At 47.4% G+C, this 121,896-nt stretch overlaps 1 protein-coding gene across 6 annotated transcripts; it reads left to right on the top strand.

Moving 5' to 3' along the window:
- The first annotated feature begins 34,375 nt into the window (after positions 1-34,375).
- On the top strand, positions 34,376-121,692 carry ralgapa2 (Ral GTPase activating protein catalytic subunit alpha 2). Of its 6 annotated transcripts, XM_062470490.1 has the most exons (42): positions 34,377-34,591; positions 50,923-51,033; positions 52,544-52,593; positions 61,408-61,465; positions 62,849-62,892; positions 63,014-63,194; positions 63,493-63,608; positions 64,016-64,154; positions 64,936-65,138; positions 65,328-65,588; positions 65,930-66,112; positions 66,349-66,489; positions 66,741-66,889; positions 67,055-67,166; positions 67,499-67,736; positions 67,975-68,163; positions 70,583-70,729; positions 71,218-71,340; positions 71,647-71,732; positions 71,897-71,987; positions 72,149-72,331; positions 73,165-73,350; positions 73,887-74,080; positions 74,193-74,291; positions 74,490-74,645; positions 80,233-80,361; positions 80,725-80,859; positions 81,044-81,102; positions 81,325-81,433; positions 82,786-82,896; positions 83,065-83,133; positions 83,444-83,581; positions 86,122-86,305; positions 88,198-89,032; positions 89,559-89,630; positions 90,527-90,650; positions 90,783-90,938; positions 94,131-94,289; positions 95,634-95,761; positions 113,383-113,507; positions 116,711-116,751; positions 118,819-118,957. In XM_062470490.1, the coding sequence occupies exons 1-41, from the start codon at positions 34,486-34,488 to the stop codon at positions 116,713-116,715; spliced, it is 6,084 nt and encodes a 2,027-aa protein (XP_062326474.1). In that variant the 5' UTR covers positions 34,377-34,485; the 3' UTR covers positions 116,716-116,751; positions 118,819-118,957. The 6 variants fall into 6 exon arrangements, with proteins under 6 accessions (XP_062326476.1, XP_062326474.1, XP_062326470.1 ...); XM_062470486.1 differs by lacking the exon at positions 116,711-116,751 and having other exon boundaries at positions 118,819-121,692; XM_062470487.1 differs by lacking the exon at positions 116,711-116,751 and having other exon boundaries at positions 66,352-66,489; positions 118,819-121,692.
- The last annotated feature ends 204 nt before the right edge of the window (positions 121,693-121,896 follow it).

A 121,896-nucleotide genomic window follows, 5' to 3' on the forward strand; every position in this document is an offset into this window, starting at 1 on the left:
CTTTCCTATCTTCACTTGAATTTAGTGGCCATGAATTGTAATTATACTTGGATAAAAGTATTCAACACAGATTTGTATTCAACATCAGCATACACTGTCAGAGACATTGATATAGTGTTAAAAGCCCTTATGGACTATAACACAGTCAAATCTAATCTGAACAGGCAGAGTGGACACACTTAGTACCCTCCATACTGTCCCCCGCCTCACACACATGATTAGACAGTAGATGACAACTGTGACAGGATCTATTGTGATAATGTCCGAGGTCACTCCGCACTCGAAAATCGGTGATAATGACCATATCCAATGAAGTTGTGTCCATTAGTCCCAGTGAAGTGTTAGGCGCTACATTCACACAACCCTGAGACTGGCGCCTCAGCACGAGCACTCCTCATTTACATACCGCTTAAACAAAAGCAAATCAAAACACAGAGATGGGATTAATATTCCGCCCGTCATTAGGATGGCACAGATGCACCCTGGGAGGAGCGCGTGCGTGACCACTACAGTGTGACCCTCCAAGGCTGGCAACATGAGGGGCCAGCCGCTGATTGATGTTTGTGTTCATTTCAATAGGTACTCAGGAACAGTGCTACACCCCCTCCCCCCCTTTTTCTCCACACACACACACATGGTGTGTTACCCCCCACCACACACACACACACACACTTGTACACTCTGATACACGCAAATAGATTTCATACACAGACACACACCTCTTCACACTGTGTGAAGCACTGCCCTATGTCCTCATTGGTGTTAAGCAATGCAAAACGGCCACGGACGCTATTCAGCACTAGTGCTACTGCATGCTAAACAGGGATAATGTTCCAGCAGCGTAGCTTCTACCATGTTGACAACTCTGCCAAGACATACCTAGAAGACCATGCAATTGCTGTGGCAACTAGGAAGAAACATGGATTTCATTTTGTTGACAAGCAACCAGGGGCATAAAATAACATTATTTTCATGCACCTCACTTTCAATTCATATCATGAAAACAGATGTTGCCCAGTATATCATATTCAAACATCCTAAATTATTGTAGTGGAAGAAACTACATTTCAATTGTTTCTGATTCAGCAACGGATATAATATTATAAAACAGTAGGCCTATGTGTCGATTCATTGGCTTCTCTTCCTGTTAAAGTAGCTTCTCAAAAATAATTTCATGTGGACTTTTAAGAATATGATTTTCCCCCTGAAATATTTCTGTTTATTTATTTACCCAGATTATATCATAAAATCATGAAATTACTATAAAATTGCTTTCGAGAATGCATATACTATATATGTTTCTTCACCCTTCCTTTCCTCTCCTGTCAGCGTATTCATAAGTGTTGCTAGAGAATTTCTTATTTTAGCAATCCCCTAGATAGGCAGTCCCCATTTCCATAGCTTTAAATAATGTCAATCTGGGCAGACCCTGGATTGAAGCCCCTGAGCCGGAAGGCACCATTTCTCCTTTTCCTACAGTCTGATAATTTTCGGAGCTATTGGCAACTTGGGAATTTCTCAGCCTTATCACGGGGGCTCAGCAAAGTTCACTGCCTCTAATCGCAGCCCGGGATCACTCATTCAAGGATTGCACCATCATTTTTTTTGGCCTCAGCAGTGACAGCTGTCTGCCTGGGCATTAGCAATGCAGATGAGCCAGCCTAATAGGTTAATGCGGAACACACGAAAATTAGGTTTAATCCCCCAGCGAAATAATCTAACATTTTCAAATTCCTTGATGTGGGAAAAGAGACATTGCCTGCGACTCAATTAGGTGCAATGCAGATCAAAGTAAATGTACCTAGAGCATGTGTCTTGTGTGTGTGTGTGTATGTGTGTGGGCGTGCGTGCGTGTGTGTGTGTCTGCGTGTGTGTGTGACATTGAGGAACGTGGCAATGTGCCTTTCCCCCTGTAATGCCGCAGGCGAACCCAGGGCAGCAATAACATCAACCTGACAGGACCTCTGTCTGCCTATTTATTCCCTTTACTTACCCCACTGGTCACATAACATCAACAAACACACACACACACACAAACGAGCACATACATATACAGACACACACATGCATTCACACATTCACACAGACACACACACACAGTCACTCTAACACGTTCCCATTTGAAAATGAATAGAGACAGCAGTGAAACCTGCAGAGAGCTGATAACTAAGACAGTGTGAGCGGCCTCAGTGGCACAGTGGTAGTTTGCTGCAGCCTAATTGGAGCTAAGTAGCAGATGCATGTGGGAGCAAATATATGGGCCGATTCATATGCATGTGGTCAGATTTGTACCCATCTCTTATTCAAATATAAATTGAATGGGGACTGCTTGAATCCAGTCCAAATGTGGCCGCTAATGTTACATTCTGTCCTGCATCGTGTGCCATGATTACTATTAATAATCCCCTGCCATGTGTATGTTGGAGACTGTACAGTGCCCTGGTTTGTTTGTGTGTGCGTGTCTGTGTGTGCTTGTGTGTATCATTAATGACCATGCTGGGTCTGGGTGCAGCTGGTCATTATGGGTCTATGGGTGGTTGCTGTGCTACTCTTCTCCTCACTGTCTTCCTGTCTGTTATTCTCTAATATGTCACTCTGACCACCGCCACTTTGTTAGAGGACAAAAACATTTCCTCCTCATGGCTTCCCACAGAGGAGTATGTGAGAGAGGAGGTCGAGCTTCCTTTCTCCGAGCAGGTAGCGCAGTAATGAAAGACACACTTTAAACCTCGACGAATTGGCAATCGAGATAGGAGTGAAGACTTCAAAAACAAGCACTGTTTGGGGACAGGCGACGATGAACGCACCAATTACTCCCAGACAAGCCCCCCCCCCCCATTTCCTTCCCTTCCGTACCCCCCCCCCCATACACACACACACACAAAATGAAATCAATGAGGACACAAACGGAACAATCAGCTGCAGTTAGGTATCAACGCTAGAGTGGAATATGCAAAAATGGCAATTAAATGCGTTAGCATACGCACACTTTTTCATGATATCGGAGCATCTGTGGCATTACTGGTGGCTCTCTTTATCCAAAATGAAGGCAGGGAAATGAATACGCAATCTACCACTGTGTTTTCGTCATTAGCAGTCTCGGTCTCCTGCTCCAGCTCCTGCTTCACATCGGCTGCCTCGGAGCTGCCTGAGTGGGGAGGGAGAGGAACATTTGTGTGTCCTCGCTTGCCAAATTAATTCTTGTCTTGACATCTTAATTCTCAGTTCTTGTGTGTGGTCAAATCAGCCTACTATAGAAAAGCAATCAAGCAATTATTCCCAAATTATATTTGCCCAACACACACTGATTGGTTATTCTTTTCTTATTGGGTAAGCTCATTAATTCTGAGCAGCTTGCTTGTTATGCCTCTACCATTACTCCTTTCCCCTCTCTTCCTCCCCTCTCTTCTTCCCCTCTTCTCTCTCTTCTTCATGCACACTCACTCCGCCAGCTCTCTCTCTCTCATTCTCTCACTCGCTCTCTCCTCTGCCCTCTCTCTTTTTTCTCTCGCCCCCTCCTCTATACTTTTTTCTCTCGCCCCCTCCTCTATTCTTTTTTCTCTCCCCCCTTCTCTACCTTCTTCTTTTCTCTCACTCGTCACAGGCCCAGCCTATCTGTCAGCACCAGCCCTGCCGATGTTTTGAGATGACACACACTACAAAAGGCCCCATGATCTATAGCATTGTCTAGTCCGCCAATTACTATTCACATCTCTGATTAACTTTGATGTGAAACCTAATGAGATAAGGCCGGTTATCAAGGCAGTCGCTGATAGTGCTCTCATTTGTTCCTGCGCCAGGCACCCGGCAAGTGACAAAAACTAATGAGGAGGAGTCTGCCAGTAAGCTCTGGGTTTAAGGGAGGAGAGAGAATGGTAGATCTACGGTTCACCAACCCCTGTCTGGAAAAAGGCCGGTATAGGCTTCAGCGGAGACACTCCACATAACAGCACATATGCTGGCTGTAAAAAAAAGAATCAACCAAGTTTGGTGGAGATAAGGAGGCATATGTCTCTCTCTTTCTCTTTGTCTCTCTTTTATTTAATCTCTCTCTTTCTCACTCTTACTATTTCTCTCTCTTCCCGCAGTGTCTCTCTCCTCTCTTGACAGCTCCTCCCAGGGTTTAATGGTGATACTAATAACTGGGGTTGTTTTGGTGTGGATGCTATAGAGACGCCCTTTTCCTTGTCTAGGGACATTAAATCCTTTATGCAGTACATCTGGCTGTGGTGCAAAACCTACAGCTACACGGCAGAGCCAGGAGAGAACATCTGCCTACCACTAGGTCCTAGTCACCCGACTGGATGGGTGGATACTAGATGGGTTCTATATGGAAGGTATGAACCAGTCTCATTAAGCTATTGTTTCAACATGTTAGGTTTCTATGTCCTTGTATTTAAATTTGAACAAATCATTTAGCAAAACGTTACAGTCAATCAAAAATAACATTATTATTATATATTTTTTAAATGGTGTCACAAATCTTGCATTTGTTTAACAATAAATATACAGGATATGTTGTGTAGTATATCTACATAGTCTCTAAATAGTTTCCACAAAATGTGTTTCTGTGCTTTCAACAATAAAATGTACATAAAACAAGAAAATATTACTCAAAAGCAAAACACAAAAAAATTAACAATTAATTATCCTGCACTGGTTATGTTCCCAGAGTAATGGAAAGAGTGTGCCTTTTGATTTGAAGTATAAAAGTAAATAATATTTGTACATCTAACACATACTCGAAGTGAATGAGCAGCCAGTGAATGTGTTTCTATGAGCGAGTGGAGAGCTCTACAGACTTTAAAGCCCAAGCCCAATTAAGCCTTGCCTCATCCGGGGAGAGGAGCTGAAAGCTGAATACATAAGATAATGCTGCTGCATAAAGAGGCCGACTAGTGCAGTGTAGAACTAGAGTGGACTGAAACATCTTGATAAAGAAGGGGGAAAGTGACAGACTGTAGTGGGAGAAGGGAAAAATAACTTCCTTTGGGCCAAAATCCTTTGAAACCGGTAAACCAAACATAGCTATTCATATTCGGCACAATTAATAGTGTCCCTTTCTTGTTCTGACGGCACATCGCATATGGGGAGTGGGGACGTAAGGGAAGATTATGTATTTCCGTCTTCAAATTGTAACCATACTGAGGACAAAGCAGTGTCCTCCAACTCCCCAGGATAGGAGTCGCTGGCATAAAGAGATACTGACTGGCTACATCACAATCTCTTTCAAGGACACAATTTACAAATACTAATCACAATCTGCAGATATCAGTGGGCTGTATCAGCCCACTGATACACAGGCTGTTTTATTTAGTTTAAATCATGTCTGTGTCCACTGGAAAATGGTGTGAAATCTAAAACAAAGGAGCTACGCTCATTCTTTGGAGGCACTGTAGGCATAATATGCAGAGTTTGAGACAAGCCCAGCTCTATCTTTATGAAGGTCTGGCTATAGAAGTTAATCTGTGCACACACACAGACACACACAAGCACACACACACACACTGTCCCTCTCCATTTTTACTCAGGCTCTTTTAGAGTACCTCAGATGTGTCATCAGACGTTGGTTTCCATCTGAACTTGAGGGAAAAAAAGAAATACTTGACAGAAAGGTACATGAAGAGAGGGCTCTTTGGATTTCTGTCATTCTTTACAGTGCTGCTTAAAAAATGAAAAGTGAGGAGCAAGGAGAGGCCAGATAAAGCAACGGCTCCGGTTTTTCCTGGTTTGATTGTTGATTTATTACCTTTCCTCTTTTTTTATTTTTTGAGTGAAATTGAGGCAGCCTCAAGGTTACAACGAGGGTCTTCAATCCTTGACTGCATGGAACAGCCAAACAGACACCGAACTGTGTAACTTTATTTGGTGATTGGGTCTTTTTGAAACAGCTCACATTGTTAGCTTGGCTTTATTTATTGAATGAGGAGGAAAGGAAAGAAGAAATACACTTTTTATCTAGATTTTAACATTTAAAATATCACTTCTAAATTATTCAAAGCATTTCTTTAAATTGACTAGTTGGAAATATGACTAATTGCTACATTTCAATTACAATATTACTTTAAATACATTAAGTTAATTTTGTTGATTTGTTTCAACTGTTATGGTTACGGTTTATTGAATTTCCACAAATACCCAACACTGTTTTGCATGTGATCAGAACACCCATTTATCTCCTAATGAGCACACTTCTAACTTTCCATAGGGGATCCTTTAAATACCCAATAAATCAAGCAGGTACAGACCATAGCACCACATTAACAGGGTAACCTATGTAAGTGACTGTGATCAATACACCCCCCTCTCTCCGCTGATTGATTACTTTAGTTTGGGGGGATAATCACACATCTACACTCCTCTGCATATGATCAGTCCTCCTGATGACTGCCACTTTGACACACAGGAATCCATTTAGGCTTCACACTCTCTATTACCTCCCTGAGCACCAACATCAGCGTTTCATTAAAGTAGCAAATCCCACAAAGGAAAGGACCATGGCTCGTTTGTTATTCTAACATAGGAAATAAATATTCTATAGAGGTTTGCTATATTTCATGTTGGCTTGGAAAGGCTGTTTCTTTGAAGATGTTTCTGTCCGTTTCCTGAGCTCCTGTTGGCTCCTTTCTCTCTTTGTTGACTTTGTCCTGCTTCTATCCAACAAACGATCCTCGTGGCTCATACAATGCCCAGTTCTGTTTGAAACAATCAGGGCTCGTGCCCCCTCTCCAGCGTGCCAGGCCAATCAGAGCAGGCCAAAGACAACCAGGCCTGTGCAGCTGTCCTCCTCCCTCACAACAGAATGAATCACTTCCGGGGACAGAGGAGGGCTAGGGAGTTCGGAACACCTTAAACGAGCCATTGTTCCTCCCTTGGAAAAACCGAAAGGATCACACAGCACTCAATTGTGGGCAAACAAAAAAGTGTTTTTGGCCCCCGTTCTTTGCGCTGGCTGCAAGCAGGCCAACCTTGGTTGTGGTCTTATGGGGGAGGGGGGGGGGGGGGGGGGGGGGGGGGGGGGGGGGGGGGGCAGAGGGGAGAAGAGGCCCACCCTGGTGGAAAAAGGAGGGAATGGCTTCCAGCCTGGGTTTTACCCAATCAGGGAGGGAGGTCTGGGTGAGACAGACTTCCTGGTTATCTGTCTGGCCGCCAAAAGCACTCGACATGCCACAGCAGTCAGACAGGGGTCTGAAAGCGGGTTCCCATTTTAATATTCAGTGCGCCAATTCATTAACATTCTATTCTGGCCCACAAAGGCGACTGAAGAAGCTTCAACCCCCGATTCTCTGATCAAGGTCAGTAACTAAGAAAATAAAATATGCATTCCAGACCAACACATTAGGCACACAATAGCATGTCTCTCGCTCTTGGTGTATTCACCAAAGAAACAAAAAATATTTTCCCTCCTTGATGATGAATGCCTTCATCATGTTCTCAACCACTTGGAGGACAAGAAAAGACTTTTAAAGTAAAATAATTATTTTGATCTTATAGTATTAAAGCCAATTTACTCTTAAGGACAACTGTTTTGTATAGTGCTTCTGCTGCCATGAAGGGGCCTCTGTAAATTGTGGAATTGTTAAAGGACAAGCCTCTTTCTACAGACCAACAGAAAGGGGTGTGTTCTTATATGTACTTGTTTGTGTGAGTGTGTGTGTACTATACTGAATGTGTGCGCCTGTATGTATGTGTGTGTGTGTGTGTTTGAGGGGGGTGGAGGGGGACGAACACACAAGCATTTGCAGTTCACCCTTATAGCCGTCTGGTTTACATGGCAACCAAGCCATGAAAAGTTCCCCAAAAGCCTCCCTTACAATGTACGTCTCATGGACACACACACAGACCAGGGAATAAATCCATTGGACAGGTCGATTATGTGACTGGGTCCCTGTAGACAAAGGGTGAGCATGTTGCTAACACGTCCCTTGTCTGCACCATATAGCCCTCTGTGGGCAGGCACAAAGCCTAATTAAAATACATTCACAGCCAGCAGCTCTGGTGGGTGGGAATGATGCTCCATCAAGATGTCGTTACAACAAGCCCGTCTCCACCCACTAGCATGTTTTTCCCTGCCACTGTCTCCACCTCCTAGACCCCTACCCCCCAGCCCTTTCCTCGAAGAGCACAATAGACGTGTCCTTTATTGCCTGTGTAACCTACCAGCTCCGGGGTCAGTCCCTAATCCGTGGGGAGTTCTCACATTGTGTTTTGGGGAACCAGGGTCAAACTGTTTGAAACAAGGGGGTTTAGTTAAACATCTATTAGCAGCGCCTGGTGACGTGTTGTGTGGTTGATTTATGTGGAGGCTGTTGTGCTCAGCTGGGGAGATACTCCCATATGCTTACCGTATGGGCCTGTATACTGGTGGAACCTTATGGCACTGTGAAGAAAAAGCCAACAGCATATGCAAGACCGTTTAGTCTATAAATAAACATCAATTTCCTGGTAACCTTCACAACCATTCAGACCTTGTTGGAGAAAGAAAAAATGAATTGTTTCTGTTTTCCGTGAACAGAAAGGACAGTATTAGAAGGCATCTTACATGCTGAAAGTCCTCTTGGCCACCGAGAGGCGCTATGCTCTCCAACGCTTAGATGACGAAAATGAAAAAAAAGGAAACTAAAGGTTTGAAAGAGTAACATGTGTTGTGTAGGATTGTGTGCAGGCTGCCTGTTAGCAGAACTGACATTCAAAGAGAGAGGAACGGTGGACAACAATCCCACAACCCCCTGCCAAGAGAAGACATTTTTTGTGGGGGGCGAGGGCTTTGATATGGCTCTTGTGATCCTTGTTAGTGTATCTTTGAGGAGGTGCACACACACATACACATTCACACATATACACAGAAACACACACACACATTCATACAGACACATTGCCCTGTGCAGCACTGGTAAAACACGGGTCAAATATGTTGTTTTTCACATATTGCTAAATCTCTTGTTTTTTTTCCCTTTAGTTATTCAACAACAAACAAAACTGTGTGAAAATTATGCTACTATTGACAGGTTACATCAGTAACAAATTCCACTGACAGCATGATACACACCAAACAAGTTATGCAGTATATCTCCCTAAAACCCACACCAAACAACCTGTAAATTATCACAAGAAATGCCCTTATTTTTCTGCCTGCCTCACAAAACTGTCTCATCTACATAACAGAGGAATTAGACTGACAGCCACGGCAGGCCTATGAATCCTTAGCAGCCTCTCACAAACAGAGGTAAACAAGCTCCACTAATTACAGTAGTACTATACAGTCATTTCAACAGCACGGACAGGCAACGCTACCCTCGCCTATTACTTCACTCCCAGTACCAAATGCTTAAGATAATGACCAGTTACTAATTGGTGCTTATACCTTATATCAGTTTGTGCAGAATATAATTGCAGCTATTATGGTTATAAATAATCCTTGAAATTAGCATATTTTAGCCCCCCCAAAAAAGCCTTAATAGGTGTATGGAGGATTTTACGGAGGGAGGTCTCGGTGTCGATACTCTGTCGGTTGATTTGTCATTAGCTGGAGGGTTCGGGGCAGAGGGAATGCCTTTCATATCCTAGAGCTGTTTCAAGGCATCTTCTGTGTTCAGCATTAATGGAGGTGCTAATGTAAAGTGCCAGTGTGTATGTGTCCGTTTGTGTGTTATTCGTGTTTGTGACTGTGTCTTTGCATGTGTAGGCGCACATTATATATACTATATACTGCGAAGATATGCATTTGTGTGTGTAATTGCACGTGAGCGAGTGTGTGTGTGTGAGGGTGTGAGTGGGTAAGGACAGGAGATGATGATGAGAGGGGTTAGAAAGGGTGTGTGTGTGTGTGTGTGTGTGTGTGTGTAAGGGAGGTGGTAGTATATAATATGCAGATCACGCTTCCTAGGGCTTCAGCAGTGCGTCTTTTGTGTTGGCTCTTCCGTCAGCTGTTGACTTCCTAAGTGTCCCAGACAGCCGTGTGTCTGTCTGCGCCTCTGTCCACTGGCTTGTCCTGCTCACATTTCTGAAGTCCGCTGACTGCTAATGGCCGTGTCCAGACAAAGAGCCCACTCTGTGGCCACTCTGCAGGCCTGGGCCGGGCGCCAGGAAGAACCAGGGGATGGGGGCCCCAGGAGGGGGGAGCTCCCAGAGCTGGCTGTGGGAAGAGGGAGGGCCGAAGCTGGGCAGAGCACCCGGCACTGTGTACCTCTCTGTACCCATGTCACGCTTGTGTGACAACCACTCCTCTGTGCTTGTTTGAACTGTCCCTCCCAATTAGCGCTAATTAGTGACTCTATAAGGATGAGCAAACATAATGTAGCCAATCGCCCCCCCCATGCAACACACACATACCCCCATGTGCACACACACATGCTGTACACAACACACCAACCCCTACAACTACACACACACACACACACACGCTTACCAGCCCATGAAAATCCCAGGAGCACAACCTCACTAATAGAGCCAGAAAACCAAACGCATCTTCTTCCGAGCAAACAAGTGCTGGTAAAGAGGCAAATTAATGACAAGTCATTTGAAGGGTTTGCCTGAGAATGATTTTACTCCCTCGTCTTGCCACTGAAGGATTGATTAGACCACCGCTCGATCAAAGTGCCTGAATAAATAGAGAGGCAAGGAGCAGAGCAGGCCGGCCACAGCCCAATTTATTCACCACCCTGTTCTCATATCAGAGAGAGAGAGAGAGAGAGAGAGAGAGAGAGAGAGAGAGAGAGAGAGAGAGAGAGAGAGAGAGAGAGAGAGAGAGAGAGAGAGAGAGAGAGAGGTGGGAGGGAGAGAGAGACGCTCCTATTCTGTCAGGTGGAAATCGGAAGACCGAAGAAAGAGGGCTAATGATGACTACTGGGAGACAGGTGAAGCTAGGTTAATGCTTAATGTATTTCTGTTGGTTTGGACCCTGTTGTCAATCACTTTGCTACTCTGCGTACCAAAGACAGGACTTTGTCATGTGACGAGTATAACATTTTACACATTATAGGGAGCAAAGAGCTACTCAGCATGTGTTACAAAAAGAAGACGTTGGTTTTTGGTACATTATGCAAAGTTCTTCAGACACTCAAAACATTGTTCTGCGAAAGACAAGTAAAGAACTCTGGAACATTGTCCTCTTATATTTTGGGAAAGCAGCGACGGGTAGAATTAGTCACACTCCATTGCCCTCATCTTGTTTATTGTTTTTTGCTTGTTTTTGTCATGCAGAAAAGCATAGAGGAGGTATTAAAGACAGAGTTCACTCCTTATTTCAAAATGTGGCGCCTAAGATTAGAGAGCTTGCCAAAATGCTGTGGCAACACTTAATTGATTTTCCTTTTTGGTTTGTTTACCTCAAGCTATTGTAGCCCTGCTAGTGGCCGGCCACTAGCTTGCGGTAGCTAGCGACTGCAGCAGCTCGCGGCAGCCCTGGCCCCTCTGACGCCAACACAGGCCTGCCAAGTGCCTCATTTGTATTCCCAGCAGTGGCATTTGCCAGCCTGAGCGTTGCCGTGGTGATGCTGCCCACACAAGTGATGATAAATGGTGCTTTCAGGCTCTTTCCCTCTCCCATGGAGCAGAGCAGGGAGCTGAGGAGTCCCTGGCCGGGCCCCAGGCCCCCTGACTGGGACTGAGGATGAGGCTCTAGGACAGACTTCATCCTTCGGCAGGGTGCCGGGCACACATGTCTGGCTGGCTCCAAAGGGAGTTGGGTGGAAGGGGAGTAGTGTGTGCGTGAGAGTAAGAGTGCGAGAGTAAAAGAGAAAAAATACTGTTTATTTTATCATTTGATCTGTGCGATTTATATTGAGTTTATATTATCAAGGGCTTGTACTGACCGTAACATATGTATTTGTTGTTGCCAATAATTCAGTTTAACATCACAGACAATATATATAGTTCTTTTTTACAGCGAATAATATCAGTGATAATGTCTTTCACAAATAAAAAATTAACTACAATAACATTCTGGAAAAATAAATGAAAACACAATGTTTGGTGTCACGAGAGACTCATTTCTTTAGTATGGTTATGTTTCTGTGCATTCTATCTACAGTAGTAGAAAGAAATCACCCAAATATGGATGGTTTATTCTCCTTCTTTGTTTTTGTCAACATTGTAGGTGTCACCCAGAGGTGTGAGAGATCTTAGGAATCAGATGAGACCAACCTGAAGGTTAAGATAGCAGGTTCATTAGCCTTCCCCTGGGCCCACATGTATAGAAAAAGGGTGGGGGTGGGGGTTGGGGGGGGAGGGAGTATCTTCCCCACCCTGGAAATCCTTCTGATCCTAGTCAAACACAGAACACTGCATTATTCTCACATTAGAGTGCACAGCTACGCTGGGCATTAAAAGCCTGGCTCAGTAGAGATGTCAGTCTTAAAGGGAATGGGTACACAGACAATATTCTCTCCAAGGAGAACAAGCTCTTTATTAGCTGTATACTGTACAAGTATTTGGCAGCCCAAAGAAATGGCCATTATGTATATGGGGATCTGGGGTTTGTTTACTGATACATGTCTGCATATGTTTGTGCTGTGTGTGCGATCATTCAATGCTATCATTATTTTTTCATAACTCACCTACCTCCAAAATACTTTACAACCTGACAAGAAATGTGGTCAACCCTGAGATTATTCCTTTGAAAATGACATTCTCAGTAGATGAGAGAGAACTCTGAAGCTGTTGGAACAATAGCAGTGAAGCCAATATTTATTTCTATGACACATACTGGTGCATTGTGCGCTGCTCAAGGCTCTAGCCTTATAGTGGAATAAATGGCAGAGTTGGAGTAATCTCACAGTGTCACAGCTGAATGCACATCCACAAGTAAATATGCTTCCCTTACGATTTATTCATAGCAGACAATTTGCAAAAGCCAATTATAAAATCTCAAGTAATTATGAAGCAAGAGAGAGGCGCACTCACAACCCCTCTACAATATTCATGCAAAACCAAACAAGAAAACCTCTTATCATTTGTTTTATTGGAGGGGGAGGGGGCAAAATAATCCAAACCATGAGAGAATCATTTGTAATAACAGTCTCCCTGACAGCCGAACCCAACTCCAACACCAACCCAACCCTGAACTCAACCCTCTTTCTGCATTCCGAACTTGAGGATCATGGCCCCTTTAAAAGATGATCTGACCTCACAAATCAAGCCTGATTACCCTTCACTAGGAGAAGCGACCGACTTCAAACAGTCCAGAGACAATCGACGTGGGTTCTGAATCTCAGCCCTGCCCCCCCCACCCCCCCCTGCCCACCCCCCACCCCTCCAATGACCCCCCTTCCTCTCCCGGTCTTGACTAGAGCTGGTGCCCCAGTCATGGGGGGCCATGACTATTAAAAGATAAATGTATTTCTCTTCTGATCCATTATTCATGATGGAGTAAGTGGGGGAGTCGGAGGGTGGGGGATGGGGGGAGTCAGAGGCTTATAGCGCAGCAGTGGATCCCTTTTTCAGCCCTGCCTGAGATAGAACACCCCAGACACACACACACACACACACACACACACACTACTAACCGCACTCGACCAACACCTGGTGGAGGGAGGGAGGAGAGAAGAGAGAGGGAATGGGCGACAGCTGTGGGTAGGGACAGAGAGGGGCAGAGGTAGAGAAGGATAGAGAAAGAGAGAGAGATAGTGTTTTCCACATTTGGTACAATTGCAAATAATCCCAGTCATTGTTTATGTTGTCACATGGACGCTGTAATCTACATACAAATACCTTTCTTTCTATTTGCCTTTCTCTTCATCTCTCTCTTCTCCATTTCTATCTCTCTGTCACACACACACACACAAACACACACACACACACACACTGACCCACACACAGACCAGCCAGACCAGCCCTGGAGAGAAGTTCAGGCCGTGCGACTGCATAACCTCTCAGCCACTGATTGAGTGAAGGGTTTCAGCAAACATTTTATAGAAACACAGGACTGGGGGAGCAAATGGAAAACAGAGTTTTACTCTGATCTGCAAAAAAATTATATAAGGGGACCTATGTCTTTGTGCTCAGTGATTTGGAGTTCAGTCATAGGCCAGATCAGTCCAATCAGAGTGTCCTGAATAACAAGCAGCTCGCCTCCCATGCTGCTGGACAGTCTGGTAAAATTACCTATCTGGTATACAATGGACAAGAATTAGGGGTATTTTACAGCAATACTGGTCTGAAACCAAATGTAGGCCTATAAAAAAAAAAGAATAAAGGTATTTTATTTTTTGATAAAATAAATATAGAAAAGATATACAAATATTGTATTTATATAAATAAATGTATGAATACATCTAATGTTATAATACATATAACTATGTAAAGGCATTTCACATAAAATAAAAAATATGACATCCATTTTTATCAGTATAATATAACAGTACAGGAGGTGATGGAAATGTGAGGTTAACATTTACAGGGTGTTACAGTACCTTATTTGAGATTCAAAGTATTATTTCCGCACAGATTATCCGTTTGTTAATTCTGCTTCATGAATGCACAAGAATGAAACTGATACGCTGTTTTTGTCCAAAAAACATTTATCTCACATGGCTTATGATCAGAGAAAGTACCTGTTCGTGGTCTAATCAAATGCTTCCCAAATTGTCTCATAATTGCATATAATTGAACACATACTGTGCAATTTTGATGTTTCATGCCAATACCTATTTACTGCGACTTTTAAAATGATGCTCCCATTATGCTGGTTGAAACCAGACAAACATGCCATCTACTCCCATTCATTCTCCTACAATGGCAAATTCCCGTAATTGTATTTCACAAGGACTAATAAAAAAGATACAACATTTTCCCTTGAGAGCAGGAAAAACAACCCCAAAGGAATTCAATGACATTTTAAAATACCACAAACCAAGAAAGCATGAATGTATTAAAAAAATTCTGCCTTATTATTATATCTGAAACCTTTCAGACAGAATTTTCAAAGCCATAGCATGCCAGTGTAGCAGTCTCGTCCATTAAAGAGTTCTTCTTTCTTGGCAGAAGTGTTCACCATGCCCTATAAAAAAAAGATCTGCGATACCTAAGTTAGTAAGGAGATAGTAAGAGTCTGGGAGGAGGACGGTCTTGTATCTGGAGGACACCAGGGTGAGGTATGAAAATGGGAAGTGGTGAAGTGTTTGTGTGTGTGTGTGTGTGGTATCTCAGTGTTTGTGTGTGGTTGTTTATATGGGTCAGTATCCATGTTTCCCCACTTTAAGCATCCTGGGCTCAAATGAAACAGAAGAGACAAAAGGCCTCATATTTGTGCTTGCATGTCAAGGATTACTTGTTCCATTGAATGTGTCTCCCATTATCTGCTTATCACTCTCCCTGCTCTTTACACTCTTCCTTGTCTCTGCTCAATGGCTTCCTCTCACTGTCTCCCCCATCACAAACATAGCCTTTCTCTCCCTCTATCTTTTAACACTTGCAAATCTGAAAAGGCCCGGCCTGGTCCAGGCCACCTGGAAGCAGCAATGGAGCTTTCTCCCAGGCCTGGCTCCCTGCCAGTGGCCAGCTGTAGCATTGTGGGCGCCTCCATCTCAGTTAATTCCATGCATCGCAATTGTTGCCAGTTCTGTTTACAACCAGCTCCTGCTCCTCCTGGGACCCTCTCCGATTGTCCCGGGCCTCCCTTGTTTAATACTGTTTTGCAAGTTATTAAGCCCTGGAAGTCCATTAATCACAGTTCACGGGCCGTGTAAGCCCACACAGCGCCGCAGGGGGAGGGGGATGGAGAGACACACTCGCCGCCCTGAATGGGCTTAGACGGTGGTCCATTCAGGTCCCTAACGAGATCATTACCGCTAACTAAATACAAACCTGACCCCGCGACCTGCTGGGAAATTACGTAGGAGCAGCCCCCCTTCCCCTAACCCCCCCCCCCCCCCCTACATACACACACACACACACCCCTCCTCTTTCTCTCACCGGTGCAAGACATTCATATCCCCCATGTGGCTTCCCACCTCCAAACCCCGAGCCAGAACCCCTTCTTCTTCACAACGCCACACCCACCACCTCACACTCACACACTTCTCCTGCCCATTTTCTTGCACGGCTGCACCGCAAACGTTGACCCACCCCCAAAGTATCCTTCTATCCACCCCCCTTCACCCTGACCTACCCTACCCCCCAACCCCAGACCCACCGCCCACCCCCAACCCTTTACATTCTCACTTTCTTGCCAATGGACAGAGAAACTAAACCTGTCATCAAAAGAGGCCTAATCAGTGCTGTGATTGTGGTAAACCAAGCCTGACAGACATTTCACTGAGGCCTCAATGGCCACATCAGTGCCACGTCCCTGGGCCAACCCTCCTCTCTTTCACCAGCCGGCCCTCGGCCAATGGGCTGCGGCGAACACCCGGGGGCTTTTCAGATTACTTGACACACTGTGTCCACTTTCCACGGAGACCACCTGGTAAGCTCATTTTAATACAAAACCCAGTTCAGCCCTTCCCTCTCTTTTTTCCTCTTCTCTAAGTCTGCCTCCCAAGCCAAGTTACCACCGTGAATTCTGTCTAATCCATTGACCCCCGTAGAACATTCCTGGTTTTACACTCCTCGGAAGAGGCTGGATTTGGGCGGATTACATGTTTCTAGTTCTGTTTGGAGACACCTGCAACTGGGAACGCCGGAGAGGGGACAATGAGGTCCGTCCACAGTGGTCGGTTGGTTGGTTGATCGGTTGGATGGATGAATGGATGGTGGTGGGAGTCTCTAAACCTCTCCCCCCAACCTTTCACTGTGCTCTCCCACTTCATGGACAGTGAGAGAAATATCATTCACTTACTCTGTACGTGCAACTTTGCCATAGTCCAGGAAGGGGTAGGGTGTCCTTGGAACCAATGGAAGATCTGCTGTGTTGTGACTGGGGTGTGTGTGTGGGGGGGGGGGGTTGCAGGTTTAGAAGAATGGCAGGGGCTGTGGGTTTGTGTGTCCAGCGTTGACTTCCAGTGCCCCCCCCCCTCCCCCTTCTAGGCTTGAGCAAAGATGTTGTCACTTTCAGCATCTCAAGTGTCTCCACTTCAGAAGCCCGGAGTTAAGTTAGGGGGTTGCTTGAGGGAAAGAGGGGGGCTCTTTCCCTCAAGCAACCCCCTAACTTAACTCATTGGTGTAGGGTCAGAAGAGGGGGGTGGAGTAATCTGGGAAGAGCTCCACGATAAACAAACACAAGTCTTTCACACCAGTCACCTGGCGACCATAACTCTTTCCCATTTCATCATTCACCCCAACTTCCTGTCCTCCCTCTCTCTTCTCCTTCCACACTTTCTCTCCCTCTCCCACACTCCATGTTCCTCAAGGACTCTCAAAGTGAATGCTTCATTCTGATGGCTTGTTGAATTGCCTTCACTAACTTGATATATTCCATCTCACTTCCTTTTCAGTTATATGTACAAGGAGGCTTAATTGTTTCTTTTTACCCTGAATATCATGCTTATGCTTAATACCAAAGTATGTTTAAGCTTTGCCTGCTAGGTAGATATGCATATTTTAAATTAGGGGTAATATCTCCTCTCTAATCCATGATAAGATCTCAATTGTTCCGTGATTGTGAAAATGAGATACAGCTCCACTGAGGACTGAATGGAATATAAATCTTAATTTACCTGGATATTATCTTCCTGTGAAACAAAATGACTTTGCTTGATAACTCAGAACGCCAGCAAATTCTTATAATTAACTCTTACAAATTGTCACTGAAGACATGGTTTCAAAACACAAATTCTGTGACTGTTGATAACAAGGTTATGCGCCCGCCGTAGTATATACTTCGTCTGAAATGTAAGCACACACACAAGACACACACACACACAGAACATTATCCACTCCCTTCTCCGGATAGCCACAGTAACATAATAGCAACCGAATTATGAAACCCCCCACACACCAGAATAGTGGAGTGTCTACCCATGGATGTGTTGATTGTTTCTCAACACTGACCAATTGTAATCTCATAATGATGATCTCTGGCTTGACAAGTGATTTTAACCTGCCTGTGGGCCTCCCCCGCACCGTGTCATGGAGCACAGATCAGCCGCCCGAGGTAAACAAAAACATTAGGAGAGCGTTCCCTTTTTAAGAGCATGCTAATTACAGTCATTCCCATCTGAAGTACTTTTTCCCGCAATTTGCTCTGATCACCAAACCTCCAATCCCCCTCTCTCGCAAACAAACTCTCACACAACAAAGAGATTAAGCAAATTATAAAACACACACACTATCGAAACTCGCTAGGGGCACTGTGTCTGAAGTATGCTTTAAATAGTATCATGCTACTGCCTCCAGTACAGTGGGAGGCTGAGCGCTGTCTCTCCTCAGTGGAGAGGAGTCATGAGAGTGACTGGTGTTTTGATCAAAACAAATATCTGATTAACATTACAATGGCAGAGTGGATACAGGAGTACAGTTTGGAGAGAAACTGGAAAGTACAGCAGAGGTTTAAAATGCTGTCTCTGTGTTTCTCTTCAACAAAACTCGTCAAAGAGTCCCTGTGAATACATGACATCACATTTATTTAGCAAAAGCTTTTATTCTAAGTGATGTACAATAATACATACAAGTTACATAATAGTGCATCAAGAAAGTACAGCAGAAAATTGAGGATCAGAATTGTATAGCTGTGCAGTATATCAGTAGTCAGAGTCAAGGAACAATCTGAACTCATAACTCATAACATCTTGATTACAGTAGCCAGCTAATTACAGTACTACATGGTGAACAAAAAAACACAATTCTACAGCACAAACAGAAGCACACAGATACAGTGTGCACATAGAAACACACGCACGCACACACACATGCAAACACACACACACCTTCTGTGGCCTGCACACTCCATTTTACCTAGTCAAAAGAATAATCTTATCTGTGTCCAGAGCAGGTGAGACATGGTTTATGTATGTCTAATTTGAAAGGAGGCCAGCAGGTGGAAAGGAAACAATGCAACAGTGGAATCCTGATACCCCAACACATTTACCTCACTATACAGGGGTTGAGGTAACATCTCATGTTGAACTCATGACCCCTCCTTCCCTTACTTGAACGCACCCTCTCACCTTTGCCCACTGGGACACAGTGGGGCAACCCAATCCACTGGGAGCAGAGAGGGGGGGGGAGGCAAGAATTTGGAGGAGACGGCAATCAGAGCAACACGAAGCTCAGCGCCTCTCCAGGTGAGTGTATCTCTCCGTTCAAAGAGGAAATGAAGCGGAAATGATGGAGTGTTTGTTTTCTGACATTTTTTTCCCCCTCTTCCCCGATCTCATCAGGGCTGAGGCTTGCAGACGTCAAGTGTTCATTTAGCACTCCCACAGAGCAGGCGGTTGTCAACAGTGAGCCGAGAGAAGGGAGGTGAGCTCTTGCAGAAAATGACCCTTATGGTCTGATTGTCTTTTGGCCCCCAGACTGGCACTGAAAGGAAAAACAAAGAGAGAGAGAGAGAGAGAGAGAGAGAGAGAGAGAGAGAGAGAGAGAGAGAGAGAGAGAGAGACAGAGAGAGAGAGAAATAAATAAAGAAAAAGAGAGAGATAGGGAGAGAGGGAGAGAGGGAGAGAAAGAAAGAAAGACAGATGTGGCTGAGAGCTAATGCACCTCCTGGCAATTAAAGAGGCTTACCGTACTGCATGCACATAGTGTAAACACACATACTCATGCAAACAAACACACACAAGAGTATGGGCACACACAAACAAAGAGGCTACAAAAAAGGCTAAAGAAGTTACACACTTGGTGAACAGTGTTCAAATTCAAGTGATGAAAGGAAACACATACTCACATACAGACTGTTGTCTGATTCTGACCTCCGAAATGCTGTACAACTTCTGACCCTTGATCTACTACTGTACTTTCTACAAGCACTAGTTGTCCTTCGCTTTGGATAAAAGTGTCTGCTGAAACGGATAAAATGTATGAAAAGGAACCCACAAACACTCAGAGACTCTCAGAATGAAAGGCACATCCCTCTTGAATTGACTTCCTATGTGTGTGTGTGTGTGTCTCTCTCTCACCCACACACACACACATACACACACAATCAATCTTAACTATCACACTTAGTTACCTGTGCCCAAATCCCAGAGGACGCCCTGCCCCCACCTTTCAGCCCCGGTGCTTAATTGGACTGAGCTAAGATAGTTCAACCCCTTTATTCTGTGAAACTTAAACAAAAAGACAGAGCTCTCAAAAGATTACAGCAGTGCATTAACCACAGAATGAACCATGAAATTGCTTTTTCCCCTCCCGCAGTGTTCAAGCTCTATCGTGGTCACTGCCAGTCATGGGGAATGTGCACGGACATTAGTGTTACATCACTGACACATAACAAAAACAACCCATTGAGGCGGGGCCTCAATGGGTTAGGCCACAAATGCATGTCAGCTGACCAGCTTAGACCACTAACAGATGACATGCAGGTGTTGAAAGTCCAATGCTTGCACCAACTTTGGACAAGCTGTAGATAATGTGTGTAGTCTTACACTGGTGTAGAATTAGGGTCGTCGGTAGAGACCAGGACATCAAATTAATTCCAATAAAAGAGGGCTTTGAAGATTGTGACGGGTAGAATGTAAGGTTAATGCCACAATTATTTCAATACTAGAAATAAATAATATACTTTTGCAGTTTCCATCGTTTCTCTGATTCATTTTTAAATTAATTTTCTTTTCTTACTGAATCCAATTCAATCACTTGAGGTCATCTGTCTGTGTTATGCAAATCTGAGCACCAGAGATTGAACCCATCTGAATACTTGGTTCAAAATATGAACCAGGTATTCAGGAGAGAAATGGGGTGGGCAGGCATGGGGAAAAAAGGAAAAGGAATTTTAACATGGCTCCTTTTTTTTGCCAATCGCAGAGCATCAAGGCTGCTTTTTCAATTGTTACTCTTACTTTTTTGTTCTCTCTTTTTCACAATGCTCATCAGTGAATAGGCAGAAGGGAAGCTCTTTTTCTGTGGCCTGTCTCTCCAGAGAGTCAGCCATGGTAACACAAGTAGAGGGATCAGGGATCATGCTTTCCCGTCATGGATGTTGGGGAGAGAAAGCAACACTGCAAGATAAAACTGATAGAGAGATTAGAGGGTTCAGTTTGTCCTTCCTGACAGCCTGGGGACCACCCTTGATACTCTACTTTATGTAACCCCTTTTACACAGCCTGTTCAAGTTGGGGAAAGTTGCACCCTTATGCCGCCTCACAGCTCTGTACAAAAGGTACCAACATGGTCATTGCAATGTTGCAGGATTTCTGATTAAAAAAGGGCGTGTGTGTGTTTAAGTGCGTTTGTGTGTTTGTGCTGGCGTGTGCATGTGTGTGTTATAAGGGAGTATAAAGCCTGGGACCACCCCACTAATAATCACAAACTACTATTCATCATGATGAGAATAGCTCCTTATTGCTCAATCACTGTCTATTGTGATCTGGTAATCCAGGTCTACAAATATCGACAGCAGAGAGATGATAACACCCTTAATCTGTGCTCATTTACCACAGCAAAACGAATCAGATGGGTGATCTTGATCTTTCTTGTTTCATTTTGATGGTAGCATATCAACAACAAAAACCCACAAACACAGGCTTTACTTGATATATAAAATGATTACAGCCTTTATAAAAACTGCAATCTGCTTCTTTGTAACATACACCGAGCCCTGACAAATGACAGGCAGCACAGCCACTACAGGCTACTGGAAAAGACCAGTGCCGGCTGCATGTCTCGCTACGTAATGCTGTTTTATTTCTTCTCGGGGGCTAAAAGATTGTGATTGACAGGCATTCCCTTTGGTCCAGTGTCTGGGAGGCATGCGTAAGGCTATTATCCAAGCCTGTCCCTGGGAATAAGTCCAGGCAGGCCCCGGGCCCCAGTGGGGAGCTAATAGACTGGGCCAGAGAAGGCCCCCTGAAGCTGGGGGCCATTGTGTCAGGGTCTTGTCTACTTCACACACATTAGGAATCACAAGCCACAATTTCACACTGCAGTAGGGGGTGGGGGCAGCAGGGCCAGGCCCCGGCCCTCATGGGGCCCTGGTGTAGAAGGTGTTGACAGTTACAAGCAGGGTAGCAAGTGTGCAGCGCTGAGGGCAAAGTTGACAACCAGTCTAGTTAACAATCCTATCATGGATTAAATGAAGATTCCAAGCATCATGTCTTACACTGAAGCTCCTTGGTATCACACAAATCAACAATAATAAAACAATGTCACATTATTGACAATGAGGATTCTATTTGAATCTGGATGGAGAGAGTTTTGATGGCTACATTTTGATTTAATGTAATATTGTAAAACTTGATCAAATCAGAAAAGATCAGAAAACCTGCTTTTGGATGCAGAAAAGGTGAGGTGTTTCCCAAACAAGCTTGATCAACAGCAAAATCTACTGGGTTGTCCATGACTAAACAAGTGAGTATGCATTTTTCAGGAGGGGATAAATCTGTTGTCGAACAAGCAGGGTCCTGTAGGAGTGATTTTTTTCCATATGCCACTTCAGGTTGAAGACGTGTCCACTGTCATTTTCCTCCAGTACTTCAATGTAATTCTTTTTTTCTCTCCCATCCATTTTTCTCTGCGACTGCAGAATGAGGCAGTCTGAATTGTGTGTTATTACCCAGCTGGAGACAATATCATTACCACATATTTGCTGTCAAGTGTCTGCAAAGAACGGTGCAGTCTTGGGGCTGGGTGATCTAACAAGCTCACACAGGGAACCTGGATTACCCACTTCTGACTGGGGGAAGTCAAACGCTACCAGCTAGAGAGAAGGAAAGGAACAAAAGACAGATCTCTCTCTCTCCTCCCCCCTCGATCTCTCCTACCCACTTTCTCTGTACTTCTCTCTATTTCCTCCTTTCTCTCCTGCTCGCTTTTTATCTCTCTCTCTCATTTCTGTGAAAAAGGATGAGGTCATTCCACCATCGCCTAAACACTAGGACACAGCACTACACTTCTCTTGTACTTCAATGGAAATCACTCAAGGGCTGAACGGTAGAAGATTGTAGGACATGGAGACCATATAGATGACGTCAAGCACTTCATACTCATGTGAAGGAGAAAAAATATATATACACAGTTAAATTGTTGAAGAAATTGTACCTCAAAGTCTTACTGCAACTGTTATCAGGAATGTTGTTTGGAGACAGAAGATAGATTTGGTTACCCAACATACATGCACAGTTTTAGACAATCTCAATAACTATGGCACTGCAAACAAAACTTTTCCTGACAGTGAACAAAACACAAGTTTATAGTTTTACCTTTTACCAGCCTTTGAATTGACAGGGGTCTCATATTTAGATTGTGTTTTTAGAAACCACATGGAATATACAAATTCTGTGTGAAAATAACTTCAGGACAATTTTGCAATTTTTCATACATAACTTCACACTTTGTAAAAGTGCCTTTTACATAAAATAAATGGAATTGCTATCATTTCCATTTGTGGACAGCATACGTCATATATAAACAAATAGTGTATGCATACAGAGTGAGTGACAAAGTCATCTATTTTCATTGCAGGGAAAAAACAGAAGACATGGACCCAGGTAATTGAGCAGCAAATGGAGAGAACATTCTAAACTTCCTTCCTTCAGTCATCTTCAGCCGTTTATGCAGCTGCAATAGAAACCGTTGATTGCACTTCTGAATATCTCCTCAAGCTTAAAGCGAACCAAACACCATTGCATAAGATGATACAGCGACAATACATGAGCCGCAATACAGAGTGGGTTAGACTCCATACAGGAACCCATCATTAAACATCTCAAAGGAACCATCCAGAAAACAATATCAAGGCCAAACAAAGGAAGTCCTTTAAGAGATTCTTCTTCCTCTGTTCTGAACATGAATACAAAGACACTTATTTAAGCTTCGCTGTGGTTGTGCATCCTTGAAACATACCGTACACCTCCGGTGTTGAGCCAGGAGGAGGCCCTTTACAGACCCAAGAGTTCTTGATTTGTCAGAACAATAGGGTGCACAGCTCTTGAGAGAGCCATTCATATTAATGAATTAGACATCTATCATGGAAATTATGAGTACAGGACCATACTGTCATCCTTCAGAAAGGAGGGTGCATCTGGGGAGATTAGCTTATAAAGTGTTTATTAAAATCAAATCATGTGGGATGTATCTGAGCACAAATAAACAAGGAGATTCTTGGAATAAATGACCAGGTGTCAGAGATTCTCTGTACAACTGCACACAATACTATTCCTTTATAAAATGTGTTGACAATGAAAATGACTGTTTAATAAAGAATAAAAAGCACAATGTAATATTATGGACGCCTACTGTATAGCTTAGCTTCAACACAGATATGTACAATTATGAAACGGCAAAGTACTGTATCAGATCATATTCATTTTCTACATCTAAACCCTACAAACAGAGAACACTCAAAGACATTAGCAGATATGCTGATATGAAGAGGTTTTTGAAATCGTTGCCACCTAATTAACCTAATTCTGTTAGGATTGGAGGTAGATAACATGACAAATTACCGTTTTCTTTTCAAGACGATACATTAAATGGAAAGTGCTACAAATTGAATTCCATTTCCCGTACTTTTTTTGGTTATTCAAGATGAACCGATTATCCGCATTTATATTCACTATCTTGTCGCATCCTGAAATTATTGGAGAGGATATGATTCTCTGAACAATGGCATGAGAAGACTCACTGTGGACGCTATCCAGGGTTTGTGACAAAGGGACTGCAGCAGTGCAGTGTGGGATAGATAGCCAGCCAGGAAGGAGGCAGACAGGAAGCCAACAGAATGAGTGCTTGTATCTTGGATTTTGATGTCCCACAGTGGGGTTAAGAGTCCACCAGTTAACCATAGAACCCATGCCCACCGGTGCAAGGACCCATTCACACCATCGTTACCATTTCATTATTGTTTATCGGGGCCATTTAGGAAAGGGGAGGGATACAGTCCTGAGCCAATGGTGATGAGGAACTCCAGGGCTCAGTGTTTTGGACTGGTTAAATGCATCATTAAGCCTTTTAAAATGAGCTCCACCCGTCAAGACCGGAAAACAAACGTGGCTTTCTAGCCATCAATGGGCACCACTTAGCAGAAACAATGTCTGTCGAGGCCCACCAGTTTCCTCATCAATGAACAGCAAAGATGAATGAGCCCCGGGGCTGACAGCTTTGTTTTGACTTCGATACCCACAAAGCCCTGCTCAATATCATCCTGGGCTGCTCCTCTGTGCTTTCCCAAACAGGTGCTACCGAGCCCTCAATGCACCATTTGAGGGGACATGAGGAGGGGTGGTGGTGGTGGCAGGGGTTGGGGTTGAGGTGGGGGCTGTCTGCATCCGCCTTAATCCATCACACTATAAAACACTTTGAAAAACAAACATTTGTTTGGGCAAAGTCAAAGCCCCTGGAGCCTAGGAGGATCGTCCGTCTGTCTGGGACTGCTTTCTACTCTTTCTTACTGGGCCTTTTGTCAGAGCTCGGCCCCTTTCCCTGCTCAGTGCAAAAATACATTAAATGAGGCCCAAGAGGATCTGACTCTCAGCCAATTCCAAGATGAGGAACATACAGTAACAACAGCCAATAGTCTCGATAATCGGAACACCAGTGCCTGAAGAAGGGAGAGAGAGAGAGAGAGAGAGAGAGAGAGAGAGAGAGAGAGAGAGAGAGAGAGAGAGAGAGAGAGAGAGAGAGAGAGAGAGAGAGAGAGAGAGAGAGAGAGAGAGAGAGAGAGAGAGAGAGAGAGAGAGAGAGAGAGAGGCGGCAAAAACAGGAAGTCATTTTGAGAATTAGATAAAGAAATATAGAGAGAAATAGAAAAATAGTCCAACAAGACGTTTGAGGGGCATAAAAAGACAATATTAATATAACTAAAACAGGCTCAAACCTAATTATCATTCGAGAATATTATTGAGATAGGGGGCATTAGAGAGGTTAATTTCCTAAACACTTTCCGTAGCAAGTAACTGTGCGGGCAAAGCAGTGGCCCCTACTACTCTACAAGAGATTAGAAGGCTTCCACTCAGGGATAGAAAGGCCTTCAGCTTGGATATAGAGAGGGAGAGAGAGAGAGAGCTAGAGCATTTTAATCTAGGAGTCGAGGAGATAAGATGCAATGGCAGATCAATATGTGCTCTATGGTGGCAGGTCCCTGAGACCTTGTCTCTCTGTGTGCTGAGTGTCATCACGGACGAGGAAGACTCCACCTTCCCGGCCCTGTGGGTTCATCTCTCTTTCCATACTGCCACTATCTGCATTGCAGTCTTTCACCTCGAGGCATGCACATACATGCATTCACACTTATACCCCCCCCCCCACACACACACACACACACATCAAAATTACACATTAACACACCGGTAAAAAAAAAAATCACAGAGGAATTATCTAAATTGGATCCTCTGAAAATGTTCTAAGATAAATCTCCAGGAAACTCCAGTGTAAAATCTCACATCCATCCCCAGCTCAGGGGGAGGTGAGACAAGAATGATAACATATTCATAGGGGTGATTAGATAAAAAAAAATCTAAATTATTTTTGATTATGGGAGATGCATAGTAATGGTATTTGCACTTAGTCATGGCTGTGCAACTGACACTAGGCTGTCAGGTCTAGATAATTTCAGCAATGTCTTTGCAAAGACATTCCATCAATTCAACATTATCAGCTGAACAGTCTAAGCCAAATGTCTATTAAAAACACAAAACATATGAATCCCAACAATTGGGCATTCTAACAGTGTGAAAAGTGAGCCGCCTTGACCTCTATTAATTTACAGTCAGATAAATTATTGCAAAATGTGTTTTAAGGAGACACAAGAGACATTTTCCCTTACACCCACTCATAGACACTGAGTGGGTTATGGCTTTTCCTTTTTGAACAGGATGTCTTTGCAACCCACATGTCTGTTTGTATCCCTTGTGTCCTTCACATTTCATCAGCTCTGACGCTTTGGACCTGACTGTGTCTTCACAAAATCAAATAATTAGAAGGAAAAACATGATATATTGTTTCGGTTTTTATTCCGGGCAACAGTTCAGACAGAGAGAAGGCCCTGGGCCAACTAATCTCTGATGAATTCTTCATAAAGGACTGTGAAATAGACCAGTGAATATATACACATATATACACATGCAGTACCTGGGAGTGTGTGTGTGTCTAAAAGTGTGTGTGCATGTGAATGAACGCGTTTGAGTGCAAGAGTCTGTGTGTGTATGTGCCAGTGTTTGTCTGTGTGTGTGTATGTCTGTGTGATTTAGTGTGTGTGTGTGTGTGTGTATAGAGCACAGGGGGTGGGGAGTGACAGCAGAGCTCGCCGAGGAGGACTAGCAATCACTCTATTCAGCATCTGCTGCCAAACAGCTCATATTGTCAGTTCCCAGTTAAAAGAAACCTTGAGCAGCTTCAAAGATCTTTTCAAAGCCTTAATCCTAATAGGTCGTGGTTTGTTCTGTCACATCAAAAGGGGAGGGAGGGAGGTGGAGGGAGGTGGAGGGAGGGAGTAATGCGTCGGGGGCTGGCAGAGATTCTTAAGGGTGGAAGATTGGCAGAGGATTTGCGGAGCAGGGAGGACTGAAATCTGAAATATCGCTCTGCAGAATGCCTGCTGTAATAGATATGAAATAGGTCTTCTCAACAGCATGAAAGGCTGACATTTCCAGAAAGTTTGTCATGAGAAGCCCCTTTATTCCTGCCCGTCTATCTGTGTTTGTACTGCCACCTTGTCCAAAGCAGAAATTCGCAAGTGTCACTCTCACCGGCTAGAGCAGGATTGGACATTTACAAAAAATAAAAAAAATAAAATAAAAAAAGGCTTTGAATTTTCTGAAAGAGTCAATTGAGTCAGGGCCATTTTTTTTAAAACCTGCTTTTGGCATTGCACTCATGTTAGGAATACACATTCAGTACCTGTTTCCTTAAATGCTTCACAACCACCATTAACATGACATCTGGATACCAATATCTTACCAGGCTTCTTCACCACTTAATTTTGCATTGTAAAAATAAATACTTATACCTTACTTTTACTTTCCTTTTATATATTGTCAGAAGTATTCATATTGTGCAAATTACCCTGCCTGCTGTATGTTTGATTATTTGTAAGTGAGACAAATGGAAAGAAAAGCACCACAATATCTTAAGTTGAAACTACGACTCATTAATATAAACTCCAAATGAAACATGTAGAAGCATATAGTGGGCGGGAGGCATGCGTAGGTGGAGGATGAGTGTCGCTCACGAGTGTCACTTGTGTGCTTACTCCTCACCTCGCTGACCCTTTATCAGGGGTTGGGGTGTCTCTCATGCATTTCACCTGATAGAATCAGGGGGACAAAGACACTGGGCCCATGTCCCAACACGGCCACAAGTGCTCTGCTAATTAGCTGCTCATGGGAAAGCAGCCATTGATTTTCCTGTCTGTGCATCCATCCCCAAAAAGAAACACGGCTGTTTGTCTTTGCAATGAAGCACCGTCGTGCCACAGATAACAGCGATAAAACAGGTTTCTTTCGACAGGGATGTCAAACAGCAGACAAACAAACAGGCTACATGCCCAGTTACCCCCGTGGGAACAGACATATCAAGTCTCTAATTGTCTGGCATTTTTAAGAAATAGATGCTTTAAATGTAGGAGAGATTTAACAACTTGTCAAACACCGATATAAATAGGCTACTGTACGGAGGCTGCTTAGGGCAGTGAAGGCTAATGGTTGATGTTTGTGCACAGGCTTGAAGCTGGTTATTTCACACCCCTGTGGATAGAAACAGTCCACAGAAGCTCAGTAAACTCACACAAGAGGAGAATTCAACTAATGATCCCTCAATTCGATCTGTACACACACAAATGTACACACACACATTAACACTTTACATATCCGACTCCGACAACCTTTGCACGTAAATATCAGTTATACAACTATGATTTGTCTGAGATACACCAAATGATTACAATACTGCTTTATACAACATAATACACTCAGCCCTAACATGTATTAATAAAAAAAAGCTTTTCCCTACTGCAAAAACACACAGAGTGGATGAACGCCATACAGAGAATAACATCCAATAATCATATTTGGGATGCAACAAAAAGTAGACCATCCTATTTACAAAATACTCAATTGCTATTTGGAAACAGGAATGTTTTAGTGTCATCTCAGAAAGAGTGCCAGGCACATGCTGTTCCGTCTCATCGTGCGGGCCGTGCTGGGTGGCAGAGGGCACTTGGCTACTGTAAACATGGCCATTCACTCTGCCAATGAACCAATCAGAGAGATAGAGAGGTTCCATGCTGCTGTGGTGGGATCATGCTAGGGTTGGTGGGTCACCTGGGGAGGTGGGATGGCTTGGAATGGTGATGGGCTCTCCCGTAGTTTAAATGGCACAGACAAAGAGGAGGAATGTGGACCAACTGCCCAGGGACCATGTTTAAGGCTGTAAGTGCATCCATGGTCAGGTAAAGGGTGTACTGTTATTAGGCTAAATGTCTGCATTCTCACCTGCAAAGTACTTCTGCAGACTGGACACCTACTGTTATTATGCATAAAGCCTATTTTTTTACACATATTTTTACAAGACATGATAGTCTGCATTGTGATGGATACAGTGATACTGTGTTACCATGATGGTCAGGGTCTGATGAAATAATTTTGGAAGGAGCATTGCCAAACCAAAGGAGCTCTTGGATCCAGTGACTGACACTTACAGGAGCATGTTTCATTATCAGATAGTTTCTCAGTTGCTAGAAGTGAAAGCCATTTGTCAGATAAATGCCCATCTTTAAGATACGGTATGAGGCCATAGATTGAATGATGAGTCTTTAACTGCTGTTGTGGAATGAATGTTCTTCTGTCACTACACACTGTGTATACATGTGTACATGGATAAAGGCCCTATTTTACCATCTTAACTGATGAACTGTTTGATGGTAGCTTTTGTGTGACGACCTTGAAAGATGAGAGATTGTCATTCAGGATGGAATTTTACATCTAAACAAATCCAATTAAAGCATGGTCATTTCAATTAAAGTCTCTGTCTCACAACCATGGTGTCAGAGCACAAGTGAAATTTGAATCAGATTGTTGTGGAGAACAGTCTTTCAGTATATGGATAATGCATTTAAGACAGAGAGTCCTGCCTTGCAAAAAGTAAGGACGATTATTAATTTCACACAAGATTATATCGGTAGATACAAGATACTGTCAGCGTACAGTTTTAATTAAGTGTTGGCTATGTTTCTGTGAGTATGTAATGTAGAACTGTGCCTTATAAAGCTCTTAGTTTAATTACTCCAGAGTGTACCTTATTAACCTTGCTGAATCATGTGCTCAAAAGTATGCATTACACACACTAGAGACATTACTGCTACCCAGATATCGCGTTTCACGATAATAGTTCAATTGTAATCACATACAGTACAACATTGAGGGTAGTGCAACTAAATTGTAACATTGTTACATGACCTATGATCATACACACGAATTGTAAATGCGAAAATATTTATCGTTGTGTTTGACACTATTGTAAATGTGTGAATGCTTCTGCAAATTTAAGTTAGGAGAAATCGTCAATCGCCCAGATAGATAACCTTGGCACTTGGGCGCACTATGACGACCCCTGGTGGGGTGAAGGTCTCTTCAACGTGATTAATCTGAATCACGCTATTACTATTGGCGCATCCCACTGTAAACTGGTGAAACAAAATATGTTGATACTCAGGAGTCGTGACAAGCTCTAAAAAGTTGGATTCACGCAATCAACTTAATCTATTTTAAATGTATCAACACACCAACCATTACCCATTGGCTGATTATGGGGTATACAATACTCAATTAGGCTACTATAAATTTCAGCTTCAATATTTTATTAAGAGGCCAAGTTGTCGTATAATCTTTTTATGCGTAAAGAGGTTTTCAATAGTTAAATGAGCACCCAAAATGAGCACCCAACACAGAGATGATTGTGCTCCTTGTTCGTGGACACGTCAAGTTTAATTGAAAGCAGTTGTGTGGGTGGTCTTGCTCGGCAAGAATGTCCTTAAAGAATGTCTATATGGCAAACCCCTTTACACCTTTCGGTTTAATCTTTCCCATCAAGTTTTTAAATGGTAAAGTAGGTTGAGCTATGAATTTCAAAAATGTCATAAATGTAGGCCTAGGCTGTTTCTATTCAAAAGGACTATGTAGATTAATAATTGTGCCACCGACATTCTCAACACTTTAATGTGGATTAATGGGATACATTGGCTTGTAATGGCACTTACTTGTACAGAAAAGGAAATCCATAACCATACAAGGAGAAAAGTCAAGCATTTCCAAGCTCTTTATAAGAACAATTTAGAGCAGACAAGTACCTTTCAAACCTTGGATTGGATTCAGTCGTCTGTCCATGAGATGAGTAGAGTATGTGTGGGGCTGCAGTGCCACCCTCAGGTCAGAATGTTACCTGCACTTCAATTAATTTTGCTGACAAGGATGGCCTCGAATCAATGTCATGCTTCTGAAAGTCATTTTAACTATGAATCAAGACAAGATTCTGGTCTTTCTTATTAACATATTTGTATATTAAAATGCATTAACCAATGCCTATTTTTATGATCTAATGTAGCATGAAGCTATACCAATAAACTTATAGAGCTTATTGGTATCTAGCGCTATTATCACCGGTTTTTTCTAAATCAGTCAGAAATCTGGCTCAAGTAGCAGCTGTGAACTGTAAGTAAATCACTCTCAGTCATTATTGTTAAGGTATTGTAGATGCTATCCCACAGTCAAGGATAGAAGATGAGCAATAACCTGCACTTCAAGAACACTGGAAGATTGCCAAGAAAGCATGGTAATCACGATTAATTAGAAAGGCTTTTGACAAAACACAAATGTGTGTATGTAGGTGTGTTTGTGTGTATGTGTCACTGTGTGTGGGCATGTTTTCCTGCTTGCTTACTTTATTCAATTATCCGTTCCAAACAACCCGTTTTGTAATCAACATCTGTTGTGACATATGACCTCTACTTTTCTCAGAATGGCCCACTTCAAATAATGAGTGTCATACCCAACTGTTAGGCTGATTTCACTCCTCCAGTTTGACCTCAACACTTGCTGACTGTTGTTTGGTCTGTTGTCATTACTGGCTGAACAAGATGAAACCTTAAGAGACCGTCTCAAATACATCTCAAATACATTTTCTGTTTGCTAGGAAGTGATCCTCAATGGCTGTGCCATAGGGGAACAAAGACTAGTAGCCGACATAGCCGACAACTGAATGTCAGCCAATACAATTGGTTTACAATGATCCTTTTAAGGTACACTCTGTACTCTACAGATAAAGTAGATCAGGTATGTGCAAAATGTTATGGTGTTTTGGTGATAGTAGTTTGAGCAAAATATATTACATGGCAGCTTATACTATACAATGCACATGAACAAAAACTGAAATAAAAAATAAAAAATGTGCAATGAGTAAGGGCTATTAAATCACCCTGGATTGATACCATATAACAATGTGGCCTAACATTTTGACAGCTGCTTTGACAGCTATGTGATTTTTCACTGCTGTGCTACATCACTATACAAATAAATCATGTGTTTTCAGTGTGATAAGACATTTTTATGCCTGCACTCTCGTGTTCTTAAGAAAGACATGTGACTACATTGCTTCTTTGACATTCCCCAATTTCCTCTTTGATTTACTGTAATAACATACTTCCTTAGGTTCTGCTGAGTTTCACTGAGATTTTTATTTTCTGTAAAAGTGTTTTGGTCTAAATATCTTTACAGTTTTGAAATGCAAATCCCCTTAGATCATGGTGTGTATGTGTGTGTGTTTGTGAACTTTTCTTCTCTTTGGCAAGGTTTTTTTCAGCAATAGGGATTACTCATGCCTCCAATTGACAAACATTTGTGTTTTAGGCGCCCCCTCATGGTGATTAAGGTAGTGTTACTTGTCCAATCTCAATTTGATTTACAGTATATGCACACTTAATATACAAAATATCAGTTTGCAACAACACTACCTGTATTAAAAACTTTAAGATCATCAGTAACTGGACTCTGGTACTTTGATCTTTCTTCTGCAAGAGACCTGTCCTCCATAAAACAATGTTTCTTCACAGGTCAGTAAAAGTATTCTATTGACAAACTGAACGAATAGCAGGGCTGTAGAATGTCTGAGAAAGCTATGTTTATGTGCCATTCATGCTTTACTCAAAACACATCTCCAATGAAGACCATCTCCATTTTTTATTGTACAGATTCTGCAAAATTTGTGAGAAAATAACCCAGGAATTAGCCTATTCATATTTAATATGAGCTTGTTGGTTTAGGATCTAATCTGTATGTTTATTAAAACATATATTTGTGTATTCATGTGTAATGACTCAAGAAATCTGTGTGTGTGTGTCTCAAAGCAATTTGATTTAAAATTAAATCTCAAATTCTGCTGTAACTAACGCAATGAGATGTACCAGATTAACCAAATCAAATAACACATTTTAATACAATGGGATAATCTCTTGAAGAAATGTGCCAAAATAGGTGAGTCGTTTTCAAACAGTACCGTTTATTAGCACATGGTGTCACTTGGGGGTTACATAAATGTCGAACACTTTAGGTTCCTTTTTTCTTGATTTGTACTTGCTTTGGACCACTTTGAAATTGATCAATCATTTTTAGGAAACGAATGAAACATCTACAATTATTCAGCATAGCTACCATAAAGTTGGAGCTGGGCTAAATTTAGATACACATTTAGTCATTATAAAGATTATTAGAAAAATTTATATGAACAACACATTTCCAATTGCTACATTTGTGGCAGAAGGTGGATGAGTCTACTTATCCACTAAAATGTTGGCTATATTATTGTCAATATTATTGTCACTTGTGATATTATTGCTCTAATTCATACTGATCCAAGTGATGCACAGTCCCACAATAAATCCATGTTTGTCCTGTTTCCAACCAGTGAGTGATTTGAGATGGTGAGTAGTAACTACATGATGTTGCAACAGACACAACATTGAATGAAGGAAGGAAATAACTGTATCCTACATACACATTGCCAGCCACACTATTCTGAAACAAAATGATTGACATTACGGTTAATACATTACCCTAGGTTTGAATACCAGTGAATGCCTACAGAATAATCGGGCCGGTAAATTGCTCTTTTTATATATTTCCACAAAGTAAAAGGTTTTGTTTATTGCTTTTGACCCCGGTAACACCATTTTGGTTTTATATTCAATATCAGTATTGCTGTTCTATACCGCGGAATTAATAGTCATACCTAATCCGAACCGGCATTCCAGACCCGGCTGCATGGTAAGCCAAAACGTGTTTACCCAACCTCACGAGCTGGGCTTCCGTGTTTACACACCCACGAAGGAGGAGGAGACTAGATTCAACGTATGTTTACCGAGCAAGCATAGAGCGGTTGTGAGAAAGTGACAGTGTAACATAGGAGGCTCACTGTATGGTAAAGAAGGGGTAATTTTCATCTTCCAAGATTGCGTTTTACAGCGGAATGTTCACTCGAAGGGGCCATGGCGACGTCAAGAAATCTACACAGAAAGTTCTGGACCCAAAGAAGGATGTACTGACCCGACTAAAACACCTTCGGTCACTATTAGGTGAGTGAAATGTCACCGAGTTTTGATGCCGCACCGAGAAGCCAGTGTTAGCCAGCTAGTTAGCTCTAGCTAGCTCGCTCTCGAGAGTCTCGTCTCAATAAGAGCATTGCTGGTGCTCATATCTTCCAGTTCTACCTCTGAAATAGCTACCAGGCTTGCTGTCAGCTGTTCATGTTGGTGACCAAATGCATACATTAACGTAACATTTTGTTTACATTGTATATTTAGCTATCTATCCTTAATTTAAGGAAAATCCATCCTTTTTGGGTCTCGGCGCTCTTCAGCACCAGTGTTTCGATTGGACGATATGCTTAGATCGCTTGCTAGCTAGTAGTAGCTGGCTGGATAACTCGGCTACACGCTAGCTAGCTACACAGACTGATTAGCCTGCCAGGGATAAAATTGATCCAGGACAGCGAGTTACATGGCATTTATTTAGCAGGATATCCACTTTGTGCCAGCTAACAAAGCGTCTGAATTTCCTGTGAGATGCTGATTGTATGCCTAGTTAATTGTCTGCATTACCTGCCACATTAGCATGCAACTGCTCCTGTCATTAGGAACACCAAATAAAAGGAAGCTAACGTTCATCGAGCAGTAAGTGCAATTTAGTTCAGTTGCTTCAGAAGCAATTGTTATTAAAGGAATGATATCCTTCCCTAATGTTCTACTTGACAGAATACAATGTGTACCTTACAGATAACCTCCTGGATGTAGTGTATTCAGGCAAATAATGAGAGGAGAAAAAGGCTATAATACGAACCGTATTGATATGGAAGTGGGATGACCAACTCTGCTTTGGACCGCATTGCCAACTTCTTTCAAGTGAAAATGGGAGAATCAATCTGTCAAACGTGTGTTTGAAGTTCTCTAATGGTACCCTCTCTTAACTTTTATTTGTGATTGTTAAGTAGCTAATGGAAATGGTTTCTTGGCAAATAAGTAATAATTTATGACTCATAAATCTTGTTTCTCTCAAAGAAAATGTGCTTCTCCATTCATTTTCTGTTAACACAGATCTGCCATGGATGGAAGCATGCAAGTACCAGTCATTAACATTTTTCAACGCTATCATTACAGTATCATGGACCCTCTAGGTAGCTCTTGGCAAAGTTGTGTAGAACAAAGATTATGAGTAACTTCAGCCTCCACTTGCTGCATACTGGCCTACAGAACACTGTAGGGACAACTCTGGTATAAGCTCCTGTTGTGATCCTTTATTGAACTACTGTCAGGAAAGAGAACAAGAATCATTGTACAAGCTGTTTTAACAGTCCATGTATATTCTGTTACACATTTATATTCATATGGCAGTAGACTTGCCTAGCTTGGTGCTATTACAAATTCAATGTCAAGAAGACTAGTGCAATCAAGACAGAGGTTGAAGTTGAGCTTGGCCAGTGTACTTTTTTTCTTGTCCTCATGTGTGGTTAAAGATAAGGTTGCCCTGTTTGTCCAGTTGTCTGATGATTGGGCCATTACACTGCTATCCCCCCCAGCTACCTAACCTCCTCCTACAGTGTTTTCAATAAACTAAGGATTTCCTCCTGTTGCTGTCTGGTTCCTGTGTGGAAAGACGTTGCAATGAGTGATGGGGTTCTGGACAGCAGGGGCACCAGGGATTGCGTTGGCCCTCTCTTATTGCTAACTGTTGTTTGGGTGGTCATAAATCATATCCATATCGCTTGTGCCCCATTGACAAAAGGACAGAGACTGCTATGAGACACAGAAATGTCAGAGTTATATAAACATGTCACCTATTGTCCTTTGCATTTAAAAATGTACGATCTATTAAATCTGTTTAGACTTATTTTAGCACAATATCAATAAGCATTAGGTTAAGACTGTCTTAAGTTCTAACCTACTTGAAAGGGCAAACTGCAGTCCAGGCTATTTTCAGTAGCTTGTCTCTCTGTTGTTGCTTTTTCTGCTCAGTGAGCAGAACTGTGGGCTAGAGTGTGAGAGCTGCTGCATGTTAATTTGCTGGTCATGCCTGGCTAGACTTGGCTGAGTTTGTTAATTACAGCCTGGCTGTACCACCTGATCACACACCTCTCTCTCTCTCTCTCTCTCTCTCTCTCTCTCTCTCTCTCTCTCTCTCTCTCTCTCTCTCTCTCTCTCTCTCTCTCTCTCTCTCTCTCACTCTCACTCTCTCACTCTCTCACTCTCTCACTCTCACACTCACTCACATTGTCTCTCTACTCTCCTCTCTCTCTCTCTTTTCTCTTGGTTAATGCATGGTCCCTGTAATGCACACTCATCTGTTGGCCTTGGGCTCCTGACTCGAGCAAACACAATAATGTTCCCTTTGCTGGGAAAATGTAGCCTTTTTTATTTTTGCATTCTCTGGATAAATAACTGCAATTATGAAAGCTAAGTCTACTATCTAGAGGAAAAATAACCCCTCAATCGTTGTCAGGTTTTACGTATGACTTACGTATGAGTTTAAGAGAGCCATCACTTTGATAGCATGTAGGTAGGACTGATCTGTCTTTAAACAAGCTCCTGCACAAACAACAAAGGTACACTGAAAAAAGGCTTGCTTAGACTGAGACACTTCAAAGACAAATGATCCAAGTCTAATACTGTACATGAAGTTGTCAGACTTTCTGCTTTAAGAAACTGAGTGTAAAGTTCTTAGATCTTGTAAACAAGTTTGACTGACCCAAAACTTCAGGTGGCCTGCATGGGAACAATGGAAAACAAATACCAGTGTTTTTGGTGATAACAGTCAGGTGTGTGCAGTCAGGTGTGCTTTCCACGGTGGGGGGTGTAGCAATATGTGTGTGTGTACAAGGGAGATAGCCAGAGTAGAGGGCAAGTGGGTGTTAGAGGTTGAGTAAGTGGGCAACTTCATCCTCTTCTCTATCTCTATGTTTTTTTTTTGAATGACAAAGGGACCTGGGTCATACTGGAGGGTTGCTGTTGCAAGGAGAAATCACAAGCTGAAGCAGCTCTGTGGAAACAATGACTTCCACATCAGAAACCCACTCAAGGATTTTGTTTTCCTGGCTGAGTCCAGCTGAGATCTCTTGACATCTGCCCTCCCCCCACCTCCCCATTTTTTCAAAACTTCAACCTCTTATCTTTTATCCAGAAGTTCACTTTCTATCAACACTTGTCCACACTCTCTTTATCATACTGAATGTCAGCTTATCACTGGGGGTGGTATGTTACACGCTGCTTTGAGGCTCAGGAGGGAATTTCGCTCCTTCACACTTCTTTAATAGGCAGCCGAGCCATTACAGTTGCTTCAAGAAAAGTTGAAGCAATTTTCGGAAATATAATGTAGGCTACTAGGTAGTTCAGTCCTTCCATGGTTAGTCTTTCTCTTGCTACTTGTCAGTACGAAGGCCAGTTCATCAGGAAACTGAGCCATTCTACATTTCCATATAATTTCCATGTAGGCCTATGTCTAGTGGTTTGCTTTTTTGACGCATATGAGTTAAGGTGTATGGGGCGCACTCAGATTCTACTGTAAACAGAGCTTTCAAAAGACTCTCTGTTTTGGTAACAGAAAGCCTAGCCCCAGGGCACTTGGTTGTATCTAAATGAAGGCTTATGTTTTCTCAGGACAAGCTTTTTGTAAGCCTTGAGTAAGGTAAGTCCTATAATTGGATATTTACAGAAATTAAATAATGCTCAATTTAAGAATGCTTTCTGAACAAGTAGCCTTGTTTGGTAAATGGATGGGTTATGTTGTGGTTGGTCTAATATTTAGGTCTGCACCATGGCCTGTTGGCTGGATGTTTGCGTGGAATGCATAGTGTTCCTGAAGGCATGAAAGCTGGAGTTCCTGTCACTCCACAGAAAAGGATGGGTCAGGATTATGATTCGCTTCGACATCAGTGATATTGGAAACCAGATAGCCTAACCAATGAAAGCAATTGATGAAAAGCAATCCCATGGTTGTTCTGTCTCATGCAGGAAACCATTGGGCTCAGTTATTTAGAAAATCATAAAGCCTATCTTCACCCCTAGTGCTCTGCTTTTAACTAGCATACTTCCTGTCATATGTTTCTTTTATGGTGCTTGAAGAACTGGATTTGCTTCAAGAAACTGAAACATTTACAATCAATGATAATCATCATTGTGTTTCTTCCCTCATGTGTCTGCGCAGGTAGGTCTCTGTCATATCAAGACCTTCGCCCACTGGTGGCCAGGGAACTGTGAGCTGTCAAACAGGTTATGTAGCTGGGGGGAAAAGCAGTGTAGCGGCCCAATCATCAGCAAACTGGACAAACAGGGCAACTTCATCTTTAACCACACACGAGGACAAGAAAAAAAGAGTATAGTGGCTAAGCTCAACTACAACCTCTGACTTGATTGCACTAGGTCGTTAGCAGGTTTATCAGCCTACTAGAGCTGCCCATTAAGATCTAAACTTATCATTACATTTCCATCACCCTGGTATGGTGATTCTTGGCTTCTTGTCGTTATTTACTGTTCTGTATCTAAACCTACATTCTAAACCAAATCTTCATGTTTAAGCTATACCACCAGCGTCACGATACAAAGGCAAAGAAAAACATGTTTTTAATATAGCAATAGACTATATGATTATTACTAATAGGCCTAATTCAATTGTTGGGAAGCTGTCTCAGGGTCACTGTAGTCCTCTCCTATTCCTGCCATTGATGCAGCATGGGTGTGACTTCCCCAGAGCCAGTGGCAGTGCCAAGATAAGCATCTGTCAGTGTAAAGGAACAGTGTTCCATGATATCCAAACTATTAGCATTACAAACAATAACCATGATAAAACTTAGCAGATAGCTAGCACTCAGCCCCTCCCTGTTAGCTTACATTCACAGATCCCCCTTGCTCAGCATTAGGATGATTCTTCTCTGCAAGAAGACTAGGTCAGTGTGTCTGAAATCATTCAATGAAGTACAGTAGAAATAAACAATGTTGTCAACAGATTTTTTTTCAAAGCAGCAAATGATCCCCATCAGTTTACTGTCGTAACCCATTCCTGTAAACTACAATACTTCAATCAATAGTGACATATGGTTGTATCAATCCACATCGTATTTGTGGCATGAAGGGCAGGCAGGCTGGAAACTGATCAAAGCACGTCGTAGTCTAGGGGCAACATTTAAGACCATTTGCAAGTTTCCCCTTTGTGTACCTTGCAGTACACATCAGGCCTTTTAAATCATGTATGACCAGTGTCAGGAACGTTTCTGGAAACATCAAGAAAGGAGGCTTCCCTCTGATGGGCTGGAGCCTGGGAGGGAATCACGACCTGTCACTCACTCCATCTCTCTTCAGCAAGACAAAACCCTTAACGCAATACGCATAAAATCTTGACGAGGAATACACTGTCAAGTTCTGAGCCAAGAATGTGGGTGAGCCAATAAAGTGTTGAAATGTGTTAAGACTCGACAGGTGTTTGAGAAGTAGCCAAGACAAAACTCACTCTTGACCTTTCTTGTGTGAATATCTCTCCAGGCGAAAGGCTAGTTCAGTTGAGTGGAGAGACTGAATGTGAGTTGAATGTTTCAGTGGCAGGGCTCAACATTAACATTTTTTGGCACTGGCCCCACCGGGCTAGCCTGGCTCTGCCCTCCTACGTACTTCCGCTCAATTTTATTTTTGCTTCTGTACATAGGTCTGGCCATGAGGTATGTAAGTCAGATTTTTCAGGTTGATTTTCTACCGGCGAATCAGCGAACAGAGGGAGTGGCTGAGAACGATGACGTTGATGTCGTGCGCTAGTTTGTGTTGTAGTTCCGTAATGGCGGTGGAGAAAGATGCGAGCAAAGTCATTCGGTCCGTTGTGGCAACGCTGCCGAATATCCAACAGTTAAAGCCGGAGCAAGAACAAGTTTTGCTGAGTTTTGTTGGTGGCCATGATGTTGTGGCCCTCCTCCCCACGGGGTTCGGGAACAGTTCGATTTTCCAGCTACGGCAGCTAGCTCTGTTACAGTAGTGGTGAAGGAATTGGCTAAGGCGAACGCTAGCGATTGGTTATGGCAGATCAGAGTGGCTCTGGGCAGATCAGAGTGGCTCTGGGCAGATCCAATAGTTTTAAACTTCAACAGAGTACCCGCCTACAAGGAAGTCAACGCTTGTCAATGGAGCGAGGCCAGACTCTCTGTACAAATGCAATGTACGAAAGTCTGGTTAGGACCAGGCTACCACCGGGCCAGTGGGTTTGAAACTTACGGGCCCCAAGACCATTTTTACTGGCCCCCCCTCCAAAAGTTATCGTCGAGCCCTGAGTGGCCTTTGATATATCTTCAGGATGAATCCTCAGGATATGTCACACATTGTTAGTCAAGTCTGGTCGAAATTCAAGGTTATTTTATCAAAAGTATTTTTGATAAAAGTCGCATTTATGTCAGCTTTGATACCCAGACTTAGACGTGTAGGTCTACATAGTCTTGATCAGAATTCAACCATAAAAACAAAACTGCTTCGCAACTTCTGCGTTCAAGCCTAAGCTGACAAGAAACAACATTGCACATTTCCAAGTGTGTTCTGGGTATAATGGACAATATTTAGGCTATTGTGTAACTTGCACAGTGCATGGCTGTCATCAGAACAAGTTGGTCAGGTCAGACTGGTTATTTATGAGGCAAGGTCAAATTATAGTCTACATCATATCCCATGAGTGTCCATGTAGATTTATTATTGTTCCTAGATCTGCTCGATTTCTCACCACCTTTGGTAATGTGTTACACATCATTAGGAATCCTTCTAGCATGACTGATAATTACATCAAACACAACTGATAAAGTCTGAATAAATCAAACCAGGCTACCTGCTAATTACCTAATGAGTCTTGCACCAGCTTCATTGTCGTCACTCTGTACACCTCTTGGGTTTTTGTGCGTCTCCACCTGTGTGGTAATGGCAATGGATGAAATGCTGGTCTCAGTTGGGGCTAGCTAGTGCTATGCTCGCAGCTTGACATCCGTGCTTAATTACTGGAGGTATTTGAGGGCGACCTTAGGATGAAGAGTGGCAGTCTGCAGTTTATTGGCTTCCCAGCGCTAAGCTGCTAAGATTAGCTGCTGCCTGATCTTAGAGACAGAAGTCAGGCCACAGTCATGGCTACTGTGGGTGGCACATCCATGTCACACTTGGCCTGAAAAAGTATGATTGTCAATTGGACCTTCTTTTGCACTGTAGGTTGAGTATGCCCAACACAGTCAAGGCTTTTTTGTTGACAAAATAACCAGCCTTGCCAGTGGCTATACTTAGTAGTAGTTGAGCTAAATACCAACAAAGCTCAAAGCTTGTTGTCGTATACAACAAATCTACATTCACCTTCTCTAAACAAAGCCTTACAAATATAAGGCTTACTTATAACATAATAAATAACCCTGAATGGGTGTGTGATTTACACCACATAGTAGCATGACATTCCCTGCAGTCTCCACACATTGTGGCTTTGTGAGTGTTACGTGCCTGCTAACAGTTCAGTGGAAGCGTGCTGTTATTTACAACAAGATGAGTAGACCCAAGTCATGTTACTGTGAGTTACAGCCTGCGTTAGACCTCTGTTCACTCACATGCAGAGAAACACAACTCAGACCCATAGCTTTAACCTGACAAGCTCTTCATCACACACTGGTTCACTGCAAAGAGAAGATGATGCATGGGCTGGGGGATGCTATCGATGTTCTCTACCTTTGGCTGTCTGTGTTATGGTCTTAAATCATCCGCGCAGTCAGCGAAGACGATCCCTTCCATCCAGAGCGAGGAAAGGCAGTTAAACTGCAGCACTGCAGGTGGAGGGCTTTATCAACTCAACTGCCAATTCATCAGGGGACTCTATTAACCTGCCGATGATAGGAGCTCAGTGGACTGGCGTTAACCTCACGATAAGGGACAGTCATTTGGCCCAGTGTGTCTGGAATGATGACAACTATGGCAGCTGTTAAGTTGTGGGTGTCCCTTTGTTGCCTCCTCTATTGGTAGTGGTGATGTGCTGCTGAGACGCTGTATGAAGGGCCTGAGCATGAGGTAAGAACTACTACAGAGGGAGTCAGATGGCTGAGCGGTTAGGGAGTCTGGCTATTAATCAGAAGGTTGCCGGTTGGATTCCTGGCTGAGCTGAATGACGTGTCCTTGGGCAAGGCACTTCACCCTACTTGCGTCAGGGGGAGTGTCCCCGTACATACTGTAAGTCGCTCTGGATAAGAGCGTCTGCTAAATGACTAAATGTAAATGTTATTGTTCACCCGATGCAGCAGGAATCAACAGATTTATTAGTAAATCACAAAAGAATCACCCATTTGAATGACACAACACCTCTCCAGGGGAGTGAAATGGCATCATGTGACCTGAAGCAGCCCAGTCCCTCCCCTCCCCCTCCTTGCCTGCAGTTGGTTGCCATGGATTTATCATTAACCTTCTGTCAGCATGGTCAGAAGTCCTCTCTCCTCTACATGAGCTGTGGAGAGCTGACTGGCTGGATCTGCAACAGCAACTGTTTTAAATCTGCTGTTTTTTTTCTGGTTCTTGGTACTCTGTTTTGAAATAGCTCGGCAGGCATCAGTGGCAAGATTAGGATTGATGAGCAGTTTGCAAACCCCAGGTGGTTGGCATCAGAGGAAGCGGAAAAGGGGTCCTAGTGTGCAGCAAACTCCCTGTGCTAGGCAATTGCAAAAAACTCAGTGTTCACACAGTGCTCTCTCTCTCTCTTTCGCACAGCCTACACACACGCACACAAATACACAGGCAGTCCCAAGGTGCCTTTAACTGAGAGAAAGTGACGGCGGCCCAATTGAACAGTCCTGGCTACCTGCCTCCCTCAACTTTCACTTTCATCTCCATTTGGCCTCGGGCCTAGAAAACACAGTAAACTAAATGTGCAGCGTCTTCCAAAAAAAGTTGTCAGAACTGATATTATCTGTCTCCATCCCTTATTACCAGTTGGGAGCATTAGGGTGAAGTTACCTTGCATTCGTCCTGACAGCCTACACAAAAACTGCCTCCCACTGCAACTCTTTACCTCAGTTAACTTGCTCAAAGGGCCTTATTAAAAACGTCCGTGTGAAAGATTTACTTTGAGGATTTTACATTGCATGAGTTGTGTCAAATCCAACCATCACACACAGCTCCCTGTTTGACTCGCATTTACTCATTGTATGTCCATTTGATTTGTGTGGTACTTGTGTTGAGTAGTTATCCTGACTGAAATGAGTGTGTTGACAAAGATTTGCCATTGTTTTCGTCAAATAAATAAACAATGGATATGCGTCTTCTGTGCCAAACAGTATCTCTCTTTCTGTTAACATTACTTTGCTACACATCTGCAGAACCACTGTTAGCTAGTCAGCTAGCCTGGAGCTAATGATAATGCTAACAAGAGTCTGATGAAAGGCCTGATTAGACTGCCCTCATGCATGAGCATAACTGACATGGCACATAATTACTGACTAGCCCTACCCGGTGTGAAGGTGGCAGACATTTAGCTTAATTCCCCCAGGGTATAAAGGCCGCTTGACGCACTTTTGTACAGTAAATAGGACAACTTCCTGACAAAACAAAGTGAAGTGTGCCAGGTCAGGAACTGTGACAGCCCGTTGATCTGGACGTTTGGTTTTGACTGTGCAAATATGCCATAGGCTTTAGATGCCTGGAGGGTGTCCTTCACCCATTCAACATGGTGAACAAACCTAAGACACACACACACACCATGGCAGAACACTGCTTGCTAAGCAAACTCAGTTTAGCACAAGGCCAATTCATTTGACAAAACAAGCAGCTTGGTAACAGCTAGCTAGCCTAGCCTGAACAAGGCGTCCATTCCGTTTTTCATTCAGTGGATTAGGCTATGGTTGATTCAGGCCAAAAGGCACATAGTCACATTTTTTGCCGGTTGTTTATATTAGTGGTAGTCAAAAGGAAGCACATGTTAATTCCATGACTCCAGAGGTCACACAGACGTAGAGGGGTCGGCCAAGCTGACGTGATGTCAGCTGACACAACGAGACCTCCGTGTCAGCCTGGAAGGGAGGTCGAAGAATCACCCCACAAAGAAATATCCCGTCTGACGTTTTTAGGAGATTGTTTTCCTACGTTATCCCAGAAAGAGAAATATGGTGGGAATGAAAGGCAGCTCCAAGGATCTGTCTTGAGATGATGTTGTTATGAACACGCTGTGTTTTCCTTTCCCGAGAAGCTCGCCCTGAATATTTCATATGGCCATCAGCTCTGTCTGGCTGCTGGTGATTACTTTCCAGCTGTTTTTTCCCACAACGGGGGAGGGGGGGGGGGGCAGCTGCAGCTGCTCTTCTCTGACAATTATTCAGGAAACACCTTCTCGATCACACCAGGCTGTCACACTTCGCTCTAGGATCTCAGAGAGTCCGTCTCCGTTCTGAGCTCAGGGAAAATGGGATGCATAGTGACTCTTAATAGGACTTTAATGGACAACGTAACGATATTGCTGTGGATTATCTTGCTTTAATGTAGGCCCGCGGGGCATCAGGCTAGCACAATGCCAGGTCCCATTGACTTGAAGTGGTGGATTAGGGTCCGCCAGAGTGGTATTACTAACACATTGTTTGCAATAGCAATTGACCCTCAGGTCCACACGTTGTTGAACTTGGCCAGCCTCTCTTACCACTCAAACACCCCCCTCCTTCCTGTCTCCTCTGAGTTGAGGGAGAGAGAGTAGCTGTTGTGTGTGTGGGAATTGGATCATTGAGTGTTGGCACTGTCATACACACCTCCACAAACAGACCTCTCTGAAAACACAGTGCAGCACTATCACAGTCGACAGTTCCTCCCGCTCCAGTCAACAATGCAAAACACGCCAGATTTCCTCAGTAATAACATGGCTTGTGTGTGTGTGAAGATGTCATTCTCAACGGCTGGTGTCTGGTGATTCTTCCTCCGGTTGTGTTCCTCCGGGCGGGCTGAAGAAGGCAGTTAGCGATGGCGGGGTGTGACGGAGGAGAGGCGCAGGTGTGGTGGGGGTGTTCTACAGGATACAGTGTCATGCCCTGCATTCCTCAGTCCTGCACAACAGGTTCTGTGTCCGTGGGCCGGGCCACCTGAGAACTGAGGGGTCCATTGAGCAGTGTCCCACAGGGTTTAGCCTAGCCCACTTACAGAGCCTTGAAGAAAAATTTGAGGCCCGACTACTGTAACTAAAGCTGCCCCAATGCTTTGGCTTGAATTCAGTAGGCTAGGCAAAATCAGCAGACATACAGCACACAGTTCAACAACACAGTTGAACCCACTGGTCCAAAGCGTTTTCACCAGCTTCCCTCTCCTGTTCGATTTCCACTCCCTTTCAGACTTCCTCTTTGCACTTGTTTTTTTTATGTATTTATTTGTTCCCCTGAAGTGTCCTCCCTCCATCGCTCCGTCATGCTCTACAGCCTGGCTGGAGGAATGAGAGAAGATGGAGGCCAGTGAGTCACTGACGTTGATGACGGCAAACAGAACTGATCCATCATACGCAGACACTCTCATGCACGCACCTGTCATATCAGATATCCCACAAGACAAGCGAGGCATCAACATAGCGTTTTAGATGACAGATTGACAGGCATATGGTAATTGGTAAATTCCCACTTTGGTTGACTGCTGGTTGACTTGTTGGACTACACAATCCTCTCTCTAACACATCCCACACGATTTCTTTCCAATTACAAAGCAAATAAATAATCAGCTGTATTACAGGAATATAGAGGGGAAGTGGAAGTGGGAGTTGATAGCCTTGCTATCTCTAAGCACACCAGTGTGCACATACACACACTTCTGTGTAAGCGCTCACTCAGTTCTCTGTTTCCCCCACACACACACACACACACACATACACTACAATCCCTTATGCACACACATTCCTGACCCCTCTGAGCCCTCCGGATTCCCTCCTTCCTTGAGGATGTAGCTGCTGCTGGACTCTGTTCTCTTTTCTCCTGCCCTCCCCTGTTCTCTCCCGCCCTCCCCTGTTCTCTCCCGCCCTCCCCTGTTCTCTCCCGCCCTCCCCTGTTCTCTCCCGCCCTCCCCTGTTCTCTCCCGTCCTCCCCTGTTCTCTCCTGCCCTCCCCTGTTCTCTCCCGCCCTCCCCTGTTCTCTCCCGCCCTCCCCTGTTCTCTCCCGCCCTCCCCTGTTCTCTCCCGCCCTCCCCTGTTCTCTCCTGCCCTCCCCTGTTCTCTCCCGCCCTCCCCTGTTCTCTCCTGCCCTCACCCTGTTCTCTCCTGCCCTCCCCTGTTCTCTCCTGCCCTCCCCTGTTCTCTCCTGCCCTCCCCTGTTCTCTCCTGCCCTCCCCTGTTCTCTCCTGCCCTCACCCTGTTCTCTCCTGCCCTCCCCTGTTCTCTCCTGCCCTCCCCTGTTCTCTCCTGCCCTCCCCTGTTCTCTCCTGCCCTCCCCTGTTCTCTCCTGCCCTCCCCTGTTCTCTCCTGCCCTCACCCTGTTCTCTCCTGCCCTCCCCTGTTCTCTCCCGCCCTCCCCTGTTCTCTCCCGCCCTCCCCTGTTCTCTCCTGCCCTCCCCTGTTCTCTCCTGCCTTCCCCTGTTCTCTCCTGCCCTCACCCTGTTCTCTCCTGCCCTCCCCTGTTCTCTCCCGCCCTCCCCTGTTCTCTCCCGCCCTCCCCTGTTCTCTCCTGCCCTCCCCTGTTCTCTCCCGCCCTCCCCTGTTCTCTCCTGCCCTCCCCTGTTCTCTCCTGCCCTCCCCTGTTCTCTCCTGCCCTCCCCTGTTCTCTCCTGCCCTCCCCTGTTCTCTCCTGCCCTCCCCTGTTCTCTCCCGCCCTCCCCTGTTCTCTCCCGCCCTCCCCTGTTCTCTCCCGCCCTCCCCTGTTCTCTCCTGCCCTCCCCTGTTCTCTCCTGCCCTCCCCTGTTCTGTCCTCTTCTCTCCTGTTCCCTTCTGTTCTCTCCTACTCTCATTATCTCTCCTCGCCTGTCCTCGGCCTGCCCTCTCTAACTTCTACTCCTCTCCTCTCTTGTTTCTCCTCCCTGGGCCGGCCCAGAACTGCTGATGAGTCAACATGTTTTCCTGAGTGAGCGGCAGGCGGGCAGGAAGAGCTCCAACACAATGAGCTCTGCTGAAAAGTTGACCATGTGAGGTGCTGAGATAAGAGCCTCGCCCGGGCACCAGACCCCTCGTCCCCCTCCTCCCCTCCCTCTCTCCTCCTCCTGTGGTACTGTCCTACCGGCTCCCACCGGCCTTCAGTGGCCCCTAGACCGACAGCCTCCCTTACCAATGGTTTAGCCCTGTGTTCAGTGGGCAGGGCAGAACTCGTACGGAGACTGTCTTCGCCCCTGCTCATAAACCCTTGAATATTCACCTCCAGTTACTTAGCTAGACGTGGCACTTTTGAGTCTCTCCCTCTGTGCACTGCTTAATAGCTCAGCTTTGGAAATTCTTTATGCCAGTATTGTTGGTAGATTTATGAAGCATACTACCATTTTGGCTATTGTTGGTTAAATGTTTGAACATTCTCTTGCGTTCCCTGTTGTGTGTGTTGACTGCAGACTATTTGTCGTTTGGCTCACAAAGACGATGAGGTTCACATTGATAGGCACAGTGTGTGTGAAGTGTGAATTGAAGAGATGTGATTGGTTGAGAGACTGGCTAAACCCTTCTCTCCAGCACAAGCGAGCCTGCAGCAAGGCAGATACTATCAAGAAGTGTGAAGGAAAGGAGAATTTAATGAAGTGTTACCTCCTTTGGGAACTGGAGACGAGAGAGACCGGATAAGAGTGTGGGGAGAGACGAGAGAGTTTGTGTGTGCATGTGCGTGTATTTATAAGTAGGTGTATATGTGCGTGTGTGTGTGAGTAAGTGGGCGGTTATTGTGTGGTTGTGGGTTTGTTTGTTTGTTCGTGGGGTTGGGCGTGCAGAGAAACAGAGATGAACTGCTCCATCCAGAGAAGCAGCCAGGTGTAATGCTTGGTGTTGCTGTGTTGAGCAGTGGCAGTGGAGTAGAAACTTGTTACAAGGTGACATGCCACACACACACACACACACACACACACTGAAAAGTCAATATTTGGTGTTGGAGCTTAAAAGGCCATTATGCACTCACTCTGACGCTAGGCTGGGTTGAAATTGGTTGGTTGGCTAGTTGGTTCACCAAATTGTCTTCAAGTGCCCACGCCTCTCACAGACAGACAATGAGAGGGAGAGTCTAGAGACAGACGTGCAGCCAGCCAGCGAGAGACCACAAGACGGAGGTTCAAGCCTATAAAACATTAGCTACCATTACAAATCATTCATGTATGTAGTTGAATCATTCGGTTTAAGTGCTGATGTTTGCCAGTAAACCTATGCCTGAGAGGGTATTATGTCAGTTTGGGTGTTTAGTAGGGTATGAAGAGAATTTACCCCAGTATTTGACCCCTTTAATCCAGCACTATTAAGGGGATTTTCTGCTTGAGTTGGTCGACTTTCTGTTAAGGATACTAATCTTTGTTTGGGAGCTTAAAGCCATGTTGTGATGTTCAGTTACATTTTGGGGTTTTTCCTCCCTTCATTGTTTTTTACTCATGGAGTTTTTGGACATAGTCTAACCAGTAGGACTGCCCATGCTGTATTCCCTTACCCTGATTCAGTAGTTGAAACCTGTTGTGGTTGTATTTAGTTTATTTATTTTCTTCCCAAAAGTCCAGTCGAATGTGAATGCATCAAGTGTGTTTCCCCCTGTTCAGCTGCAATAAAAATCTTACCTCCGTTCTCTAGGGAGCAGCTGTGTTGCTGTTCTGGCCTCATGGAGAGGAGTTCTGCAGCAGGAAGGATCCCCAAATGTACTGTAGCTCACTAGCTACCTCGTCTTTATATTTAGCATCAGGCTGCTTTGCATACAGGTCATTTTCCCCCTCTGCGTCTTTCAGAAGCTTCTGTAGATGAATCCTGTGATATCTCTTCATTATTCAATATTCCAATTCAGAGCCCTAACACAGCTACCCCGGGAACAAAAGCAGTTACGGCCCAGTGTGGCCTGTCGTTGTCAGGGGGCATCATGATTGAAGGCCAGAGCCATTCAATTGGGGAAGCTCAAATATGATATCAGAGGGGTCGTGGCCATCTTTCTTCATTGTGTATGCTTGAATCGCGGGCCAAACATAAATCATTGCTGCGCCATTGTCACACACGGGAAACGCTTACAAATGCCAGCACTCCCCCTGAGCCATTTAGCTAGCTCGCTAGCCTGGCTGTGTTTGGGAGGCATCCAATTTGGCGGGTGATCTGGGGAATATTGGCGGGAGGAGGGAGTGGGGGGGTCCACAACAGAAGGTAAGCCTTTATTGCTCAATTGGCGTGCCAAGCACCTTCCCGGTCTGATGGTTATAATGCGATAGTCTACTCTACATTGAACCAGTTCACAAATGATGCCTGTTCCACTGTAGGTGAGTGTGCGGATGGATGTGTATGTAAAAGTGTCTGACCGACAGTAAAGCAAGAAAGGGTCTCCCACTGGTGTGCCCTGAGAAAAAACACCCTTCACCTTGGCTGTGACCCCAACTGGGCCTAGCAGCAGATCTCCACCCATCTCAGTAACCAGATAATCCCACCCACAGCATCAGCGTGCACCACCCTGGCTGAGTGCTTTGCTATGCGCTCAGCAGTCAGCCCTCTTAGGCTAACAAGCCAACAGCTGCCTCTGAGAGGAGTGAGTGTGAACCAAGGTACTGTTCTGGAGATTAAAGAGAGGTAGGTTGTCGGAGGATGGCGGGATGTCCTAGATAATGAAAAGCAGGCACAGATGTGTGTGTGCGTGTGTGTTTGTGTGTGTCCCAAACTGGCAGATGTTGAATAGGATTCTGATTTCGTGCTGCACACATAATATGCACACACATTTCAGACTCACTCACGCACTACCCCAACTTGCACGAGGTATGCCCACCCCCCACACACTAACACACACGTACACACACGTACACACATGTACACACACACACACTGTGTGCAGACTCCTTGGGGTTAGCAGTAGACAGCCACTGTGCATTAAAAGGCCCGTAAACACCTTTCAGATGTGAAGGATTGAAAGTGTGATCATGGTGTTTCATGCAGGCTCACTCCTCCTCCTCCGGTTGACTGTGACAACTCTTTTCAGGCAGTAGAACATATCAGGCTATTTTTAAACGCCTCTCTCCCTCCTCAGCGCTTGATGTGGTGTTGGATTCTTATGGCAGGGCTGGCGGGATGGCAGCCTAACGATTATGAGAACGTATGTTCAGCTGGAACACGAAGGCATTAATGCCTGGTCTAATTGGTTTACTTCTCAGATGCGTTTAATGGCCAATACATGTTTATGTAGCCTGTGTAATGTGACTGCTGTGTCTTGTGGCATCTGTGGCATGAAAGAATAAATCATTTGTTTACTGCTCTATGGATCTGACTCTGTTTCTTGTTTGGTTTGCAGATATCATTGAAAGGAGTGAACTGAAGACGTTCTTTGAGAGCAACTGCTCCCAGATTTATTTTATCTTCTATGAAAATTTCATAACACTGGAAAGCAACTTAAAGCAAAAAGGTAAGATACAATACAGTACCGTGAAATTGTTTTCCTATAACTTCTCTGGCAGCCAGCTAATTAACTTACTAATGGCATTATTAACTTGAGAATAGCAGGGTTTCAAGTTCGACACAAGTTTTAAGCCTCTCCCTTCCCACCCCTTCCCTTAGCTCCTCAAAGCCAATTACATAAACATTAATTCAGAAAGCTGGTGCAGAGAAAATACGATTTGATCCTCCAACCAATGACTCGTCAGCGATTTGGGACCATTAGAGGCAGGAGGAAAGAGCGAATTATAAAAAGCTTTTGCTCAAGCGTTTGCAGCACGTCAGCAAATGACTTTGCTTCGACTGTCGGGAGTTGTAGGCTAATTATTTCAGCGTTGAATTTACAACAGTAGGTGTGACAACTGGGAGAGAAATAAGTATGGGGTCGTTGCGGATGGACTACGATATGGTATTATGTGCTATGATGTTAAGGGCCTCTAGTTCAATAGCTTTTATCAGTGAGAGTTGCGCTGGGGAAAGAGGTGCCGATGGAAGCTGCTGCATCCAAGACTGTTCTCTCAGGTTTCCTGTCTCCCTCTCTCTGGGAGGTCTACGTCCTGCACACCGGTCTTACACCACAGACCTGCTTCCCCTCCTCTCCACCTCCACCACCTCCCCTCGGCGGTCTCCTTCCTCCACTCCTCTCCTCCGTCTGAGTGTGGAGCCTGTGGTTCTCCTCCCTGGGACGCATCACTGTGAACTCCTTAGAATAGAATGTGGAGAGGAGAGCCGAGTGCTGCTCTCTCTCTCTCCTCTCTTTCTCTCTCTCTCTCTCTCTCCTCTCTTTCTCTCTCTCTCTCTCTCTCTCTCTCTCTCTCTCTCTCTCTCTCTCTCTCTCTCTCTCTCTCTCTCTCTCTCTCTCTCTCTCTCTCTCTCTCTCTCCTCTTTCTCTCTCTCTCTCTCTCTCTCTCTCTCTCTCGCTCGCTCGCGCTCTCGCTCTCGCTCGCTCTCTCTCTATACTCTCTACTCTCCTCTCTCTACTCTCCCCTCTCTCTCTCTCTCTCTCTCTCTCTCTCTCTCTTCTCTTGGTTAATGCATGGTCCCTGTAATGCACACTCATCTGTTGGCCTTCCCCACCTCCCTGGAGAGCCAGCAAAGCAAGAGAGAACCACCTGCGTGTCCGATGCTATCGTCATTACTCGCTAACGCTAAAACCTTCAGTAATGGAGGGCCTTCACTGTTCTCCACATGTTCTGTACTCTCAACAAATGTCTCCAAATGTCCTAAATGTGAAAGCTCAGTTCACTTCTATCCTCATTTCCTAGAACTACTCCACTGCTTTTGCAGTTTGCGGAGAATGAGGTCAGAGTCCTCAGCCCCCACATCCTCAGCCCCTGCATCCGTCTGGCTCTGACGGGTGCCCTGAAGGCTTCTGTTCGACATGCTGTGTGTACTACAGTAACAACAGTGGAAACTGTAGGTTTAATGGAAATGTCTGAAACTGACCATAGCTCCCCCCCCCCCCCCCTTGTCTCTTTCAGGGAACAAATCTCAGAGGGAGGAGCTGGACTCTATCCTCTTTATTTTTGAAGTAAGTGAATTTTCTACATTCTGGCTCCTTGTTTTCTTGCTGTGATGCTCTTGTCTATGATTCCTACTGACAGCCCCCTGCATCCATCCAGCCTGTTTACTGCAACACAGGGAAGGGGACCAAAGTTTCCATGGTGACGCACAGGCGTTCCAGCCACTTCCTGGATTTACTTAGAACTGGAAATGAATGGCAGAAAATAGACACCAGCCTCATTGTTTTTCACCCCAGGAGTTGGCGGATACCTTGCTGGGTTTGATTCTGTTTAGCCGTAGCTCAGCAAAGGGCGTGTGTTATGTATTTGTGTGTGTGTGTGTGTGGTTGACAACAGCACCCTGCCCCTCCTCTCATCTTCTCCATCAATGCTCACGTGCTTCTCCTGGATGTTATGTCTCCCACCTTGTTTTCCCACCTGACTGCAGGGCCAGGCTCCGGTTTCCAATAAAAACAGGCTGCTCTCGGGTTACATTTGCTCAGGGCAGGGCTGGCAGGCCTCGAATCAGAGAGAGAGAGAGAGAGAGGGAGAGAAAGGGAATGACAGTCTGTAAGGGCCTTTCAGTGGCTTCTATGTGTGAGGGGAGTGTTCTCACTGTGTCAACAGGTCATTGTGCCCAGGGAGGGATAGAGGGACGGGATCCCAGGACTCGGATCCAATACTCTAGAGAAGCATCTTTCCTCACTTCCTTCAGGTAGCCTAGAAAGGTACAGGTAGGGTTGCATTTTAGAAGTATTAGAACGCCACCCTGCGCCACCCTGGTCTGGCTCCAGGCCTATGGACACATCCATCAGTCTAGACACCCGTGCATCCCTAATGTAGCCTGCCGGGGATTTACATATCATCATGTCACATCACAGCCTGCTTATCAGTGTCTGTCCGGGCAATTTCTGTCCTGCTTGTGATTGGTGACGCAGTCTCACAGGCCAGACACTGTAGGAACAAAGCAGGCTGGTTTGTCATGTTTTTATTTGGATAAAGGTAGATTAACACCGGTAGGCTGTTGTCTCTGCTTGGTTAGGATTCGTACTACAAACTTATCCTAAAGGGTAGGTTACAGAAAGTCTTTTAAGTGTTATCTAAGGAAAATGTTAAAAGAACTTTGATACCCCCCCACCCCCCCATCAAACTGAGATACACACTACCATCTGACCTCTAAATATAGCCCTGGATTCCACACCGTGTTACATGTTTATGGGGGGGTATCCTTTCAAAAAAGAGAGTTAATATTCAAAGCAGCTTAACCCCTAGCATAGTCTCCTTTAGCTGCGGTTGATGGCTGGCATTCACACTGCGTCGAGCGGATAAGCTGGCGTTGAGTGGCGTGTACAGGACAGATACAGAGGGCTTTGATCCTCCGCCCGGGCTACATTGCGTCGACTTCACTTTGAGCCGTAAGATTAGAGGCGTTGGATCCTACTTTTGTTGTTTTGTACAGGCCGAACAGTAACCGTCCACATCCACCTGCTGGCACACAGTGGTGCTGCTCGTTAGCCCAGACTGACTCAGATGGGATTCATGTTGACGTGTGAGGGAATTGAGGTGCTAGGGGGGTAAAAAAATGAGCCGTGCTCAAAATGAGACGGTAGACAGGCCTGTGCACCTGCCAAGGGAGGGCATCTGTTTGTTGCTGTTGTTGTTGTGACACAAACACCCTCTCTCATCAGCTGTGTCTACTCTGGGTGGAATGTAGATTGAGTTCCAATAACGGGATGTGACCCACTGTGCTCCTGTTAGCGAGGGCATTTACGGTGAGTACATTTCATTAGCGTTAGTTAATATAATCGTTCAACCAGAAAATAAGCACCAGCCTCCACTAGACCTAGACGTCACAGACCTTCACAAATATGTTTGTGTGTGTGTGTGCACGCACGTGTGTTTTGATAGCTGTAGGGAGAAAGCCATTACTTGGCACCCCCATGTTTCCTGACACACTTAATCCTTTATGAAAGACCCCCTTTCCCTCCCTCCCTCCCTCCCTCCCTCCCACCTCTCTCTCTCTCTCTCTCTCTCTCTCTCTCTCTCTCTCTCTCTCTCTCTCTCTCTCTCCTACCTCTATTCCTCCATCCCTCTCTACTTCCATCCCTATCTCTTTCCCTACCTCTACTCCACTATCCCTGTCTACTTCCAATCCCTCTCTCCCTTTTCCCTCCAGTGATATAAGATTTGTCAAAGCTACTGCCGTCTCCATTTTAGCCCACATTCGTCCTCCCCCAGGAAGGTATAAAAGAAGGTTTCCCCGCCATGAGATCCCCCCCCATTTGTCATTCTGACACATTATTTTCTCCATCACTCGCTCTTTCTCTCTTTGTCTCTCTATCTTTCTCTCTCTCCCTCCCTCTCTCTCTGTCTTTCTCTCCCTTTGTCATCGTCTTCCTCCCTCTCTGTCTTCCTCTTCTCAGATAGGTTATTGTTGAGAGGCGTCAGTAGGGATTACCTTAATGCCGTCGTCGTGTGGTATGTGACTCCCTTTCTCTGGATGGCTGGATGCCCCCCCCCCCCCCCACCCCCGAGCCTGCTGGAGGAACGGGCGTCTGTCTCTTTTGTTCTCTGTACCCCCCCTCCCCGCCAACACCACCACACACCGCCTACCACATCCCCACTCCTCTCTTTGTGTCTGCTTCCACCGAGATATACACACATACGCTCACACACACCAGTCAAACCAGCGTACGTGCTTTCAGGTGGTGACTGCTTATGTGTACACTATAGATATGTTGTGTGAGACGTAGTCGTGTGTGTTGCACCAGACCTCCAGATGCTCCTGTGCTGAGATGAATGCCTTTGTTCTTGCCCAGCACGCACACACACACGGACACACACACCATAGCGGTGCTACCACAACACACCTTTCTAGTCACTCATCTGTGTACCGTTAAAGCATTCACTGAGAGGCAGGTCAATGCCAGGGAAGGAAACCAACTGATATATGAGCCATGGAAGCCTTCACAGAAGCCATCGCATCCCTTTGAAGCAAGCCTATCAGCGCCACAATCTATGTCTGCTTTCCTGATAATCGTCTCACTGGACTGATCTCACCGGCCCTTAAGATTCCTCCCATCCCTCCTCATCTCAATGAGGGACAGTGGCATCATTGAGAAGGGGACTGTCACATGTTGACCACATGAAAGGGCCAGTGATTGGGCGGTGTCGGCGAGGCGGCACGCCGCGTGTTTGCTAAGTCACGGCGTGAATGCCACCTCTGTTCGTCTTTGTTGTGGCCCGTCGTAAACACACTATAGCCTCTGTGCCCAGATGGGCACTGACTGGGCATCGTGGCTGCCTTTTTGCTGGCACTGTCACCTGGCTGTCACCTCTAGGCTTCACCTCCTGTCCTCACTGCCAAACAGGAGCAGGCTTACGGGCTGTGAGGTGACACATGAATACACACACACACACACACAGTGTCCTTGTTGCTCAGGGAAGCGGGGAGGGGCAGAGAGGCTTGATGGGGAGACAGGGAGATGGATTTGCATGCCACCTGAGTGAGCTTGTCACTGCTGTTTAAACGGTGTTGTTTCATTCCCTGAGGAGGCTGTAGCAAGGCACTGTTTCAGATGCAGCTTTCTGACCATGGTGTTTTGTGCTCAAGTTGGCTAATCAGTAACAAAGACCATTGTAAAAGTGCAGCTGCATAAAGACCCGGGGATCAGTAACACTGCTTGTTATTTTCAGTGTACCTGTGTTAGCTGCTGTATTTGTATTCAAGCCGTGCTTATGACTGATAGACATCTGCCGGCCTCCCACAGAGCTGTTTTACTCTCCCTGTAAAAAGACCATGTAGCCCACAAGTTATATTTGAACTGGCAATGAGCTAAATGCTTTTCAATCAGTTGCTGATTAGGTCTTTTTGCCGCCAAGCTGCTAAATTGGAGAGAATGCGAGTGGGTGGATGAGAAGTTCTATGAAGCTGTCGAGGAGTGACAGTAATTCTAGCGAGAGAGCCTTGGTGGAAATCACTCAATAGCAGCCTCTCACTGTAGGCTTGTGGACCGCGGCTGGAATTGACATGAAGCCTATGAAATGTGACTATACTCAGGACCTCGAGTTTGTTTATCAACCATTACAATGACCTTTAACCTCTGTTGTGGTTACATAGGCTATGGGACAGGTCGCCATGGCAGTGTGTTTGGACAGAGAGGGAAGTGTGTGTCGTGCACTTCCCCAGGACTTATGACCTCTCTGTGACCCCCGAGCTCTGTCATCCAGAACTGGATCAGCTCTGATGCCCACTGACACTGGGAAACCCCCAGTTTAGATCTAGAATGATGTGGTAGTTTATCTGGTGTTGGTACAGAGAGACAGGGGGCAGAGAGAAAGAGAGGGGGGGAGAGAGAGAGGCGGGGAGGGAGGGAGAGAAAGAAAGAAAAAGAGAGAAGGAAAGAAAGAGAGAGAGTGAAGGATGCACTGTTCAAAGGCCACAGTTGGCTCATGGCAGTCTGACAATGGGCACTACGTCACTACATCCTGTATGTTCCTGTTGGATGTCCCTGCTGGTGGAGCTGAGATACTGCAGTGTGCCAGGTGCACAGACTGTCCCTTCAGTCTGACCACCCAAATACTGTTAGAACAATGCACATTTGATCCTTGATTTTCTACTGTATACTAGATCACAAATAAAAGCGTCTGTTAGATGAAACATTTTACAGTAAATGTGTAATTTGTATTCCGGTTTAACACCAACTTAGCTTTTCTGCCGACTGTTTGATTACAGCCTTGTTACAGTCCGGGAAGGCTTAACGCTACAGCCAGGTATTTCACAATACCCCTGAATGGGCAACTTCTCACTGTACCTGGAATCAGTAAAGTAACGAGTTGTTTGAGGCAGGTTTTAAACACTAACATCACCGTATTATTTCCAGCCAGACACAATATGGTACTAGAGGGACTGCAGTGTTTAAGACTGAAGCATGATTGGATAGTTTCCGCAGCTCTCATTATTTACAGTGTTCCAGTCCCTGCTATCACTCACTGGGGGGTGGGGTGGGGTGGGGGGGGTGGGGGGGGGCAGACGATTGGCTGTGATTGATGTCCGTTTACGCGTCCGGGGGCAAAGACGGGCCATTAGAGAGCTGGCTATGTAAATGCTCCAAGTAGGTCATGAATAATAGAATGTAAACCTGTACCCTGGCCATCAGTAGGCTAGGATTCCTCTCCTCCATAGCTATCGGACAGTCGGTCTGTCTTCTCCCTCGCTCTTGCTCTCACGCTTGCTCTCTCTCTCTCTCTCTCTCTAACTCTCTCTCTAACTCTCTCTCTAATGGCCTCAAATTCCCCTCAGTGCATATCCTTGGTACAGGAGCTGAATATCTAGGTTGTTCATCAGAAAGCCTCCATGCTGATGGAAGGGAATGTCTCGGATCCCCCATGTAGTTTAGGAAGGCAAACTGGTCATGAAGATATGATCGAGTCATGTGTGTGGACTGTCTTGGTAAAACTGGTCGTCCTCTTTGTTAGAAACGGTGAACATTTGCGATGGGACTTTGTTTAAATTCCCTCGCTGTACCCTGGCCTCCACCTAGCTGATCATATCATTAGATCAACCAGAGCGCAAAGGAATGCAGCAGACTGAAGTGAGATCAGGCACTGGTGATTAAGGCTCACTGCAAGCTACTGTACTGTACATTTTGCAAATGCAGGCTATTTTGGTCTGGATTTATGGGCATTCATGGCAAACTGTCACTGGCTGTCCTCATATAGGGATGCATGGCTGCAGTGACGGAGAGATGAACATGCCCCGTGAAACCTAAATCATGAGTCATAAAAAAGGGTAATTATTAGACTCATGGAGTTGCAGACTCAGCGAAACTAGATGATGTGCTGTTATAGGACCCGTGTGTTATCCCGGTCCACCACCGTCAGTGATCGGCGAGGATGAGTTGTGTGTTGTGTTGCTGCCCCCTTATGGTGAGACAGCAGGAAGGCTCGTCTTGTGAATTCAAAACCAGACATGAGTGTTGCCTGTCTGCACTTAGTAATAGAAAACAGTACCGTAAATTAGCCTGTGGTGTCTTCATTTAGCCTACTTTTACGAACCAAACTGTAATCGCTCTGGATAAGAGCGTCTGCTAAATGACTAAATGTAATATATTGCTGCTATCCTACTGTAGAATCAGGCCCTAGTGCTAAGACTACTTGTACAAATAGGCCAGAGTAGGTGATTACGTTTGCGTGTAAATAAGTTATCCAGTTTTAGAATATGACCGGGATCTTACCAAGCTGCTAGAGTCTGTGCTGTCGGCCAGGGTGTTTAACCCAGGTAGGACGGCACATTCCAGTTTGTCAACAGTGAACTTTGAGCTGGTCTCTGGTTGTACAGCATGCTGTCACACTCGTACCTCTGGCTGTCACATGCCTGTCATGCGGTTCAATGATCAACCTTGCAGGGAATGTCAAAAAAGTCTGTCAGTCTGCCCGCATGTCTTTGTCTGCCTCTCTCTCTCTCTCTCTCTCTCTCTCTCTCTCTCTCTCTCTCTCTCTCTCTCTCTCTCTGTCTCTGTCTCTGTCTCTGTCTCTGTGTCTGTCTGTCTGTCTCTATCTTTATTTATTGATCTCTCTCTATAGCTGTCTGTTCTTTCTCATACAGACCCATACTTGCATACACACATTATGTCCTTACAATATCCACTACCGACAATTCAGTACAATTTCCAAAACCCTGTGAAGAGTCTATGGGGGCTGCATAGTGACGTCACACCCAACCGAACCAGTCAGGAAAGTCTGTAAAGTTTGTCTCAAGTGACGCGGAGTAGCAGGCTTCAGCATGCGCCCGGCGTGGTGAAAAGCCCTTGCCCCGCCTCAGGGGGGAAGCGTATTCTCAGTCATGTCCGCCCTGCGACTGGAAACCTAAGTGTGGATCAGGGAAATGCAGTCGTGTTCAGAGGCGCACCGCGGTAATGCCCCCATCTCTATGCCTGGAGTAGGGCGCCAGATTAGAGGAACGCCACCGGCGGCCGCTCCGCTCAGCCTCCTCGCCGGATGGCAAAGTCCCCGTTGCTGCCGAGGCCATCTCAGCTCCACAGGGAGCCTCCTCGCTTCTTCCACTCTGCTCGTTCCCTGTTCACTCCCTGGAGCTGCAAGGGGAGAGAAAAACAGGGAGGGAGGGCTGTTATCTAACTCCCACATGCAAACACGCACATACTGACACACACACATAAACCTTCTTTCCTTGTTCCTCTGGAAGACTCCCACAGGCTTGGTCCCGCCCCCTGCTGTGTTCCCACCCTGTATAATGTGTCTGCCGCTCCAAGGAGAGAGCTGAGCAGGGGACGTGATGGAGACTCTAAGCCCAGACAGGGATCAATAGCTCCAGGAGCAATGGGACACGCATGTGTCATCACGCTCTGGATCAGTCAGAAGTCAACCACAGGGAAGGAAAGAGGACAGGAGGAGGGGAGGAAACAGGATGGGAGGGGTGAGGAGAGGAGAGGGAGAGGAGAGAGGGAGGAGAAGAGATGGACAGGGGAGAGGACAGGAGAGAGGGAGAGGACAGGAGAGAGGGAGGAGAAGAGATGTATAGGGGAGAGGACAGGAGAGAGGGAGGAGGGAGGGAGAGGAGGTCCAAGTTGTCCAGGTGGCTTGACAGCCTGTCTGCATGTCTTGTCTGTCTGTCCAACATGCTTTCACTGAAATGGAGCGGGCTTCCGACAGGCAGTGAGTGAGGTTGGGAGGGAGGATGAGGGGACCTGATGGAGATGGAAACGTCGATGACGAGGACGGGCAGTTGTTGACAAACTGAGGCGAGCTGTACTCCAGACATGAGTTAGGAACACACACGTCGGGGGGCTGTCTGCATAATGTGTCATCCTGGCCAATCCTCTCTGGAGGCCGCTAAGCCTGGCTCTCTGGGCTCTCTGGGCTCTCTGGGCTCTCTGGGCTCTCTGGGCTCTCTGGGCTCTGAAGACGTGCCCTGCATGTGTGAAGCTTTGTCAGTCTCTCACTCTTATTCTCTCGAAAAACGGCCTCTCTCTCTCTCTCTCTCTCTCTCTCTCTCTCTACCTCTCTCTTTCGTATTCACTCTCTGTCTTTCTTCCTACTCTGTGGAGACGGAGCTATTTGTCATGCAGCCTAGGGACAGTTGGAGAGGTCACAAGCGTGTGTTAAACAGAAAGAAACAGGCTTGACCTCTAAATTGCAATCATGGAGTCTCATCGGGTCCATGATGGCCCAACAAGTGGAGAAACAAGTGCGGCATCAATTACCCAGTGGCAGTTAACGGTCTGATGCCACACACACACACACACACACACACTCAAACACATTTATAGAGTCATTCCAGAGTGGTGCCCCCCCCCACCCACAGCTCTCTCATTCCCCCAGAGAGACCCAGTTAACGCAAACCTTCCACACAGGAATAACGCTAAGCTGCTGAAAGGTCAGGCCTCTCTAATTGAGTTGTAACGTTGTGATTGGGGATGTGATGACATTTTTCGGCCCAGTGCCGTGTCACTGGGCCGGTGATGAAGTAAGATAAGATAGACTTTATTGTCCCAAAGGAAATGTGTCTGAGCCAGGAGCAGTGAAGGAAGACGCTACGTTCCTGGGGTAACACTTGTGTTTAGGGCTCTCACTAAGAGGCACGCCAACATTCAAGGTTGGACAGTAGTTGCCGCGGTGACATTGGGGGTTGACTGGCCTTTTTTATTTTTATTTTTTTTACCTTACAGCTGCTTGTCGTATAGCCGTTTTCATTGAGTTGTTAAGTCTTTTGATCGAGCATTCTTTTGTCCTTCAAACTGTCCTACCCCATCTCTCCTATCCTCTGGTTGTGGACTGTATCTCTTACTGAAGTGACACGTTTTGTCTCTTATTGTCTTTTCTAGAAAATTCTACAACTACTTCCGGAAAAAATCTACAGCCGATGGCAGTTCCACAGTATAGGTATGTATTCCAAAAGCAGCTATCTCTTCCATCCTCCACACTCGTACAGTAGTTTCAATCCCCCATCTCTGTTAGTGGAAACATCCAAATAGCAAAAGAAACCTCTGAAAGCACAGATCATCTCCCCGGTCATGCTTAAACTGCCCGTGGAAAGGAGGAAAATAATGACTTGCGGGAGGGTGGCTGTGGTGAGGTAAATGAAAAATGCAAATGAGCGCCTCATTTGAAATGCAAATAGGTAATTGAATTATGCCCGGCTCGGTTTAAGCCCTAGCAGGCAGGAGGACCCTCACACCAAGCAATAACCTCAATAATAATCTGCCAGTTTGTCAGCTGTTTTCCGAGGTTTATTCCTCCACATACAGCCTTTAAGATGCCCGACGGTCCCCTGGTCCTTCCACACACACACACACACACACACACACACACACACACACAGAGACACACACACACACACACACACAGAGACACATACACACACACACACACACACTCACTCATACAAAGACACTTCCTACTGAGAGCAGATTCATGGGAGTCTCCAACAGAGGATGCTCTCCAGGTTGTATGCAGATTCTTCCTAGAATCCCCTCTCTCACCATAACAGCTGTGCAACTGTCACAGAAAAAGCTTCTTTTTTGCATTGAGCTAGAGAATTGAAGGTTTGCCAAAGACTCATGGTCAGAACCGATGAGAAGAAACAGAAATGTGTGCCACTGTACTCTTGCCTTTCATGCTGCTGTAAAGTGTAGGCTGGGTTGCAGATGCGCAAGGACATTTCGCAAGACCATTTCTAAGCTAAGAATCGATAAATATTTTTCTTTCCACTCTTTCTGTGTTCTGTCTGTCCTTCTCCCGGTATCTTTCTCTTTCTCTCTCACTCAATCTATCCCATCCGTCTTCACATTTCCAAGCTTTTGAAATGTAAGACTTGGAAGCAATCTATTTTTTCCTTCATTTTGCCAACACAGGGAATGTCATTGATTTAACCTGATAAGTGGAGAATCCCCTCCCTTTCACACACATATGCACACACACACACACACACTTCTCCTCTTGTTCATTGTTCCTTTTCCTCTGACGGCGTTTAGCAATCAGAGCAATGTCTCATTTGATTACAGCCGACCTGATTGGCTCCAGAAATGCACATCCCCGCCAATTGATTTTTTACTTTCATCAGGCAAACAAGCATCCATCCTCTAATTCCAGCTGATTTATCAGCCTGCCAAGGTCAATATGTATTGATGAAGATGACATGCTTGTCTTCTACAATTTGGTGTGTGTGTGTCTGTCTCTTAAATCACCAGGTGCAGGCCACTTCTGTTAGCTCCAGGGTTGTTAAATGTATTTGGTAATTGATGTATCCTCCTGTCATTGTTCCAGGTTCTATTCTGAAAAAGCTTTTGCACACTGGAAACTCGTTCAAGGTAAGGGTAAGAGTAGTAGACACACTCATTCACTCCTACTGATACACACACACACACGGCCGCCATTTCTGAGTTCCGAGTGACGCAGGCGTTGCGGTGACGTGGTCCCCTGTGTGTGCAGATCCGCTGTGAGGGGATCCGTCTGTTCCTGCTGTGGCTGCAGGCCCTGAGGGACAGCTGTGCCGAGGAGCAGTTCCTCATCTTCGCCTGCCTGGTGCCGGGCTTCCCGGCTGTGCCCTCCACCAGGGGGCCCTGCACCCTGGACACCATCATCTATAACCCCTTCTCCAACCCACCCGATGGTGAGGGCCGTTCTCTCAGACACACACACGCCGTCACACACACGCCTTCACGTTCAAACACAGTCACAGCGTTGTCATCTGTGTCAGATATCTGATCACACTATAAGACACTCTTTCTACTGTCTCGTGTGTGTGTGTGTGTGTGTGTGTGTGTGTGTGTGTGTGTGTGTGTGTGTGTGTGTGTGTGTGTGTGTGTGTGTGTGTGTGTGTGTGTGTGTGTGTGTGTGTGTGTGTGTGTGTGTGTGTGTGTGTGTGTGTGTGTGTGTGTGTGTGTGTGTGCGCGCGTGTGTGTGAGCAGCCAAGGTGGTGCCTGAGGAGATCACACCGCTGGTGCCTGCTGTGCCAGGGGAGAAGGTGGCAGACGACCAGACCTGCTACATACTGCAAACCCTGCTCAAGTTCATGGTTGTCCAGGTGTGACGTCACATACAGTACATGCTCATCTGAGCTCTTACTTTGACATTTAGCAGCCCTTGTAAAGAATGTCTTCTTTAAAGTGGTACGCCACAATCCACAACCCTGTACTCCCAGCGTTGTGTCTGAAAGTCTAGTCTACCTGTGTCTCTTTCCAGTCTACCTGTGTCCAGTCTACCTGTATCTCTTTCTAGTCTACCTGTGTCCAGTCTACCCGTGTCTCAATCCAGTCTACCTGTGTCCAGTCTGCCTGTGTCTCGATCCAGTCTACCTGTGTCCAGTCTACCTGTGTCTTGATCCAGTCTACCTGTGTCCAGTCTACCTGTGTATTGATCCAGTCTACCTGTGTCCAGTCTACCTGTGTATTGATCCAGTCTCTGTTCTCTGTTGGGGTCTTGTCTGATTAGGCGTCCAGCTTGGAGTGGAAGAACCGAGAGAACCAGGACTCTGGCTTCAGGTTCCTCTTCAGCCTCTTCAAGAAGTACTACCTTCCCCATCTCTTCCCCTCCTTCACTAAGCTCACCAACCTCTACAAGCCCTTATTAGGTAAGGGGTGGTGTGACTGGGTCTATTTGACAAACATCCCACTGTGGTGTATTTACCTAACTCAAAAGACGCTAATTGAGATGAGTTTAATTTTGACAGCAAACAATTAGTACACCTTGTTTTTCTAAGTAGATGGAGTGTCCTGTATATAAAAGCCTCTCAAATGTTTAACTGAGGTGAAAAATAGTCTTGATGTATTGAGCCGAGCCTGGCCAGAAGGGCTTCTTCCTGATAACTAGAAAAGTACAAATGCAGCTTGACCCGCAAATGAACTACTGCCAAGACTCAGATTCCTTAAACGGACCTTTTCCAATTTCATGTCATGATCCTGACTTTTCTTTGTCCTCTTTTGGCTTATATGCTGATCTCATTCACAGAACCGCTCGTTTCATTTAATTGGCAATTAGCTAAGAAACTCACAGTTAGAAATGTGCCTAGTGAATCTCAGATAATGAAAAATCCATGAGATAATTGGCAGGCCTATGGGACTGTAGAGCTGGTAAATGGTGTGGGCCAGACAGGTCAATGCCTTTTATAGGCTCAGTGAAATGACCAATTTCAGCTGAAGAATTGACATTGAGACCATGAAGAGCAGCACACTGAAATCTCTCTCTCTCTCTCTCTCTCTCTCTCTCTCTCTCTCTCTCACTCCATTCTGTTCTTTATCTCCCCCTTCCCTGCCCACCTCTCCTCTCCTCACCCCACCCCACCCCCCCCACCTTGCACGTTCCTCTCTCTCTCCTTCTCTCTGTCTCTCTCCCTACTCCGTTCTCTCCCCCAGACCTCCCCCACCACCGGCCCAAGCCGCTGTACGTCCCGGTGACGAGGAACAACGAGAGCACCTTCTGCACCAGGGACCAGTACCTGGCCCCGCGCGTGGCCTTCATCACCTGGCTGGTCACCTTCTTCCTGGAGAAGAAGTACGTCAGCACGGCCCCTCCCAGCACCAAGAACGGAACCGAGGTCATCCCCAAACTCATCCAGGTGAGAGAGTCATCCCCATGTAACTCACAAGGACTCTCTCTGTTAACCGTGCACTGTATGTTCATTTCCTAGCAACTAACTTGAGTAGCTGTTGGACCAAAGCCCTCACTTACACAGTTTCACATCTCTTTTCTACCTCTCACCACTCCGACGACGTGTGTGTGTGTCTGCGACTCTGTGTGCGTCCAGACTGTCACTGCAGGCAGCAGCAGTCAGGAGAAGGACAAGGAGAAGGACCGAGAGAAGGAGAGGGGGTCGGAGGGGGAGCCCAGCGGCCCCGCCGAGCCTGAGAAGAGCCACTCCAACAGCAGCACGCTGTCGGACCGGCGCCCCAGCGACTCCAGCCTGTGCAGCATCGACGAGGAGCACCGCAGCGTCTACGACATGGTGCACACCATCCTGCTGTCCACGCGGGACAACGTCAACTTTGTCAACGAGGTCTTCCACCAGGTAGCTTGACGTCCCCCCTCCTCCTCCTGCGTCACTAGGAATCCGAAAACCGTTGGAGCAAGTCAGAAGCTCGACTTGTGTCGTCCCTGAAGGTTTAACAAAACAAATTCGATAGTGAGCGATTAAATCGGCAGTGTTCTTGCCACAATGTCATTCACGGACTGTCCAATTAGTTGTGTTGCTCTGCCTTCTAGTGGCAGACAATGGTACTCCATTAAAACAAAGTAACATTCTATATTCCAAAAGATATCGATCCTTGCATATACCATTTTAGCAAGCACGTCTTGAGTGACAATGTGAAGTCCTGCCCCAAAAGTAACCGTGCCCTTGCGCTCCTCAAGGCCTTCCTGTTGCCCTCCTGTGAGGCGTCGGCGACCCGGAAGGTGATCAAGGTGTACAGGAAGTGGATCCTGCAGGAGAAGCCCGCCTTCATGAAGGAGCCGGAGAAGAGCAGCCAGGAGGAGGAGGTGGAGGAGAGCCCGGAGGAGCTGCTGAAGACGGAGACCGACAGCGCTCTCGCACAGGTGACACACACACACACACACACATGCACACTCAATACAGAATACACACACATGAACAATGTACTATATACATGCCCACACACACAACATACTGTAAATACACACACACACATAGATGATGACTGGATATCCAGGGTCCGTATAAACCTATAAAAAGATGTTGAATGAACGGTAGGCGGTATAATGGTGCCATCATGAACACACACACACATGCTGACCATGCTGGTGCACATTAGCAGGTGCTGGAGAGTCACCCGGGCCACAGGCGCTCGTCTAGCTGGGGGAGGACCTACTCCTTCAGCAGCGCTATCAGCCGGGGCTGTCTCACTGAGGACCACAACAGGGACATCAAGGCTGGCATCCAGCCCACACTGCAGGTATCTGTGTGTGTGTGTGTATGCGTGTGTGTGTGTGTGTGTGTGTGTGTGTGTTTGGTGTGGGTAAGTGCATGTACATGCACGGGTCCCTTAATCACGGTGAATATGTGATTCAAGTTCCTACCATGGTTAATGTGTGTGTGTGTAAATCCCGAGAGTCCCTCACCACACCGCCGTGAATGTGTGTGTTTTTGTGCTCCCAGTCCCTAACCACAGTGTGTGTGTGTGTGTCTGTGTGTGTGTGTGCCCAGGTGTTCCTGACCAACTCTGCCAACGTGTTCCTGCTGGAGCCGTGTCAGGACGTGCCCAAGCTGCTGGACAACCAGGTGGAGGTGTGCAAGGGGGTGCTGAGCATCTACCGCCACATGATCATGGAGCACCCCATGAACACACAGACCTGGTCAGTCTGCCCCCGAGACCCCCCCACCACCACCAGTCACTGTGGAGCACCCGTTATGCATGTTTTAGCTGTCTCTGCCGTTGTTAAAACGAGAAGAGTTTGACAGGCAGGACGTATTACGAAGGAAAGTGTCGATGGTGCTCATCCGCGTGGTGTGCTCCTCAGGGAGCAGATGCTGCAGGTGCTGTTGAGGATCACGGAGGCGGTGATGAAGAGGCCTCAGGAGAACCAGAAGAAGGATCCCTTCGCCGAGAGCCTGGCAGCCATCCTGTTCAGGGTCAGTCTGGGCCTGCTCCTCACTGCCCTCCTCACTCACTGATCAGCAAGGCTACAGGGCTCCTGACTCTCACCCAGAGAGTCAGGGACAGAGATGGCATTAGAAGGTTGACTCAAAGTTGTTTGTCCCGATCGGTACACTTTATGAGTCAATAATGGGGTCTATCGAAAAAGAAAATCCTGGGATTCGCATGAAAAGTGCAGTGTGTTACTGTTAATATTGAAACCCCATTTCAGTCAATTCAGTTTCCGTCTGGCCTTCTATCTTTGTCTCTCCATGTGTTTGACCTGTGCGTCTCTCTCTCCCTCTCTCTCTCCCCCCACGGACCCCAGACCATCATCGTGGCGTGGGTGCGGGCCAACCTGTGCGTGTTGATCTCTCGCGAGCTGTGGGACGAGCTTCTGAGCGTGCTGTCGTCCCTGACGGGCTGGGAGGAGCTGGTGACGGAGTGGGCCAGCATCATGGACTCCCTGACGGCCGTGCTGGCGCGCTCCGTCTACGGCCTGGACATGACCAACCTGCCGCTGGACAAGCTGAGCGAGCAGAAGGAGAAGAAGCAGAGAGGCCGGGGTGAGGAGGGGGGAGGGGGGGAAGGGGAGGGCACCTCTCGGATCACGGGTGGAGGACGAGATTGCTACGGCGCGCTCTTTCGATATTTTCGGATGCGCGTTCACGCGCGTGGTCTCACGCCGTCTCTTTCTGCTCCCCATCCACCCTCCTGCTCCTCCTCCTCTTCTTCCGACTCCTCCTTCTCTTCCTCCTCCAATCCCCCTCCTCCTCCGCCTGTCCCCCCCCGCCCCCCACCCAGGAGTGCTCCAGGACTCCCAGAAGGCGGCGGCGGCGGCGGCGGTGGCGCGCTCCTTCTCCCTGAGCTGGAGGAACCAGGGGGAGCAGGGTGGGCAGGGCGTCCAGGAGCCCATGAGGTTCCGCAGCGCTACCACCTCAGGGGCCCCCGGCGTGGAGAAGGCCCGCAACAACGTCCGGCAGAAAGCCACCGGTGAGACACACACACGTGTCTCTATTCTTAAGACACGCTTGCTTTCATTTTATTACATAGGTGCACACTTTGTCATGTTTTTTTATTTAATTAAATGTTATATCATGTTGGATATACATACATACCTACCCTGGGATCATCTCAGTTCAGTTTTGAGAAGCTCTTAATGCATGATAAGAGGGTAACAAGTTAATTTAATGACAACTTTGTATACAAACCTTTTTCTTTGCAGAACTGAACTGTAAGTTCAAGAATATTCTCATTGCCCGCGTAACGCTGGCCCAAATACATCCTCCTTTACGGTCGAGTAATGTTTGCATCTGTCTGAATACAGTATGGCCCATCCCTGATAGAGTATACATGTTCTTACATTGTGCGCTATGCCAGGTGTTGGGGAAAGGCTTAACACCGGACACAAAGAGGCCAGCAGATGGCCGCCATTGTCCCCACTACCCCCCCCACCCCCCCCAGCCATGTCACGGGCCAGTGTCAACATGTTTCCCTGTCAGTTCCATGGCACACACAGGCCCTCGGTGACACGTCAAAGACCAGCCATTGTCAGCGGTTCAATACATGCACAGTGCACAGCCACTTATCTGACCCGGGATCTGTCACTCAGGGGAGTGATGGATTTAGTGCTGACGGTGTTCAGGACGAGGTCATCTGGGGCCGAGGAAGGGAGAAGACGGACCGGTCTGTTTGAAACGACGGCAGCCTTGGAGAGAGAGCCTCTTCCTCGCCGGCTCTCTCTCTGTCTCTCTGTCTCTCTCTGTCTTCCTCCGTCCACCGCCCCCTCTGTTCACTCTGATTCTATCTCGGCGCTCTGAAGAGCTTGTTGAGCTCCGAACAGATGCAGTTGAAGCTGAAGGAGGGACTCTCAAAGGCTGCATGCGCATTTCTGTGTGTGTGTGTGTGAGGGAGAGAGAGAGAAAGTGTGTGCGTGCGTGTGTGTGTGAGATAGAAAGAGTGCGTGCGCGTGGGTGTGTACATTCGTTTGTTTGTATATCTGCGTGCAGCCAGAGAGGAACATGAAACACCACCGTCTCAAATTCTTCTCTTTCTCTTGCCTAATTGGATTTCTCACACATTGATCTTCAAACGTCCCGATTCCTCCCTTCCTCCCTCCTTCAGAGAGGGAGAGGGTACCCACACATCAATTGGCGAGCCGTTTTTTATAGTTTCATTAAGAGTGTAATTAATGCTCATGAATATGCATAAAGGGCTAACAGTTAGCGGTCTGTAGCAGAGACGATGTTATCGCCTTATGAAAGGCTCAAATTAAAGCGCGCCGTGTGGGCCGAGAACGGAAAGCCTTCCTCTCCGCTCGTTCACTTTCAGATCAGACCTGAAGAGCCGTCCAGACACAATACCCAGGCCTTATCTGGAGGAACTGTCCTAACTTTGGATGCTCTCGTCTATGCAAATGCCTCCTTATTATCCTGGAGGGGGTGTTGTTCTGATGGGTTTGTTGTTCAGAGGGAGGTCTAAAAATACATCCGGATCTGTGATGACATACATAGACATGAGGTGGACTAATATGGTAGGTTCATTAGAGGGGGGGGGGGGGGGGGGGGTGGAGATGGCTTTCCTGGTGCGATGCTCCATTTGTAGACTAGAATATAAGCTTAAATAAGCTTGTATAACGTACGGTTGTTGTGTTAAAGTGTTAGAACCCAACTTTACAACTTCAGACGACCCGGTGCAGGTCTTAGCACCTTCGCATTTCAAGAGTACTCCGGAGAATATCATATGGTGAATTCAAGTTTTTGATCCATTTGTCTGCTTCCTATCTGCACTAGGCAGTCCACGCTCCTGTTCTGTATTCCTGCTGAGAAACGTTCTCTAAAGCTCCTCAGTCTCATGCTCTGGAGAACTAATTAAACTCCTCTTCCAAAACAAACGCGACCCAGCGCATAAATTAGTCGTAAATCTCTTTAAAGCAGATAGTCGCTCTTTTTTTTTTCTTTTTTTGGAAGATAGTTTGAAAAAAATGGGTTTATGTTTTTTAAACAGCGCAAGAACGGCAGCAGGGTAGGGCGGGCTTTGTTTAGGTGAAGAGCCCTCAAGTGACAAATTGAAACAGGCAGCTTCAGCGATGCTCCTGTCCTCCACTCTGCTTTTCTTCATTTCCTGTCTCAGTGCCTCCACTCTGCCTTCTCGTCACAAACTTTCTTCAGAAACTCTCAGTTTAGAAGTCGCCCATTCTTCAGGCTTGCTCACCGCCCAAAGAAAAAGCATTCGCACGCACACATTGTTGGATGATTTTGTTCTGCTGTGTCGTTCTAAGAACGACAGGTAGCCTACCTGGGACTTGATGTCCTTTTCAATGTTCTGCTCTCGTTGACTCCTCTCTTCTTTTTCCTCCCTCCCTCCCTTTCTTTCCCTCTCTGTCTCCTCTCTCCTCCCTCTGTGATGGAAGCTAAGCGGAGCCAGTCTATCAGCAACTGTGTCCATCTCTATGAGGCTTTGCCCGCTACTAAAAGTGTCCCCATGCTGCTTCATACTGTCAGCTCTTTCTTGCCTGGTATCTCTTCTGGCACTTCTGCTTGCTCTCACAGGCTTTCAGGTAAAGTGTGTTTCCGGAAAGCACCGTGCATGTGTGTGTGCGTGTGTGGGTGTGTGAGTGAGTGAGTGTGTGTCTCCCTCCACTTCCGGCCTCTCTAATCTGTGTGTCACCGCTCAACCTGTCTCCACCTCTCACTGTCCCCTGTCATGGTAACACATCCGAGTGAAGGCAAGCGTAATACGACTGAGACCGTGTCCATGCTAGTTAGTGGTCATGTGATCGCTGTGTGGTTGAATCCCAGTGTGTTTGGTCTTCCACCGCATGTGTCCCTCTCACAGTCTGACTCATAAGCCATCCGAACAATGTCCAAACCATGTTACCACTCGCGCTCGTGAAAGCCTGAGTGTGTGTGTGTATGTGAGTGCGTTTTTCAGCCCGTGAGCGTACAGTGAGTGTGTGTGTGTGTGTGCAGCCTGGCGGAGGGTCGAGCCGCGTGGCGTCCCTCTCTTGACGCCGTCTGTCCTCTCTCTCGTCTCTCGCCCGCTCAGACGTGGAGGAGGGGCAGCTGGCGGAGTGCGGAGGGGAGGAGGAGCTGGGGGGCGCCGACAGCCCCCTCCCGCGCAGCAGCAGCACCTCGGACATCACCCAGCAACTGGCTGACACCTTCCCTGGTACACACACACACACACACAGATGCATTTAAATGCCCTATTTTGGAAAGGGATGACCAATATAGGATTTTAGACTTCCTGGTTTTTCTAGAAACCAGGAAACACTGCTTTGTTTGTGTCTTGGTGTTGTGATCACTGGTCAACATCTCATGGTTACAAAGCAAAGAGTGGAGAATATATAATAATAATGCAGAATATATACCATTTTACTGTTTCAATGCAGTTCATACTACAGTACCGTATGTGTTAACAGTCTTAGTTAACATGCAGCGACATTTTTCCTATCTTCCTGAATGTGTCCTCCAGGCCAGAAGAGGGAGTACTCCCCCACCTCCCTTGGCTCTGAAGGCAGGACGTCAGAGGGCCAAAGAGAGAGCTGCGAGCCTCCAGTGGTGAGAATCCCAAACCTCCACATGCATGCAACATGTTCTGGTTGGTCTGAGAAATCCAATAGTATGCACCAGTATTTCTGGACAGACCAGTAAGGCCTTTATTACTGATTATGACCAGAAAAAAGGCAAGTGTGACACAGTGACCTGTGTGTGTGTGTGTTTAGATCCTGATCCGGCGGAGCAGCAGTCCAGTGGAGATGGACTACCCTGCTGATGGACCGCTCACCTACAGCAGACCCAAGCTCCGGGAGAAAAGTGAGGGCCCACTTTTAACATGACCAACCTCCCCCTGCTCTGGACGCCTGGCTGACGGAAGCAGCTAGCAAGCTGCACCGCTAACAACTGTCCTGGAACTCTCAAACCAGAATTCCCTGTGTTGACCTTTGACCCTCCCTGTCCCGTGCCCTCCTCCACAGGTGAGAGTGTGAGCAGTGAGACGTCCAACGGCTACCTCAACGACACCGACGTCAGCATGATGGCCTGGCAGGCCTTCGAGGAGGAGGCCGACACTCAGTCCACCCAGTCGGCCCACATCGACGTGACGACCGACCCCCACAACCAGAGGAACCTTCTGCTGAGCCACAACGAGGCCCTGGCAGGTACTGTCCTGGACCATACCATGTCTGCTTCCGAGGGAGGGGGGTGGAGGAAAGTGACCTTGGGGGTTGGGACGCTTTGGAGTGTGAAAGTGAGGTAGACCTGAATGCAGGGCTCTTTGGGCAGGCTTCTAGAAGTTGTGCGAGTCGACGTAGGTGGTGAATTGAAATGCGGATCTAATCAGTCCTGTGTCGACCATATTGAAGTGGGATCGCTCCCAGCAGCACTAGGAGTTTACAGAGTCCATCTGACCTGTGTGTGCTCATGTCGCAGACTCCAGCCTTAGCAACCGCTGACCTTTCCAGGGATTAGCCTGGGCCTTGTATGTAATGCAAACCTGATCCGGGTGGCAGTATCTCCTTTCTCTCCCCTTAGACCCAGCTCTGTCACCTCCTGTCACAGCCCGGGGCACATGTTACCTCCTGGCTGCTGGGGATGGGCCTTATGTTAGGAAGGTGTGTGACACACTCAGCTTGTCGTGGTTAAAGATCAAGGCGAGGTGAAGTGTCAGGTTTTAAAAAAATTAATAAAAACTCGTTAAGAATTGTCCAATGGAAAGATCTCGACAGAACCCAGTCCCAGCTTGTGTAGTGTTTTTGTGTGTTTGTGTGGTGTTTGTGTAATGTGTGTGTATAATACATAAGTTCATTGTGAGCCTGTAGTGTTTGTGTCATTTGTGTGCAGTATTTCTGTGTGCGATACATCAGTTCACCGTGAGCTTGCGGGGACCCGTCCCTGTCACCTTCCTCTGACCCCTCCACCCTCCACCTTGTGCCCCTGTGCTCCCTCAAGCCTGACTGTGTTCCCCTCCCCGCCTCCCCCCTTGCTGTTGTAGATCCTGAATGTGTCCTCCCTCCCCACTCTGCATACCCCCACCACCACCACCATCACTACCACTACCCCCAGCACCCCCCAGCCTCGCCAGCCCTGCTGGTGCACCCAGAGTGCCCCAGCCAGGACTGCCACCAGCTGCTGGACGACACCATGCACAGCTCTGTGTTGCGCATGCCAGAAGACCTGGGTATACCACTCCTCCTGTCCACTCACTCTCACACACACACACACACACACACACCTGTCACATCCCCATGCATCCTCAATGTATTACTCTTTCTATCCCCTTACACACACACACACACACACACGCTCACACTGCCCGTTCTCAGTGTCACTCTCTTTTCTACACTCTTCACACACTCCTCCCCACACCCTTGCCACCTGTTGTGTGCTGTAGTTGTGTTGGTGTGTCTGCCCCCCCCACACACACACACACACACACTCTACCTGGAGAGCTCAGTTTTCAGAGGGACCCTGGGTTAGTTGTCATTCCTTTGATGGGGAGACAGTAGATTGTAGCAATCTGAAGATAAAGGTTGACATTATTCCAAAAGAATGTCTGGATGAACTTTGTATTATTATAGTATATATACATGTGGCTTAATCTGCTCCTCTGCAGTACTATGACCATGCTACAACATATTGCATCTCTATTTTCCTCTCTCTTTCCCCCTCCCTCCCTCCCTCTCCTTCCCTTCCTTCTTCCCATGGGCATTGCAGACAGCAGCGAGTGCCTATCTGATGACATCAGCATCATCGCCGGGGGCAGCCTGACGGGTTGGCACGCCGACTCTGCGTTCGTGCTGTGGCGGAGGATCCTGGGCATCCTCGGGGACGTCAACAGCATCCGCTGCCCCCGCATCCACGCCAAGGTGTTCAGCTACCTCTACGAGCTCTGGCACAAGCTGGCCAAGGTAGGACACACACACACACACACACAGACATTCACCCACAAACACGCATTCCATACAAAGCACATATCCAGACAGACTTGGCTGTGCAATAACCTCTCTGTGTGTGATCCAGATCAGGGACAACCTGGGCATCAGTGTGGATAACCAGTCCTCCCCCCCCCGGCCCATCTTCACCCCTCCTCTCCGCATGCTGGCCTCCTGGCTCTTCAGGGTGAGTCCACTGAACATGCACTGACACCGGCTAGTCTAACACTGTATGTCCAAACCAATGTGGAGGTGAGAATGCATTGCGAGAATAAGAAGGACCCATAAGAAGGTCATTATTATGTCATATTATTTCTGGTATGGACTCATTCTACTATACTGTCCTCCCACCCCTCCCCCCCACCTTACACACACACACACACAGGCCACCATGCTGCCGGCGGAGTACAAGCTGGGGAAGCTTCAGGCCTACAAGCTGATCTGTGAGATGATGACCAAGCATCAGGACGTGCTTCCCAACAGCGACTTCCTGGTGCACCTCTACCACGTCATGCACAAGGGCTTCGTCAGCGAGGACCAGGTGAGGCCACCAGGGGGCGCCACAACCTCACACACGCACGCTAAAGGGCTCTGCTCAGACTCACAACTCCATACGTGGCGGCTCGTGGCGGCCCCGTTCCACAAGATGGCGCTGAATTCAAAGACCTCGGAGCTTTTCCGGCCCAGCGCTCACTGGAGTTGATGAGTGTGATGATGTGTGAGTGTGTACGCCAGTACACACTCTGCCCCGTCACTGTTATTGTGTTGTATTGTAAGATGTTCGATTAAAACCTGATGTGAAGCTGCTTGCTTCTTCATGCCTGCTGGTATACTCACAGCCTAAGTTTGTCGCGGCAGGTCTGGTCTCGTTAACGTCAGTGTGAGTCCCATGCGTAAGGGTGGATGAGGCCCATGGTTAAGGACGGTTGTCAGGGTCGTCTGGGTTCACCACACCTTGGTCCTCCATTGGTCTGTGGTTAATGGTTTATGGTTACTGATGGTGGTGTAGGGACCCGGTCTTCCTGCCAAACAATGGTGATGGCATCTAGCCCCTCCTCCTCTGGGCCCGGACACACCCTGGCTCCTCCCTTCTCTTGGCCCCGCTCCACCTGCACCAGCCTCAGTGCTGGAGCCCCCCAAAACAAAGAGAGGGAGAGATAGATGGAGTCAGGGGGAGAGGATGGGAGGAGAGGGGGAGTCAGGAGAGAGAGAGGGGGTGAGTCTGGGTGTGATGGGGTCAGGGGGAGAGGATGGGAGGAGAGGGGGAGTCAGGAGAGAGAGAGGGGGAGTCTGGGTGTGATGGGGTCAGGGGGAGAGGATGGGAGGAGAGGGGGAGTCAGGAGAGAGAGAGGGGGAGTCTGGGTGAGATGGGGTCAGGGGGAGAGGATGGGAGGAGAGGGGGAGTCAGGAGAGAGAGAGGGGGTGAGTCTGGGTGTGATGGGGTCAGGGGGAGAGGGTGGGAGGAGAGGGGGAGTCAGGAGAGAGAGAGGGGGAGTCTGGGTGTGATGGGGTCAGGGGGAGAGGATGGGAGGAGAGGGGGAGTCAGGAGAGAGAGAGGGGGAGTCTGGGTGAGATGGGGTCAGGGGGAGAGGATGGGAGGAGAGGGGGAGTCAGGAGAGAGAGAGGGGGAGTCTGGGTGAGATGAGGTCAGGGGGAGAGGATGGGAGGAGAGGGGGAGTCAGGAGAGAGAGAGGGGGAGTCTGGGTGAGATGGGGTCAGGGGGAGATAGAGGGAGAGAGGGGCAGTCGGGGGTAGAAGAAAGGGAAGGAAGGGAGATGGAAGAGTGGACTGTGATTACATTTCTTTGTTTTGGACGTGTGTGAGTGTGTTTGTTTCTGTCCTCAGCCCAGGTTTTTTCCTATCAGGCCTTTGGCAGGACGACAAGCTTATTAGAATGTTTTCCGTGTCGTTAAATAATGTTCGAGCCCCCCGCTGTGTCTCCGTGATTAATTAAGGACTGACGTCTGCCGTGCTCCCTTAGACTGACGCGCACGGCAGGGCCGGCCCCAACCTTAGGGTGAGTGTACATGCATGTTTGTGTGTGTGTGCCTTAGCACATGCATACCTGTGGGTGTGGTTGTGTGTGTGTGTGGTTGTGCGAGGTGTGTGTGTGTGTGTGTGTGTGTGTGTGTGTGTGTGTGTGTAAGAGAGCACAAGCATGTGTGCGAGCGTGTGTGTGTGTGTGTGTGTGTGTGTGTGAGAGCGCGTGCGTGCGTGCGTCTGGAAGAAAGTGTCGAGAAATGAAGTGGGCCTCAGAGGGAGCAGCAGCCTTTGTTGTGTCTCAGTAGAAGCCAGGGAGCCGGGCTGGCCAGGACAGCTCACTGGAGCGTGCTCTAATTGGCCGGAGAAAGAGTCCTCACGCCACACAATAGAGGGACAGCCGCACGCCTGCTTAACATAAGAAAGTGGCTCTTACTCCCACTCCACCCCCCTCCCCCTCTCCTTCCTCTCTCTGCTCAACACCCTCCCTCGTGTTCTGTGTCCTCTCCCGCCAGGCAGCCACAATATCCAGATCCCCCCCAGCCCCCCCCCCCCAGCCTGCAAAAAAGTCCCTCTCATCTTTCGCCTTCCTCTCTCTTCCTCTCTCGATCCTCTCTTCCTCTCTCTTCCTCTCTCGATCCTCTCTTCCTCTCTCTTCCTCTCTCTTCCTCTCTCGATCCTCTCTTCCTCTCTCTTCCTCTCTCGATCCTCTCTTCCTCTCTCTTCCTCTCTTTCTCTCTCTTCCTCTCTTTCTCTCTCTTCCTCTCTCTTCCTCTCTCTTTCTCTCTCTTCCTCTCTCGATCCTCTCTCTTGCTCTCTCGATCCTCTCTTCCTCTCTCTTCCTCCCTTCCTCTCTCTTCCCCTCTCTTCCTCTCTTCCTCCCTTCCTCTCCCTTCCTCCCTTCCTCTTTCTGTCCCCTCCTTACTACTGCCTTACTATGTCCGCCTTTTCATCTCGTTTCATCTTGGCGTGCTTCTGAGTGATGAAGCCTGCCTTCTTTCACAGTGCTGTGTTTGGGTACCGTGGAAACCCCTCCTCTTTGGTTCTCTGCTGAACCCGCCTGTTGAGCTCTGGAGCGCCCGCTCTTCATTCTCCCAGATTTCACAGCTAATATTTGACTTGGAAATAAACATGGCTTTTTTCCTGCCTGCTCCAGAGATGATTATGGTCTGCCATCCCGCTTCCCTCCCTGCTTGGCTGTCGCCTGGTGAGTTCCCAGCAGGCTGTGCGGGGCGAGGGGCTGGTAGGGTTCTCCTCTCCCTGGCAACAGCTAAGGTCAGTGCTATTGTCCGGACTGGCTGGCTCAGTGTGTGGAGCCTGGAGAGACATGACTTCAGGACAATAGCAGTAATCTATCTAATCACACTGATGGTGTCACACACATGAGCCCAGTGACGGGCTGCAACGCCATGTGGGGTTTGCGTCTGCGTGATCACTTTTTCGTTTTGAAGTGGCTCACTTGAGACATCTTTGTACCGTTCACCTTGAGGAAACACCAGAGGGCGAGGGAGTGTGAGCAACAGTGCGCCGCTCGCCCATTTGAGACGACCGTCATGTCTGGAAGGGCTCTCGGTTTAGACAAAAGAGAAAGCCTGCATCACTTGGATGGGCATGAGCCAGCCGGACTGTTCTACACCAGTCTCTCCCTCCCTACCCCCCTCTCACACACACACACACACACACATCACATCACACAAACACACCTCCTTTCTGCCTCTATCTTTCGTTCTGCCTCTATCCCTCCTTCCCTCTCTCTCTCTCTCTCTCTCTCTCTCTCTCTCTCTCTCTCTCTCTCTCTCTCTCTCTCTCTCTCTCTCTCTCTCTCTCTCTCTCTCTCTGTCTCTCTCTCTCTCTGTCTCTCTCTCTCTCTCTCTCCCCCTCTCTCACTCACTCCTGTCTACCCCCAACCCCATCTTATCAGCGGAAAGAAGAAAGAAAACACTCACACAGCTGCCCCCCCACACACCCCCCAACCGATGCCTGCAGAGTGGGGCCGATGGGGGAAGTCTGACGGTTGATGATTCCTCATGTGGCTCCACGAGCCAGCGTCCTGGTGGATGATTAAACACCTTGCCACATAGTCATACAGGTGGGCCACATCTCTCAGCAGGCCTGGCCCTCAATGGGAAGTCCCTCAGCCTGTTACCATGACACGACCTGGGGGCGGGGACGGGACTCTGATCCCTGCTGCAGTGGAAGAGATGGACTGTGTTGGGAGGCTTTGTAGCAGACTGTACTGACGAGCATTGGGGGGAAGTTCCAATGTTGTCAACGACTCCAACTTCCTTAATGACTCCAACTGATAGCACCTGATTGGACGTTGATCTCCTGACCCAGATGTCTCTTAATGGCATTTTTTTGTTCAACTGGAACTTTCCCACTGTCGGCAGAAAACGACCTGCTGAGCTCTGTTCCCATCTGCGTCTCCCAGACCCTCCTCCACCCCCCGCTGACACTCACAGACACTTACACACTCACTTACACACTCACCTACACAGTCACCTACACACCCAATTACACGCTCACTTTCACACTCACCTATACACACCCATGTACACACTCGCAGACACATGCATCCATTGGAAGCAGGTTCTCCCTACTTATGCACACAATAGCAACACTTTGTACACTCAGCGCTTCCTCTAAAACGCTCATTTCAGGCAATCAAGCGTGAGTTTGTCGCTAGCTAATTACCTCCGACTGCTCGGCGCATTACGCCCCAGAGGTCAATTACTGACAAAATGAGGGTAAAATGGGCCGGCGGGCCCACCACTCTCCCAGCCAATTTTCGGGGACTCGAGTTACAGAGTGTGTGTTTTAAGACTTCTTCCTTATTGCTCTGCCTGTTTGTTTTATCCCTCCTTTGTTCCCCTGCACTCCAGTGTTTACCAAAGCTTCATTTGAGGTGATTAATGTTGCAGGTTGGGAGGGGGTAGACTGAGTGAGGGTGGAGGGGTGTGTGTGCGCGCGCGTGTGTATTTACCAAGTGCACTCTGCTCCAGGCGCTTGGAGACACCAAGGCCAGTGTTTGAGTGTCCTGATTTGCCTGCTTTTACAGCCACCAGAAAGGCAGATGTTTCTAGACGGGGCTTTGACATTGTAGACACACACACACAAATAAAAACGCTTCACACACACAAAAACGTCTAAGACAAATGACAGGCATTCGGATCCCATGTTGGCACTTGACGGCAGCCCTGGCATTGTGGGCATCCGGTCTCTTTATGACCAATGAGGGACGTTTGCAGCAGTGCTTGTCTAAACACACAAACCAACAACACACACACATGCTTTCAATATGTAGATTACCTCTTGGATTTAGGAGTTTATTGATAGAGGCAGGCAGTAGCTGCCTAGGAGTTGTGTGTGTGTGTGTGTGTGTGTGTGTGTGTGTGTGTGTGTGTGTGTGTGTGTGTGTGTGTGTGTGTGTGTGTGTGTGTGTGTGTGTGCGTGCGTGCGTGCGTGCGCGCGCGCGCGTGTGTGTGTGTGCGTGCACGGAGGAAACTTGAAGTCTTTTGTTCCAGAACCCACCCCCCCCCACCCTCCCTTGCTCTGTGAACAACCCATCTGCTACCTCTTTCTTTCTCTCCCTGCGTTTCCACCTTTTGCGATATTTTGTTTTGGGAGAGAGGAGGGCACTCAGCGCTCCATCTCCAGTGAGTGGAGCTACAGTGGTTCACCTGTCTAGAAAGAGCTTTCACATTACCATGCTTCTACCCAACCTCCAAAAAAACCTTTTATCTTTGCCCGTTTCTCCCTTGAGCCTTTCTTTAACGGTAGACCTGACTATGTGACAGCATTATGGTGTGGACTACTCGTACTGGTGATTGATAGCGTGTAGTTTATGATTTCCGTAGCTTTTTTTAAGTTAACAAGATGATTGTGGAACCGTTTTGAAACCTATATTAAACAGGGCGGATTGGAGGATGATGTGCGTGTGCAACTGTAAAGTAGAACGATTTAACATGTGTGTGTGTAATGTGTCTGTGTGTGTAATGTGTGTGTGTATGTGTGTATGTAATGTGTATGTGTGTGTAATGTGTGTGTGTGTGTGTGTGTATGTAATGTGTATGTGTGTGTAATGTGTGTGTGTGTGTGTGTGTGTGTGTATGTAATGTGTATGTGTGTGTGTGTGTGTGTGTGTGCAGGATGTGCTGAACACGGTGATCCGCTCCTGCTCCCCCCGCTTCTTCTTCCTGGGTCTGCCAGGCTTCACCATGCTGGTGGGGGACTTCATCACCGCCGCCGCACGCATCCTCAGCTCAGAGTCCTCCGAGGTACACACACACACACTCACGCATCCTCAGCGCAGAGTCCTCCGAGATACACACACACACACACACTCTCATGCAACCTCAGCGCCGAGTCCTCCGAGGTACACACACACACGCCAACACTCGCGCAGAAACACAGTGTGCCCACGTATGGACACACACACAAGGGTAATATGGACATGGCTTGATGAGGCTCAATCAAGTTCCATCCACTTTCCCCGGAAGGGGAATGATTCACTCCACTTAACTGAGTGCTATAATAATGTGTGTATGTATGGCGTGCTGTGTGTGTGTGTTTTACTGGTGTGTACGTGTGTCTGTCTGTGTGAACCGTGCTGTGCGTGTGTGTGTGTGCGTGTCTCCCAGGCCCAGACCCCCAGGGTGGAGGCCCAGACAGTGTTGGGTTCCTTGGTGTGTTTCCCCAACCTGTACCGTCAGATCCCCCTGCTGCAGACGGTCCCCGGCACCCAGGACATCGTGGTGGGAAACGAGGACATCAAGGTAGCACACACCTGCTCACACCGAGACCACGTCCCCGAGACGGGGGCCTCGCCGGTGGCCTCGCCGGTGGGGGTGGATGTGTTGGGGTTAGGGTTAGGATGCTGTGTGAGGTGATGCACAGCAATGCTGTGTGAGGTGATGCTGTGGTTCTGTGTGTGAGTGTGTGCTGTGCTGTTACCTCCAGGACTACCTGGTCAACATCCTGCTGAAGACGGCCAGGAATGAGCACTGCGAGGGGGCCAGGTACGCAGGGTCCAGGGGGGTGGAGAACAGAGCAAAAATAACCTTTTGGATGTTTGTTCTTGGAATGTTAGAGGGTGTGATAGCCTTCATTGCATGGGGATGTTACGTGGCTTGAAAACAAACAGTACATACAAATGTTATGAATTGTATCTTTTTCGTCATATATGTTTTATTGATCAAGTTATTAGTACTAAACGCCCAGCGTGCCGTGTGCACTCCCAGGTGTGTGGCCGTGTGCAGCCTGGGCTTGTGGGTGTGTGAGGAGCTCACCCAGAAGAACATCCACCACCAGGTGAAGGACGCCATCAACGTTCTGGGAGTGACACTAAAGGTGAGGAGGACACGGGGGGGGGGGGGGGGGGGGGGGCGGCGCTCCCCTGGTCCCATTTCTCCATTCAGCTCTCCATCCATAGCTGTGCGTCCATTTGAAATGACTGCGGTGCACCTGGTAGCCACTTTCGCCGTAAACCACTTGGGTCTTTCCTACAGCCCTTCTTGTTTTACCAACAAACTGTGTGCTGTGCTGCACAGCTTTTAGATCCTGGGAAATGATAGTAGATTACATAAAAACCGACTGTAGAGCAATTTGGGGAGAGTGGGAGCGTGAGCACAACACTGTGTGTGTGTGAGCACGTATGTACCAATGAGCGTGTGTGTGTGATAACGTGCCTTGCAGCGCAACTCCAAAAAGTGGTATATTTTCAATTAGCCCTCCGCCTCTCTTTTCCCCCTGGTGAGTGGAGAGATGCAGAGAGGTGGTATTTGGCTGTTTTTGGGGGGGGACCGGGGTGCTTTGGGCTGTTGGCGTAATTTCCAGGCCCCACTCGCTCTCTTTTGGTTTTCGTCGTGGGCCCAATTTAAGCAGGCCCATCTCCCAGCTTCCTGCGATCCCCCCGCCTCACCCACCCCTCACCCACCCTCTCTCTAATGGAGCGGTAATCACTCCCCCCGCACAACTTGACACACAGGCTCGTCCGGCCCAAAATAGAGGGTACGGAGGGCGTTGGGGGAGGGGGGGGGGGTATTGGGTTAGGGGGCAGGGGAGTAGAATGCTGCACACAGTCCCTTTTTCTAAAAGCAGGTGCTGAACTCTCAGGGCCCCTTTTTGTGTTGGTCCATTTCTGCACTCCCTACATTGTCTGCCCTTGTTACATGTTGAGAGGCATTCAGTCGGAAGAAAATGGGAAATGTCCATTTCTGTGCTCTGAATTCCAAATCACAAAAAAATAAAAACCAGCGCTGAAAGAATATTGTCAGCAACTCCAGCTCGTTCAGCCCCCAATGCCATTTTTTTCAACATACAAACAAGCTGGTTTTGGAAAGAATGAGTTTTGAACCACTTCTACACAGCCAATATATTTTTTAAAACGCATTATTTTCTTTTTTTCTATTTGTGGCAGCAGTGTTCACCCAGCTCGTACAACTCATTCCCAGGAAGCACAGGAAAAAAACAATTTACGCTTTCTAGCAGCACAATGAGAAGCTCTATGGCTGTAATGTATTGCCTGTCATGGGCTCTAGTTTGAAAGAACTGGATGTGGAACTTAATTTGCCACCAAGCAGAAGCCAGGGGGATAGACCTCCTCAAGCTCCAGCTCTGACCTGTACAGTGTCATTGCTGTCATATAATTTGTTTCCCTGTGTGTGTGTGTGTGTGTGTGTGTGTGTGTGTGTGTGTGTTAGTTTGGGAACAAGGCAGTTGCCCAGGTAGCATGTGACCTGTTCCAGCTCCTCATCTCTCACTGGGAGCACCTACAGAGACTGGAACGCACCCTCCCCAAAAAGATCATCGAGGTAGGAGACAACACACACACACGCCACAACTACACTTCTACTGTAACACAAATCCTTTGTCACATCCACTGTCCCCTTGAGGGTGTCTTTGTGTCATTAAACTATCTCTCCCACCCCTCTCTCTCTCTGCCTCTCCCCCCCCACCCTCCTACTTTTTGTCCGACAAAGATCTTTGTTGCCACAATAGCTTTTCTGTTGCCAAGCGCAGAGCACTCGACAGTGGAGGCAGACAAAAAGGTATGGAGGAATATTGAAGGAACATGAAATGAATGGGCGGATCTGAAGGAACTCTTTGTCAGACATGCAGTCCATTTACACAGGAATTTTTGCACTGAAGCCCATTTATGGTTGTGTTATCCTCCCTTCACCCAATCTCTGATATCCTCCACAGCTTGGATATTTATTGTGGCAGAGTCCTAGTTCAATCAAATGCAAAGAACGGGCTAATGGAAGGGTCTCTCTTTCTCCTTATCGCTCTGTCTCTCGCCCTGTATCTCTTGCTCTCTTTATCTCTCTCTCTTCCTCTCCCTCTCCCTCCTTCCATTAGCTGATGGTGTCTCTGCTGCTCTGTCTGCTGGACTGGTGCATGGCTGTTCCTCTCAGTCTGCTACTGGAGCCCATAACCATGCCCGTCCTGGATGACCCCACATCCAACAAGGCCCCTCTGCTGGATTACATCTACCGGGTGGGTATTCACAGGACAGACACACCCCTCGGATGGGCCTGACCCTTCGGAGGCTAAAAAGGTTGTCACTTTAATTTGTCTCACCTCGGAAACTGCTCCTCGTGAATATGCTATTTAGCATCGGAGGTGTGGCTAGGCTACGTACAGAAGGCTGCCTTGGGAATGTAGCGGTTAGTATCATGGCTGTTGTTGCAGGTACCCTCCAAACATGCATAGATATTAAACTACTTTGGACTGCATTCATTCAACACCAACACAGTTCCCTAAAATATTCATTTCAAATTCCATTTCCTGACATTAGTTAGGTTTCAACCCCTTTTTTATGATCAAATGTAGAGCGTCAGGGACAAACAAATGAAGTGTTATTCATTGGCGTCTGGGCCAGCTGCGGTCAACGGACGACCTTTGTAAGGATGTCTCCTCTGATAAGAAATGGTCAAATTATTCAAACGGAGCCTTTGTCCACTCACTGCGCCTGGCCATAAAGGCTTGTCTGAGATATCTGAATTGAATATGTCTTAATATGAGAGGGGCAGCAGCTGCTAATGCAGGAAATGGGAGGGAAAAAAATGCTTGGCTGCTCAGCTATGCACATAGAACTTGGCCTCGTTTCTCATGGGTGAATATTCATAAACCTAACGTAATAATCCTGAGATTTGTTTAGAAAGGTCTCTGCTTCTTCTAATTATGATTATCTGTATTTTGCTTACACAAATCAACTTATATGTTGGTTTTGGCTGTCATCAGCCTTTCACGTACTTTACAATCTGCCTAAAAAGAAACAACCCGTTTATGAAATGATTTTATATTTTGGATTGAAACCCTTTATTCTTTGTCCACTTTGGAGTTGGGATGTTTTCCCCATCAATTCCTTCCTGAGCAGATGAGCATGATCCATTCACATGCTCATGAATAAAGATGGCTGCTCCGCTCCGGTCTTGAACTTTGCCGTGTGCTGTGCTGTGTGTGGTGACCACCAGCATGAGGTGGGTGTGCTGTAAAAAGCAGGATTCAACTGGAGCTGCTCCACTCAGGGCTTCTCCATCTGCTCTCTCTCCGCCTGCCTCGCCAGCTGCACCACTATGTGTGTGTGTGTGTGGGGCGTGGGTGGGTGGATGTGTGTGTGTGCGTGTGAGCGTATGGCTCTTATTCTTGCATATGTCTCTCTCTGCTTCCATTAGCTTTTGTTTTGAACCGTGTCAGTGTGTACTGTACATGATGTATGTACATGATGTATGTGTGTGTCTTCACGTCCAACCACGCTAGATCCCGTGTGTTGTTCTCCTGGAACTGTTGCTATGTGAGGTGCAGCCACTTAGTCGTCAAGCAGCTAGCAGCTCTTCCTCCCTTATCCCCGCCCTCCACAGAGGAGGTGCTCTGGGGCCTTACTGTGGCAGCTGTTTGGTTTTGGTCTTTTCACCATCAGTTCTAATCCCTCCACCCCCCCATGCCCACAGGACTGGGAGGCATCATAATCCACATACTATCTGCTTGTACATTGCCCCACCCAATACTGTTACAGATGACAGGATCTGCCTCCCTGCGCTGCCCCAGACGTGAGTGTGAGAGGTTGAGTGTGTGTGTGTGTGTGTGTGTGTGTGTGTGTGTGTGTGTGTGTGTGTGTGTGCGTGCGTGCGTGTGCGTGCGTGTGTGTGTGTGCGTGTGTGTGAATGAGAGTGTGTGAATGAGAGTGTGTGAATGTAAATTTGTGAATGTGTGTGTTGAATGGGATTAGCCTTGGCCATGGCCTCAATCCCAGAAAAAGGCCCCCACAGACATGTTTAGACAGCGTCTTAAACCTGTCCCCTATACAGTACAATATATACAGGTGTGTGTCTTGTATCCACTTGTGTGTGTGTGTGTTCTTGCGCACAGCAGCAGAGGGATCAAGCCTTAATTAAATCAAACAAAGCAAACCTGTCCGATGTCGGTAATGAAGCGGCCCAGCGCGCAGCCTTATCTGCTCCTGCCAACGGATGGCTCGCCATCTGTTATGCAGATCGATACACTGGCACATCGCAGGAGAACTGGATTAGCGGTAATAAAGAGCCTCTACTTGCCCCCCTCCCCTCGACTGGCTTACCGCGGTAAATATACCATCCAGCTCTCCTCCTTATGCTCCGGAGCACCAGCCCCACCGCAGACACACAGGGCCGCCGCCACGTCAGAGATGATGGCGTGCTAGACCTTCTGAGAAGAGGCTGTCCTGGTTTAGATTTGGGTGGAGGCCTCTGGTTGGTGGAGGCTCTTGTGTTTTCTGGTTTGTAGTGGAGACGTGACTGGACTGCATGATTGTGGCTGATGTTGAGCGACAAGACGAGCCACAACGCCGTCGTTTTGATTAGTCGGCGGGCCTCAACGTTTCAATCGTTCCAACGTCCGTTCGTCCCGAGCAAACGAGCGTTTTCCCCCCAACCAAGTCTGCATATGTACCAGTTTCAGATGAGCGGCGTATCCCCATGCATCAGACGTCAACGCGGGGTGCCGTGAGCTGTGTGGGCGCTCACCCAGCTGTGTGTCCCTGTGTGTCCCCCCTGCAGGTGCTGCACTGCTGCGTGTCGGGTTCCAACCTGCACACCCAGCAGAGCCACTACCTCCTCAGCCTGTCCGACCTCTCCACTGACTACGACCCCTTCCTGCAGCTGGGTCAGGTCAGGAGCTCCGAGACCCCGCCCTCCCACCCCAACGCCGCTGACTTCGGGAACCTGCTCACCGTGGCGGAGGGTAAGTGAGTCCTCGGCTTGTCCCCGCACCAGCCGGAGGTCAGGAGGCGGAATGGGCAGATTTGTCTGTTTACTACCCGCTGTGTGGGAGATTGCCCTGGGGTGACAGATAAACAAGGCTGTAGTCTGTGTGACATAGAGGTGTTGGTGTCGCTGCATGTGTGTGTCTCTCTCCCTGTGTATCTCTCTTTCTGTGTATGTGTGTGTCTCTCTCCCTGTGTATCTCTCTCTGTGTGTGTGTGTGTGTGTGTGTGTGTGTGTGTCTCTCTCTCTCCCTGTGTATCTCTCTTTCTGTGTGTGTGTGTCTCTATCCCTGTGTGTGTGTGTGTGTGTGTGTGTGTGTGTGTGTGTGTGTGTGTGTGTGTGTGTGTGTGTGTGTGTGTGTGTGTGTGTGTGTGTGTGTGTGTGTGTGTGTGTGTGTGTGTGTGTGTGTGTGTGTGTGTGTGTGCGCGCGTGCTTGTGTGTGGAGGACCAAGAAATGCTTGTGAATGGTTAATATGAGTTGTCAGCCAACATGGATTTACCTACTGTAGATAATTGTAGTTTGTTCATGTGTTCACACTCTCTTGTGATCTCTCCAACAATCTCTGAGTACTACAGTCTTCCTGTACTACACCCTAGCATGTAGATGAGTTTACCAGAAGCAGGTTCCAGGCAAATGTAACCTGAGCATAGCCATCCTTTGGAAGTACTCCATTAAATGTAAACATCTTATTAAAAGTCTGAAAAATAAATCAAACCAGCACGGCAAAATGGAATCTGCACTTTAGTTCCGAGCCACAGAGAGAGCACCCATTATGGGGTTTATTTTAAAAGATGGGAGGTAGTGTGTAGTGACCATGCAATGCCATTAGGGAATGTAATTTGCCCTCTTTTCCAACGGAGTGTCCTCGACTTTTCAGAAGTCCTTTTAGCCACCAAAAATGAAAGTGCACATATACCCTCTGAAACAATGCAGAGCTTCTCTACCGGAAATATTCACCTTGCTCCATTTTGAGTTCAGCTGTACAAATCAAAGTCTCAAAATGGGAAAGAATAAAACGGCATCAAAAGACCAACTGAGAAGCGCTAGCTCGCTAAGGCTATATGCACCCCCCCCGACCCCTCCAACTCATATTGATTAAGTCACATCAAAGAGCCGTGTATCTCTAATGCAGCTTGGCCCTGCTTCCCAAAGAGCTTTCTCCACTTTGATGAAGGGATGATGGTATTGATAGCAGTGTCACAATGCCGACGCTCGTCTTCTTGTTTTTCTCTGTCGGACTAAAGCACTGCATCCCTTTCACCTCACAAGCAAAACCTGTGCATTTACATAAAATTCTGATTCAGTAAGTAGCCGGCTATTCACGGTGCCGCTAAAGATGGTGGGTCTCATTAGCACTTTGTCATTCTCTTCTCTGGCCCATTGTAAAAGATTCAATGAGGCCCTTTTCAAAGTTGTATCCTGATGATTAGATGCTACCTACTTAGAGGTGTGTTACTGTAGCTAAACCATTGTGAGGAAATGAAAAAAGTAGCTCTATTAGCGCTTCTGAATCAGATATGTGGCTTTGTGGCGAAAAGGCAAGAGAAAGGAGAATATGTCTACACAGGATCTCAAGGTTTTTGAAAATAGCTGTTTTAAAAGTTGGGTGTGCATGATTTTTCTTTTTATAAATGAGAATTTGATGCTGTCCTGGCCTGAAAATGGATGACCTCTTACACTTGCACTTACATGATCTCATAATATTTATCTTATCAATCTCAACAAACATGAGGTTTCAGAAGTGGTTTAATTGATTGGACCTGATAATGAATACGTCATTTGTGTGTTCTTTGTACTGTAATATCTCTGCCTCCCTCCGCTCTCCCCTCTCTTCATCTTTCCTTCTCTTTCTCACCTTCTTCTTCCAGAGAAGAAACGTCGGAACATGGAGCTCATCCCCTTGACAGCACGGATGATCATGACACATCTGGTGAACCACCTGGGCCACCACCCCCTGAGCGGGGGGCCCGCCCTGCTGCACAGCCTGGTCAGTGAGAACCACGACAACCCCCACGTGGAGTCCTCCGAGCTCTCCTCCGAGGTCTTCAAGAGCCCCAACCTGCAGCTCTTCGTCTTCAACGACAGCACCCTGGTGTCCTACCTCCAGATCCCCTCGGAGCCCCCCACGGCCGGGCAGCCCCCGCACCCCGCCTCTCAGGTCCGCGTCATCGTGCGGGACATCTCCGGGAAGTACTCGTGGGACGGCGGCGTCCTGTACCGTACGGGCGAGGGCCCCGGAGTCCACGGCACCAGGGCCTCCCAGGACCCCAGCGAGGAGCGCTCCATACCCAGGCAGCGCTCCACCTCCCCAGGGCTCCCCAACCACATCTCCTCCCAGGGCTGGGACCCCCGGTCTCAGTCGGGTTGCTGTGACGACGAGGACGAGGATGAAGAGATGGACGTCCTGGACCAGTTGCTGGAGGAGCTGGGTCAAAGCAGCCCCGAATGCCTTCCCCAGCCCAGGCTGAGGCTCAACCAGCCGGCTCCCTCGCCCTGCGGCATGAACCTGGAGCAGGAGGGCTCCATCATGGAGGCCGTCCTGCGGCAGACGCGTCAGGAGGAGGAGCAGGTGAGGAAATGGAACGCCGACGTGAGCGTGCGAGCGGCGTGCCAGGGGGAGCCCACCCACCAGGAACCCAAAGCACCCTTCTACTTCTGCAGGCTGCTGCTCAACGACCTGGGCATGAACTCCTGGGACCGCAGGTACGCCACAACAGCCAGACGAGTCCTTTAGCATAGTGGTTTAATACCATCCAACTCGCTAGGCTAGACTGAGGCCTAAACACATTTGGACGGTTCCAAAGCCCTTAAGGTTTCTGCAGTTCGCCTATAGAAACCCACTGAGCTTTGGATACTGGGAAAGAAAGAGTGACAGAGAAAGAAAAATAAGGGAGGAAAATAAGAGGAAAGGAGGAAGAAAGGTTGTTAAAAGCTTGGTGGGATCTTGGGGCTGTTAATCTGCTCTCCACAGGGCAACACAAGCCCTAGCTGTTTTCACGCAGGTCCACCGTTGTGGGCCACATCCTTGTCAAGTTGCCCTGTAAATTAAAAGCTCACACCTCTAATGGGCAAGTCGAAACACTCTCCAGGCACGGTCAGATGGGAGTTGGAGTTTTTTTGAACCTGTACCATGTTTGCCACCTTTCTGACATTTCTGTACAATTTCAAATTTGTCCTTTTTTTGTTTGCGTTTCTGAGTAGATATATCCTAACCTATAAACCCTTTCAGGAAGAGCTTTCATCTCCTTAAGAAGAACTCCAAGCTCTTGAGAGAACTGAAGAATCTGGATTCCAGACAGTGGTATGTTTCTGTGTATGAACCCCCAGTAACCTGCTGTAGTTCCACTCTAGACTTAATTTCTCTATAGTCTTGGTCGACCTCTGTACAGCTGTCTCCCAGCATTGAATTCTCTCCCTGTAGGTATACTAAACCTGCAGTATTACATCTGTCATTGTCCATCATTACTGGGCCCTGGAGCTCACTAATGAACTGGTCTGCAGATTAGCAGATCTCACTCTCAAGGCAACGAGTCTCAGAACCACTCAAGGCGCTAGTCAGCCTCTCCTCCCCCTCCATCCATCCCACCATCCCCTCCTTAATAATCCACGCAATCTCCGGCTGATCACAACTCTAGAGCACTCACACACACACACACATGCATGCACACAAACGGACACATACACGGGGACACACAGAAACACACGCACACACATGGTGCGATCAATAGGCACTCCACACTGCTGATGACTGGGGCTTATAAAAGAATGCCCCCAGGATTGAGCTTTGCTTTCCCAGTCGGACATACCTTGGTCGCACATAGCAACCTGTGTCAAAGCGTGCAAAATGCCTCCAATTTACCAATCCGCCACGTGCTACCATGGCAACGTGGAAATCACGGGGGTGTCTTTCTTGGTTATTTAGTTTGTGACATGGGACAGTAAATACAACCAGTGTTAAGACACATTATCAGTTATTCAAACTCTGTTTGTTTGGATATCCATGCTTAGAATATAAAGGTTCACTATTGATGAATTTCATATTTAGTGAAACAAATATTTTTTATTTAAACATTTCAACCAATGTAAAGCATCTTAACATGAACCAAACCCAGGACCCGGTGATGTTGGAGATACTTGATGCTTGTTGTGCCTTTGTGGTTCCAGGATGGTGACATGTCCTTTGTGTATGTTCTGTAGCAGGGAGACTCACAAGATAGCTGTGTTCTACATTGGAGAGGGTCAGGAAGACAAGTGTTCCATCCTGTCTAACAGCGCAGGCAGCCAGGCGTATGAAGACTTTGTGTCTGGACTGGGATGGGAGGTACAGACTTCTACCCAGCTACACACACGCAGACCTTACTTTCACACAAAGCTAACTTTCTCAAGCTCAGGTCCTTTCACACACACACACACACATCTCTAAGCTGCCGTGTGTGTGCCCGCTCTCCCTCAGGTGGACCTGTCCACACACTGTGGCTTCATGGGCGGCCTGCAGAGGAACGGCAGCACGGGTCACACGGCTCCTTACTACGCTACCTCCAACGTGGAGGTCATCTTCCACGTCTCCACGCGCATGCCGTCCAACTCCGACGACTGCCTCACCAAAAAGGTAGCAGCCCGCCCAACACCGAATATCTCGACTCTCCGCCCTCCCACCCTCCTTCCCCCAAACACACACACACCAACCTCAGTTAGCGAAAGGAACCAAGGACTTGAACAGACCTCGCCTTTATTGATTTGTCGTGAAAGGGACTGGGATTCGTTTGCGTGTGTGTGCCCTCGTGTTCTTCAGTGTGACGGGAGGGCACAGATCAAAAGAGCTTGGACAAAGATTGAGACAAACAGACCCAGTACACAGCATACATGGCTGGATGGCCTTGATCTGCCTGTGTGTTGTGTTGTCTGGGCCCTGGGCTCTGTGCTAAGCTGCCATCAGGTGGTGTGACTCCTGGGTGCAGCCATTGATTAGCATCCCTGGACAGGCCTGAAGTGGAGAGCGGAGCAGGCAAGTGAGGGAGGAGGGGGGGGAGCGGGCCTGTGCCGCTGCTGTAATAATCATGATTCCTCCCACTCCACCTCCTCTTCCTTCCTCATCTCGCCCCCCTCCCCGAGCGTTGTGACCAGGGCCCAGATTCAGCCATTAGCCCTCGCCGTCAGGGCAGGCGCCGGGCGGATGCCGGCAGGACCCTTTTATCCGCTTCCCGCGGTGGACTGCGAGAGCAATCGATGTGCTGCTCCAGCGGGGCCCCGGGCCCCTGTGCTCTCCCCGGCCACAGTTAGCATGGAGAAATGAGCCGCGAGGCCCCTGCCCGCGCCGCCAATCTTCTCATGCAGTATCCCGTCGAGAGACAAAATTCATCAGCCTCATACACCCCCCCCCCCATACACCCACCCACCCACCCCTCTCTCTCTCTCTCTCTCTCTCTCTCTCTCTCTCTCTCTCTGTCTGTTGTCTCTTCAAAAACACTCTGCTCCATCCGGCACCATACTGAACCTGTGCTCAGCAGCCGAGGAAATTAGTTAGGCCCATGCAGCAGATTCGATTCTGACTGGCCGGCGTGCACCATCGGAGGGGCGGGCCCCGGCCTTGACTGGAGTGTGCCGCCGGCCTGCTTCGATTCATTTGACCGGGAACCCCTGTAATTGCTCTCCTCACTCCTTTCCCCAGGTCCCAGCACTAGCCGCTGGCCCGGACAAGAAATTGGCAGCTTGGCAGCATGGGTGGAGTAGGGGGAGAGAGAGAGAGAGAGAGAGAGAGAGAGAGGGAAGGAGGGGATGAAAAAGAGGCTTTATCTGCGTCCAGGCAGGAAGTTTCTCTGTCTCTTTACAAAATGAAACTCCCAGCCACCCGCCCCTTTGCCTGCCTCCACAACCATAGACACACTGTGGAGAGGGGAGGGGGGGGGGGTTCCACTGGGGCAGATTGTCTGTTGAAGGAGTGGAGGGGTGGGGGGGGAGTAAAATAAGCCTCCAGCTAAACCGAAAAGAAAAGGAGAGAGGAAAAAACATGAATTCCTCCAATCCAATTGTGGGCTTCAAGGCAGTGCCTGGCCCAAGCTGTGGCAGCAGCTGGCTGTGGTAATGTGGTTATAGCAACGACCTTGGGGGGTGGGGGTCAGGCCATGTAGGGTCTTAATGTCAGTGTGTGTGTGTGTGTGTGAGAGAAATAGAGAGAGAGAGAGAGAGAGAGAGAGAGAGACCCAACGGACACTCTCACACACACACACAAACCACCCCAAGGCAAGCTTTACTGGCCTGCTGCATGGTGTTTTTATAAGGGAGGACTTGTGCAGTGCAGACCCCTGCTATACATGTGCATGTGTGAGACGCCCATAGGCCTGCTGAGGGTCACAAAGGGCTAATTGGACAAGAGCCTTTGACTCAGGTCATGATACGTACTGCAACTGACTCCACACATAGCTACAGTACTTACTGTGTGGGCCTTGGTGAGACTGAGCTTAATGCAATAAGACTACGGTGGCGTGTCAGCATTCACGCCAGCCCAGTGGTTCAGTGCACCCAGTGCAGTATGCTAACTTTAATTAGCATTCCCACCATTCCTGGCACCCCCAAAAAAGCATATTCAAAATGTTTGCCTAATTTGTCAGAGTGACTGACCTGCTGGGGAGCCATTGATCCTTGGACAGAAGAGCTGAACCCAGAGAGCGGCAGCACAATCAGCGTTGTTGTGGATTTGTTTAACATTATAACATTACCATAATTAAGGGCTTATAATAGAATGTGCTAATTGCATTTTTTGGTGGCGAGGGCATGTTTTCTTAATGGCTCATTAGGCCCTCCAGTACATTGGCAGATGTTTCCCTTTCTCTGAGTGAAGGCCCAGTCTAGGCTGCCACGATGCACAGTGACGGGCATAGGCAGCTCCAACACTTGTATGTGTGTGTGCGTGAGTGTGCGTGCTAGTGGTCTGCCCAGAGCTCTGTCCATACGGATCTGAGTGTATACCAGGGCCATGTGTTGAGTGAGCACGTGTGTGAAAGTGTTTGTCTCGCGGCCTTAGTGAGACCGCTGTAAACAATTGGACTATTTCAGACCAGCGTCTGTCAATTTCCTGTCATTTGTGTGGTTTTTTCGTCCTAGCTTCATTTGTGTTTGTGAATAGAATATGAAAATTGGTGGCAATTTGGTGTCTTGGTGGGAGGTTAATTGGATTTAAATGATTGCTTTTAAAAATGCCCAATTTTTTGTGCTTTACGGTTTGTTACTTGAATTTGTAATCATATTTCATATTATTCCAGAATTAAATGACTATAAATGCATACTAAAGCCTAGGCCACAGTAACATTTTATATTAAAGTAATTTTGTCTAACAACTCTTCTATTTGAATGATAACTGGCACTAGATCTGCACTCACCAGATTTTTTCTAATGCTTCTATCCTAGTCAGGGGTCTGTTCAGGATGGAAAAATATTTCTACACATCAACTGATCAACAATGTGTTTATTGGACTCATCATCCATATGGCCTCAACCTGTAATTTAGCTTGTAACATTTGACTTTTCGACCATTAAGCAGACACTTTTATCCGAAGCTACATAGGAATAGTGCAAATAGAAAGTACCGCAGAATACCAAGGATCAGAAGGGCATAGTACCACCTCTGTTTCAGTCGTCAGATTCAGGGAACGTTCTGGATTTTCTAGGCACAGTCCCCACATCTCAGCTACTAGCCATGGTGAACATCAATGACATCCCAACTCCAGTGTCTTGGTCTGTCAGCACTGTGTGTGGCGGCTGTAGCAGTAAGAGCGGCGTCTAACCCCCTGATGTGTCACCGCAGCTGCGTCACCTAGGCAACGACGAGGTGCACATGGTGTGGTCGGAGCACACGCGGGACTACCGGCGCGGCATCGTGCCCACGGACTTCGGAGACGTGCTCATCGTCGTGTACCCCATGAAGAACCACATGTACTTCATCCAGATCATGAAGAAACCACAGGTACTGACCGGACTCGCTCACATGTCGGAAAACTCCTGGTTCTGTGTGATGTTCTGTGTATTGTATACATGCACTTTTATTATCGTGTAGGCTATTCTTTTTTCTTTTTTTGCATTCTATGTGATGCATTGGCATTTTATTGCTGCTGTTATTTTGGCAAGGTCTCCCTTGTAAAAGAGATCTAGCATCTCAATGGGACTTCCAGGTTAAATAAGATTACATAAAAATACACAAAAAAACCCATCTCTGAGTAAAATTGCCGCTGAGCTATGTATGAACCAAAACAGACAACTCAACATCAATTGAGGATAGAGAGAGAAGACATGGAGAGTGGAGTGGGGGCAGAGAGACCGGGACTGGAGAATGATGACGGAATGAAAGAGGGCCGACTTGGAGAGAGAAAGAGGGAGGAGAGAAAGAGGGAGGAGAGAGAGAGGAGAGAGAGAGAGAGAGAGAGAGAGAGAGAGTTGTGTCAGCCAAACAGGGGCTTAAGTGTGGCACAGCGTTGGCCAGGAGAATGCTAGGACACACAGGGCAGCCTTGGCGCTTTACCCACCTGCCAACACGACTCTGCCAACGTAGAGATGATGGTGCCTGTACCCTTCTGCCAGGCCACTGCCTGCCACCGTGCATGCCCAGAGACAGACAGCATCTGAACCTTCATCTAGCAAACACTACACCACCTCTCAAATTCACACACACAAATCACACACACTAGCTACTACAAGGGTGTTGTAAAAGTTCATTGTCCTGAGCTGACCCCAAGAAATTAGGCTTTATCTTTTATGTTCAGTATAAATTGTTTTGAATGGGCTTGCTGTCAGCACTTACTGTGTCCTGGTTATTAGAGTGCCGGGTGCGTTTGAATAATGAGTTGGACTGTGGAGAAACAGCAGGAGCTCTCTCTATCTAACTGTCTCGGAGGGCACACTGTCTTCAAATTTCAGGTCAACGATCATTCAGCCACAGTGATTTAGGAGCGCTTCCCAGATACATGAACAGACGTGTGTTCCCACACACACTGCTGCCTTCCGACGCAGACAATTCCTATTGTATTTGTTCAGGGATCTTTTCTTTGGTATCAATCAATATTCTGATCTTAGTTGCCTTAACATCGATGTGTGCTTTTGTCATGCTAAGTAAGATGTGATTTATTTGACAACGTTTAACCTTGTTGCTTTACTCCTGGCAGATAGGAAACAGACCACAACAGCAATATTACTTATTTGGATGCTTTTAAAGAAAAAAGAAAACACACACATTAACATTAGTTTTATTTGCCAAGTGAATACTCTGCTGTCCCCCCTCTCTTCATTTCTTTCTCCTTTTTCGTCCCTCTCTCAGGTTCCTTTCTTCGGTCCTCTGTTCAATGGAGCCATCGTGACGGGAGCGCTGCTGCCCAGCCTGGCACGGGCCACCTGCATCAATGCCAGCCGAGCTGTTAAGTCCCGTCTGACTCTCTACCAGAGCTTGTATCCTTTCTGCTGCTCCGCACTACTGTACCTTGGCTGGGTGTGGGTGTGTGTAAATAATCCGAGTCATAGTGTGGGCACTCACAAAAGGAAGGTTTGTGTGAAAGTAATGGGGTAGGTGTGTGTCTGTGTTTGTATATCATTTCCATGTATATCATAGGGATTCGCCAGGTAGGCTGGTGTTTGTGTGTGGGAGTTTGCATGTATGGGTGGAGTCACATGCATGACAGAGGATCTTTTGATTTACATGCGTGATTACCGCTCATGGTGTTGGGTAACCTGTGACGCGCATAGCAATAGTATTACATCATCGAGCCAAAAACGGATGTGGCATCTCTTCATTTCAAATGCCCGCAGAAATGGGACTGTCTACGCACACACATGCAGGCCAATCCCTGTGGCAGCGTGTGTCGGTAAGGGCCTGACTCCAGCTGTACTTGTCAGTTGGTTTAAAGGGAATGTAATCACTGATGGAGATGAATTAGCATGTGAATGGCAGGAGGAGGGAGAGAAGGATGGGGGGGGGGGGGGGGGCAACATCTCTGAGCAGCCCCTGGGGGCGAAATCTGATCTCCCACAATGCCCTGCTCCTCAGGACAGGGTGTACGCTGTGGCCTGGCCCTGGCCGTCGTGCCAGTGTGCTGGTTGCCATAGAAACGTCTCCTGTTAAATCAAATGGGTCGTGTTTTGGGGCTTCTGTTCTGAGAGAAGAGGACAGTTTTGTAATAATGCGAACAGCTAACAACAAAGCCTTGTCCGCTTGCTCTCGTGTTTTCTGTGTGTGCAGGCATGTTTGTACACGTGTGTGTATGCACATTCACAACACGCCACCCCCCCCACACACACACACACACACCCCTTGTATCTACCCTGTATCAGCCTCCGCCTGCGTCCCAGGGGCACAGTAGTCACAGCAGAGTAGTCACAGCAGAGTGACAGATGTCTGTTACCCGACGCCAAGTCAACTATCCCAGTGAGGGGGGGGGACTGCCAGTGAGGAGCCCTCCAACCTCCCCCGGCCCATCTCCCTGTCTCCTCCCTGCCACGGAGGACCAGACCCTGGCCAGGCCAGCGGGGCTCAGACCCCCCCCCCCCCCCCCCCCAACCTGGCATTCCTTAGCAGCAGTAGCAACACAAAGGCCTGATCTCAGAGAGGAGATAACGATTGGGATGGGGATATGGAGTCTTGGCTGGCCAAGGCAGCCTCAGAGCCAAGTCTGGATGGACAGTGAGGAGACAAACGGATGGTCCCAGCCAAGCCCACTGCCAACACTGCCTGGTGTCTGTCTGTGTGGACGGGCTGCGTGTCTACCACGGCTGGACGACTTTTTTAGGGGACGAGGGATTGTAGTGAAACAAAGGAATTCTTACAGACATCCGGAGGCTTGTTTTTATTAGACGTACTGCGTTGTACAACAACAAAAAAATTAGTTTTTTTAGCGTTTGTTCGTCAAAAAAGCCTGAAATTAAAAAATGTTTGGAATGAAGCAATCTAGAATGTCATTGTAGTTCTATTCCCTAGGGGAATAACAGGCATACCGTGACGATATGATTCATCAAGATTTGACCGCCCTATACCATCCTTAAATCCTCTGCTGCTGTCAGAGGACTGGCTGTTGTATTGTGCCAGGTGCTTCACATTCTCCCCCTTTACATCTTAACCCTCCCTTCCCGCTGTCTTCTTCAGAAAATTTGGGTCATTTTTCCTTCGTTCTTTTTTTTTTCTCTTTTTTTTTCTTCTTTTTTTTGTGTGCACAAAGTCGCAACAACGTACCCCGTCTCTTCCTGGAGATGGCTGTTTTTGTGCAAGAGATGAAATCCCCATCAAGAGCGTCCCTCCTTCACAATGGCCTCGGCAATCCGCAATCTGCTGCCCGCTAGCCCTGCCGCTCTCCAAGGTAATTAGTTGAATATTTCTTCAAAGAGAAGCCATATGACCCCTGTGCGTCCACATGAAAGGGGAGCGCGGCGCTGGGGCCCTCTCTTCCCACCCCACCACCGCGGGACTGGAGAGGCGTGCGCTGGCCCGCCGCTCTGCCGCTGGTTCACTCGGGCTAATTGGATTTGATATTGAGAAATGACTACAACTAGCCTCATGGCTGCAAAAAAACACACACACACTGACACACACGCATAAAAAAGCCTACTGACAGAGTGAATGAAGTGGTGTACGAGGGTGTGGTTGAATGTGTGAGTATGTTTACGTGTGTGTGTGTGTGTGTGTGTTGATGTGTGTGTGCCCATTGGCCGCAGGTGTTTTTGATCCAAGTCTAACCAAGGGTTTGTGTTCTGCTATCTTCACTCGTGCATCAGGTCAGCATGTACTCCGCTTATTTAATCAACAATGCAGCAATATCATTTTCTTGCCCGGGGGGCACCGTATTTAAGAGACACTGCTGTCTCACACCCAATAGAGTCCCTTAGAAATCTTTCATAATGTGTCATTTATTATTGATACTGAACTCATAAACAAGGCAGCTGTCTGAGCAACAGACTCTTCCTATTGAGAGAAGCTGGACAGAAAAGTGGAATTGACAAAATGTGTTCTATTACACTACACACTGTACTTATTATTACACTACCAGTAGTTGTTGTTTTTTTCCCAACCTCCTTTTTCCTGAATGTGTCGACTATGGCCTACTGATAAGCGTGACACTGATATATTGACATGCTGTGTACTGACTAAAATGTCGGTACAGGAAGATGATGTGGCAAAAGCAGGAGGTCCTCTGGTGGGTCATCACCGCTGCCACGTGTCCTCCTGCCCCTCCCTCTTATGGCTGGAGTCTTTTAACCAACAGACACTACATGTTACTCTTGAACAAGCTCTACTTCAATGGTTTTATGTGCTCTTCATCCCTCCTTGTAAGGGCATTCTTTGTACACAGGGTGGTAAGGTGTGTTTGGAGGTGTGTGTGTTTAGGCTGCTGAAGACTCTAATAGGTGAGACGGAGGAGAGCTGACCTTCATTCTGAAACCCAGCTTCCCTGCCGGTCAGAATCAATAGCTTGTGCACACTGCCCCTCGCTCCTCTCCCCTGGTACACATGCACACGCAGACACACACAGACACACACACAGACACACATCCATCTCCGGGCAGCGATCAATAGCCATAATCTGTTCCTGCCCATGGCTGGTCATGCGAGCCGGGCTTTTAGGTGGCATTGTGAGGAGTGTGTAGGGGGAGGAGGTGACCCATCTCCCCAGCAGAGACACCCAGACAGAGCTTCTCATGGTGCCCCTCCACCAAACACTGGGGTCGTGCCTCCCTGTGTTGAAACATGTCAGGCTCATGAGACAGGCTGTATAGGGTTAGTCCTGTGAAATCTACTGTTACGTTGTTCACCTTTTATTTACAAGGTACATCAACTTTTGTTATGCCGATAGTTATTAAGCAGAGTTGACACTCCTTTCTCAAAGCATTTCAACCTTGTTCATCTCTTGGTTGACTAACAAAGGTGGGGGCTTTTCTCCCATTGAGAGAAAGATTATTTACCAAGTGGAGATGAAAGCATGTCTCTAATATGTGTGCGTGTGTGTGTACGCGCGGGAGTACGTTATGAATAGATACTGCCATGTTAGTGTTAGTCACAAATGCATTATTTAGCAGTCCTGATGGGCCTAATTTGCCAGCTGTTGTGCCTACCCTCATCAAGAGTCTTGAGTATGTGTAATACCCAGCGGGCTGAATCCATGTGAACGCAGTGCTCGGCTGGGCACAGTCTGGAGTCTGCCCTGCCGCACTCTGATTGGCTGGGGACTGGAGTGTGGATAACTAGCCCACTTCCTGCCAATGGCCCCGCCCCTCAGGGAGAAGTGGAGTGTGAACCTGGAAGCCAAACACGACTCAGAGTTGACTGTACCTTGAGAGAGTCTCGTTGGTTCTGGGGGAGTTTGAGGTCATAACAGCCAGTCTCCGTTGTTTATCAGTTAGTGGAGAGTCTCAGGTGCCTCGGTCACCAAGGCGCTGCCCAACATAGTTTCCAGCACCCAGAGATCATCCAGCAGGGGTAGACTCACTGTAGCCGCCCTGGAGTTGGATGTGCTGTTCAGGGTGGGGTTGATGGGGTCAGGCTGGGTGGGTGGGGGGCTTGTCAGGGGGTAGTCGGGTGCACTTTATGCAGTGGAAAAGAAGAAGGGTGGGGGGGGGGTGCGATCCTGAGTTCCCCTGCTGAATGTTTTAACCTAATCCCATTATCAGTGTAGCGCACTGCCTCTCTCTCTAACCTCCGCTCCCACCCCTACACCCCAACCCCCCCCTGCTCCTACCCACACCCCCACACCTCTCTCCAGCTGACCAGCTGTTCCCGGGGCTTGCGACAATGTCCAATGTGTTCAGATCACTGAGTCTCTCCCTTACACACCCACCCACCCTCCTACACACACCCACTCCTTTACACACACTTCCACACTGGCCCCCCAGAGCTGCAGACAGCTCAGCCACTAGGGTCTAGTTGGGGGGGGGGGGGGGGCTACTAGGAAGAGGAGGGGTAATAGAAGAGGGGGGGGGCAAGCACAGGCCTGTCAAACCCAGTAGCCCTGACTCAGGAGGCAGGCAGGCCCAGGCCTCCGGATGGCATATGGCGTCTAGCTTCATACAACATGCAAAAGTATTCTCCCCCTTGCCTCCTCTCCACCCCCATCCCACCCTCCCCTGCTGCTAATGCAGAATGACTCATAGCATTTCTCTTTTTTCTTCTTCTGCCTGGCTTTCCCCCTCTTCTCCTCCTCATCCTCCTCCCCCCTCCTACCAAACCCCAGGCCTATAACAAAAGGCATCCCCCCTGGTGCACCCACACAGGGAAAGCCCTGGGGGCCCAGGGGCCGAGGACTGAGGGAGAGAGAGGGCTCTTAAACACAGGTAGAGCAGGCGTGGAAACAGACGGACGACAGCAGGGATCCAGGGCCTGATGACAGTCAGGCCCGCCTGGGAGGGGACACACACACACAGTCACACACACACACGCACAAACAGTCACACATACACAGTTGGTGTTAGTTGTGGACTGGTGTTTTTGTGGGAGCACCAGTGATGGGGGATAAGAGGAACGCAGAGGGTTATCTAGCTGCAGTCTGTTTGTGTTCAAAGATGTGACGCGCTGCTGCTTTGCTGCATTTAATATTTCTGCAAAACTCCCTAGACTGAATTAAATCTAATTAGGGAATTAAGGACATGTTGTCCATATGCTGAATTTTACATGTGATAACAGCCAACAGTGTAACACTGTCATTCTCTTTTAAGTGATATAAGGACAGTGTTATTAAAACTATCTAGCTTGGCACTCTGAATGTACAGTAGTTTCTTACTATAATTTCAATATAGCAGTACGTGTTCGGTTCACTATTACTGATGAGACCCAACCCTTACACTGTTGCCTTTTGTATTGCTGACATAGCACAGCATAATGTTACTGGAAGAATGTCATGCTTCGAGTATTCTTAAACTTGAACCCCCTCCCCCCCGACCCCACTCCACCCCACCTCCTCTCTCTCCGTCTGCTACGCTTTCATGCCTGACATCTGTCCGTTTGAGGGGCCAAGAAATGAGCGGCAGCCAGGATGCCAGTTATTTTGCGTGGGATCTCCCTTTCTTTCCCATCCCCAGTGGGGAGGTGTGAGGTGTCAGGTAGCATTACCTAGTCCCAGTCCATACCATTATCAACCTGTCAGGGGTGGACCGTGGAGGCGTTTGGTACTTAACCCTAGCCAAGCCCTAGAAATAACTCCAGAGGCTGTCTTTGTTACCAACAGTGTCAGATCCTTTGGTATTTTCCTGTACTTGTTCACAATATTTATACATAGAAAATTACATTAAATCTTTGATTATGATTATTGTTTGTGACGAACCCTAACCCCAAGAGGAATATATAACATATATATGTTGTTAATACTTTCTCAGTGTTTCTATTAATTTTAAAAGTCTGGTACTGTATGTGAATGTAACTGTCCCCATAGCCCAGGCTGTCCTTTTGTGTGTACATTTGATTGTTTATTGTTTTTTTGGAGTTGAGGCTAGCTTCTTTAATACAAGATCATCCTCGCTGTCCATCCTTCAGACTCTCGCAGTGCATTGCTGTTAAGAGTCCATGTTAATTGTGATTGATGTGTGTGTGCCTGGCTCTACCCAGGGTGTAAAACTCTGGGTCTGTCTGCTCTAAGTGATTAGCATCCAGCTAGCCATTCCATCTGTTCCCCTAGCCTTGTTTAATTAATGAACTTTCTTTCTCCGCCCCTAGCCAGCCAGTGCAGCACTAAAGGAAAGCTGTTAGCCCTCTCAGGTTATCCAAATGGATGCCTGTTCTTGTTTTCCCCACAATGGGTGCATTCTCATTGATTAGTTGTGTTTTGTTTCCCCCTCTTTTGTCTCTGGGTTCTTGAGGGAGGGTTAATGAGGTTTTCTGGCAACCGCCAGCACAAGGAATCTGCGGATAAATGGGATTTTTTTTTTTTTTTTTTACGCACTTGGCAGAAGTGCAAAAAAAATCGCTTTGTCTGAGCGTGAGCATGCTTCTACACACTTGTTTGTCTGCGCACACACAAACACTTGTCAGCATGTGAGTGCCTGCATGTGTGTCAAATATGTGGTTCTCCTCTTTGGATTCGTGTCAGTGGGCTCTGGGAGGTGTTGCCAACTATTTTTGGAAACCTCTGGCCCTCTTTCTCTAGTTAAATTGTAGTCTTCCTCCCTCACTCTTTCCTTCCTTCCCCCGTTTCCTTCCAACTCTCTCATTACAGGCACCGGACAGTCTTTGTCCCCAGACAGCTCCCCCCTCCTTTGTGCACAGACTCACTCATCGACATGGTCGTGTGCCCGTGTTGGAGCCCATATTTCACGCTCAGCTCGCCTTTGTTTGACGCCCGCCCAGATAAGGATCCCAATTCTAGGGGCCTCTCTGATATTGAAATCCGACAGCGGCGCACTGAGAGCTTTCAATCATCCATTATCTGGGCTCGAGTGATTACCATTCAATCTCCCAGGGCCCATTCGGTGTTCGCGGCCAACGCTCAGCAGCCAGAGTCGTATCCCCTCTGCAAGACCAGGAACCAGCCAGGCACCATGTCACGTTCAGGCATATCCGTAGATATTTCCGAGGCGGACTTGAGACGCATCCGTGTTCGCCTCTGTGGGGGAAATGTCAGCAAAATGTCAGTCATGACCATCCCCTGGAATCTCTCACTCTGTGATGTGGCCCCAGGGTTTAGTGGCTCTTTTGTGAAGACACCGCTCGCTTCGTTGACATTATTCCATTTTCTCTCTTCTTTTTTTTTGGTCCATAAATGGACTTTAGCTTTTCAATTCCCTTTTATCATAATTAGGCCTGGCCTTGAATTGTGCAGGTTTTATTTATTTATTTAAAAAAGACATTGTATTTTTTATTTTCTTTTTTTGGGGGGGGAGGGGGGGCGGTGTGCCTGCCCACGTTGTGTTTAATGTCACAGACTTAATTGGTTATTCTAAAAAGAGGAATTAGTTGATTATTTATAAGTTGCACATAAATGCCTCTTTAAACAGTTCAAAGGCAGCGCCTGCTCCTTCACTTGCCTGTGTCCATTGTTCTCCATTAGAGGATGTCCTTGTCCTGCAGCATTTCCATTTTTGCACTAAATGGAATTTATTTCCTACATAGAGACAAGCAACGACAAACAAAGCAGTAACAAAAACAGAACATTAAAGTCGTCCATCGTGCTTTTGTTTGCCCCTTCTTAGGGAAAGCACTCTTTGATGTGGTAATGCCCAGAGACTGTACGTTGACAAGTGGCAGGCCATACTGGGACTAGCACCAGGTCTTCCTGTGTTTGCTAGAGTTTTGGAGTGTGTGTATGCGTGTCTGCACGCGTGTGTGCTTTTGTGGTTGAGGCTTGCGACAAAGAGAGAGCTTTATCAGTATTAGCACTAGTGAGAACTCCTGAGGTATTTCCACAGATCGCTTCATAAGCAGCTCAGGATGCATAACCCTCTTAGCTGAGACTTCATTGTCTCCTCTTCTCTAAATACCAGGCTTGGGACAACAACAACATCAGATAACACTGTGGTGTTCGCATGCTCCTCTCCCAGGTTTCACAGTACATAACGTTGATGGGAAAAATCCCTTATTTGCCAGATCTTCACACTCACAGCACAGCTTTGTACTGAGAAACAAAAGCGCCCAGCTCTTCAGCTGTAGGTGCTGCGTGCTGGGCACATCTTCATTAGTTATGTATAGCCGCTAATTACTATTGATGAGATTCAGGCAGATTTCGGTACAAATCTATAGCCATTGTGATTCTAATGAGAGTTATTTACTCTCAGATCTGCTAGCCATGGGGGATATGGGATGGAGATGCTGGGCTTTGTGGAGCCAGATATAGCCTGGACCAGCACGGCCCATTCTAAAGCCTCCTACACCCACTTGTTTTTGTATCTGCTGACTCCCCCGCCCCCCCCCTTCCCAAACCCCCCCTCCCCCGGTATTGTCACCGTCTGCTGGGATGTATAGCACTTCCCGCTCCCCCATCTGTTTTTGTCCGCCATGAAAAGGTCCCATTATAATCCGTCCGACCGCGGCTGCCGGGGACATGTAGCCATGAGCGGGCCGGGACTCCCAGAGGCCCTGGCGTCGCTGCTCCTACAGTACTCCACAGTTTGAACCATCTAGACTACCCCACCCCCCACCCACCCCCCCTCTTGAAGATCTTCACTTGGGGCCCTAGACAGCTCTGCATGCCGCCCCCCCCCCCAACACACACTCACACATGCGTACACACACATACTCACACTTTTGGAGCCTGTTGAATAGGGGGGCATGCAGAGCTCCTATACGCCAAGGCAGTGTTCCTATTAACCCTTGAGTGACTGGGTAATGTCATTGAAGGAGGGCCACCTGGCTATGAGACAGTACAGTCAGCTGCCTGCTTGCCACTGAAGGGCCACAGAGGAGTAGAGAAGGACCAGGTGTTGGGCCCTAGAACCCCCTAATTGTTGCCATGTAATAGCCTCGCTTGACTGCACACTGTAGCCCGGGGGCAAGGATTAGGTGAAAAGCTGTTGCCAACACAGAAGTCCATTTTATTTTCAGACGTTTTTTTTTTTTTTGCTTGTGTATATTTTCTCTCTTGAAGAGGGGGGGATATATCCAGCTCTTTGATTATTCCATCCAGGTTGGAGTCTGGGCCCCCCTCCCTCTCGTTCTGCCTTCTTCATCCCCCTCTTTCTCTTCCTCGTCATTCATCTCCGGCCTGGTACACATAAAAGGTTGCTTTAGGCCAGGAGGATGCTGGCTGTAAGAAGGCAGAACAAACACGTATACACATGAAAGAAAAGGCTGAGGGAAGGAAATGGGAGGATTGGTTTCAGACCTGGGTGTGCCTCAACATAAGCTGCTATGTATTCCAGAACATTCCTGGCAGGTGAACAGCCATATAGCAACAGTTGAGGTTCATTGGCTTCCACCTGCGAGCTTCCACTGGAGCACTCCCACCCCAGAGAGCCTTCCCTCCATCAGTCGGTGTCTTTCTTGTTTTGCACTTCTTTGACTCCCCAACCTGAAGCTTCTCTCGGCCCTGTTATTATTCTAATGGTCTGCCCACAGTGGAAACGATCCAGAGAGAAGAGAAAATTGTCCAGCGGCATTGTCTGTCTCTGTGTACGTGTCACTTTTTGATAAAGAGCTCCCAACCCCAATACAACCACAATGGCATTGATTGAAATTATGTCAGTAATGCCAAAATGAGGGCAACCGAATTCACTCTTGTCCCCGTAACTAACCCTTCCCCTCTCTGCGCCTCCGTGTTAACTGCGATCACACGCCGCCCCTGCCACTAATCATTAGCATTCCCGCTAAATGCCTGCCGTTTTGTATGAGGCCAGACGGCTCAATTTGCCCGATGAACCTTTCACAGCATGGGGGCAAAGCGGAAACGGGAGTATGCAGCGATGAATGGAAGCACGTCCTGAATGCGCCTCACCAGTAGCAGGCGCAGGCTGAGTGGCGCTAACGCATCACAACCATTCCCCCGCACATGCCGCCAGCATCATTAACATTGCAGAGGCCCCAGTCTGTATGGTTAATATTTCATTACCACTGGTTGGAAAAGTGCTTGTGTTATCGTAGGGTTAAACCAGTGTTTGGCATGGCACGGCTTCATCGAGCTCCTTTGGAAACCGAGCCGTCTGGGGGTCTCTGTGAGCCATGGAAAGTCATCTCGCAGTATATCCAGCTGTTGCTGTTGGCTTAGGAGCAGGTTACAGTGTGCGTGTGTGTGTGCGTGTGCGCGTGTGTGTGTTTGAGCGAACAGGCTTGTGTGCGTGTGTTCCCACATGGTTAGGCTCCTCTGTTCTCCTCTGTCATTTTCTGTCTTGATATTCTTCAACATCCACATCCAGCCCTAATTGTCTCATTATTTCCAACTGTCCCACAACATTCCCATAATACTGTAACTCTCGTCTTAATCTCCCCTTTCCGAATCATCTTTATATGACTTTCCGTTAATGCATCACAGCCCTGTAATCTGTCTGTATTTGATTAATCAGGTCTGCCCATTGTACTTCACTTCTAAGGCCAGTCCTTTAGCCATCATCAATGGAGACCAGGGCCCTTTGAAAAGGAGATTAGTTACACAGAGCTCATCTGAATACACGAGCAACCATGTTCTCTTTTCAGAGGAAATTATCTTGTTGTGTTAACTAACCTACTGATAGTATGATAGATTTGTTAGAATCTGCAGATCATGAAAGAGCTCCTGTTTTCTGATGGTTAAAAGTGAAGCCAGACAGTGATAAGTCAAGAAAGAAAAAAATCAATAAGAAAAGGTAAAATGAATGGCATAGCTTTCCAGGTGGCCATATGCATATCGGAAGACTAACTGTCTGGCCCCTTGATTTGTTATCAAGTGCTAATCGATTTATCGTGCGTCACGGGGGAACAGTGGGGCGCAGAGGGCGTGGCATGCCTGAGGAAGTGGGCGACTGCTTGGTCCATCCCTGCCATAAATAAACAGCCGTGCCTGCAACCAGACACCTCGCCAGGTTTACACCAGAGGTAAAACTGTTGATGTTGCTGGCTCGCACTGATGATGTCACAGGTTAGGAATGATGTCACTGCCATAACTCCCTGTCCCCTTGTCTTGACTCTGAGACGGACGGTGGAGAGGTGTGGAGGTCTGGGCCCTGGAAACTGACGCCGGGGGAGATGAAGCCCCCTGGAGGTGTCATTAGCCCGGGCATACGCTGTGACCTCCTCCCCTGTCTTCTTCTGGGAGTCTGGGACTCTTGCAACACTGCTAATTAAGATACCTGTTAAAGCTCTCTCAACCGGCCATTACATTAGACAGCACTCCATTCATTGTAGCATCTTAACGCGCACACACACGCACAAAAAAGCTACAATGTACACACACTGTTAGCACTCAGTGCCTTGCCTTGTTTCCCTCACACACCTCCTCTCTTGACTCTCCAGGAAAAAGCTGTTTAATGAGACACCAGGGTCTGAGTAGCTGCCCATGCATAATGGGATGGCGGGGCACACACAGACACACACATTCACACTCTCCCTTCTGGGTAGTATCTGTCATTCCCTCTCGGTCTTTATCCCTCTCGCTTAGTTGTTTCTTCCTTTCACTCGATCACGTGTTGTCAAGCCCAAGTCATCTCTTTCGCTCCACCTCTCCCTGTCTCTCCCCTCCTGTTCTTCTCTCTCTCTCCCTCTCCCCTCCTGTTTCCCATAATCACCTCACACCTCTGGGGTCTTCCACTGGGACGAGCTTCTCACCTCAGCCAGCGCTGTGACAACAGGTACCACAGGTACTCACTCACCCAGCTTCTCTTCAATCAACACCTGCTCCACTCCTCTACTCTCTCTCTCTCTCTCTCTCCCTCTCTCCCTCTCTCTCTCTCTCTCTCTCTCTCTGTCTCTCTCTCTCTGTCTCTCTATCTGCTCTTCTCCTTGCCTCCCTCTGTCTGTCCCTCACTCTCTCTATTTATTTCCTTCTACCCCTCTCGCCCTCCCTCTCTCCCCCATCTTCCCTGTATCTGTCCCGCACTCTCTCTCCCCCCCGTTCTCCTTCTGTTTCCCCATTTCTTTCTTCCTCCTCTTTCTACACATCCCTCTGCTCTCTCCATCTGCTTCACCACTCCACCTTGACAGATCTCTCTTCAGTTTTTCTACACCATTGCATCTAGGAGATGACATTGTGACGCTCTGATAACTTAACCACAAAGCAGGGATCTTGTGCAGGGATTGTGACTGCATTAAAATGACTCATGATCACAGACCCTGGCCCACATTGCTAAACCATACCTTCCACGTCTAACATTCATATACTAGGTAAAGTATATTTGTGTACAATGGGAAAAGGGAGGACAAGAAATTGGACTTTCACAAATCTCTTCCCACACTCCTGCTGCTACTTCACTTGCCCACCCTCCCCTGCCCATCCATTCAAACACCCGGGACCTTCTCCCCCTTCACACACACACACACCCCTTAACGGCCCAATTATGTGACTGCTGAGAGTCAATGGTACTGTGGCGGGCCACTCCTAGTCTCTCCTCCTCAGGAAGGTCAAGCTGATTGGCAGAGGTTAATGGGCAGACGTGGGCAAGAGAGGGGGTCAAGCATCTCTGGGCCCCCTCCACCACCACTTTCCAAGCCCCCCTCCCCTTCTCCACTTCCAGAGGGCCTCTTAGCAGGAGGACCTTTGAAAACAGGATTAACCTTGGCTTCTAGCTCTTTGGTGGTGGGTGGTATGTCTCTGTCATTTGAGCAGAATACTGCATTTGGACGTAATTTATTATCCATTATGACCAATGAGCGACCTCTCACTGCATGGATATCATGATGACTCATCGTGAATTGAGAGCCGTAATAAAGCATACATGTTACCTACACTGCAGTGTGTGAGAAGATGGGAGCCCCTACGCTCATAGACTCTGTACGCAAATGGCTGGAAGCAGTCGGCTAGCAGCAGCTTGTTAAGTTGAATCCCACGAGCCAAGTTACCACAGTAACCCAAAGAAAAGCCTCCTCAGAGCTGAGAGGACATGCCTGCACTCAGACTAAAGACCCTTCCCATTTGAGAGGGGCCGAGGCCTGAGGCTTTGTTCAAGATCATGACCTTCACCCCTGGCCTCCCATCCCACACACACATCCCCCTCCCCCCAGTGTCCCCTACCCTGAGGCCTCGGACGTCTTTAAATATATATTTGATCGATGCCCAGTGAGGGGTCCCTGGCCGATCCAGAGTCCTAGCTCTACGGAACCCTTGGAGGTCTTTGACCTCTGTTTGTCACGGTCAGAGGAGGTCATGCTCACATGTCATGGTCAGAGGGGGGGGGTCCTCTCATGATGGGGCATCCAAGTCCCAGATACTCTCTCTGCTGGCGTCTCATTGAGCACTGCAGAAACCCAGACCGTGTGGTTCATCTGGTCTGAATGGCACGTTAACCTCTCTGTGCTAGGTTTGAGGGTGTGTCCCTTGTGTGTGTTTACGTATCACTTAGAAACACACCGTTTTGGCTAAGTCTGTGGCATCAGGCCAGTGACATGCATGCTTGTCACAGATGTGTGCTCTTCGCGGCTGTCTGGGCAGTCTTGGTTGAGCGATGCGGCGTGAGGTTCAGAGGTCAGTGGTGGGGTGAGGCCTGCTGTCAGGGAGGTGCTAGTGGACACAAAGGGAGTGGGCGGCAGGACTGCTCCTCTCCCTCTTTCTCACTCTCTCTGTTTGGAGAGGAGGGGGGGTGTAGGGGTGGTCTGAGTTCGAGATAAGACCCCGTTGAGAGGGAGGGAGAGTGTATGTGGGGTCTGTGTGTGAAATGGAAAGTGACGGTGTGTGCGTGTGTATTTGTGCACACACTTTTCAGTTTATTTTACGTGTGGTATTCCAGGTCACAGAACGGGTCCCTCTGGACAGGACTGGGGGTGAAAGGGGGGGGGGGACCCATTTTGAGGAGCGGTCCCCTCAGAGAGCGAGGGGTGCGGGGAGGGTCCGGCGGGGCCGGGGCAGCCTGCTAATGATGAGCCATCTGAGGCCTCCATTCACCTTGAACATGGGCTGCTGCTGCCTGACCTTGGCTTTGATCCACAAAGACTCTTGACCCCCACCATTCCCTTTTGGACAACACCCCTGCCATCTGGACAATGCACACACACTCATGCATGCATATGCATGCATGGATGCACACACACGCAACCTCATGCGCACACACGTGCACACACAGGGGCATCATTGTTTGTCCTTCCTTTTTGATATCTGAGATTTTGCTGAAACAAACACACGGAATGGTATGTTGATGCGCGCGCGCGTGTGTGTGTGTGTGTGTGTGAGTATGAGCCACAAACAGACGTCTCACACCACAGACAAACGCCAGTTTTAAGCATGCTGTGACTCACTGCTGTCATCTCTAGCACTGTGGGCCAAAGGAAGAGAGGGGCAGGGTGTGTGGACTGTGGAGGGCAGAAAATGACTTTTATCTGCCAAATGTGTAAATGGACCATTGTTGAGTGGATTTGAATCACACTTTGAATCACACTTTTTCTTGGTGTTATCTGGCCAAATCGTTTTTTCTCTTCTCCCCCGTGTTCGATTTAAAATTGCCTTTTTCTCCTGTCAGGTAAAACCTACGTTTTACCTTGCTAGTAGTTTTGAAGATAGTCAGACGAAAGAATGCGTCAATACAGATATATTTTCTTTTGGGGTTTATCGTCTAGCTTTTAACACGCTTCATCGCAGTTACATTCCCGTGCCTCTCTCCTCTATAATAGGAATGTGCAGCGGGTCGGAACGCTTGGGATTCGTTGGAAATTCCCAAAGTGGTGCAGCACCCCAGCCGTTTCTTTGATCAGGCTTGCAGCAGTCAGCTGGAAGGTGGCTGTTATCCACAGCGACACGGGTGACTTGCGTTGGGAGACGCTTGGGAAGGAAGCGCGTCTCTGTGCTTCCCCGTTCTCTCTCTGTTTCACATCATCTCCAACTACCTGTGACCGGATTGTCTGAGCAACGCCAGAGTCGATAGTGAAAGGCAATGTCAGAAGACATTACCTGACGCCACAGCCTAACAATCTAATAATCGGCTCAATCACGTCCCAGGTTCAGGGGTAAATTCCAGACTGTACAAGCAAGCGTTTCAGCTTTTCACCTGCGGAACAGTTATTGGAATATGCATTTTCTTGCAGGCTTTGAACTCTCATGACAAATAAATCAAAATTTAAATGAATATGGATCCATGACTACCAATGAGAGTCCCTGACAAGTCCCCTAGTCGGTGGGCGGGTGGACACGACATGAGATCTTGTCTTTGCGTCAAAGCCCCCGTTGCCATGAGCATGTCCCTTAATTGAGTAGAGTGGAGCGGCATCCAGGAGCAGCCCAGTCTCTGAGCAGGAGAACGCGCTGTACCCATGGTGGAGTAATTACAGACAAACATCGGGAGAGAGGGATGAGAGGAGAGAAGAGGAGAGGACAAGATTACCCCTCACTGCATTAGGCCTTATTGTCTGCCGCAATTCTTTCTTTTTTTTTTACGTGCCGATAGCATCGCACTTTTACTTAAATGACCTTATTGGAGCTTTTACTGGTGCTTATCTCTTTTCTCTCTCTCTCTCTTCTCTCTCTTTTCTCTCTCACCCCCCTTTCTCTTTATCTCTCTATTCGCTCTGTGCCCTTAGTCTTTTTGTCTCACCATGTCTCTCTATCTCCATCTCCTCCTTTACGATCGCTCTCTGTATTTGTTTGTTTGTTTCACTCTTGCTCTTCATGATTTGTTTTCAGACTCCCTCTCCCTCACTCCCAGTAGCTGGGATAGAAACAGGGGCAGCGACAGAGCACAGGGTTGGGCTACTTGTGTGTGAGAAGAGAGAGAGTGTGTGAGTGAATGTCAACTGGCTCCAGCTGGAGTCAATATTTGCTTTTGGAATCTCAATAACAGGGCAGGTTTGAGTCATCTGCATCTCTGATAATGGACACCCATATGGCTCTGTTGACCCACTGGCCCAGGGCTGTAGTTGTCTCTATCTCTCTCTCTCTCTCGTCTATTCTTCCATTTCTCTCTCTCTCCTACTCTCTCTCTTGTTCAGTTCTGACTTGAACAGATTTCCTCGTATTTGTCTAATGCTTTCTGTCCATCTCTCATTTCTCTCTCTCTCTCCCTTGCTCCATCTCTGACCCTCGCTCCCCCTCTTTCTCCTTCTCATCCATAAAACCCTGGGTATGACCAAGCACACCGAGCTGTGACCAAGGTTGCCATGGCAGCAAAGCCAGCAATGTTCTGGCGGTGTCTGGTGGTCAAGACTGCCGAGTCGTGAAACACCAGGAAATGATGACCATGCGCCAGAGGAAAGCGGAGGCGTACCGTAAGATCGGAGCTCCGGAGCGGTAAGAGTGTCACAAGGCTCCCTGAGCCTGATCCTGGACAGGCTGTCCTGACTCCCTGTCTCTCCGTCGAAGCTTGAGAGGCTCTGGAACCACTCTGTCTGCTTTGTCTCCTGACAGCCAACACACTTCACACATAGCACAAATACACACTCACACACGCGCGTACACATAAACACACTCTCTCTCCTACACGCGCACACATAAATACACAAAGACGCACCGTCAGACACACACAAATACACACACATTCCCTGATTCTCCTCGATTCTTTTTCTCTCTCATTGTCTCTCTGCACCTCTGTTTCTCTCCTGCCGTCCCTCCCTCCCTCCCTCCCTGTCTCTGTGTCAGCATGGTGAGCAGATTGTCTGCAGCCGTCTCCAGTGTGTCCAGGGCCTCAGGCTCAGGTGCCTGTCAGACCCACTTTGCTACGGTTCCCTTTAGACGTTGGTCACGCCTGCCTCGAACCCGGCTGTGCCGACACGTACCCAGCCCAGCCAGTCCTGACAAACCTCAGCCTAGCCTAAACTACTCCTGTTGAAAGCTGGTTTAGCCTGACCGGCTCCAGCCAAACCTTAGCCTTAGCCTAAACTAGTACAAGTCCAGGCCTGGCCTGGCCTGACTACTCTAGCCTAGGTTACCATAGCATAGCCTGGCATAGAGACAATTGAGCCGTAGTGTAACCTAGTTCAGTCTCTCCACGGGACTGAGAGCAGTGAGGTGCTGGCAGCAGCCCTCTAATGAGCTGGGCATGGCACCAGTGGCTGCCTCACAGAGGAGGGACAGAGTTTGGCAGGCAATTTGTCAGGCTCCGGTCATCAACAAGGCATGGCCAAAGCAGACAGGCGTGAGGACCATTAGAGACACATTCTAGCACACACACTGTACCACATTCTCACACTCACACACACATACGCTCTCACAATTTAATGTGGCCCATTCTTTTCTACTGTACAGGGTTGTGTTGTGATCATGATATCTTTGGCTTGTGTAGTACAAAACAGACTGTATTTTTGGGTTGTGGGAAGAGAGATGGGGGACGGAGGTAGGGTTAGAGGGATGGTGAAGATGAAGGATCTCTGTCATGCATGTGATTATTGGATCTGGTCAATGCTTTCCCATTTGGACAGTATGCGTATCTTTCTCTTGTTATTTGTTTCACACTTTAAGTTATGCGCAGAGAGGTTTCAGCTAGGTGTGAACGGTGTGCAGTCTTCCTTCTGTGTTGTGTGTGTATGTGTGTCTCGTGGTTTTACCTTGACCGTAGTCTTTCAGCTATGAAGAGCGTGCTCTCTACCTGGAGGCCATCGTGCAGAACCACCGAGAGGTCATGACCTTCGAGGACTTTGCGTCCCAGGTGTTCTCCCCCTCCCCCAGCTATTACCCAATGAGCGGGACAGGTAAGAGAGCTGAACACACCTGCCACAGCCCATATCTCCTCCTCTGCACCGCTCTCTCTCTCCCTCTCTTACTCCCTCTCCTCCTTCTCCATGGCACACCTGTTTCCTCTCCTCCTCCCATCCCTCTGTCTCCCTCTCCTCCTTCCACAGCCAAGCAGGGTGATGAATATCAAACAGCCCTCCACACCTTCTGAGTAGGAGCAGCATCAAAGACCGCCACTCTACAAGTTTTCTCTGTCTCTCGCCCAATCTCTCTCTCTTTCTCTCCTCTCCTGTTTCATTTTTCCCTTCCTATCATTAATACACACAACCACACCTTTCATGCAATTATCGCCATTCAAATATACATGCCACTTTGTTGAATGGAGGTCAAAGCTGTGTGTGTTTGTGTGTATCCATCCCTCTGTATCACACACCTACAGCACAGGAACACAGTGCCAGTTAAGCCCAGCATTGTAGCTAACTGTGTGGCGCTTCTAGGAAAGTAGGGTTAGGGTGTGTTTAATGTTTGCCTGATAGGATATATAGCCCTATCTACCATAGGTCCAAGACTATCTGCAACAAGGCTAACAGGAAATTAATACAATTACCCATTCTTTAGTTACTGAACACCTGGAAAGTTAGTCAATATTTTCTATAGAGAGGGAGACAAAGCCAGAGAGAAACAGAGAGACCAAGAGAGAGAGGAATTAATTAGTTTGAAAACGTGTATGAGTGCATGCATGTGTGTGTGCGTGCATGCCAGTGTGTGTACCGATCTCAGCAAGCAGTCCCAGAAGGCAGGACAGATAAGCAGACAAGCAGCTCCATTAACATAATTGTAGCTGGTTCTCCGGGAGGTGTAAAGAATCCTCACCCCAAACTACTCTGACCCTTGATAGAAAGGGGGGAAAGAGAGAGGAACAGAGAGGGAATAGGGTGAGAAAGAGGGTGAATAAACACATTTCTAAAACAGGGAATGGAGGAAAGAGGTAGCTGTAAAGGAGAGGGAGAGAGTGATAAAAGGAAAGAGAAATTGGGAAGTGAATACAGTGGGAAGGAGAGAAAGGACTGAGTGGGAGAGAGGGAAGGGAGAGAGGGCTGGGCAATTACCTGAGCCTGGGTATTCATGTTTTTTCTGTCTGCCATGGTGGGCTGTGTGAGCGAGGGTGTCTTTGTAGCAAGGCCGAGGGAGATAGCTGGGCTACACTTGGAGAGAGGGGGCTGACAGGGAGGTAGTTTCTCTCGTTAGCCAAACCAGGAGTAGCTTCACAGAGTGATAGTTGCCCGAACTCTATACTCTATACTGGGTTTGGTATGTACAGTGCTATGTAATTTTGTGGGTGTGTGTGTGCGCACATCTGCAGCGTCCAGAACAAATCTTTCCCCTGCAGTGGGGTCAGCTGGCCCTCCGTCACAGCTGTGTCTAGGCACCGCAGCATGGTCATGCCGGGCTGTTCCACACATCACGCAGACTTCACCTGGCAATCTTCTAAACAAGGGGGAGGTTAAAGCCTACTCTCTCACACACACACACACACACTATATCTCTCACACACACACACTCTCTCACACACACACATAATGTGCAGGTGCACTTGGCTTTCTTCAGTGAGAGTTTTTTCTTTTCTCTTTTTCTCTCCCCCTCTTACAGGAGTTGTTTGGCTCGCCTGTTTCTTTTCTCCCTCAGATGTTGTTGTCTGTGTACAGCAAAAGCAATGCCGACTGGACAGGCCTCGCTAGTAGAGGAATCCATTGAATGCAATTGCAATTGTTACCAGATTGTCGTCGTCCTCCAATACTTTCCTGTCTCTAGTATGTCCATGTCAGTGTGCCCTATGCTCTGGTGAAGTCACTGCAGGATTAAAAACATCCATCCCCATCAGCGAATCTGCTTCATCATGTCCCTTTGAGCCTCACTCGGTCTGCAATGCCTGGCTTAAAATGCTGCTCTCCATCCTCACCCTTTTAACATGTGTGCCTTTCCCCCTTGGCCCATTCTTTGTGTGTGTGTGTGTGTGTGTGTGTGCGTGTGTCTGTATGTGTGCGCGTGTGTGTGCCCATATGCCACGCTTTGGCTCACTGCTCCACTAACATGTCACCCATGACAGCGTGCAGGCGTTGGCCGGGGATGGTTTGGGACATGGAGTACCCCTGGGCCAAGCTGGACTGTAAGACTCTCTGCCTGCTTCCTCCTGTAGGCATGACGCCCCACCGTGTTCTCCCACCCACCCCCTGACCCTCTGGAGCCCACTGACACCCACTGACCCCCCCCAAACTACATTTTGTAACATTTCGTAACCCCTTGTGTCCTGAATGCAGCCTCCACTCCTTAACTCCTTCAGCTGCCCGAAGCCCACTCTCTCTGCTTCCTGCATGAGCTGGGTGTCCAAACAGCAGTATTTTTCACTTCTGTTTTATCTGTGCACTCATTGTGTTGGGTTGTGTTTTGTTGAATGACATTTTGATGCTTGACCTATTTAGGTTAACCCACAGACTTTGACTAAATTCAGTTTTTGCTTCACTTGTCTTCAACTAAGGCAAGCGTGATGGAAAGTGTTTTGTTCATAATGATTTCTAACTAACAGAGATGGTCTCTTTTTCCTGAGTGGGGACTGCCATCTCTCATGCTGCCCTGTGATACTTGGCAAGCTCTGTTCTTTCACGTCTCAACTTTCTTTGTAGAATTTTCAGACTCATCAAGATCTTCTGGTCAGATTCACGCATAATTCAGATACAGGGACCTAACATTTCCACAACAATCTTGTCTAACAAATTCATACTGTATATCTCACAACTTTCAGTGTCCCAGTGACTAACCCCAAGCGGAAAAAGAGTATACTTAAATCTAAATTACATAATCGAATAAGAGCTTTATATGTTTTCCATTATATTTATATTTGTACTCAAACGGTACTTATTGTGTATATTCACATACTTATTGACAACCTTTATATGTAAGTATGTTTGTACTTTGTAAGTATACTTTAAGTATAATATTTTTTCTCTTGAGACCACAACGCCACACAATCACTCTGAATGTTCCACCTTATCCCCCTTCATCCCCTTCATCCCCTTCAACCCCTACCCCCATCCCCCTCACCCCCACCCCCCCTAAACAGAGTGTTCTCTACAGTGCTGTGTTGTGTCGTGCTGTGGTGTGACCCTGCCTTACGTGATGCTCTACTGTCTGTTTCTTTTTTGTTTCTTTGTTTCTTTTTTAGATTAAAATATATTAAAGGTCTCGTAAAGATATTTGAAGAAGGTAAGCCCCGAGATGGGACCAGAAGCCTGTGTGCAGCCCCCCCCCTGCTTGTTGGAGCGAGGGGGCGCCCCACTCACTCTCTCTCTCCTTCTCTCGCTTGTTCACTCACCCTCGCTGGTTCCCTTTCCTTTATATTTGGTACTAACAAACTTTATTTACCCAACGCTCCATAAGAGTAAGGGGGGTGTAAATAGCGGGAGGCTGTGTCAAGGGTTTGGGCGGGGAGGGGGGGTGGTTCGGATGGGGAGGAGGTCCCGTTTGACGAGGGTTTGTTGATCGAGAGCAGTGCACGATGGGGACACTTAGCACCTGACTAAGTAGCAGCATGAACAATACAGTGCACACTTCTGGCTCGGCTTCTGCATGTGGTGTCGCTTTATCCTCCCCCGACAAACACTCCTCTCTTTTTGTTTTCGTCCCCTCTTTTTTCTTCTTTTCTTCCCGTTTCTCTCTCTCTCTCTCTCTCTCTCTCTGTTTGCCCGAGGCAGACTCTGACACCAGCACCTGCCGCACCGGAGAGAGAGAGAGCGTCTTTGTCATCCGACAACCTTGTTTGCACTGCTGCAGGGGGACGGGGGGGAGGAAGAGACTCATTTAAAACTTCCTTTGTTGAGGGTTTTTTGTTTCTTCATCTTTTCTTTTTTTCTCCAAAATTTACTTTTCTCTTTGTCTATCTTTCATTCTTGGTCACTCTCTCTGCATTCCTTTGTGTTTTCTCATATTTTTCTGAGACAGATTTATCAAAAACAGACAACGGTATTGATACAGACAGATTTACTTTCAATTAAATTGTGGGGATTCTATTCATTGTTTCGTTTTCACTATTTCTGACGTGCAGTGAATCGTTTCTTTGTATGGCTTTAGAGTTAGCAGAGTATAAGGCCTTTGTAGTGCTTTGTATTTGAGAGAGGCTGACCCACCTTTGCCCCCCTTCCACATCAGAGCTCCCTGACAGGGCCCTGGAGTACATGGTCAGGGTAGCTCTTCCTAGTGTAAGAATGGCCTACCTGGAGGGCACTGGAATGTGTGAGCGTGGCAGTTGGTCCGACTCACGTTAGAACGGCCTCCCCACCCCCCCTGATCCCCTCCCTCTCTCTTCGTTTTTGATATGCGTAATGAGGATCTGCGGTACATATTCAGTCTATTGTACTAACCCCCCACCCAGTATAAGTCAGTGGGCCTGGTGTCCACGGCGCTGCCGAGTGTCTGTTACTCCAACCATCTGCCGTGCCTTTTAGATACAGCAACTTGAGATGCTTCAGGGAAAAAAAGAGGGGAGATGAAAAAGAGGGGCTAGGAAATAAAATAGTCCAGCAGATGCCATCTCTTTCACAAAGAGAGGGAAGTTGTTTAAACTCGAGGCATTGTAATATGGGTGTTTGGGGAAAGGGACAGCAGAGTAGAGTGGACTGTCGTATGCAAATTAGTTGGTCCATTCTTCCTTGTTGCTCCCACTTATCACTGCTTGGGGTCTGTAATTGTAGGCTTGAATCTTTTTTTGTTTGGTTTTTCCTCTTCAGAATGGACAGTGTTTTATACGGGACACGTTTGTGATTGTCCATGTTAAATTGTGGAGATTTTCTCCTACGTGGTACACTCTCGCAACAAAAGCTCAATCTTTTTAAGCGTTCTTCTACCAAATCATGCAAGCATCTGGAGAAGTATACTTGTGTTTGGGAGTCAGACCGAGCATGTGAAGGGGGCCCCACGTTTATTTGCTATCAGACTGTCTATTTCAGGCTAATCGGTGCACCTGATTGATTTTTTTTTTTGGTGTGGTCAAATGAATCCGCTCCAAGATTGTGTAACATGGTGATTACCAGACATTGTGTTTTCTTATTTGACTTTCTTAATTTTACTCTTAAAAAGCAGTTGGGCGAGTCTGCTTTTTGGGTGCCCTGGGAAACATGCATGGCAGAGCATGCTGGAGTATGCCACATACTCAAGATCTCTGAGAACTAATGCCACATATCTGACCCATCTTTCTCTGCCCCATCTCTTTCTCTTCCCCAACCCACCCCCCTCTCAATATCCCTCTCTCCTTTCTCCCGCTCTCCCTTTTTCCAGGCTCGTTAAGCGGCAGCACAAGTGCCGAGCTCAGTGTTGCCGTAGGAACAGACTCGGTGGACCAGGTCTCTCCTACGATGCCCCGTGCCACAAAGAACCGGGTTTCTGGAAAACTCCGTCGATCCGCCAGCGCCATAAGCAAATCCTCCAACTGAGCTCTTCACCCCACCTCCCATTCTGCCTTCAACTACTTATTACTCCCTTTAAAAGAAAACGCCTACCCCTTGTGACTGCAGTTTTGGGCCATTTGAATTATTATTGTTTGTTGTTGATGTTTTCTGTGTCATTTAAACATGTAACTGGAGCATATTGCAATTTATTTTAAATGGCAGTTAATTCTTTGATACATTTCCAGTTCAAACTGCGTAATTTAAGATGGACGTGAGATTAAGCTACTTAGGTTCATTCCAATGGAGAGTCCAGATTGTCACATTGTTTTGAAGTCGACCTGTAGTGAGAATTTCAGTCTGTTCTATGCCACAACTTTCAAGCCATAGCCCATCATCTGGTAGCTGACACTGTCGTAGAGAGAACTCTAAAGAGAGGGAGAGGACTGTGAGACTTGTGTTTCCCCAGGCTGCACTAACATGCAAAAACAAAACACTGAAACAGGACAGCCGCTAATGTAGTGATCATATGTAATCAAACTGTACAGGACTGAAAGTTCTGATCACCCGTACATTTTTATAAACAGTTTGTCTGCCTTTTGACCCCTCAATGGGTTTTATCATTGATCTCTCTTGCCCTTTTGAACCTACTGTGTAAAACACTGCAGAGCTCTCAATGCTGTTGACCGGGAGGATATTTAAGTGTGATGTCTTGTTTGTTTGGATCCTACGTTCATGTGTTTTTTGCCCACTCATCCTCTTATTGTGAAGAGGAGATGACTGTGTCATAGGAGATGCTGTTCTGGTGTACTCTGCAGACGCTCCATCTCTGTACGCCACATCCTGGTTACGGAGCACTGTGGAGCACGTGCAGTAGGAGGCTGTTTTTAATAGTTCCAAACCCAGAGTGGACAATCAATGACGTCATTCCAACAGGGCTAAATCGAAGATTTTCTTCTTTTTTTATCTCTAATTCCCTCTTTTAAATGGATTCCGATGGATTTTGTTGTTCTTTGATTAATGCAACTCTGCTGGAATGAGAAAAGACTGCATTTGTAATTATTTCATGATGTCGTTAACTCGGGCTCATAACCTATAATCAGATAAGTTCCTGTTGTCTCTTTCCTCCTCCTTCCTTCCCTGTCCTGTGAAGCTACCTAAATGACATTCCAGCGTTCCTATAGCCACGTCTTTTGCACTCACTGTCACGGAAAAGAAAACTAGAATTGAATGTGTCTCTGTTTGTTCTTGGATGTATATTGCTTTAATTTTATTTGATGAAATTTGTCTGTTCCGGGTGTACATACAGAGTAATATTTGATGAGTTATTTTGCTGTTGTGTTGAACTGTGTCATACATATGCTGTGTAGATGAGAATGCCGCAGGAGCCTCAGGTGAATCTTACTCCATGCACTGGTTTGTGTGTGTGTATGTTTGTGTGTGTCTGTGTGTTTGTGCGCGCCCCACGTGTTGTGCATGTGTGTGTGTTTGTGCGAGTGTGTGCATCCGTGTGTTTCTGTGTAGCGTGTGTGTTTGCTGAAGGAGCTCCTCCCAGTGCCTGTGTAACGTCTGTCCACCAGGGCCCTTCTCCCACACCCCTCTTCCTCCCCGCAACCTCCCTGCCACCTGATTACATTTATTTGGTTTATTTTCTTTGCTGTGAGAGGAGGCAGCAGACAGCTCACCCTGCCTTTCTGTCCTACTTTTCTTTTTTAACCGGGAGGAGGGACGGGGGTGGGTGTACGCTGCCATGTGATTGAACAGGTCAGCGTCTCTGCCTCCTTCACCCACTGACGGGGCTCCGGGCTGCTTTGTTTAGTCTTGATGTGAGGAGGTGCCCCCTTCTCTCCTTTTCTCTCTGAATCTGAATCGAATGGCACAGACTCCTCCTCTTTCCCATGATATGCCCTCAGTGGCCTCAAGGGACTAGAGGGGGAGGGGGGGGGGGGGTGTAGATGGCATACCATTGCCGAGCCTAGTGGACCCTCCTAGCAACAGGAAGGCTGGCGCTGCCAATGCACCCTGCCCCCCTTGTTTGGGTTGCCACGGCTACAAGGTGTCCCCACCTACCCCGTGCCCACACCTAACCTGCAACACTATCCTAGTCAAGTCTGTTGCACTACTTTGCCTTACCTTTGTACATTTTCTCTTTCTATTCTTAAATGTTCTTCTCCCTCTTGTTATTTTTATTTTCTAATCCCTTCATTTCCCGAGCACTGATTAAATAGCAAAGGAGGCAGAAACTGGAGGTTTGTTCAGAATATAGTCAATTTTGTGCAGTTTAAGAATGTATGCAAATATGCTGACCTGAGTCAGAGCAACGCTCTCACCTTCCCCAGTAGTACCTGGAACCATCCGAATGGATTCTCCTAGGCGTTAAGGTTGTAGATAATAGATTAGATGTCGTGGATGGGGTTCCCTGTTCTATTCGGGAGTGTATATGGGCTGGAAAATGTTTTGACCATGACAAGGATTGTGTCTTATACTGGGTCTACTTATGTGAAGCAAGAATTTTAGTGTTAATTCAAGACTTTTGGGGTTAGGAATCCTGTACATTGTGTCAAATCGAGGGCTCCAGTCCTTTTCCTGAATATAAATATAATAATGCCTGTAATATAATATTTGTAAGAGGAAGAGGGAAAAGAGCTTGAAGATTTCATCATTACTTGTTAACATATCAAACTGTTTTTAATGACTGGAAGTCATGATATCTTTATTAGAAATGTGAAAATCGGAAAACATTTCATTAAATCAATTTGAAGTTCTACTCTTTTTGTGTGTGTATGTTTGTTGAAAGGATGTTCCACTTACATTGTGCATACTCTTATGGCTCATAAAACTGAAGGAGATCAGTGTATGTGGCGGGGCTCCTGGGATGATTCAGCAGAGGGTGGGATGAAAAGATGGGGGCGGGGTTGAAGGATTGGGATGGGGTTGTAAGGGAAGCGGGTGGGTGGGTGGCTGACATGAT

This window comes from Osmerus eperlanus, chromosome 9, assembly GCF_963692335.1.
Source record: "Osmerus eperlanus chromosome 9, fOsmEpe2.1, whole genome shotgun sequence".
NCBI lineage: Eukaryota > Metazoa > Chordata > Actinopteri > Osmeriformes > Osmeridae > Osmerus > Osmerus eperlanus.

What these genes read in the sequence shown, in the direction of transcription:
- ralgapa2 (XM_062470486.1), top strand. Translation starts at nt 34,486, where the DNA reads ATGTTCACTCGAAGGGGCCATGGCGACGTCAAGAAATCTACACAGAAA. An exon ending in GCATCCAGCCCACACTGCAG is followed by an intron (nt 66,490 to 66,740) that starts GTATCTGTGTGT and finishes GTGTGTGCCCAG; the next exon opens with GTGTTCCTGACCAACTCTGC. An exon ending in TGCTGGATTACATCTACCGG is followed by an intron (nt 83,582 to 86,121) that starts GTGGGTATTCAC and finishes TCCCCCCTGCAG; the next exon opens with GTGCTGCACTGCTGCGTGTC.